The sequence below is a fragment of the Phocoena sinus genome, chromosome 3, assembly GCF_008692025.1.
Source record: "Phocoena sinus isolate mPhoSin1 chromosome 3, mPhoSin1.pri, whole genome shotgun sequence".
In the NCBI taxonomy this organism is placed as follows: domain Eukaryota; kingdom Metazoa; phylum Chordata; class Mammalia; order Artiodactyla; family Phocoenidae; genus Phocoena; species Phocoena sinus.
Genome location: NC_045765.1, coordinates 101,637,763 through 101,781,941, shown reverse-complemented (window position 1 = coordinate 101,781,941; position 144,179 = coordinate 101,637,763). Strand labels below are relative to the sequence as shown.

The following is a 144,179-nucleotide window of genomic DNA, read 5'->3' as shown; positions in this document are numbered from 1 at the left end:
CAACAATGACAATGCAGCCATCTGTTGGACGTTCCATTTCACTTAGCAGCTGCTCTCAGATACAGAAATCTGCATTCCTCCCGCTCGTGCTGGTATGCATGCAGCATGTGTGGGTACTAGCATTTGACTCTCCCACCCAAAGGAATGGCTTTCATTGAATAAAAATGATCACAGAAGGGTTCCTTACTCTCCCATCACATAAAATGCCGTTTTCCTGATAATAGGCATTGGAGCTATCTCTGCTCCCCTGTGTATTAAAATAAATCCTCTTATAGATATTTACATCAAACAATCATCTAAAAATTGAAGAGGGCAACCAGAAAAAGGCTTCAGTGAAACTCCTGTCTTGTCAGAAACTTCCGCTTTGAAGGAGCGTGGGAGAGGTTGGAATGTAAAGCTCCATCTTACTTCTATTTTGTTAATACCCCCAACATTGCACTTAAGCTCTGAGAAATGAATATTGTACTAAAGGGAACCAGGAAGCTTTTAAAAGCAGTATTAATCTTACCATCAAATTAAATGAAAAAATATAATAGGAATCTCCAAAGGGGACAGAAAAGTGAAGTCCTTTAAATCCTTCACCCCCACCCCCTTGCCCCTTCTCCAGGCTGAATTTTGTCTTCTGTGTGGTAGATTGTATAAAGTGGTATATCATTTAAAAAGATGCACTTGGGGATTCCCTGGTGGCGCAGTGGTTGAGAGTCCGCCTGCTGATGCAGGGGACGCAGATTCGTGCCCCGGTCCGGGAAGATCCCACATGCCGCGGAGCGGCTGGGCCTGTGAGCCATGGCCTCTGAGCCTGCGCATCCAGAGCCTGTGCTCTGCAACGGGAGAGGCCACAACAGTGAGCGGCCCGCGTACCGCAAAAAAAAAAAAAGATGCACTTGGGTTGGAGGTTGGGAGGAGCTGCAGTTATAAACAACAACAAAAAGGGGTCCTACAAGCAAGGCAGACAGAGAACCTTGGGTAAAATTGGATCTGCTTTTGAGTACATAATTTAGGACATTTGTTACAAGATTACTGTGGTTTTCTATAAATGTTAGTTTGCTGTATTATTTTCCATGAACTACTTTTCCAAAATGCAGAATATTTTGCCCCCAAAACATGGAAGCACTAAAGCTCAGATGAGGCACTGATTCATGAGTAGTCACCCAGAAACAGCTGGTCAGCCATCTGCAGCCCCAGAGTCCTTTTATTTTTACTTTGTTCAGCTAATTCTGTATGTAGAGGGGAAGAAGATGCATCAATCCTGAGAGAAGAGTGTGGCTCGTGTAACAAAATGATGACTGACTGCTGCCTGAGACTGGTATCTGGTGGCCTGATGTGCTGATTTGGAGGGCAGCACTTCTCCTATGTGCATTAGGCTCTCAACTCTTTACTACATGTGCATTATTTTCTGTACATCCTGCTCTTTGGGAAAAGGAAAGAAATGATGATATGCCATTGATTGTTTTGTGGGAATTGTTCCAGATTAGAGCACCCTCGAGAGTCATAACCAGTCTTTTCAAGGCCGGCAGAAGAGCCTGCAGAAACAAGGACAGGTCTTCAGGCCTGCGAGTCTGTTCGCTCATCCCTCAAGGGCCCGCTGAATTAGACCTTTTAACTGCCCTAGATTCTGTGGTCAAAAAATGTTGGGGATAAAGGCAGTATTTGACACAGTTTAAAAGATACACCATGATTCAATGCCATAATCATATGAAACCAAAATGCTGAGTAAATATTTAGATAGTGCTCTTTTAGCTTACATTTTGACATTACTATCGTAAAACTGTGGACAATTCAAGCAGAATAGCCTTTTGCCTTCCAGAATGGGTAAGGGGGCCTTGTTGACAGAAGGTAGATGGCTACATTATCCCTTCCTTGTGTTACCCAAGGCAGTTCATACAGATGACAGAGCCAGATGACTGTGTGGGAAGGAAAATGCTCTTCCAGTTCTAGAAAGAAGGCTCTTAGGTGCACAGGTGTATGCTGCTTACAGGTAACTGTAATTATAGTTTAAACAGATTCTTTGGTGTCTCTGGAGACCACTTTTTGGCACACCTTTTAACATTTTCCTTGGATCATCAAAATCTTTAACCCATTCCCCCCAAAAACATGGGTATATGTGTGTGTACGCACACATACACAGTGCATATGTATGTATATCTTCCTTGTTTGATTGAATTTCTTAATTGAAGTATAGTTGATTTACAATGTTCTGTTTCAGGTGCACAGCAAAGTGCTTCAGTTATACATACATATATATCTAGTTTTTTCAGATATTTTTCCCATATTGAGTATGGTTCCCTGTGCTATGCAGTAGGTCCTTGTTGGTTATCTATTTTATATGTAGTAGCGTGTATATGTTCATCTCAAACTCCTAATTTATCCCTCCCCCTGTCTTTCCCCTTTGGTAACTATGAGTTTGTTTTTTATGTCTGTGGGTCTATTTCTGTTTTATATGTAAGTTCATTTGTATCTTGTTTTTTTTTTTTTTTAGATTCCACATATAAGCGATATCTTATGATATTTGTCTTTCTCTGTCTGGCTTACTTCACTTAGTATGATAATCTCTATATTTTTATTTTGGCTTGTTTTCACTAAGTTTTTTAGTTTCCTTAATGACTTACATAACTACACTGCAAGATAAATCTTAATTTTTACAGATAAAAGGTAGAGAAGATAAGCTTTTACTGCTACATTTAACCTGTGTGGCATTAACCCAGGACATAATTTACTGACCACCTCTAATTTTTTCTGGTGTACAACCATGAAAAGGCTCTAGGACAGTTGACTAGAACAAAAGACAAATGCACCTTTAATTGATAAGGCATACAGTTTTTAAAAAGAATCTAAAAACCGTCTGTACTGTGAACTTTTGTGTCTCTTATTCACTCCTGTTTACTCTGCTATTCAGTCCAAATAAAGGTTGTTTCCACCTCAGCAACACAAAAATCACATGGACTATCCTTCAGGCTGTCAGTCAGAGGAAAGATATACATATGCCCAAAGTATACGCTTGTGCTTGTTCACAGTGTTATTTGGGGAAAATATGTTGCATGTTCTCCTGGCTCTCCTAGTTTTACATTTTGAATTAATGCAATTTATTCTAATTTATGACAACTGTTTAAAAAGCTTGTTCTCCATTTTCCCATTTATAAAGAAGTTATTTACACAGGGGGAAAAGCAGGAGGGAAAGTGGATTCCTCTGCATGGTCAGGTGGAAGAATCAAGTGGACTCTGTCTTGGAGTCAGCATTGTGCTCTAGGGCTGATTGTAACACTCTTTTCTGCCACTTTGGGGATAGGAATGAAATTATGAGAACCTTTATTCTGCTTCTTGAAGAAAGTCTTATACAACTGAGTTAATTATCTCTCCCTCCTCTCTTGTTCTCTCTTCCTGTATTTATATAGCAGCTATCACCATAGTACCTACACACATTGATAGGAGTGCTATTTTAGAAAGAAAGAAAGAAAAAAAGGCAGCACAAGGCAGGAAAAAACAAAAAAAACAACCCAGATTCTTCCTTGTCATAGTATAAGGATCCTGTAAGGCCAAAAATCATGAGAAGTCTGCATGATTTTAGAGGTCTTTTAAAGAGCCCCGAATAAAAAAGATTGACCTCATTGTACCTAGAAGAGTGCTTCAACTTTAGTAGGTATATAAAGGATATTTGTTGATTGGCATCACTAGTATCTATTCTTCTCAAATTTCTTGTTTAAAAACAAAGTCTCATCCCTGAGTACTCTGCTCTACCTTCATTCTTACCTACAGAGCTTGTTCTGAAAGGACCTCATGGTGGAGAAGGAGCTCAGACAGAAAGATGAGTGGGAACACATGTTGACTTCATTATAGGATCTGGACCTCCCTTGGGGCTTTCAGGAAATTCTATTGGCATATGGTGCTTATCCTGCTAACTGTGTATACATACAGAGTGGTATATGGATACTTATAACTTCAGCTACTAATATCCTTAAAAGAAGTCACAAATCATAGAACTAAGACTTATTATTATGGGCCAGACATTGTTCTAACTCACTCATTGTATTAAACTCAATTCTCATAACATCTCTGGGAGGTATGTCCCATTATTATCACCATTGTTTTTTAAATGAAGAAGCTGAACAATGGAGAGGTTAATTAAGTAGCCCATGATCATACAGTTAGTAATAACCAGTGAAAGGGATTTGAATCCAGGCATACTACACTATGCCTTCTCTCTCTCAAACTGTTTATTAATTCCATATTATATCAGAAATTAGGACTGGGGGAATTCCCTGGCGGTCCAGGGATTAGGACTCCGTGCTTCCACTGCATGTGGCCCAGGTTCGATCCCTGGTTGGTGAACCAAGTACCTGTAAGCTGCACAGTGCGGCCAAAAATAAATAAATAACTAAAAGTGATGAAATTTTAAAAATTCTTAAGAAACAAAAAAGAAAGAAAAGAAACTAGGCCTGAGCAAAAAAACCTTTAGGGTAATACGATTTTAGGGCCTGGATCTTGCCAGTACAGTAATAATCTGCTGAACCTCAAATTTAATCTAGCCTCAGGGTAGACAACTGACCACAAGACTCCCAAGAAAGTATTGTCCTACATTATTCTTTGTTCACATGGCTTTAAAATGTTTAATGCAGTACCTACTTAACCTGTAGAACTCATGGCTTTACACTAAAACCATGCATTCATTAAATAGATATTGAGCATCTGCTATATAAAATTACTGAGGATGCAATGAGAAATCATTCTGCTTTTATGGATACATCAGTCTGTTGGGTGGGGGAAACTCAAATACATAAACACATAGTTTAAACAGCGCTTAAGTATAACTGGCAGAATTTACAAAATATTGTGGCAGCAAGGAAGAAGGATTTTGGTGTGTGGATGGGGGGTTAGTGCTGAGTAGGGGTCATGCTACATGGAGAACTAGGTTCTTGAACTGAAGTCTTGAAAAGTTGATGCAGTTAGAGAACTAGGTGAGGACAATCTAGGAAGATGAAGCAGTTTGTCCAAAGACTTGAAGGTATAAAAGAGCATGATGCTCTAAACATGGTATAGCTGGAGAGAGATGCCAAGGTAATGAGCCATGGAGCTAAAAGGGTAAGCAGGGATCAGACCATGAAGGAACACCTGTGGCCTCTATTCTGTAAGTAAAGGCAAACATGAGGGATGATAAGAAGGGCGCTGGTCTAATGTAACCTCTTTTTTGAAAATGAGCTCAGAAGTTGATGGCCTGGAGGAGGGTAAAACTAAAGGGAAAAGAGACAGTGAAGGAATCTTTTGGCATTGTGCTAGAGACTAAACATATTATAATCTTTAATGCTCAGAACCATCCTATGTACAGGGTATTATCTCCACTTCACCGCACTGTCCAGATCCTCTTCCTAACCCTTTGAGCACATCTCCTCAGCCTCTCCTGCTGCACAGCTTCTTCAGCCTTCCTCTCAGCTCTTCTGTTCCTCTCAGTTCTGCCCTCAATATGCCCCTCTGCTTCTTGTCCTCCTCTCATGACCTTCTCTCCCCCTTGACAAGGTCACTCCTTCTGAAGCAAGCCCCTATATTCCATGTATCCCATTCAGGAGCCCAGGAGTCATCCTGCACCCTTGACTCCTCTAACTCTCACTACTGAACGTGGCCTCATGTCCTGTTGTTTCCATTTTTAAGTATCTTTTGACGAGGCTCTTCGTTGCAGATTTGGTTAAAGTGATCATCATTCTTACTTATACTATTACAACAGCATTTTTTCTAGCCTGTAACTATATCTGGCTATCAGAGTAATGTTTTTGAGTAGCAACCTGACTACACTACCCTTCTGTTTAAAAGTCACTGGCTCCCTATTAGAAAAGAACCAAATACAAGTTTCTAAGAATGATCTACAAGTACCCCTAGATTGGGCCACCAATTTTATCTTAATCCTTATTTCCAATTGCTTAGGACGTTGCCTGGCAATAGTAAGCACTCAGTAAACATTTGTTGGATGAATAAATGAATGGATGAATGAACCTAACTTGCTTAAACTGATGTGTTTAAAAGAACTAGAGGTATATGTAATCTAAAATATCTTCATTTTCTTTTTCAGTTACTATCCCAAGGTAGCTAGTGATACTCAAAATACTTATTAACAAAGCATCAGCACTGACCAGTTAGAAGGGGCATGGGCTGTGTGTCACTGTACATGTTCACTATCAACCCAGCTAGACTTTTCTTTAGTGGATAGATTTTTTTATTAGCTGGAAGCTCCCTAAGTTGAGTGCAGTCTCATTTGCACCAGGCAGAAGTGCTTCTGCACAGAGATCTCTGACTTTGGATGTCATCCTAGAAGTCTCTCTAGCTCCAATTGGCTTCCCCTCTGAACCAGCTCAAGGACCAAGAGTCCGGTAGTAAGGTTCATAGATGGGATAGATTCACTGATCTTTAAGAAGAGAGCAGCCCCAGTGTTCTTGGTGGACGTGATGCAGAGAGCACCACCACTTCACACATTTGCTCTCCCTCCCCATGGAAGTCCTTCAGAAAGACCTTTGAGGGTACGCGTAGACCTCCCCTCCTTTTGAGCCATTAACTTTCCATGCCAGTCTCAATCCCACTTTTCTCCCATTCTACTTATCTTTCCTCCTCATCCTTTTCTGTTACATATGAGTGTTTCTACCTTCCCAATGCTTCTTCCTCCCTTTTCCTCCTCTCCCACAAACCATTCCCAGTTCCTTAACTGACTAAAATTGTAATCTGTCATATTTAGCATATTCATTAAAAATCACCACCTAAGGGCTTCCCTGGTGGCGCAGTGGTTGAGAATCTGCCTGCCAATGCAGGGGACGTGGGTTCAAGCCCTGGTCTGGGAAGATCCCACATGCCGCGGAGCAACTAGGCCCGTGAGCCACAACTACTGAGACTGCGCGTCTGGAGCCTGTGCTCCACAACAAGAGAGGCCGCGATAGTGAGAGGCCTGCGCACCGCGATGAAGAGTGGCCCCCATTTGCCACAACTAGAGAAAGCCCTCGCACAGAAAGGAAGCCCCAACACAGCCATAAATAAATAAATAATTAATTTAAAAAAAAAAAAAATCACCACCTAAGAATCAAAAAAGTATTTTTTGTGTTGCCTTTTCTCACAAAACAAAATTAAACCAAGACCAGAAAAAAGGTAGCTTTTTTACTTGAGTAAAAAGCAAAAAAAAAAAATCAATTTTTTGTTCTAATGCGACAGCGATTTTTTACATTAAAAACAAACAAACAAACAAAATCCTGTGGCCAGAGTGCTTAAACAGATAAAAAAGGCAAATGAAAAGAGAGACTGGTGTTAAGAAGAAGGAGGAAAAGGTGGAGAAGGAGAAAGAGATTTTACAGAGCAAAAATTAAGAAGGAAGAATAAAATAAAAAGAATTAGACAAATACATTAAGTAGCCTGTAATGACCACACCCCTTTCTGGTTTATGATCTTTCCCTCCTCAGCGTATGTGGAACCCCTATCCAACCTAAGGAAGATGAGCCAGAAGGGAAGAAATCACATCTGGTTTTATTCATAAACAAAGTTTTGAGGACCCACTATGTACTACGTATTGTTCTAGACAGTTGGGAATCTTTAACAATAATTTAGGTTGTGGATCTTCTGTGTTTCTTTTTATGTTGAGAGGATGTTCTTTTCAGGGAAACATTTATTTTGTCAGCCTCCCTTTTTGTAAGTTGCTTTGTGTGCCAGCCAAAACCAAAGGCAAAAAGTAGGTAAAAAGCAAAAGAATAAAATCATGCACGTAAAAACCTTACAAAGATTTGTATTCAGTGTACTGTGGCAAGAAGGTTCAGCCCTTTTCTTATTGAATTTGCATCTCTTTCACTATCCCCAAAAGGAATTAGCAGAATAAACCCCTACTGTACCTAGTGGAAGTAATGCACAGCAGCATCTTCACTTGTGTGGCTGGATATTAATGCTAATGTACAGGAGTTAAATATAGCACAAGGCAAGTGTGTCAGAAGGAAAAAAAAACAAAGCTACTAATTTCATACTGCAAGGGGCAGGGTGGGGGAGGCAAGATGATTATACCCTTAAGCACCAGGATAAACTGCAAAAATTGTAAACTTATAAGAGGAGGATGTGGTGACTATATAGACCGAGTCGTGCTAACCTAATATCCTCAGTGGCAAAAAACAAAAAACAAAAAAAAAACAACCAAGAATGTTGTCTAGATGGGTATGGATAAGAGGGTCTGGAAAAGAAACAGAAACGTGTGGTAATGTTGATTAATTAGCAGGTTTGATAGGGGAGATGGGGTTCTCTAAGTTTTCTGGGGTTTTTCCCCCATTTCTGACAGGTGACAGTGCTAAGACCGTACACCATTGGATACGATCAGTAGTAGTATGTTGCTAGTCCTATAAATCTACATTGTTCCCATTGCCTGATTGTTAGATACCACTTTAAAAAACTCTAGAGGAAATGCCTTATGGACAATGGCTTAAATGAAAGAGCTTTGTTCTGAGAAATTGATCCACAGTCATGAGATTTTTGCCTAAAGCCATGGAAATTTGGCTTCAATATGTATCCCATCCTTTCCCCAGGAGACTATGTGATATATCAGTGAAAGCAGTGGATGAGGAGTTGGAACAACTGTATTTAAGAAGTAAGTGATGGGGCTTCCCTGGTGGCGCAGTGGTTGGGAGTCCGCCTGCTGATGCAGGGGACACGGGTTCGTGCCCCGGTCCGGGAGGATCCCACATGCCGCGGAGCGGCTGGGCCCGTGAGCCATGGCCGCTGAGCCTGTGCATCCGGAGCCTGTGCTCTGCAACGGGAGAGGCCACAACAGTGAGAGGCCCATGTACCACAAAAAAAAAAAAAAAAAAAAAGAAAAGAAGTAAGTGATTCTTTCACTACATGTCAATGTCATCTTGAAACATTAACTTCTTAGGTATTATTTATTTATTTAATTTCTAAAGTAAGATGGTTAAACCAGATAACCTCAGTTGTTCTTTCTGGCTCTGACATTCCAGATTCTCAGTAGATTAATTTAAAATGCCAAATGCCCTGTTCATGACTAAATGTAGAAATTGTGATGAATGCCAGAGCCACAGAGGATGGCAGTATGGCCCTCTGTGCTTGGAGCCTGCTGTGGATGAGCCTAAGCTTTCTCAGGGCGTTGAACACCTTCTTTGGTGGAACTTGTTTACCTTAAACCATAACTGCAGCATCTATACCTGAGCACAGCTTGTTCTGAGTAGCTACTACCTCTTTAGTTAACTGATATGTCCCCAGGGCTTAGTACAGCCATTGGCACTTACTGAGTACTCAGAAAATCTTTGGTGACTGAGTGAAATAAATATCTCCTGGGAAACTGATACTTAAATGGGACTTAAAAGACTGTACAGGATAAGAGCACTTCTTTCAGGGCATGCAATACTGAGTGTAATCAAGGATAAGAGTGAGAATGAGAACTTGGTGTTCAAATCTCGACTCTATCACTTATTATCTCATTAACCATAGGCAAGTGACTTAATCTCTCCAAGTCTAATGCTCTTCCAGAGAAAGTGGGGTTAAATGTTATCTCTCTCATATGGACATTGTGAAGGTTGAATGAGTACTGCATTATGAGGAAATAAACAGGTTGCCAGCTAGTACCTAGAGAAAAGTGAATTCAGCAAAGAGAATACACAGGATCTAGGATGTATGCAAGATATGGCATGAGCTTTGGCTGAGGCATTAATACATGGCCATCTGTGGGGAGAGTGAGCTGGGACCACACCGAGACTCATTCACTAGGGCAAAGGGCACCAGCCAGGTTGGCTCCAGTGCCTGACTAAGGTGAAGGCAAAGTACTCAGAGGATATTGTCCAAACTCACGTTGGGTCCCAGAAAATATGGGGGCTTGTCGTGGTGTGCACATGGAATGATAGGGAGTTTTCTGACACAGATGCTTTTGGATTTGAAGCTAGCCTCTCATTTAGGGCAGGACCAGAGCAGACGGTGACTGAAAGGCTAGGAAGCAAGGGATTAGCAAGTGCTGGGCAGGGTGTTAGACCACGAACAAGTGAGGCTGGGATTCTGGGTGGGTCCAAGCCTTAGAAGAAAGCTAGGTAAGAGGCTTGGGAAAAAGCTGAGGACATGTCTTGCCTCTAGGCAGACCCTGAGGCTTTCCATTTGAGCTAAAATAGCAGGAGTGGGACTAGAGAGTTAGGAAGAGAGCACTTTAATTTAGAGACTTAAGGCCACCCAAGTTTTACTCTGCTCATGGATAGGCATAAGAAATTAATTCCAAGTTGTACCATGTGAGATTGACAGTACCCATATGCATTCTGCTTTGACACCATTGGCTCAGAAAGTTAAGCTGGCTGTAGAGACAGATGATAAAGAAACTTGGCAGGGGCTGGCAGCAGAGCTACAGAGAAGAAATAAAAGCAAAGAGAGGAATAAGGAGAAAAAAATGAAGCTAAACAACATTGACCACAGTAAAGAAAACTAAATGTTAAAAAATGAATAAAAGGCTTATTTCTCAGATCCAAAAAGGTTTATCTAAGGCAAAACAGACTGATCCAGTGACTGCAGAATTTTCATCTGTTTGTTTCCAAAGGGACCAGACCTGGGGCTTGCAATGAAAAACAAACAGAATGCTTTCTTCCCCCACCTACTTCTCCTGGTGATCTAAGAGGCTAGAAAGAGTGATCTTATTAAAACAGGGTGGAAGGAGGCTGATGTTCTCCAGACAGTCCATAGGTCAGGGTTCAAAGAGAGACCTGGAAAAGGAAAGTGACATCAAGAATTACCTGAAGCTAACTGCCGAAGGCCAAAAGCAGCAAGCATTATGATAAGAGAAGAGAGAGCTTCGTCAGTATAAAAGACCCATAGGCATATTCTATCCTCCTACAGGGTAGAGATCTGCTGATCTCTGAGCAGTTGACATCCATAGGAGAGATTCTGAACATGCAGTGGTGTGATGATACAGCCAGGGTGAGCCCTCAGCAGGAAATATGAAGTAGGAAAAGGGCTTGGAGTCTGGGGTGTAGATTTTATAATAGAAACCTCACAAAATGTTGAAGGAAGGTAAATGGGCTTTGAGAATCTAGCTAGAGTATTACATAGGGGTGCCCTGTGTTAACACCAACTGTCTTCGTCCGTTGGGACTGCTGTAACAAAAATACCATAGACTGAGTGCCTTAAACAAGAAACATTTATTACTCACAGTTCTGGAGTCTGGGAATTCCAAGGTTAAGGCACCAGCAGATTCGGTAGATTCAGTGTCTGATGAGGGTCTTCTTCCTGATTCATAGATGGCATTCTTCTCACTGTGTCCTCATGTGGCAGAAGGCGTGAGAGAGCTCTCTGGGGTCTCTTTTGTAAGGGCACTAATCCCATTCATGGGGGCTACATCCCATGACTTAATCACCTCCCAAAGGCCCAACCTCCTAATACCATTCCACTCCATTGGGGGTTAGGATTTCAACCTGTGGATTTGGAGGGGACACAAAGATTCAGAACATAACACCAATTTAGCCATTTTTTCAGGCTTTACTTCCTTGATCAGAACTTTACTCTTATCCACTTTGAAACTTTACAGACATCTAGAATATCAGTTAGAATTTATTATTGGCCGAGGTATTCTTTAGATCACATGTCTTGCCTTCCTGCATGACTTCAGGTATCCTTAGATGCCACCCAACTGGTATGATTTGTGAGATGCCAAAAACTTACATAAGTGACTTTATGTCACTATCAAAATGCAGCGATTTTCCTTGTGGTGACTCGTGCTGGGAATTATTAGTCATGAGCCCAATTTTGCCAAAAATTTGCCTGGTAGGCCGTGGGGGCTGAGGTCCAGGAACACAGGAGAAACAAGGCATGACCGTGGATTTGCATTTGAGTGATTGGTAAAAAAGCTTATAAATGATCTAGATCAGTAGTGATAATTGTGGAGCACCTTTAGGAGTTCAAACAGAAGATTAAAATTTTAAGACAAATGTATCCATAATCATCCTGAAATTTGTCAAATCTGACTCCAGTAAAGAACAAACCTGCAATAGTTTGAGAACTTGGATACTCATCATGTTAGAGGAAAGGCCCAACACTCAGTGTTCCTTTCCAGTTGGTCTCTTCTCTTACACCAAAGTCACAGTGACGACAGACATTCCTTGGTTAAATGGTGGATATAATTTAATGCAGGTAAATTGTCTTCAAGATATAAAGTAATCTAGAAACTGATCTAAAGTCTGAAAACCATTTTTGTTTTCATTTATAGCCACTTATTTTATACACGTTTATAGACTTTCACTCATTTACTCACTAAAAATTTAAACAGTTAACAACTATAGGAATAATGTAATTAAAATAAAAATATTGAATCATTTATAGCATACTTGAGTGTATTGTTTTATTAATGTCTATTATAATGAAAGTCTTTTTTCAGCATTATGGGAAATTTGCAGAGCACAGTCGGGGGGTATGATTTGACCAAGCAAGGGATCGGTGTGATTTGAGGGGCAGTGGAGAATAGAACATTTGTTTGGCTTAAATTGGGCAGCTTGATTTAAGAAGCACCAGAACAATACACAAAACTACATATGCCATCCAACCCTGTCAAGAAATAGCATCCCAATGCTGCAGAGCTGTGCCAATTCAACATAGAGTGCCATCTTCAGCCAGCCTCATAGAGTCAAGCCATTTCCAGTTTTCTTTAATCCTGGGAGATGGATTCAAGCGGCCAGTGTGCCTTTTCCACACTGCCAGGAAAATAAAGCAGCAAGCACAAGGCTCTGTGAATTTTGCTACCTTCACAATGCTGTATGGAGCAAGGAATCTTCTAATACGTGCTGATTTTTATTGAGGACTGTAAATTTTCAAATTCCAGTTTTTTGTAAAACAAAGTAAGACAACGAATACTGAATAGCAACTTTGGAATAGGCAAAGTGAATTCTAATTTGAAGCTCCAGGAGGTGGTGTGTTTTGTTTTTTTGTTTTTTGTTTTTTTTTGGTGATGTTTAGATCAGACAACCATTGTTGAAAGGTTACAGTCAGTTTTTGCCAGTTAACTTTCCTTCGTAACCAATAGGGATCCTGGAGCCTTTATTTTGACAATATGATGGATTCTTATATTCCACCTTGAAGAGTCTTAGCTGCATGGCCTCCAGAGGATTAGTAGTAGAAAGGGCATTTATTTTCCTTCAATTTGTTCACTAGTGACCAGAATAAAAAATCTTATTAGATAGCACAGGTAAATTCAGTGTTAAAGTAGAAATAAATAACTTTTGATTTTTGTAGGCACAGACACAGACTTCAATTCAGCCAGAAAGCTGGAGCATCTTCAACTTTTTTTTTCTAATCCCTTGAATTTAGATAATTACCAAGCTTCCTCTGACCTGCTTCCTAAATAGCTCTTTTGCTTCTCCCTTGCTGTCCATCTCCACTGCCACTGCCTAATTTTGAGCTCTCACTGTCTTTTTGGGAATGTAATATTTGCCTTGTTGGTGATCCTGCCTTTCTGTTTGCAGCAATCCAAATCAGCCTACATACTACTGGCCGTGCTAATTTTCTAATATTCCTACCAAATGACATTAACTATCCTGATTAAAAAGAAACAATGACAACACCAATAAACTAAGAAACAAACACCAGTGGCTTCCCATCCCTTGAAGGACAAAGCTCGATTCTTTACAGGACTTTTAAATAGATTCCCGTTCTCGGCCCTGCCTATCTTGCCAGCCTTAGCTTCTGCTTCACTCCCTCATGCTTCCAGTGCACTAGCTAGACAAAACTATTTGCAGTTTTCTAAAGCTGCTATGGTTTCTCCCGCCTCTATGCCTTTGTACAAAATGCTCTCTCTTATCCACCTTGCAAATTCATCTCTGAATCACCATGTGGAGAAAAGCTGCTTGAAACAAAGAAGATCCTCTTTGGAATATTATGTGAACAAGGGATAACATTCATTCATATCTGAGTTGTTATATAAACTGGAATCTTTTGCTACTATGGCCTGTCTTGTCCTAACTCATTCATGCATTTCATAGCCATGAGATATAGTTGCTCACATGCATGATCGTATAACCTTCTTGTTGATCATCACTGTCCTGTGTGATCTTGGTGAAGGAGGGTGTCTGCTGTAGAGAAGCCAGGATCGTTGAGATTTGAGGCTATCTGCCATAGCCTCATTAACATCTTCTGTCACAAGTCTGTAACAATCCTGATTTGTTTCTTTAAGAACTTATTATGAGTGTCCAGAATCAGTGCTAGCCAAAACCTCCCCTGTGCATAATTGAGAAAAAGAAGTTCCTTCCAGAGGTGCATGGCTTGCTTATTGGAGGGAGTGAAAGAAGGAGGCAGGCCCTTTCTGGCAGACTCTGGGTAGATTGACTAGGAAAAGGCTCCCCCTTTTTGGTGATACAGACAGTGCGGCCTGACCAGGCAGAGGATGAGCTAGCCTTATCTTTCATAGGTCCATTCCTCAAAGTAGAGCAAAAATCTCACAGTCATATACAGTGGCCCTGGAGTTCCCAGTGTGTAGGAGGAGGGACTTGACTAGGAAGAACAAAGATGGACACGTGGGTTAAGGCCTCGAGGAAGTCTTAATAAGAAACTATAACCTAAAGGACAGTGTAATGAGCTATCACAGACGTACAACAAGTCACAGAACCTCCAAGGAGGGAAAGAGAACTCATAACTCAAAAATAGTTTTATGGGCTTCCCTGGTGGCGCAGTGGTTGAGAGTCCGCCTGCCGATGCAGGGGACACGGGTTCGTGCCCAGGTCTGGGAAGATCCCACATGCCGCAGAGCGGCTGGGCCTGTGAGCCATGGCCGCTGAGCCTGTGTGTCCGGAGCCTGTGCTCCGCAACGGGAGAGGCCACAGCAGTGAGAGGCCGGCGTACCGCAAAGAAAAAAAAAGTTTTATGTAGACATTTACATCTCTGTTGGGCCTTTAAAATAAGTAAGTCTTTGAGATCCAGAAAACAGAGCAAAAGAACATTCTACAATATTTAGTTGGAAGAGTGTGGGAAAAAAATATTAAGGTGCCTAAATGCACAGTTGGTTATCTAGTTTATCTGGGGCATGAGGGTGGAGGAAGATGGGAATGGAAAGATAGGAACTTTGGAACCTTATCACAAAATTGTTAAATGCCATGATGGGTAGGTTAGGGATTGTTTTGGGCAAGGAGGATCCACAGTAGGATTTTAACACAAATGTTCTATAAACTGTATAAAAATGGTTTTGAAGGGAGTAGCCTGGAGGTACAAAGACAAGTTAGGAAAGTTTGGAATTATTTGGGCAAGGGGTAAAATAGAGTTTGAGTTAGGCCAATGGCAGTGGGAAGAGAAAGAAGGGAAATGATTTTGGAAGAAGTCTGGAATACTTTTAGTTATGAGGGAGAAGAGAAAGGGAAGAAAAAGTGAAGACTAAGATTTAGAGGCCAGGTGTGTAGAAGAAAGCATAGACTTGACAAAGGTTGGGATGCCATGAAAAAGGCACAAGTTTTTATAGAAGATGAGTTGGTTTTGAACTCTGTGTGTTTGATTGGATCTATACACAGAGACAAGTTTTATATCCCATGTCCCTCTTTAGGTCGTAAATAGCAAACACTTAGAAAGCTCTTATTGTATGCCAGGCACTCTAAGCACTTTAAACATATTAACTCCATAAATATTCCAGAAACCATGAGGTAATAACTCTCATTTTACAGAGAGTTGATAGGCTCAGAGTTACACAGTTAGAAAGTGACAGAGTGGGGATTTTAACTTAGGAAGTCTGACTCAAAAAATCCATGTCTTGAACTAGCATGATACACAGTTCCTCTTAAACTCACTTAGGGAAAGAAGAATTCAGAAACAACAAAGAAAGTATAATGTGAATGTTTAGGAATATTTCTAATAATTATTACTAACCCAAATTCTACTAGTGCCTTTGTTTCTCCTTAGTTGAGCATTAAGCATCTTTGGAAGCTTCCAGACCAATAAGGTACAATTTAATGGATAGTAATCTTTTTTCAGACAGAAATATGCTTCAGAAAAAAAATTGTACAAAAACATATGGGAATGAAGAAAAAGGTAGAATCTGGTGTTAGGTTCTGTCATAGACAGAGGTGATTTTCAAAAATAACAACATGTTAGTGGCCCATGACAAAACTGGGAATAGTTTGTCAGCCTAGGCTCTCACACTCAGCCTTGTTCTTTATGGTTGGCCTTTAGCCAGAGCCAGTCCTCCCAACTGGCAGCTGTCAACTGTCACAGGTTACTGATTAAAGTGACAAACTATTCAGATGGATAAAAATACTACGAACTCAGAGATTCTTGAGAAAAATTCCTTTTAACTAGATTCTGGGCACTAGGAGTAGATGTCTATCTCTCATACCCATTTCCTGGAGCAATTTTGGTTTCACAATAGGATGAATAGCTGGAAATAGTTCATTAACGTTACTTTATAGCTAATCTGGACCCTTTAACTAGTTTCTTCACTATCTAATTCAGAGACATGATGTGTACAGTAGTCCAATTCTGCCATGTTTTCTTCATATCCTAACACATTTCCAATGAGAAATGACTGGTTAATTAATAATAGTAAACTGATGTATATACGAGGTCTGGCATGTGAAGGGATCCAGTATGGAGGGTGATCTGGGTGACAATACACCCTAGTTTTTTCTGAATAGTCCTGATTTACCCCTGATGTTCCAGTGTAATTATTGATGACCTCCCCTTTCACACTCTCAAAAGTATTCTGGTTTGGTTCATAAAATATATGGACATCCTATTGACGAGGAAAGCATCAAGATTCTTGGCCATAGACTTATAGGCCTAATTCTATATTCCTTTAAGTAATTAAGTGTTGTCAGTCATTTGAAGGCAGTCTCAGAACTGCCTTTACACAAAAACGAAGTGTAGCAATGAGCCAGGGCCTTATTGATGTACCCCAGAACTTCTCTCTATTTATTTTTATCTTCATTTTATTTATAATTTGATTACTGAATGTTGAACGTCTGGATTATTTAACTAATTAAGACAATTAGAAATCTAAACCTGAACAAATGATGTGTAACAGCAAGTTATGATATGATCTGAGGAAGAGAAGCAGAGGCTACGAGTTGCCCATCCCAACAACTCTTCTCCCCCTCCTCTTTTGTGCAAGAACTTTGAGTATGTTTCGGGTGGCAATGTGTCAAGCTAAAAAGACTACGTTTCCTAGAGTAATTTGCAGCAAGATTTGGCAGTGTGACTAAGTTCTAGTCAAAAAAGTATATCCAAAGCGTGTGGTACTTCCAGGAAGTCTTATTAAGAAAGGGAGGAGCAGAACTTTCTTCTTCTTGCTGTCTGGAATGCAATGGAATGACTGGAACTGAAGGAGCCATCTTCAACCATAAGTCAAAACACTGAGGGTAAAAAAAATAAAATAAAATAGAAAAGAAAACATTGAGGGTGATGGAGCAGCAAGAAAAAGGAGCCTGGTTTCCTGAGGATCTTGGAACCACTAAGTTAGAGACTGCTTTCCTCAGGATATCTTTCCTATGAGACAAAAATAAACTCTTTTTGTTTATGCCACTGTTATTTTGCCTTTTGATTACTTGCAGGCAGACTTAATTCCAATTGATTTCGGGAAAAAAAACATGAAAATTCCATATACAGAGTTCAGAATGGATAACACTGAACATTGAGGAAGGTGGGAATGTACTGGATAGGAAGGGAAGGGTACAGCAAGGGGAGAATTTCTTTAAAGTGTTCATAGAACTTATAAAGGTGCAAATTACCATTTAGGAGAAATTAAACTACTGAGAAGGTCATGCTATCTTATTATGTGTAGCATTGGTGATACTCCAAGTATGAGCAGTCGAATGCTCTAAGTAGATCACAAGTATCCCTACCTTTCTTAGCTGAATTAAAACCAATAAGGTATCCAAGTGCCCACACTTCAGCTTGGAGCCCTGGAATGTCTGGACAACTTTCTTTAATGGAAGGCATACTATAAAGTACTGATGGTATCAATAGACTACAAAATGCTTTTGCAACTTCCCAGAAGAGTTTCAGCACAACATGACCGGGTATGACTACCCATTACAATATGCTAGCACGTGCATTCATTATGTGCAATATCTAAGCCCATCAATGTTGATATAAGCATTTCGATGGCCGGAGCTCATAGATCCATCTTAATACAAAGTCAGAAGTTTTGGCTTTCAGGAATATATCACGGACACATTGCTTTACTTCTCTGTGGAATCAGAGGGCTTACACTTGGGTATCTAAGGGCTTGCTAGGAGTGGGAGCAGATGGTAGTTTTTATATGTTCTTTTTATAAATGCATTTTGAGCAGGTTTTTTTTTTGCATGAATATTTCATTTATGACAGGGTGCTGCTTAGTTATATAAAAAGTAAATACATAACGAGCGAGGTGTAAGTATAGCAGCAATGTAGTGTTGAGGCTAATGGGTGGAGAGGATTTTAAAAATACAAAGAATTCTCATTTTCAAAAAGTACTTTGCAAACTTTAAGAGATAAATGACTTGTTTCTTTCCTACTTCCTTTATCCCCATTTCCCCCCATTCTCTGAGTACTTGTCCAGGGAAAGAGGAAGCTTTATATTCAAGAAGTCAAGCATTGGATTTTCAACTCTTATTAGGAGCACTATTTTACAAGTTTGAGAAAGGACAGAAACAGCCTACATAATGTGAAAATAGTAAGGACAAGTACCACAGACAGTAGCAGCCTAAGGTTAGGAGACCCTGGATGGCTGGATCTACAGCCAGCAGCAGGAAGAAAGGAGGATGGAAAACAACAGCTGCCGTAAGCTGAAATGATGGGCCTTGATCTTCGTAAGGGACAGGTGGCCAGGATATGCCATATACTTCCCATTGTGCAACATCATGTATATTGTCACCATGTTCTGGGCTTCAAAAAATGTTTCCAGGCTTATTCTATCTAGAAGAAATGTTTGAGGCAACAGGAGAAAATATATCAAATCCTACTTTTCTGTGGAGTTGTTTTAGCCCAGGTCTATGTTATCTGTTGCCACAATTAATTGGAATAGGTATTTCTGATTCTTAGCTTTATTTTAGCCTAAGCTGTTTTAGCTAGTACCCACAATTAAGAAAAAAACCCAACTCCCCCCAAAAAACTAACTTTGGTTTTAGTCAGTACCTTAAATCTTGTGTGATGGAAGAGGGTGATTTTGTACACAATATTAAGATACAGATAACATGGATGTCCTGATCTTAAGGTGTAATTAAAATGGCATCCATGTCTGCAATGATCTAAAGACGATGTAGGTTGTAAGTAGGTAACTTGACAAAGATTTTTATGTTTTTCCAAATGATCCTTGAATATAAGGACTTTATTTTATATAGCAGACCCTCCATATTCATGAGCGATACCACAGTCCCAAATTCGTGAATATCAGTTTAGCATGTAATTGTCTCCATGAAACTTCTATTTTCTGGATTAGAACCATCACTTTCTGGGATAGTTTTGCTTCCACTTGATTTTCATCACCAGAACTAGCAGCTGACTTTATTTTCAGGAAAAGTATTCACAAAGAAAATAGTTTTTTTTTTTATCATGTCATGAGAAATACTGCATAGTAACTTGACCACAAGTAGAGACTATCTAAACCACTGTGAGAAGATATGTGAGCCAGTCATCTAAGCACACACTAGCTAAAGGATTCCTGCTAGAGACCCACCTCTTGCCACATGTAATTCAATTTCATGCCTCAGCAAAATTACAAATTGCTGCGTGTCATGAACCCTTGACTATTGCTTGAGGGTAGTCAAAGTAGCAATGTTAAATCCTCTGTCAGTAACATATTTCTTTGTATTCTTGAAAAATCGCTACCTATAATGCCTTATATGTAGTAGATCGTCAGTGAGCTTTTGGGTTAGTTGATCATCTGATTGATTCCTTTAAGTATATGTATTTTAGTAAGTACTGAATGGATAAGACATTGGGCAGGCCAATGGAACACCCCACACCGAGTTACTCTTTGGCCCCCTCTAGTGCTTCTCTTAGAGGCAATTTAGTAATTTTAGTTAAGAATAGCATTAGACTATTAAACAATGCTACAGCTGTTGTTAGGAGGGGAAAAGGATTACACAGAAAACAAATGTGGTCTGCATAGAAGGAGTGTATGAAAACGTTAGAATGCCTTCTAAACTTTGCTTAACTTAATGTTAAAAATATTTTTAGAGATTCCCCGGGAGTGAGCTTTAGTAATAGATCAGTGAATCAACAAGTCAACTTCTTCCTCAAGCCAAAAGTTCATTTATTACAATCCTCAAGAAAATGCATTATGGAGAATCTTTTGGTTCAGCCACAGATCTTGAGGTACCCAAAGGAGTCATTTATTAAGAGAGATTGAAGAGGTACACGCAGTACTTAACCCAAAAATGATACTCTGTACCTGGCCTTCCTATCTCCTCTATAAAGAGTTTTGCATATTTGTAAATATTAATTGAATGCATAATATAAATAAATAATTATATCATGTTTTCTTAGCTTTCAAAATGTGTTTTGCTCAAAATTTCAATTTGCCCTGCAAAATTGGTCCTCCCCACATCTAATTTTCTTCTTGGTAATCCAAAACTTTGATTTCTGAATCAGAGAAGACATAGTTTTGCACAAAACAATAATATTTAGAGTTTTATAAAAACCCAGATTTCCATAAAAAACCAAATTTTTTTAATAAAGAGAAATATATTAAAATTTTTGTTTCAGTTACACTTTTTGATTCTTTCTAGGTCTTCTTTCATTTCTTTCAGGTGAAAGACCCAAAGGCTAATACCTATTTTTATGGCAGATTTACATGTTGTGTGAGCTTTCATCTCATTTGTTTTGTTTTGTTTTGTTTTGGTGTTATAAAGAGCAAAGGGGAAAATGAATTAAATTTCCTGAAGAATATAGAGTGGATTAGTGGAAATGATCATTGCATTTAAATATCAATTACATTAAATTGTTGTATCTTGAGAGTTCTGTGAATTAGGGGGAGAAGATGATTCTGAATACTGGTAAAATATTTCAAGGGTAAGTGAGAATGAAGGCCAGGAGTAAGAGAGATGATTGCAACGTAGGTAGACTTAACTGATTAAAGGGCAAATATGGAGTAGAGGAAAAAAGAGAAGTAAAATCTGGGCAAGTGAGTGAAGGAACTTGAAACTGAGGGTTAAAACCTAGTTTTAGAGTTTAGGACAAACCAAAGATTTAACAAAATACTACTCTATAATTTTTTTAAAAGCACACCGTAATAAAATGGGGTTTTAAGAACGTTTATGAGATAATTTCCTGGGGTAAGTTTTCCTTCTGTTATTTGGGCAGTGATTTTCAGTGCTACACAAAACTCCTGAACTCTCCTTGTAAATTGTCAGTATTTCAACATCAGCATGAATAATGTATATAAGAGATAGCATAGGAAGAAGAATTCAGATTTGTAAAAGAGGAACAGCAGATGCTGGAAACCCTAATTGTGGTTATTGGGCAATGTTGTCTAGTCCATAGCTCAAGACTTTGACACTTACTGACTTTAACAGGGTTGTGCAATTCATGGGCATGGGAATTTAGCTTGGCTGAAAATGAATGTATTTTACCTGATAGTTTTCTCAAGAAGGTGATGGTTCCCAAATGTCTGAATTAATATTTTGATTGAATTCCACCACGTATGCCTCATCTCTACTGAGCACAATGGAAGACTTGTGTTTTGGGGTTGATTAATGGAGGACACAGGATTAGCACATAGTAGACTAAATTGTAAATGACTGAAAAGAAGCTCATTTGTGTCTATTTATTCATCCTTATTAATAGTTTTGGGCATTTAGAAATGCCTCAAGGAAAGGCAGAACTGCAAGTAAATAAGTTTGTGAATACTACCATTAAACTCTGGGGTATTTGAAATACACAAAAATGGTGAAAATTAATGGATACCAATATCTCAAAAAAAATCAGATTTTCTAAAATACATTTACAATTCCAACTCAAATTATTGCCTTTTGAATACCAAATATTTACCTGTTAGCTTGTAGGTCATATAATAGCTCAATGAATTATTTGTTCAGTTGTTGATTTTGAAGGCTATTAAAAGAATTTTGTTTAAGTAATTTTTAGTGAAATTCTAATGTTTTTCAAGCCACTAAATTTTAAAGATCATTACAGAGCAACAGTTCTTATTTTCTTTCAGTAAAATTTATTGGTTTAGCTGGCTAAGGGCCAGAAAAAAGGATGGGTAAATCAACTATCTATTAGTGACAACCCAGAACTTCAACACTTTCATTTTGAAACCTGAACAATCTTTTCATACTTTTTCAGTGGTTTCAGAAAGAAATTCATGTAAGTGGACAGCAGAAGAGACTGTTAAATAAGGAGAATTGTGCTGAATGGGGAATCAGAATACCCATGTTCTTGAGTCCTGATTCTGTTATAGCTAGTTATATAACCTGGAAATTCACCCAAATTATCTGAGCCTCATTTTTCACATCTGAAAAATTAAAGGGTTAGAATAAATAATGTATAAGCCATGGTCCATCTCTTATATTTTATAGCTTTATTACTCTGTAATCTAACATAGAAGTTTGCACGCTCCTTTCCAGAAAGTTTTCCTCGAGCTGTATTAATGGGTTCTACTGTTAAAGTTAATATTTTCCCAATCCATTCGGAAAACTAGATATTAATTTTTCCCAATTCATTGTTTTCTTTGATAAAGGAAATATTGATTGCTGCCACCATTTATCTATATAAGAATAAAATACAAATATCTGATTTAGCATAAACCTGTATTTAGTTTAATACTACATGATGACTAAGAGATGCTCTGCACCTGATGTCATTCAGGAGTCTGCTCTCTCCCTGTCTGACCTGAGCAAATCTTGGGACCTCCCAGGAACTCATCTCTTCATGATCAATTGGTTCCTCCTAATGATAAGATAGCAGTTCATATTATAGCACATACTCGCTCAGTGGAGTCACTCAGGAATTAGAACTCAGAGGAGGCCAAGAAAATAGGCGCACCCCCCCAGAAGCTTACCAGGTGAAGAACAGGGAAAGCAGGATCAGCTTACCTAACTTTCAAAGCATATAAACAGTTCATAGCTGATATGACAGATATAACTTGGTAGAAAAAGTAATTTAGAACAATGTTTTGTGTTCCCTCTATGAAAAAAGAAAACCACCAATAGCTAAGTCTCCCATGAAAACTACACCGTCAAATCTTGCAAGACGAAACTATGGGCTGAGAAAGGTTTCTTATTCATGGTAATTTGTTTGCTGCACTAAATTAACTCTCTTCCAATAGTCGTAATCTTTTACTAATCTTGCATTGTTCCTTAACTATTTCATAGGCAAGAAGTGGAAACTCTTAGAGAATAAATATTATTTCTATCATATTTAACACATTCCCAAGTTAGTGCTTAATAGGTAATTTTACAATGACTTTTTGCATCATAGATGTATTCTGAGTTGAAAAACTCCAATTAGCGTGCCTAAGAGTCTGCCCGTGAGTGTTTTTTTACGCACACACACACACACTTCACCAAAAACTCCTCTTAAGTAAGAATATGACAAACAGCATTTTATTTTGCCCAATCTTAGAAAACCTAAGAACCATCTCAGTGATGTTTTAAGGAACTGGTTGATGATGAGGTTCTGACAACGTAAAGCAAACTGCTTCCCCTCATGTGTCAAGACCCAAAATGTGCAGTTGACTCCCTGATTAGAAAGTCTGTTCTGTAGGCATGTTGACATTGGGGAAATGAGAAGGGGAAAGTTGTTGGAGAAAGCATGGTTGAAGAGATAGAAAGAAAACCAAGGCTATTCTGTGTCATCAATCCCCATGGAGGAAATATAGATGGAAGTAGTGGTAAATCATGTTGAAAATTGCAAAGAAAATTTAGAGGATTTTTGAAATCCTCTAAAAAAAAGTGAAAATAAATATATCCTATAAATCCTATAAATTTTTCTGAGGATTTTCAATTGATTGCTGATAGTGGAAGCCAGATTAAAAGTATGTAGGTAGGGATCATGTCATAATTAGGAAGTAGCATGAAAGGATGACCATAATGAATTTATCATATATGTGAAAAGAAAAAATTATTACTGCAGGATTAGAAGAACATAGCTGTATCAAATTGAAAAATGGTACCATGTGGTTTTAATATCTCATGAGATTTGTTTCTGTATATAATTCTTTTTAAAGAAATATTTTCTATTTTATGTAGGAGCTGTCCTCCTATTAGTCTTCTCAGTGCCAAGGATGGCACGTGTGACTTATAATGTCATTTGAGCACCCACTGCTGCTTTTCTGAATTTGGTGATGTCCATGGGTTAAGCAGTGTCACATCTTGGGTAGAGTCATAGAGTCACAGTGGTCTTGGTGTTTCTGCAATAGAAACTCGGGAGAGGCAAGTTTACCTCTGACCCCAGCTCTGTCTCTTTGGTGTGGGTAGACTGTGGGCAGGATACTGCTATTTCTCATAAATTTCTTATAATCACAGCCATCTTTCACGTGCATCACTGAAGAAACCACAGAGACATTCTGTTATTTCAGTACTGTGATTCTACTTGACAGAGACAAAAATTGCCCTTAAACTGTCTGGCGGGTTCCTTTTGTTTTGTTTTGTATTCTTTGCTGTAGGTTCTGTAAATTCAAGGCAGACAGAAGCCAGTAATCTGATTTTCTTCTACTCTCTGGTCTCAGAAGATGTCCTCTACATTCACTAATGGTAGATCTGGATGAGACCTTAGATTTGCAGAAATGGTTGTGCTATAATTATTTAACTTCCAGTACAGATTCAAGTATCACCTTTGTTTTTAATATTTATTTTCTTTTTTAAGATATCCCTTTAAGATGCCTGAAGTAATAGGGTGGATTGTTGAACGTTTCTCTCAAAACAAGATTTCTTAAAAACTCATCACAAGAATTTTCTCTCTATTCCTTTGTAAAGAGGCATGTTATTTATTTATTTATTTTTACAGCTATGTAAAAATAACCAGTCAGTGTTTTCAAAAAAGCTCTATGGAAACTTTCTCTGTATGATCTTTTTTCAAGAATACGTTCAAAACATACAGTAATGTTCTTTATTTATTTAGTGTTGTTAAAGTTTCTTAGTGTTCATGTCATCTATTTTTTTTCTCAGGGTTTCTAGATGCAACACTTTTTAGAGTTAAATGCTGGTTATGGTTATCAAGGTGCTTACCAGCTATACTTTTCGCTGAAATACAGACAGTAACTGACAGTTATACCTGGATGAAAATATTTTCCTACTAGTCGTTGCCTTATCTCTTAGGCCTCTGACAATAACATATTCTGCTTTTGTGTAGAAAATATACATATGTGCACACGTATAAATGTTACTCTTTGAATTTTTTCAGGGACATTTCCTGAATCTTCCCTGGCTTTGTGAAGTGAGCTATGTGGCCTTGTCGATTATTGGTTTGCATGCAGGTGGAAAATGAGGAGTTCTGAATCTTCATTTTCGAAGTAAGGAATTTTCTGGACATTCATTGACATGACATTAAATTCACTTTTTTCTATAGTTCTTATTTGCTCATAGTCTATAAGAGCAGGGTAGCCGTTGTTTTTGGCAAAAAAAACAAAAAAAACTGTGTGTTACAGTATATTGGAAACATGGTAAACACAGAAGAGTCAATATTAAAACATTTTAATAGCATTTTTACTTTCTGTATTTGAGATCTTGCTGGTTTAATAGGCTTAAATTTTGTATCAGTCATGGTCCTCGTAAGAAATATAGTTCACTAGATGGTTCAAATACAGAGACAAGGGATTAGTTACAGAGATGTGAGAGAGGTAGGAGAACAAACAAAGGCTGGCACAAACACTGAGACTAGCAACAGTGGGAAGTTGCTACCGTCTGGAGCCAAAGGGAAGGGAACAGTGTCTCTAGAGCCCAATGAGAACTGGAACTGTGGTGAAGGGTCTGCCCCTGGGAGCCATGGAGGGATACAGCTACTACCAGAGATGTAGTAATAAAGTAGGTAGGGATTGAAAAGTAAATCACGACCTCTTCCTCTTCCCACAATCTGATCTCCCTCCAGTGCCTTCCATTGGTTGACCCCCAACCAGAAGCCAACTAACAAGGAAGTCCAGGTGATAGGTAGAAGATAGAAGGGAAGAGATGGACCTGGGAGGGCAAACAGAAAACTTGTAAGGGTAAAACTACTCTTCTATTAGAGTGTTAGTTTTATTGATTTATTTTACTCTGTATTAACCAGCAAAAATACCATAGATGAAAGAGTAGGTGTGCTATAATATAAACAAGCCTATTAGATGTAATTATATATAAAATTATAAACAAAACTCTTAAGACTCAGGGTTTTACACAGTTATTAGTTGGATCTATTGGATTTCTAAAGGATTTAAACAACTTTAAATCAGTGTTTTTTCAAAGTATTATTTTGATTGCCAGAACCTCTTTTTTCAAACAGCATCTTATAAAAAGTACCTATATTAATAGAGAAAATTGGAGATGGTTGGTTGAAGTAACAGGGTAGAGTCCCCCCACTTCAACTTTCCTTTCCAAACCTCATACTATAAAAACCACTAAAGATCCCACTGGAACACCTGGGTTCCAAGGAACCCACTTTGAGAGACTTTGTTTTTTATGAAGAAATTATAAATTGAATTCATACTCCTTTGTTAATCCAGCTTCTGTGGGGGGAAAATGCCTATGGTGGACCAGCCGTTTCTTCAGTGTGGAAATGCTTCTTCAGTTTTAGAAGTGTGGAATACACTAAGAAAGTTTCCAAGATGGAGCAGTCTTATGTCTTCTACCTTTTCTTTAAATATGGAGTCTGTCATTGATAATTTTAAGACTGAAGGTTTATCTTTGTAAGAAAATGGCAGATAGATGGTTAGTCCCTAGTGGGAAATGTCAAGGATGTTTGGTAATTCTAGATTAGTATATTCTCACCTCAAAATATATTTGATCAATCAGCTGCTCAGTTTATTCCTTCATCAAACTAATAATTAACGAACATGTACTCTGTGCCAAATACTGCACTAAGCGCTTACAGTATCGAGAGAACAAGAGCGACAAGTTTTCTGCTCTCATGGAGGTTACAGTTCAGCAGGAGACACAGTGACATATATTAAGCAAATACATACAAAAAAGTTAATTACATTTATAATGTGTTGTTAAAAAGTATAGTAGCTATAGAATACTTAAAATTTTCTACTTGTAATATGTGTATACATATATATATACACACATATACATACATACATAGAAAAGTAGATAATATAATGTGTTTAATTCATAAAATCCCAATGCATTAATATGCATATATTGTGGAGAGTGCTCAAAAAAATGTAGCACTCCAGGGAACCCAGAGTCCACTGGTCCAGAAGTCCTCAGTATACCAACCAAGGCCTTTGTAATATGGCTCCAATCCATTCTCTTACATTACTTCCCCCACCTACTCACACTGAATTGATCTCCTGGATACCGCTTATTTGCACACTGTATCCTACCCCCATGCCCAGAGAGTCTTGTTCTTTTTGTTCTTTTTGCCTGAGACTTCCTCTCTTATTTCTGCCTACCAAATGATTCCGCATTTTGAACTATTCCCTAATTGAAATTCTTATCAATTTATACAACTCCATTTTTACTGATCATTCAGCTAACAGTGATTCCTGCTTCTTCCAAAATCCCATCACATTTAATCATGTTTGGAATTTATATCCTGCATTATATTGGAATTATCTGATTTTATGTTTTATACACTCATTCAATAAGTATGCAACAAGTACCTATTGTGTGCCAGAAGTGGGCAAATATCTCTCTCTGCTTTAATGGAACTTGCTTTTTATTTCTTTGGTGAAATTTAGTTCCTGAAGGGTATGATTATATTTATGTATCTTTGCAACTGTATTCACTTCAGAACAAACAGGATGCCTTGAGTTTGACAGTTGATAAATAGAAATTGGTGAATGTATGAAGTGATTTCATGTACCCCTTACATTAAAAACTGCCATATTGTTAACCTTTCTAAGCAGCTATACTTCTTCCTACATTTTTCTATATGTAACACAAGTCTGGATTAAGACAATTGAAGAATTTACCTTCTGAAATTTATGCTGAGTTAATCTGTATATATCTATATCTATCAGAAGGAGAATTATGAGAATAAATGAAGGTACACTGAAATATATATATTTAAAAGGCATTGCCATTGGAATTTTTATTATTTTAATTTGACTTATATAAGTAAATAAGGCAAAAATTTTTGGAAGCCTTCAATAATCTCACTTTTCCACTTTATGATCTATCTGTACACTGAAGCTCAGTGATTCCTCCATCAAGGCTGATTCCCATGAATGCCCAACAGAAAGAAAAAAGAATAGAAAGGAGAAGTAGATACATCAAATTTTGCTTAGGTCTGCTGGCAAATTTCCATGATGTCAGCCCAGTTTTCTTTTTGTTCCAAAGCAGAGGCTCACGGGCTTCCTTCTGTCTCTTTACACCAGTTCTTAATCGTGATTCTGAGGGTCCTCCAAATACAAAGAGTGTCATATTACTTGGTTCCAGTTGTAAAGCACAGTTCTGAAGTCAGGATTTTACATCTTTATTTTTCTTTGCAGTTGATAGGTGGTTCTGAGTTGCAGTCTGACTGACCTCCTGAAAACAGTACTGAGAAGCTTGTCTATAAATAAGCAGTTTTGTTTACAGGAACTTACTGGGGAACTGGACTTGTACCACCTGCCATTTGGCAGTGTTGAGAAGTGAGAGGAAGGGGTTTCAGTCTTCTCTAAGATAATTCAAATCAACCAATCTACTTCCCTGCGGGCTAGCTTATTTTTCTCGTCTTAAACTGGATATATAGACACCCTTTCTGTCATTAATGCACCTTAGAGCTATTTGATAGTGTTTTTAAAAAATTTTTTTCCAATTATACCTGGCCATCTCATCTATAAGCTTTCTAAGAATGCATTTCCTTTGCCTAATGTGTCAACTAAAAGTGAATTAGGTAGGATGAGAAGAACTATATGAAAATAAACTGCCTAAAATTATGAAAATAAATATCCTCAAAGTTTTATACTTATCCCCAAATTCTTAATTTAAGCCAGTTAAGAGATTTCAATTCTGTGGGCTAGTGGCAAACTGGAGTCCATATGGAGTTTCTCAATTGGTCCTCTGAGTAGGTGGGATATAAATATCATGGCAGCATTTCTGTTGTGCCCCTTCCGTGGTTGGAGATGCTGTCTTTTCTCTCTGGTTGGTCCTGTGCATGGTGTGTCATGACAGAAATCATTGGTGAGTTTTGTTTCATGAGGTGACAATTAGCAAGTGACTAAAGCCAGATACTTGTTTCCTAAGGTGTGTTTTGTAAACCTAAATGCCATTAGACAAGGGAGCAACAATGCATTCTGTTGCTAATTTAAGGCTCACTGAAAGCTTGTTATTTATTAAGGCAAATAAGGAATGAGTAGACAAAGTTTTCTGTGCATTCTGTAAAACATGAGGTAACATGAAATAATAGGAAGAAAAGTCTGAAAAAAAAAGCCTTTCATTCTCTCTAAATTTTTACCCATCTAGCCCACACTTACCAGTGTCATAGCCCATGCTGACTCTGATGGTTGGGAACATCTGTAAGATGAAGAACTAGTATTGTATTCTGAGTCACATGTTCTATTTTTATTTTAAAGTCCTATTTAGAGCTTGGCTACTATTAGGCTCATCCTGATTTTCCTCAGTTACTGTGATTTAGTCTGTTGATTATTTGTAAAATGCACGTTAATAGTCAGAGACTGGTTTTCATGGATGCCTAGGGTTACAGGAATAAAGAAATTGATAGCTTACATGACAAAAAGTTAAATAACCTTAACAAACATAGTGTATTTCTTTAATTAGGAAAAGGCAGAATTTATTTTCTTTCTTAAAGGTGGCAGAGAATTTTTCTGAAACTTTCAGAGGAAGCCATCTATCAATGTAAACAACAGAAAAATTGAAGCAGAGACCTATACCCTGCTCTGCTCACAGCTCTGTTTTCATTAGCAATTATAAGGAAGTGGATCCGGAAATAGAGATGCATGATAGCGAGACATCAGTACAGTAACCAGTACTTTCAGACATCACCACAAAAACATACACTCAGTATTTCACAACCCTCTCACATTGGCAATGTCACAATGCTGCCTCGGGCAAGGTTTTCGTCTCCTTTTTGGGTAAAGTAGGGTTCCTTTTTTCCCTCACACCAACTCCTATAAATCACTCTTCTTGAAGGGCAAACTAAAGTTTCTTGGTTTCAAAATCATACTTGTCCTGAGGAGGGAGATCCTGCTCATGCCATTAGAAAGTCAGCTTAATGTGTTTGGTTAGTTTCAGAGAGTGATTAGAGGCCTCGTTCCCTGACAAACGACCTGGGTCAGTACAAATATGGAAAGCCTTAAAAACACAATCTAAGATGTTTTACTGATAACACAATTTACAGCACTCTTGTGTATTTACAAAATATATATTACTCTTGCTTTTTTACAAGTATCTTAAGTCTCTGGTGTTATCACTATATTCACTGAGGTTAGCAAATCGCATCACATGGAAGATCTCTTCTTGTCAATATATTCTTCTTACTCTTATCATTATAAAACCTTCCTGAGATACCCTTCTCCTCCCAAGGTTAGGAAATACTAAGTGAAGTGGAAAATTAATACATTCATCAGTTTGAAGTAAAAAAAAAAAAAAAAAAAAATTCTAAAACACCAGACTTTCACCTTGAATATTCAGTGGGCTTTATCTTTATACTTGAATTAAATGAGTAATAGATTGAGTGCAGCCCCAGTGAAGTGAAAGGGCAAAAAAAAAAAAAAAAAAGTGGTCATTTTTAATTTCTGGCTACTAGTAGAATTTTAAAGGAAATCAGCACCAGGCAAGCTGCTTCTGAAATTGCCATTCGTATACATGGCAAAGACATTGCCATATATACAAATGACCAGAGTTTGAAGCAGTGGGCTCCTATTCTGCAGCTCTGTGGAGTGGTGGAGGTTAATAAGTCATCATGAGAGGAAAATAAGAAGCTTCATATCAATTCGGGCAGTAGGGCCTGAACAGTGCCTCTGGAAAGTCACTGCCATAGCAGCTCCGTGGTAATAATGTGACACATTTTAGGCAAATTCATCAATTCATGAGGAGAGAAGAAAGTCTATAAAAGGTTAAAGAGTTTCACCTCTAATTCTTCCTGAAGGACAAGCTGCATGGTCCTCGGGAGAAATCTACTCATTGTCTTATTTTTTTCCCCATTCTATTTATGTATTGCTGATAATATCATCATAAAAATCATTTGAAAATGTAAAGCATCATGGCATCAGTATTACATATGTAGTACTAGAGATATGTTTTCCAAAACTTACATTTAAAAAAACTGTGATTCTCATAATATGCTAGAAAAAATAAAGAACAGACTACAAAAATATCTAGAACATGTTTCTCTATTAAAGATTTCAACCTGATGAAAAATTTCTCTTTGTCTTGCATCATTACATTCGCCAAGAAAATCAGTAAAAATATTGCTTAATTTTATTACATTTTTTAAACAAATGGATCATTAATTCCTAAGCGAAAGCTAGAAGCTATGTTCAAGCCTAGAGCTAATTTCCAGAGCAAGTTACAGCTATTCTAATTTTTGGATTTTTAATTAAGTTGTTGATTTACTTGAGATGGAACAAACTATATAATGGTAGAATAGAAAACACAGATAATTATAGGTAGGTTCCTTCATGTTTGAAAAGGACTCATTCCTTAAGAGTTAGCTGAAAGAAAGGGTTTTCTTTGCTCTGGAACCTTTTCCAGGAATGTTACTAGTCCATTTTTTAGAGGAGGTAAGCTTGGTTGCCACATAGAGTCACAAACCTCAGAGGAAGCTGAGAATTAGATGAAATATATATGTAATCCTGTGCATAGTGGTAACCATGCCAGGAAACATAAAGCGTACTTAACAAGTTATGGTTAAGGTCCCTCTCTGCCTATTTCACCAATAAAACCTCAAGTTTGCCCTGGATACTGAATAGGTTGGGAGAAGATATCGTTCGTTTATTCAGTCATTCATTCACTCATTCTTTCATTCCATCAGCAAATATTTAATGAGCACCTACTATTGCCACAAACAGTATAAACCCGGAAAGACAGTAGAGTGATCAATAGAGATAGCACTCCATGCAGTTATTTGAACCAAGTTACAGTACTTCAAAAGCTGATGTGTAATTTACTAAGTAGGTTCTCAACAAAATTTCTTGAAAAATTATTTGGCAGTAGATGAACTTCAGATGAATCTGTCATCACGGTTATCACAGAGAATGAGTTATCTGGTATATTTGGATTCATTGTATTGTTCACATTTCCTAATGGGCCCCCACCCAGGAGGCTGGCCTGACAGTTGAGCAGAAGAGGCTGTGGTTGGGTCTGCAGGGCCCAGGAACTAAAGGAGAGGTGGTTTGTAGGAAGTCCTCTGAGGTCATCTAGACCTTTGTGAAATCCCCAAATGGGATACATTATGCACACTGACTTATCCAGTTCTATGCCTACAATTGATGATACATGAAGTGGGACGTTAGTGTGTATGTTGCAAGTTGTGTGGGTGTGTTAACCACAGATAATGTTTTAGGTTGTTATTGAGGAATCATATGAGACTAATATCTAGCAAAGAACCTGGTGCACAGAAAATGTTCCATAAACTATTTTTTTTCAATGGTGGAATGAACCATTCTACGTCTGCATCTTTCTACGTGAGAATGTGTTGGTCATTATCATTATCAATCCCACAAATAACACTTCTCCACTTTCACCCGCAACTTACTCCTTTTTCTATATTTCTAATTTTAGTTACTGGCATCATTTACATCATTTCAGGCAGCAAAGCACAATGTTTCAAAGAGTCCCACCTTCTAGACTTTTATAGTCTCGTGTCAGGAGATGAGACCAGAAAGCGATGGAGTAGTTGGGATGAGCCACCTGGACGGGAACTGTGTGTTACTCAGTGTCCGGTTTGGTGCAGGCACTGGTGTCCAGGGAAGGGTTAATCAGTGAATGGCTGAGTGTATCCTCATGCCTGCTGCCAGCTGAGCCCTACTGGGCCATATATTTTTTAAAGGTTTATACACTTTTTAATAAAATTTTTATTTAGAAAAGTATTTGAGTGAAACTCTTCCTATTATCTCAGTATTTTAGATAAAACCTCCAGGCTGATAATTGATAAGTAACACTATAGTCTAAAGAATAAAACAAGTAGCTAAGACTCCCGCAGAAGTAGTCTTTAAGTCTTTAACCAGGGAGAAACTGCATACCGTCTCCTCACTCAGCCAAGTGAAAGGGGCTCCAAAGAAATCCCTCTTAGAGCTTGGGGGGTGTATGAGAGACTGACATTTCATTTATTGGTTGGATATTTGCATATGAAGTTGACTGGGTGGTCTGCCCCTTGATATTATCTGAGTAGATAAAGAGACAGTTGGAGAGATGAGAAGGAAAGGGAGGGCAGCAGCCTCACATCCTATACCTCTGCTGTTAGGCAAGGCTGTGGAGGATTTTTGTGAGCCAAGTGGATGTCGTTAACAGGTGATCAGACCTGAGCTATCTAAAGGGCCCCCACCCAGGAGGCTGGCCTGACAGTTGAGCAGAAGAGGCTGTGGTTGGGTCTGCAGGGCCCAGGAACTAAAGGAGAGGTGGTTTGTAGGAAGTCCTCTGAGGTCATCTAGAGAGAGCATTGCACATGTCAGGTAAGACTACCCCAAGAGATAGCCAGTGTTACATGTCTATCCCAGAGAGGGCATCTACAGCCAAGAGGAAACTGCCAGCAGCTGCTGTTAAGTGCTTCTTTCTTGTAAGCTCCGCGCTTCTGCTCTCATGCTGGAGGAGCGAGGGGTAGAACTGAGTGAGGGAGAAGAGGGCAATCAAAGACTAGCTCCCCTACTCCTTCCTACATGTCCTTGAGGCATGTATTGCCAAGATAGGGGAATCTAGGTTTTGTAGGGTCTTACACAATTTGGGGAACTGTCTTTAAAGAGTAGAATACAGAATTATAGGTTGGTAAGAGGTCCCTGAAAGTTCAGAGCCCTGAAGATGAACCTTCATTATCTTTGCAGGCAATCTAGTACTTAGGGGATTGAGGAAAAGAGCCATGAATTGCATATGAGATTGAAGCTTTTATTTAGTAGACCCTGGACTTTTAAAAGTCCAAAATCTATTTATCTATTTATCTATCAACTATCTATCTATCTGTCTATAAATCATCATAATGTGGGTGTTCCTATAGCTGATAGTAATTGGAAATCTAAGTTATGCCCAAGTTATTATCAAAGAGCACAGAAAGTAGATCTATCATGGTATACTAAAAGGCAGTGGTTGTGGTGGGATGAATTGGGTGATTGGGATTGACATGTATACACTGATGTATATAAAACTGATGACTAATAAGAACCTGCTATATATAAAAAAAAATTAAATTAAAAAAAAGGCAGTGGTTGTGGTGGGATGAATTGGGAGATTGGGACTGACATATATACACTAATATGTATAAAACATAACTAATAAGAACCTGCTGTATAAAAAATAAATTAATTAAATTAAAAAAAAAAGGCAGTGGTTGGAGAACAAAAAGTCCCTTCCTGATTATACCCCCAGACTATTTAATAGCCTCAGCTCTAATTCTCTGTAAAATAGGGGAAAAATTATATTTTATAATTATTTAAAGTAAACCCATTAATTAGAAGTTAATTATAGATAATTAATGATAAAAATATGATCTTTGAGTGCAATAACTTCAGAGTTCCTAGATGCAGATAAAAGCCAGAGTAACAAGGTCCAGAAAGTAGATTATTTGTTAAGACAGAGTTCTAGGTGCATTTTATTTTTGATCTCATAGAGGACATAATGACCACTCTTTTGCCTGAGCTGTTTCGCATCCTTGTCATAACAATTTTAACTGTGAACAGGAATTTTTTTCTCCTGAAGGAGTTCTCTTTTTGTCTTATAATGAAATAATAAGAGAGTGTGACCACCCTATTAATTCATTCCATGCCAAGAGGAATATCTTCTTTAGACACTTGATATCTGATCAGCTTTGCCCCGTACTTCTATTACCATTTATTCCCCTGTATTTAAGTGGGAACATGAAAACTCCAGAAACAACTGTCCAGGAACCGATGATTCAATATTATGGGGATTTCTGAGATCAAATACGTGAAACATTAGAAGTCTAAAGGCTATCAAAAATGCTCAGATAAATAATAATTAGAAAGTTCATTCATGAGTTTATGTTATAAGGTAACCTATATTGTATTAAGGCTTTATTGAACACTTAATGGATAAGATAGCGTCTCAAAGTTGTGGACAAAAAAATGCTCAAAAAAACCATGTATCTTTGTTTCTTTGCCTAGGCAATAAACCACTTGAGGATAAAACTGTTCTTTATACTTCTGGTGAGTCCTCAGATCTGGCTATGTGGCTTGGAACGCAACAGGTACCCAAGTATATTTTTGAATCAATCATTGGAATCATCAAATCTATTACCAATGTGATGAGTTGGGAAATTTAACTGTTATTAATAATTAGGATGGATAATAAGAGGGAAGGGAGACTAGGATGTAGGTCTACTTCTGAATGTCCATTTTGGTAGTTGCCAAAAATTTAAATTCACACAACTAAATAAACTCCTATAGTAGGATTGATGAAGCCTAGGTTTCTAAAGTAGAAATTACTCCATCCTAGGTTAAATGAGTTTGTGACCAGCATAACTAAAATGGAATTAGAGTCCAAGTCTGTGGGATACAAGATCACTAGCACTTGCACTGCTCTGAACTGGAATCAGAGTACAGACTGAGCGACATAGCTGTCAATCACTCAGAAGTGATAGCAGTAAGTGACCACAGGAGTCTGCTCTGTTGAGACTATTAGAAAAAAGCGGCTCAAGGAAATGCTGCACTCTATCTGACCTTAACTTGGAAAGTCATGAGGCTTGTCAATCTTGGCTATGAGACTTTCCCCCAATATCCGTGAGGGGCTGCAGAACGTGCTAGTATTATCAGGGGAACACTCACACCACAGGAAGTAACACTCTCAAATAAGAACACATCTAAGTAACAATGGTAGCACCTTCAACTTGAAAGCTCAAATTTACCCAAGTAGCACTTTCATCTGGAACAAAAAACCTGGAGGATATTTTTAGTTAATAGTCCTGATCATAGAAAATGCATCTGCTCTGGTGATTTTAAGCTGCATATCTACTTTGGTGAATAAGCTGGGGCGGGGGTGGGGTTTGAGAGGTTCTTTTAACAGCCTCACACACACTAAACTGCCTACAGCCTCTGATAAATAGATGCTTAATATTAGGGTCAAAGTTTTTGCACCAGTACTTCTCCTTGGGATGTTCCTTCTACTCATCGAGGCTTAAAAACGTTTTAAGAATTCATTGTCCTTAACCCAGGTTGAAAATCTAATCAGATGATAAATTCTCGAAATTCTTCCTCAACAGTGAATTGCAAATCCTCTCTCCTTCTCCGTTCCTCCTGTTGCCTTTCTAGGATCTGAGGGTTCATCATATTACCCCAGTTTAACACACATGCATGTGCTTCTGATTGGGCTTTGCTGTCTCTAATCTTTCTTCTAGTTTCTCCATCTTTCAAATCACTGCTTGACATACCTGCAAAAAGGGTAACTCCAATTAGTCAATGACCCTCTTCAAGAGGTCTTTTAAGATAGGAGATGAAATCCAAGCTAACTCTTCATTGTGATGTTTAAATTTACTTTTCTTGCCTTAACCTTTTAAGGTACTGTACTCCCATTAAATTTGTCTCTCCCCTGTTTTTCCTATTGATGTCATGCTTAAGTTTTGGCTTGTTTCTTTCTCATGTACAAGCCTTGGCCTATTTTTCTACTTTCTGGGACCTCTTTCCAAGCCCATTTTGAGCTACCCATTCATCGCTCAAAGCCCTTCTCAGATGCATTCTCTCCTTGAAGCATTTTGATGTCTTGAAGTAGACGAGAAAGCTCCTTCTTTTGAATTCTTCAAATCTATTGTTGACATTATCAGCTGTTAATAATCACATAGTCCTTTTATAGGAGTTATTCTTATACATCTCTTATTCTTCCCTCTAAGCTGTAAATTTCTTAAGGTCTGGGATTCCATCTTATTTAGCCTGTAGTGCCTGAAGTAGTACCCTGGTTAGAAGTCAGTCTGTATCGCTACAGATTATGTAACTGCATATTTAGTTACATATGTGTTTATGCATATTTGAAATAAATAGACAAAAGAATTAGAGTCACATCAAAGAGAAAATGGGCCACATCTTACTTTCCGGTTACTTAATTCTTCAGTTGGCTTCCTTTTCCTAACTATTAAAAACAGCCCCCAAACTACTATGTAAATTGCAGGAGTTCTTGTTTGTTTTTTGTTTGTTTTTAATCAAAAGGTTACAAAGCTTGAGCACACAATTCAGAAGCCAAAATGCATAATTAAGTCACTCCTGAAGTGACATGTTTTAAATGGGGTGCTTTTCTACCTGTTATATCTACCTGAAGAATAATATTAAGGATTTTTTTTCCACCTACGACTTCATCTCATAATAAATTGTATTGGAAACTTTTGTGCGCTCCTTCTTTAAAATAGCACACCCAACTTCAGCATTTCCTTGGATGGCATGCTGATCACTTAAGAACATCACTTATAAATTATTTTGCCAAGTTATTTTTACAAACCAGAGTTTCTACTGAGGGAAATTATTTTAAATGTTTGGCTGACTTGGGCCTCCAACAAATACTGCTTGTCAATAAATATTAAACAATCATATGAATATGGAGTTGGAAATCTGAATTACACCTATGCCATGGGATTTATTATCCTCCTCTCACGATGCCTGGGGTATGGAGGCTAAAAGGTCTATTGCAAATCCTGTTTTATTCATTGAGAAACATCCACTGAGGACTATACTTGAAACTTTTGCAACTGTTGAGGACTTCTGTAATAAAGCAGGTTTTTTCAGTGTGTCGTCTTATCAGAAAAGAAAAATGTTGATGAAACGTTAATGCTGCCTTCAAAGATACTGTCTTCCTTTTGAGTCAGTTCTGGACATAAAATATAGGATCTAAGATATCAATTCAGGGAATTTGGAATGTGAGACTTTTCACTGAATAGTTGAAGAGCCAAAGATTAAATAATTAACCTAAAAAAAGCCACATTCAAAGGGCTGGATTTTGTCCAGGGTAGCTTGGGCTGTAGAAGAGCTGACGGACATTTCTCAGCTCTCCTTTGGCTGTGTTTCAGAGGCTTAACCACAAGTGGTCAGGGGTTCAGAAGTGGATGGATTGTCTTCTTGCTTTTATCATCAGTGTACTGTGACCTTAGTGGTCATTTAACCAACAGTGTTTCTGTTTGTGTTTAATGATCATGGAATGTGAGAGTGCGGTGATTAGGGGCATGGACTCAGAGCCAGGCTGCCTGGTTTGAATCACTGCTCTGCCACCTAGTAGTTCTCTGGCCTCTGGCAAGTTGTTCAACCTCTGAATCGGTTTCCTCACCTCTCTGACGCTATGGTGGGTGTAAACATCAGTGCAGTGCAGAATTGCTCTAACCTGGTCCCTTCCTGTGAATCTTCTTGGATTGTGCTAAGCCCAAAACTCCTGAATTTAAGAATTCAGTTTGCTCTCCAGAGGGAGTGTGCATGCGATGACCTCCGAATGCCTGAGTAACTTAAAACATAGAGAAAACCTGGGTTCCTGTGATTTTCTCAAGAATGGGGGTAGGGGTTATCCAGGCTTCATTCTGAGGCTCTGTTGCTACTGCTAATGGACATGAAACCCCAGGGGGATTTCCAGCTCTGACTCATCCTAACCCAAACTCACTGGATACAGTCAGAACCCACTAGGTTGGAGGATGAAGCAAGTCAGATCCCTCCTGACTCACTCCTCTTGGCTCCCTCTAAAAGCAGGGCATTATCTTCTGTAGTGTCTCATCTTACCATTGTCCTTTTTTTTTTCCTCTTTCATTTCTTTCCCGAAGTGGAACTTGGGCCATATTAGAAAGTCTGACCATCTAGCTACTGCTTTTCTGCGAGGGCCGATGCTGTTCGCTGAGACTCGTTGTCTAAGGAGCAGAGCATGATCTCCCGCGCACATGGCTGGGTAACAGTTTCTGGGAGACTGTGGAAAGTATGCAATATTGGCATAATAGATCAAGACTTTCATCAACATAAAAGGAAAGGAATTACAAGGTACTTGCTGACAGGGAATTGTAGCTTGAGAGGGCACTCAGGGGGCAGATGCACTAAAAGCATTTTGGCATGGCGAAGTGTATTTCCTGGACAGATGTGTTTCTTTCGTGATGGAAGGGCCTCGCACTTCTCATGCGTTCTAACACGCCGGTTACAAGTCAGCTGAAGCCATGTTGTGTCAGATACTGTTATCACAGGAAGTTCAGTGTTGTCACCCCCTTACAGTGACATTACTTCAAGAAAGCCAGACCAGAGCTGTCCTCAGAGAAGGAGAAAATATTTTTATTTAGTGTTTTCTCCTCTCATCTTGGCAGTCAGATCAGGTTAAAAGTAGCAATGTTTGTTTTGCTGTGTATGCCCACACGATACTGGCCTTTTAGCACACCACTTCATTTTGCCTTTTCCAATTTCTCCTTATAGATTCCAAGCAGTATTAGTACTACTGACATTCAGAAGGGCTAGCTTACAAAAGTGTCGCTTATAAAGAATGGAGGAATTTTTTCATTTTCTCAGAGAGAAAAAGAAAGAATTATTTTGTAAAAGATTTATTTTACTGAAGTATAGTTGATTTACAATGTTGTGTTGGTTTCTGGTGTACAGCAAAGTGATTCAGTTATACATATATATAATAGTTTGCATTTGCTAATCCCAAACTCCCAATCCATCCCTCCCCCATTCCCCCTCCCCCTTGGCAACCACAAGTCTGTTCTCGAAAGAATTCTTAATAAAATAATTACTAACGTGTTAGTGAAATCACAAAATATAATTTTTTCCTATTGTTATGTATGAGAAAATCTGGAAGGCAGAAGTTATTTTCCTCCAATTTTCACACTGCCTACAATTTTTCAGCTCTTCCTTACGCCCGTTATTTTCTTTAGAGCCGAATAAGTAGATTCAGAGTTTTCCTTACCCTAGAGAGCCCCTTTTCATCATAAAGTCTAATAAGAAGGCCCCAGACATAACTGCAGTGTCCCAGACTGCCCTTTACACCAGACGAAAGGTAAAACGAGCTGATCAAGTAACAAACTACAAATTGATGCAGGCAGTGAGAACAGAAGACTGGTTTTCTGCCCTGTAACGTCTGCGTAAAAGTGGAGGATATGGTTAAAAACATTGGTGGCAGCCAGTTACCGGAATAGCTAGCACTTCCAGGAACAAATGCATTCCTGATGAATCTGCGGACACTGCGTTTACTGCAACACAGCAGATTTTCTCACACATGCACTCCACGGTGCCCGCCTGCACGGGCTTTATTGACCTTCTGCAAACACTGATGGAGGAGCGGGCTGCCAGAGAGTGAGAGGCAGAGAGCCGTCCAAAACATCTTGGAAAGGCCTCTGAGAGAATTTTTTAGTGTTTAGAAGACATACCATTCTTCTCTCTGCCAAAAGTCTTTTTTTTTTTTTTTGTTAGAGAATTCAAAGACTGGAAAAGAAATATATGGTTTTCTAATGACATAGTCACGCAATCCCTTCCAAGACCCTCAATACCTGCTGAGATTTTGTTTTATTCTAAGGCGACTCAAGTGTCTTGATTATAGTGTAAACACACATTCTGACTGACTGAGAAAGGCTTTTTTTTGGTTTCCTTTCACTGCTCATTTACACGGTTTTGTAATCTTCCTGTGTAATGAATAGTAAGTCTAGCGTGAAGAAATACCTTCCACAGGACACAACCTTGCTTAAACACTAAGGAGTTTGGACCTTGGAACTGACTGAAGAGAGAACAGTTTTTTCACATCTGACTACAGCCAGAGGAATGAAAGTCTTAGAATATTTTAGACACCTCAAAGTTACCACTTCATTCACTGTTCAGTACTAATGACAATACATTCTGATAAACATAAAACTACAAGTTTCATGTTGGAGGAAAATTCTCTATGAATCAAATAATTCTTTTCCTGAGAAGTGTTTTACATTTTTACACTTGACCAAACTGGCTAAGGTTAAAAATTTCAGGCCTAATTAATCAAACATTACAACCTTGTTCTTCTTTATGGAAGAGCTTACCTCCCTAGAAAATATGTCACTAACTGATACAATTTAGTTCTTCTGGCAAAATACTGTAACTAAAACTGACGTCCATTTGCCTCTTCTTTTAGGCATTGAAATTAAAGTAACAGAGTTCTTCATCCAAATCTGTTATGTTTGTGAACAATAAAAACCAATGGTAATATTAGTTGCTGGACTCCAGGTAAATTACTCATAGCTGTCAACACCACCGTATTCTCTGCCCCACCCTAAACCAAACACAGATAGAGACAATGGTGCCAGAACAAATTGCAATAAAACATTCAATCCTCAAGCAACTATTCTGTATATAGATTTGGAGTAAATAAATTATACAACTGCCACGAAGGCACATTTATCATTTCATTTTATCTGTGATGTTACTGACTCAACTAAAGACCACATCCAGTACAAACCCTGTTTTAATGACCAGCTCCAGACATCAAATTTATGCTGCTCTGGTTGCTTGTGGTTGGCACTCTAACTATTGAATAAATGGCCCTGTCTTCAAAAGATTGGGTTGACCTGCTGATTTGAAACCGCTTCCCAACAGCAGTTCACAGTGGCTGCCCAGCTGAGATCAGAGGAGTTGAAACAGGCCTTTATGATAGGCACAGGGGAAGAAGTTATCTGTCAGACAATCAAGACTTAAAAGCATCCTAGAATCCTCGATCTGTAAATAACTAAAGGCACTAACTACCACGTGTTCATCCCAAACATCACCAGTCCCTGTGTAATTGAAGAAAGGTGGTATCTCTTCCTTTCACCCTGACTACAAACTCATTGGTCCAATTCTCTGCTTGTTAGCATGTAAACCAATGGTAATCAAGGCAGGTGAAAGAATATGCAGGTCATATGTGAGACTTGTTAATAACTGATCAAATGAAAAGAGAAACACACTTGACTGAAATATTGTGAAAATGATGTTTTGAGACTTCGCATTTCAAGAGTATGAGACACATAAGAAGCATGTGATAGCTTGAAAGATCTCCCCTTTTAAATATATTTCATTAACTTTAAAATCACCTCTTTCCAGTTTTTGTTGCAATAATTCCTCCTGACTCTGGTTATTGCTCCATTTGGAAACAGTTTTTTTTAGCATGTAAGTAGTTGGTCCAATTTGTGTTATATTTATTTATATTTGTTTATGATTTTTGCCTGTTTCTTTAAATTAGCCTCTTGGCAAAATTATCACCTAGCCAAGTTTTGTTGTGAGAGATTTTTTTTTTTTCCTGTAATATCTGCTTGGTTGAAAAGATTGGTTGGTATCAAATAACACATAGCCTTGAATGGGATATAATATGTTTGAACTTTATAACCTACAAGGAGGAGCTTTTATATAGTACTTCTACCTGGGACCCACACCCAGGGTTTCTCATTCTACTGGTCTGGAGTGAGGTCTGAGCATTGTATTAAAAAAAATCTCTTCACATATATTGATTAGGGTTCCAGAAAAAAAAATGATTCAAATGAAAAGACTTTATTGAAGGGATATCTTGTTAAAGTGTGAGCAAGGTTAATACAACAGACCCAGTGTTAAGGAGAAGGTGGCCAGAAATTAGTAACATCTGGAATCCATTTAGCCTCCTGGCCAGAACTGTAGGGACAAAACTACTGCTAAAGATGTGATTCCCAAACAGAAAAAGACTTAGGAAAAAATACTCATCTCTCTCCTTCTGTCTACCTGTCTTCTCTCAAGGCCTCCCATTGGCCAAACCCAGTGGGCATGGGAATCCAGGTGGTGCATTGTGTAGGGGTTATCCTCCTGGGGCTCAGAACAGGGTAGAGAGGATGAAGAATGAATAGGAGGGAGCCAATGGAAAATAACAATACAGCAGGTGACTCTTCTGTACAGCCAAGTTTGAGAACTTCTGCTATAGATAGTGGGAAGATCAGGATTACATAATCTGAGGTTAACACACATGGCAGAGTAGACCTTGAGACTATCTAATCCAACACCATCATTTTCACACTTGAAACGGAGACCAGAGTAGTAATACTATGCATCCAATATCACACAGTTAGGACACCTAAGATCAAGGACTAGAAGGTCTCCAAGTTATCAAACACGAAAGTGGTGTGATGAAAATGATATTTAAGGAAAATGAATTTGGCAACAATGTACAGAATGCCTTTAAAGAGAAAGGTGTTACAGGCAAAGACAAAAGTTTGGAAAATAGGTAAGAGTTCAAGGGTGAAATTTTAGGATTCTAAACTAAAGTAGTGGAAGTTGGAATGGAAAGGAGGAAACAGATTTTGCAGAGCATGAAAAGAAAAATGTGTAAACTTTTGTAAATTACTGTGTGGATGAAAAAGGTGAGTGAAAAAATTTGGAGTCAAATATGACTTGGATAATTCTAGTCCAGAAAAATAGGAGAGAGGTGATAACAGTAATAAAATAAGGACAGGAGTAGAAGCTGTTTCTGTAGGGAAGAAGAGTTCAGTTTTGCCCAAGTTAACAGAGTATATGAGTTGACAAGTCCACTGTTAGTTGGTCATATAGGAACTGGAGTGTGTAGTTTAAATATATAGTGTACAGTAATTGTGTCTCCAGTCCTAAGATGTTTGTAGTTACTGAAACACTTCGGTCTCAGTTTTTATCCATATTACATATTGTGCTCATTTATCAGGCAGGGAAAATCCTGGAGCCATGTTAAAACACTTATTTACTAAGGAAAAAACGGGTGCCTTTGCTAATCATTTTCATCCCTAGCTTACTAGACCAAATGAGTTATGTGTCCTTTAGTAAGTTTCAAGACTATTTTATCCTTGAATTTGATATTGATACATCTGCAGGTTTCTAAAAAAAATCCAAAAAACAACAGATTTGCCTATTTCAGATTATGATAAATATACATTATATTTTACTTATTTCTTTTCTGTTTTTTGTTTTATGCCAACAAAGGATGATTCTATATTAAAATATTAAGAACTTGACTAAAATTATGAGGCATAAGTGACGTATAATTAATTCAGGCTGAGTTCCTGCCATCCCGATAAAGGGTTTCCAAGTAAAGATGATCATTATAAACATTCTTAAATTCTTTGGAAAAAATGTACTGTCAAGAAGAAATAGTTTTTATCACTCAGTCTCTGGATATATTAATTTATTTTGCTATCTGTTCTTCTAGCCAAATAGGTTTATTTGTTTATCATCCCTGATACTCTATTCAAACCAAACCAAAGTAAAAGAGTTTCTCAAAACTAAGCAGTCATTTTGGAACAATATAACTACAACTACTACTAATTTCTATGTTTTGTCCTATAACTCTTCTCCTATAATTTCACTGGTGTCCCTTTAATAAGCATGTTTGTTCTGACAAGGAAGTAACAGTTTCAAAAGATATTTTCTCAATATGGTTATCTGTATTTCTCTTCATATTCCACCATCTCACTTGTATTGCAAGAAAAAAACAAATAACAAAAGTTGGGAAAACTAAATTTTAAAATTCTAACTTTAGTAAAATTCTGGATTTTGAGTAAATCACTCAATTTTTTTAAAAGGCCATTTCAGTGTGGAATAATGAAAAAAATGATGGAGAAACTAAAGGACTTCCTTTCAAATAAGTCTTATTAAGTGGTACAAGGATATTTTCTTTGTGCTGATAAATATATTTATTTGGAATTGATAGATAAGTCTCCAGTAGGCAAGTCTCTTTAAAGAGTTAACAAGTACTTCTTTCTTCCATTATGAAAATAGTCGTATTCTTTCTCAGACTTTTTTTTTAAATCTCAGTAAAACCAGTGATAAATTTCCCAGATGTATTAACTCATTCTGCTTTTTAAGTAGTATAATTTACTTTGCATGCTTTGCTCAATTGTATTCAACTACAGTTTCTTTGTTAAAGTCAACGTTAAGCTCGTAAGGCACACACTTCCACTCAAGTTTTGCAGAAATGCTGAACACGTCAGGGTCTAAATTATTAGGATCTCAGTTAACCTCTTCTGGGTCCATAGGTTGTTATTAAAAGACTAATGTGGGCATTTGTAACCCATATACCATCTTGAAATCATGATAATCAATTCTGAAATGTTGTGAAGTGAAGATCAGCTGTATTTTTGGAGGGTATTCTATTATGAGTTTTTTGGTAGCTCTGAAGGCTCTGTGAACTAAGGGAAAAATAATCTACATTACATTAATTCACATTCCACTGTCAACCTCATTACTTTGAGACTTTGCTCTCAGTTTCACACCTTGTCCTATTCCCAGATGAAGCTGACTTCTGAAGAAATGCACAAATTTTCTTGTCTGCCCACTCCTCAAGGGGTAGATCATAAATAAAATCAGGCAGTGTGATTTTTCTACTGCCCACTTCTAAAGGTTTCCACAGACTCTTGGAATGAAACACTTTAAGGCACAGTGTTTATTCTTGTCTCATGATATTTATATTTGCATGATGCTATAAATATGAATTCAAATGATTTTTTAAACAAGCTGATGAATAATACCGCCCAAACCTTTACATTTTAGTTTTTAGAAGTAGGATGTCATAGTCTAAAGGTGTAAAATCCAAATGTAGTTTGTAGGAGGCAAGAAGTGACAATGAGTGAGGATTTTTTTTTTTTGTAATGGAAAGTCCAAATGACCACATCCCTGACCAGCTGTGTCCCTGTTTTTAGGTTTTACTCAGTGCAAGGAAGGCATGTCAACTCAGTGTTTTTTGATACTCATGTACTTAGTGGTTCATCAGTCTTAAGGTGTTTACCCTATGGGTTATTATCAGTGTAGCGAAGAGTCCTAAACCAGTCTCAGATTCCAGGTAGAATGTTGTCCTGATGGTCCACCTTCTGCATACTCAGTTCCTAAATGTTGAGCTTGGACTTAGTGAAAGTTTGGGAATGCAGGGTGGGGGAAGTGGGAACAAGAACAATCCATGTAGTTCATTATTTTCCAGCCCTGATAATTATCTTGCTATGATCTGTCTGCATGATCCCCATCCCTCTGCCCTCAACCCTGCCCAGTTCCTTTGTAAAATGTGTTCCTTTTATGACGTGTTTTAGATACTTGCTCGTGTGTGAAGACCACTGACTGTGTTACACTGGGGCTGAAGACTTTGTTGTCATTATCAGTAGTATGTGTCTGGACACAGAATAAGCTTTTGTAACAGAGAGACAAAAAATATAAAATAAATAAAGCAGGTAGATGTACATTTCTTTCTCTCATATAATGCTGCAGGAGAAAATGCTCAGTGTGGTAAGCCTCAACTTGGTAGTCCAGAATCCACCGGTAGTCCAGAATCCACACTGGTGGGTTGACACTGCTTTCTTTGTCATGTAGCTTCTATCTCTGCGTCCAAGAAAATTTCCTATTCTTGCCTTTTGCTAACCAATGGGAAGAGAAAAAGAGGTGATCAAGATAAATTAAGGACAAGACCTGAAAGTTGTTCATATATCTCCTCATATCCCACTGGAAACAACTTAATTATAAGATGTAAGAAGCTGGAAGGGATGCTGGGCAATGGAGAATATAACCGGGTAACCATGCAGGGAGGGTCTGTAACAAAAGGAAGGAACAGTAGGATGAATAATATGAGAAAGTTCAACCTCTACTACAATAACCATATCCTAACCAACTGAGCTAAGCTAAGTTAAATATAATATAATATAATTGTATAAAATATAGTTTATACTATAAGTTATTATTAGGTAAAATAATTTAATAAAAAATCAGGTGACATTCTATTGTCCTTTCATATTTGCATCAGGAATAATAATTTTTCTTGGTTCACAGCCTCAGAGAACTAAAATATATCTGAAATAGTCAACATTTATCAAGTATATCAGAGATGTGTGTCTCATCTGTAGTGAACGTGTGTCCTAAATTTATAGTTTTCTGGATGAAGAAAAGTTTAGTTTGTTATCTGGATATGTCCTTCTGCGGAATTTTCAGAAAATCTGTACAACATATTTTAATATCTCAATGTTCTGTTATATCAATTATTATATCTTAAATCTTTCCAATGTTACGGGTCCATATAACACAATTTGTCTCTGGTTGGTTTTTCTATAAGTAGAAACTCATCACTGTATTTAAGAGTGACAGGTAAATGAAAAGTTCCTCAAGGTAATATAACCAGTGAAGTGTTAGTGGAAAGTATATAGTTAGCTGGAATCAAGGAGAGTAGTTCATGATACTTCATCTGTCCAGCTGTTCACTGATGAGGGTAAGGGGAGTGTGATATCAAAGGAATAAATGGATAGAGGGATAGTTTTAGAGAAAAAGTAATGATTTTAAGTAATGCAAAGCAATAGCCCTGGAACCAGTCTCCCAAGCGAGAAACCTGCCTGTTAATCCCTCTTCCTCCAGCTTTCCCTCAATCTCTAATTCATGATTAAGCCTTGGTGCACAGCCTACTTAAATATCTCAGATCTATTTCCTGCTCTTCTCTCAATGTCAGTAGTCTATTCCAAATTTAAATTATTGCAAAGAGACCCCTAGCTAATTTTTCTACTGCTCATCACACACTTCTGTACCGTACTCCTGCCATAGTGCAGTCCCCCAAATGCACATCTATTCATGTCATCCCCCTAAAGCCCTTTAGAGGCTCTCCATAATTTTCAGGGTAAAATAAAATGTCCATAGCTCAGCAGAGATGACCCTTTATAATCTGACTTTTGCTGTCTATTTATTCTTACCAGCAGCAGCTTCTAAATATGTCCCCACCAGCAAAATAAAATGATTAGTCATTCCTTGAATGTATCCTACAGTTCCACACCTCTAAGCCGTGAAAAACATCTTTACTTTGTCCACCTGGCTTTCTTCAACTTCATCTTCAAGACTCAGTTTAGATGCCATTAAAAAAAAAAAACCCCTCCCTGAATAATTTTCTACATCTCACATCAGAGTTAAATGCTCCTCCTCTGGGCACCAATTATATCCTGTTTATGTCTCTGTCATACCACTATTTGTACTATATTCAGTGGCATCACTCCATATTACATTATATGCTATGTATCAGTCTAGTCTGTGTGTTTCTTAAGAGTATAGGCTACGTGTTATATCTCTTCCTTGCATATGTTTTCCTTGCACCTAGAATATTTATAAAAGGTAAGAGGTACGCTTTGAGGGTTTGCTCAAAATAATTAGTTGATACAGTGAGGATAGAAAAGTGTGGTGATAATTTTAAGCCTTGCAAGCATTTTTCCTATTTAGACAAATCTATTAAACACTATCTCCATCAGATAGTAGTATCAAAGAGATATACTAGAGAGTTTCAAGTCTCAGGAACCCCAGATAAGATGCATATTCACTTTATTTTTTTAAATTAATTTTTATTGGAGTATAGTTGATTTACAATGTTGTGTTAGTTTCTGCTGTACAGCAAAGTGAATCAGTTATACATATACATATATCCACTCTTTTTTAGATCCTATTTCCATATAGGTCATTACAGAGTATTGAGAGGAGTTCCCTATGCTATACAGTATGTCCTTATTAGTTATCTATTTTATATCTAGTAGTATGTATATGTCACTCCCAATCTCCCAATTTATCCCTCCCCACCCCTTTCCCCCTTGGTAACCATAATTTTGTTTTCTACATCTGTGACTCTATTTCTGTTTTGTAAATAGGTTCACTTGTACCACTTTTTTAGATTCTACATATAAGCGATATCATTTGATATTTGTCATTCTCTGTCTGACTTACTTTACTCAGTATGAAAATCTCTAGGTCCATCCACGTCACTGCAAATGGCATTATTTTGTTCTTTGTTATGTCTGAGTAATATGCCACTGTATATATGTACCACATCTTCTTTATCCATTCCTCCATCGATGGACATTTAGGTTTCCATGTCCTGGCTCTTGTAAATAGTGCTGCAGTAAACATTGGGGTACATGTATCTTTTCGAATTATGGTTTCCTTCAGATATATGCCTAGGGGCAGGATTGCTGGATCATATGGTAGCTCTATTTTTAGTGTTTTAAGGAAACTCCATACTGTTCTCCGTAGTGGCTGTATTAATTTACATTCCCATCAACAGTGTAGGAGAGTTCCCTTTTCTCTACACCCTCTCCAGCATTTATTGTTTATAGATATTTTGACAATGGCCATTCTGACCAGTGTGAAGTGATATCTCATTGTAGTTTTGATTTACATTTCTCTAGTAATTAGTGATGCTGAGCATCTTTTAATGTGTTTGTTGGCCGTCTGTATATCTTCTTTGGAGAAATGTCAGTTTAGATCTTCCACCCATTTTTTGATTGGGTTGTTTGGGTTTTTTTTGATATTGAGATGCATGAGCTGTTTTGTATATTTTGGAGATTAATCCCTTGTTGGTTACTTTGTTTGCAAATATTGTCTCCCATTTTGTGGGTTGTCTTTTCATTTTGTTTATGGTTTCCTTTGCTGTGCAAAAGCTTTTAAGTTTAATTAGGTCCCATTTATTTATTTTTGTTTTTATTTTCATTACTCTAGGAGGTGGATCAAAAAGGATCTTGCTATGATTTATGTCAGGAGTGTTCTGCCTATGTTTTCCTCTAAGAGTTTTATAGTATCCAGTCTTACATTTAGGTCTTTAATCCATTTTGAGTTTACTTTTGCGTATGGTGTTAGAGAATGTTCTAATTTCATTCTTCTACATGTAGCTGTACAGTTTTCCCAGCACTGCTTATTGAGGAGACTGTCTTTTCTCCATTGTATATTCTTGCCTCCTTTGTCATAGATTAGGTGACCATAGGTGCATGGATTTATCACTAGGCTTTCTATCCTATATCATTGCTCTATATTTCTGTTTTTCTGCCAGTACCATACTGTTTTGATTACTGTAGCTTTGTAGTATAGTACAAAGGTAACTTAATAGGGATTGCATTGAATCTGTAAATTACTTTGGGTAGTATATTCATTTTGAAGGAATTGATTCTTCCAATCCAAGAACATGGTATATCTCTCCATCTATTTGTGTCATCTTTGATGTCTTTTATCAGTATCTTACAGCCTTCTGAGTACAGGTCTTTTGCCTCCTTAGGTAGCTTTATTCCTAGGTAGGTATTTTATTCTTTTGAGGCAATGGCAAATGGGATTGTTTCCTTAATTTCTCTTTATGATCTTTTGTTGTTAATGTGTATATTCACTTTACAAACTGGGAACCATATTTACCTATTTGAATAATTCCTTATTTTATATGAAACTAAAAAAAATCACAGAAACAAAAAGGTTTTATATTACTCTGTATTTAAGTAACAGATATTGAAGATGTTGAATGAGATTGAAACAAAAATTGTTTCCTTGGTACAAATTCTTAGAAGGCATTGTAAGTGACTTTTGGATCATGTAACAAGCTGTCAGTGAATCAGTTAAATACCAATGCAAGTGACTGGGTTTAAATTTGGAAAAAAGCCACATTAGTAACACATTACCTAATTACAAAAATTAGAGATCTTGATCAAACTTCTTTTACAAGAAAATTATTACATATTTTCTATTTAGAAAAACTATTGTTAAACACTGAAGGCCTATTTGGAATAATATTTAATATACTGTTTTACTATTCTGTGAAATAATTTATACACCCTCCAGAAATTCACTCTAATAAGATTTGGCCAGTTTGAACTGTTTTTGCCTCTGAGGATTTTTTTCTTTCAAACTTTCCAATCTCTAATTCTGCCTAGAGTAAAATGTGTTCTTATTAAAGATTATTACCAGGTCATTTAAATAAAACTGTAGAATCAATTGGTTTGAGTGAAATTTCTACTAATTATTTCTTCAATTCTGGTTCTTTGGTAGAATAATTACTTGCCTTTGTTACTAGCATTTATTTAAATCGTCAGCTGATTTCATGCTACCTAGATAGGGACAAAGCTCATTTTGCTGGAAGCATTCTAATAAAATTGACGATCAATTTTATTTTTGTTGTTATTACTGCTTTTTTTCTTAAGAAACAAGTATTGAACGAATACTAGTTAGAGTCCTTTCCCCTAAAGAGAATTTCTATAGATTAGAAGAAACTTAAGAAGTCAGTAGCTTCTAAATTATATTGCTTTTAATTCCTGTTTTTAAAAAAGGATATAGAATTCCTAAAATAACATTGTATGCAAAAAAGAAGAAAATAACTTCTATTTGGTAGAGTAAGGAAACTCATGGGTTGAATCAGTTCTTTCCCCTGAATTCTTTATAAACTTCCTCTCTATACCACTTTCAGCTTGAAATAAACATTTACAATAGATATTGAAATGTTTTTTTGATATTCTTGAAAGTAACCTCCCACCTATTTTCCTCTTCCTCTTTCCTTCTACTTCCTCCTTTATTGGGTCTTCTGTTTTCAAATATCTGATTCAAACGTGAAAATTAATTCAAACACTTTGCTGGGTCTTCATTTACCATTTTATCAAAATGGAGGCCACATTCTCTATAATGTAGAGTTAAAATTACTCATCCAGAAAAATCTTGTTACATTTGTAATGGCACTTACTTTTATTCTTAAAAACAGTATAGATTCAGGTTTATGGATATTTGAAAGAAAAAAAAATCTTTTGTAATTTTTATCAGAGGACTTTTGTCACCATACTTTGTACTTTTCAGAATCACAGTCATGTCAGAGTCACATTTGTCACATTCATTTAGGTTTCCCATTTTAAATCTTAATGTACGACTAGAGTATTTCTTCCTGATCTTAACCCATAATGCAGTAGAGTTTTCTGGCTAACTCATTTCAATTGACTACAAAATCAAAGTTATTAAGTGCATATTTCTCCTTTTCTTTCCATATATTTTCCATTCATAATTGATGTATCTAACATGGTGTAACACTGACAAAGTAGATACATTCTTTAATTTGAAGAATTTGCCTATGAACAAGATACTGTTATGTGAACACATTTTGCCAATCACAAAGCCCTATACAAATGCCTATTATTAGCATTAGTACTAATATTTGAATGTCCAGTGGGTGAATGTGCCTCCTCAAACTTCACTCTTGCACAGACGTTTTCTTATAATTCTTTTGTTATTTGTTATCAAACAGCTAAATGAAAGTTAAAAAAAATAAACAGAATTGTAATTCACAGTTCCTAAGATTTATACAATTAGATAGACACATTTAAGCAACCCCCAAATCATGGGTATTTGCCCCCTCCTTTGGTGATATAGGATTTCCAGCCTCTGTCAGTCTTACCCAGTTCTCTCTAGGAGTTCACACAAGTGTCTCCTAAGAGCTACAAACTATTCTGTCATGTTCTTCTGCCCTGCTGTCACTCTCCAATATATACCACTTCCTATGAAGTGATGGTAATAGCCCCTCACTGATGCTAATTGTTTGGTGGATAACATTCCAGATGATTTAATATTTATAAAATATAAGCAGTACATAGAAATAGACAAAGACATAGATATATGTGTATGAGTATGTATATATACATATATTTTGTTTGCTTATTTTAAAACACATTTGTAACTTATTTACTGATATAGAATACCATGGAATTTTTCTTTGTGCTTACATATATATTTACCTAACTGTTTTTTGTTTTGTTTGCTGGTATTTACAGTTGCATAGTATTTGAGAAATGGCAATACCATAGCTTGTTTATCCAGTCTATTGTTGATAGATATCTAGTTGTTCCCAGGTTTTTGTTGTTGTTGTTGCTGTTGTTATAAACAAGGCTCTAATGAACACCCTTGTACATATATTGTTCTACATTTGATTAGATATAAAGTAAATTATTAAAAGTGAGATAACTGGGTTAGATGGTATCTGCAATTTAAATTTTCATAGATATTGCAAAGTTCGTAAACAAAGTGAAATAAGAGTTTGTTTTCCTACATTCCCACCAGCTAAGACTCTCTCTCTCTCTCTCCACACACACACACACACACATATCAGTACATCTTAACTACTACTGAAGTGATTATCTTGACCATAATTCATAGTGAACCAAGACAGCTATATTTATTGCCCCACCAAGACTTTTACTATGTTTCATTTTTCTGCATATAGAAAGATGTTAATTCATCTTTTTAAGCCATTACAATATTTAGCTCATTATGCAACAGCTTAACTTTTACCGAATTCTGTATTACTTAAAAGCAAAATATTCACCTCCCTGCTCTTCCAAACTGCAGAGACTGAAGGTATTTCTGTGTTGACACTACTCCTTAAGGCAATTAGGCCTCTGAGGCAGAGAAGGTCAGTAGAATTTTCCTTCATGTGTGTCTGTTTATCATTAGAGCAAGCTAAGTTCTGTTATGTAGAGAACCTGAATAATTCTGAATTTTGCTACGGTTCTGAACTGGGGCTGTTATGAATTGTTCAGTCCAAAGGTTATGGTAACAACCAACTTAATGGGCTGTGGCTCCCTCATCATTCATAATGCTTTTCAAAACTTACACACATCCTTTTCCATTCCTAAAGATGAGTACCTTAATTACAGCATGCCGTTTGACCTTACTCTGAGTTTCAGATTCCAAAAACATATGGATCCTTTAAATGGAACCAGCAAGCAATGAAAGAACAAACTCTGTACCACAGTCCTTTTTCAAATAGGAAAAGAGGGGATTCTTATTACCATTGCAAAATTTCCCTTTATGTGTTTATCTGAATCTGCCTGTGGGTTTGCACATGTACTCTGAAGGTGTTTACACTCATCTTCCTGGTACAGTGTAATAGCACACACTTTCTACTTCTCAGTGACTATAAGGCAGAGGAGTCAGAGAACTGAGGAAATTGCCCAACATTAGCAGCTAACACACACACGTACACACACTCACACACCCCTGCGCAAAACTACACAGGATAATGAGCCTCAAATGTTCAGGGTATCGTTTGGAGGACAATTCTCACTTCCATTTTCTGATATAGAAGGAATTTAGTCTGTCAATCAGTGCTGTATCACTGCTTAACATTATTGTACTAGATTTCAGACATTCTTCTATCATACTTGTGACTTTTGCCTTATCAAAAATAGAACTTGTACAATTATCCAATGTTTTTCTTTAAATTGACTTGCCTTTTTTACTTAAGTGCATTTATTTATAAGAAAATATATGTCACTACTCTAAATGAAAAACTAGAATCTCTGCAATAGGAGAAAAATAAAAGTAAATACTATCAAAAAATATTATTTAATTCTAGCAAGCTACTATTGTCTGCCAAAGTTCTGAGCCTTAACTCTTCTCTCTTCCTGTTAAAAGAAAAAAAGAGACTGAAAGGTACTTTTAAAGGATTAAAATTTTAATAATGTGATTCAAAATATTTTTCATGCTCCTATACCAAATCACTTCTCAGATCACCAATGGTAAACACCCATATTTTGGGAAACACTCAGTAGTGTTTGTCTGCATGAAACTACCTGGTGGACCCCAAATAAGCTGCATGTTGTTTCATTTACTGATGTATGAAAGAATTACAATTATAACTCATGTTATCTTTATGAAGCAGAATGATTTCATCAGACTGTCGTTAAAACAAAATTCTTACTCTAGTTACTAACCGATATATTTTTTTGCATATGAAAATAATGAATTTAATTATTTGTTAAATAACTACACCTATATAGGGTAAAACATGGAAATTTGCTTGTGTGTTGGCATTTGCAATTGTACCAATATATATTTAGACCATATTTTCATTTTATCAGCTCCTCCTCTCTCAAGGAAGTCCATAAATGGTCAGTGGGATATAAATGGAAAACATCCAAATTTGAGTTTTCATCACCGCTCAGAAATATTATGGACCCCCAATAGGTAATAGAGATAAGAAAAATCTCAGCATTTATTATTTCTAATTTCCTCCTAGAGGTTTCCCTACTTACTCTTTTGTCCAGACATCATGCCATCCACATTTAAAACCCAGATAAAGGAATGAGAAATCCTTGCTATGCTGAAGATATGAAAGTGGAGAGTTATGATGAGAGCTATTTTCTTCTCCACTCCCAACTGACCCCACTATTAGACTGTTTTCAAAGAGAGAGCCCTGTATTTTTCTTTAAAAGTCAGTTACCAACATCAAATATTTCACTGAGCAAAAAAGCCACTGTGTATTTTGGGTTTGTCACTGATTATCTAATCTTAAAAATACTTTAAAAAAATCTGTTTTCTCACTTGACTCGCAAATAGTCTGAACCCACATATAAGAAGAATCACAACAGTCAAGTAAGTTATATATAATGTTCTAGGCAAATTCATTGACTCATATTTCAATGGAATTGTTATTTCCATAATGGCAAACCCCTAGAAATTTATATTTGGATCTTCATAATCTTACATAAGTGATCAACCTACTCTATTCCCTTCTTACTCATCCTTTTTTTTTTTTTTTTTTCACTCTTATAAGACCAAAACCTTTTAGGAAACCTTAGTATTCCTGGCAGGTGAAACTATAGAACATCTATCCAGATGTCTTCATACCAGAATTACAGAAACTACATTCATCAAACTGATTGATTAGAGATGGCAAATATCTTAGTTGGTTCTTGGTATATTCTTTCAAACAATGCAAGAATGATACATCCCCCAACTCTTTACACACTTATAGATTGACATTTATCATAATTATGTTCCATTTACTTGATTACGAAAATGCATTCCCAGCCTCTCATAATTGCAGTAACGGTGGTGAAGATAGTTTGATACTGCAGTTACATCATAACCCAACTTTCTTTCCTTCCCTTCTCCCTGCCCCCAGCACTCTTCTTTCTCTCTCTCCCTATTTCCTTCCTTTAAAATATGTTCATTGAGTGCCTGCTATGTATGAGGTGCTGTTGTACAAGGATTTGGGAACTAATGGTAGGAGATGGTGGTTAATGATGAATGTTCTTGAGTTGAAACATCTGGAGTTGAAGCTGAGCTCCATCCTTTAGTAGCTATGGTTCTCAAAGAGAATGGAGTACATTCTTACTGTACACCTAACCGCTGAGCATTTATATACAGACACGGAAAGTGAATTTTCTTCTGACAATTTTTGGATGGATTAAATAAGGACCTTCAGGCAAGTCATCTAGCACAGGACCAGGGCCTATAATATTCAGCCATCAGTAAATGGTAGCTGTTTTGCTAGTTATCGTTATTATGGAGTCCCTTCCCTCAAGTTCAAAGTTAGAGAAGTTAGAAAATAATGCAGTTTCATTATGAGGAGCTAAACCTCATAGTCGGAGGAAGTGGGGGGGCACATAAAAAATGCAAGGAAGACAGCCTTGAGGGGGACAAGGATGCTTTCCTGGGAGGTGACATCTGAGTATAATCCAGTCTTTCACGATTGGTTGGGGGTGTTGGTCCAGAGGGCAGATGGCTAGAGGACAGGAGTGGGGCTGGACAGCATGCTCTGGGCTGATGTGAAGCAGCTGCACCTTCCTAAGAGCTGACTGTCATCTAGGTTGGCTGGAGTGTGGAGTACAAAGGGAAGAGACATGATCTTAAATAGGTGTTCAAAGATGGATTAGGTAATGCCTTACATGTTTTGCTAAGGAGTTTGAGGAGTGTTGAAGACGTTTACGTAGGGGAGTTACATGCCAGGTATTTTTCCCTTTAAAAAGGTCATTCCTGGTACAATTTGGAAAATAGATTGTGGGTGGGGAGAGAAGCAAGAATGAAGGCAGAGAAAAATCAAATGACATCAACAGATACTGAAGGGCTAGAATAGGAGGAATTGGTGATTGATTGTATGGAAGAAGAGCAGTTATCCATTTTCCTGGCTTGGGTTAATACACAGGACGAGGATCAGATCTGGGGAGGAAGATAATGATTTTTTAAAATTGTTGTTACACTTGTGTTTAAGGAAAAATGTGGCAAACCCTATGGTCTCAGCACCTAAAACTTAACACCACTATTCTATGACATTCTCATCCAATTTCTCTAAAATAACAGAAATAGGACATTTCAGGTAAAGTTCAGTCCCCTCTGTTCCCATCTCCAGAGTTTTTCTTCTCCTTCCCTCTTCAAAGGCTATCACAATCATAGATTTGGTGAATATCTTTCCATTCAATGTTTTCATATATATAACACATACATACCACATCCATGCATACATGCACATATAGGTTATATATATAATCTATAATATTGCTTTAAAATAATTTTAGATTTATGCTACCAGTGTCACACTACAGCTTGCTTTTATCATTTATCATTGTTTTTTGAGATTTATGTATATTTATAGATATAAGTCTAAGGCATTCATTCTAAATGCTCTATTACATCTATATGAATAAAGATTTCTGTGTTTTTACTTTACCTATTTGAATATTAAACACTTTTTTCTAACAGGTAACCATTAAAATGTTTAACAATGCCCAAGAGTATTGCTAACCTTTCCCCAAATTATATAAGGATTGTAGCTGATCTTTCTCTCTGTTCCATGTTAACGTTGTCTGGCATTTTAGCTCAATCTTGTTTTTAAGTCACAGAGTCATTATTATTATTGTTAGATTGTCAGATTTTACTTGTAGTTACAAATATGTTTACCAGTTTCTTTGCTCAGTATTGTTTCTTAAATCTTATTTCTACCTTCAGGGTTCACTCCGTCTTGATGGAGTATTTCCTCTATTCATTTTTATTTAATTCATTCTCCAATACAGGTTTTTTATATTTTTAACCTCTCTGTAATTAGGATGCACTTTACAATTGAGGGCATATCATAGTTTAATTAACAGCATTTTCATTTTATTGGTGCATCATACAATTGATGACACCTTAAATCCAGTGTAATATGGTAGTTCATTTAGTGAGAGTCTATGAGCAGAATAACTCTCAGACTTTGTATGTCTAAAAGTATCATTATTTCACCTTCACTTGATCATGGAAGTTTAATTTGACAGTCATTTTCCCTTAGTACTTTGAAAACACTATTCCATTTGTTTCTGGTGTCTATTGATGCTGTCAGCTTCATTTCTTTGTAAGTAATTTATCTATTCTTTCTCATAGCTTTTAAGATTGTTAAGACATATATGAATCCGATTTCTCCATAAGCCTTCTTTATTTCTGAATCCTGGAGACTGTCCTGAGAAAGTGACAGATAAAAACTGCATATTTCTAAAGTACAACAGTTCTGAAAATGACTATATCAAAGGTGTGGCTCTGGTAATGGATGGCTGAACTGCTTGGTGATGGAGTGATTTCAACCTGAGGAGGTTAACAAAAAAGAAAAACTGGTGTATCGGTTCCCAAGTCTAGATGAACCCAGAAATTATCCAGACTATGACAGGAGTCGTGATAAAGACAAATGCAGAAATAGAGAGGTTGAAATATTAAATATATGAAAAGTCTGAGAAGTTGGTAAAATCAGAGAGAAAAGGCGGAGGAAGAAAAAGGTGATATAACTTTACGATATGAGCTTCTAAGGTTCAGGTTTTCTCCTATGGATGAAGGAGTAATGGCCTCAGGCAGCATGGAGATGAATTAAACAGTTTGACCCATTCACTGATCTAAAAATTATATGGAAAAGATTCCTTAGATAAGACACTTATCAGGATTTTCTAATCCCAAATCTAACATTTTTGTCTTTCTGCAAAGTGAAAGCTTCAGTGGACAAACTGAAACACTTACTATTCCTGATATTTTCTATGTTCTTAATTTAGCTTTAAAACTGATATGATTACAGCAGTTATTTTTAGTTAGAAAGGTTGTATTGGAATAAAGAATTCAAGATATTTCACATTTCATAAAAGTTGCATTTTTTTATTTTTATGAAATACATATTTTTATGTTACTGTTTTGGTTTAGGTTAGCCCACTTTAAGGAAATATCACTTTAATGATCTACTTTGAGGCGGTTATCCACATAGAATATTTCAATATATTTGCTGTTTTATATACTGTTTTGGGTGAATTTGCATTAATAACAAGGATCTGTGTTATAGGAAGAGAAAAGGCAAATGGAACTTATAAATACTATTACATTTCTACATTGTCTTTTTCTTTATTTTTTTTAAATTTCTTTTATTTTTGGTTGTGTTGGGTATTCGTTTCTGTGCGAGGGCTTTCTCTAGTTGCGGCAAGCGGGGGTCACTCTTCATCGTGGTGCGAGGGCCTCTCACTGTCGTGGCCTCTCTTGTTGCGGAGCACAGGCTCCAGATGCGCAGGCTCAGTAGTTGTGGCTCACGGGCCCAGTTACTCCGCGGCATGTGGGATCTTCCCAGACCAGGGCTCAAACCCGTGTCCCCTGCATTAGCAGGCAGATTCTCAACCACTGTGCCACTAGGGAAGCCCTCTACATTGTCTTTTACTTTGGGCTCTCAAAGAGTTTATGTCTACTCAAATATGGGAAAAATATTACCTTTTAAATAGAGGACTCTCTGGACTAAAGAGAAGACTCTACCCATGACTGCATCTGTTCCTAAATCAGTGGTAACTGGCAAGAGTACAAGCTGGTAGTCTATGGATGCATTTTCTAGTGGGTGTATTCCTTTTCTTACTGGTGACACAAATTCTGTTTAAGCATTATTTTCCAGAATAAATCACCTTCACCTACTTTGGGACTCTGTTGAAGCATGTACTCCAACTCCTTGGTGATCTCGACACAATGATTACATGGGTCCCTTACTCCACACCTGGCCACTCAATTTGATTCTCAGGTTCCAAAGCATCTACAAATTTTAGTTGCATCCAAAGTGTTATCAGTGGTACATTCATCAGGCTTGACCTTTATATATCCTTAAACTAACTCTAACTTATTCCCTGAATTAATATTAAACTAAGAGTATCCAAAAGATGTTAAATATCTATCCAAACTCTCAAACATTTTTTGTTTCATAGATCACTCTCCCTTCTCTGCTAACAGTTATATTCAATCATAAAGGCACATCACTTTAGTTTTTGTCCTTTATAATCATATCTTCTCTTGAAAATGTATTCTATACAATTTTTTTTTTTTTTTTTTTTTTTTTTTTTTTGCGGTACACGGGCCTCTCACTGCTGTGGCCTCTCCCGCTGCGGAGCACAGGCTCCGGACGCACAGGCTCAGCGGCCATGGCTCACGGGCCCAGCCACTCCGTGGCATGTGGGATCCTCCTGGACCGGGGCACGAACCCGTGTTCCCTGCGCGGCAGGCGGACTCTCAACCACTGCGCCACCAGGGAAGCCCGCTCTATACAAATTTGTAATCTTCCACCCACTATCAGTTAAAAAGATTTCTGCAATTAATTTTCTGTTGTAATCATATATACTATATGTCCTTTTACTAGCATCTTTGACCTTATTTCTTTATACACATTATATAAACATTCCAAGTTTCCAGTCAAAAATAAGCACAGACAAAGCAAATGCAATGTAGATTTAAGAAAAGTTGATGGAAGAGACCACATGCCTGCACGTGAAAGCCAAAGCTATTTGCTGGAATTGGGTGGAGCTGGATATTTTTATTCTGTATTGTAGTTGAGAAGTTTGACTATCTTTACAGTTTTCGATGGAAGCTTCATCAAACCAAAACTAGATACACATATATTTCAACCTGTTAGTTTTGATTATATAATACAATTAGATGGTGCAAGAAAGGTATATGTCAATTCTCTCACTGACTTGCTGATGTTGTGTTGCAAGCATTAGTGATTGTGTGTGTGTGTGTGTGTGTGGTGGGGGGGTTATGTGTGTGTGAACTTGTCTGCTAGCAATTACCCTTAACTCTAAAAATTTATAGACACGGTTGCTCAAAATGACAAGAATAATACATTTTTGTTGTAGAATACTTGCAAATACAAAACCCAAGCAAACAGAAATATAATCCTAATACCCTGGGGTAAATATTGTTAAAATATTGGTGTATAAATTTGGCAATAGGAATGACCTTTTCAAACTGTTTTCCAGTATTTTATTCCTTTTAATAATAGTCTTCGGTATTTTCTTCCACCATTAACTTTTCTCCTAAAGCATGTTTCATGACATACTTTGTATACTGTATATGATGGATCGTGTGTTTTTCTTGTTTTGCCCTCTATCAAGATGTTCTGGTACCACTCGGTACAGTTGAAGATTCCAAGTAAGATAGGTTATACAAAACTCTGTGTCTAGTTTTCCTTTATATAATTCCCATACTACTAACACAAAATACTAAATATTGTTCAAACACTTTTTCGTGACTATGTTACTCTTCCCCTTTTTTATTGAGATATAATTGACATACATTATATTAGTTTCAGATATACAACATACTGATTTGATATTTTTATCTATTGTAAAATGACCATCAAAATAAGTCTAGTTGGGGCTTCCCTGGTGGCCCAGTGGTTGAGAGTCCACCTGCTGATGCAGGGGACGCGGGTTCGTGCCCCGGTCCGGGAAGATCCCACGTGCCACAGAGCGGCTGGGCCGTGAGCCATGGCCACTGAGCCTGTGCGTCCGGAGCCTGTGCTCTGCAATGGGAGAGGCCACAACAGTGAGAGGTCCCTGTACCCACCCCCCCAAAAAAAACATAAAATAAGTAAATATCCATCACCATACAGTTAAAATTATTTTTCTTGTGATAAGAACTTTTAAGATCTACTCTCTTTACAACTTTCACATATACATTATTATTAACTATAGTCACCATAGTACAATGATGAAATAAAATCCTAAACTTTCTTTTTCAAAGAATATGTATCTTTTTATTATCTTTGCAAACTTCATATTAGTGTTGGAAAAATTAAATGACTCTAAGACATTTTAAGGTCAAAACACACTGCTATATTTAAAATAGATAACCAACAAGGACCTACTGTATAGTACAGGGAACTCTGCTCAATACTCTGTAACAACCTAAATGGGAAAATAATTTGAAAAAGAATAGATACATGTGTATGTATAACTGTATCACTTTGCTGTACACCTAAAACTAACACAACATTGTTAATCAACTATACTCCAATTTAAAATTTAAAAAATCAATCTTAAATAGTTAAGTCTTTTAGTGGGAGTTTGAAATTCATTTCTTTCAATAAATTTTAAGTAATTATTTTGTCAAAATTACTAAAAATACCACTATAATTAGTTACAGTGTAATGGTTTTTGAAATCTCCCCATCTCTCTTTTTTTTTTTTTTTTTCTGGTAAGGGAGACTTCCATGATAGCAAAATATTATGGAAGACGTGTGGCAGCCAAGGATGTGCATTGCTCAGGATCTCCCTTCAGAGAGAACCTGCTGTGAGGAGTTACCTGACAGAGTTCAGCTGCCAAATATTTAGGATTCACCTCAGCATTCATGCTGAGGTTGTGTTCTAGCTAAACTTCTATCAGTTATGGACAGAACACTGTAGGGAAACTAGACTTCAGCCTTGCTTGCCCAATGCAGCCCCCTACTAGTAGTTGCTTTTTTTTTTTTTTTTTTTGCTCTGGGGCTACCCTTGGGCCTACCTAAGACTTTGCAAGAGCTGCACAGCCATCTGGGGCTCTTTTAACTCAGGCCTCTTCTTTCTCCCCTCTTTTCCTTCTTAGGTGTCATACCTGCATTACAGTCTGAAAGTCTTCTGTGCCTTCCTGGTTACTCTTCTCCCCTTTATCTTTCACAGGCATTTCCCCCAATAAATCACTTGAACTTCTTATCCTGTCTTCATATCTGCTTCTAGAGCACTCACACTGATACAGTTATATGTACCTACTTAGTTCATACTTACAGTAGCCTATTTGTTGAGGTGTATTGTCAATACTATTTCATACATTGCATTTGTTGTTTTGCGTTCAATCAAAAACAACTGTCTCTGAGTACATTAAGAAAATATTTAGAATAAATTAGCATGATCCAAAGAATGACAAAAATTAACATTATCTCATCAATAAAGCCCACCCCAACAGTCAGTGAGAAATTTCCTTCAATGCTAAAAAAAAAGGTTTCAAGCAGATGTTCTATGTATTGGAACTTAGAAACTACCAAGATCAGCCTACAGGATAATGAACAGGAAACATGATCCAGACCTGAGGGCTCAGCATCAAGAATTCTCTGGTTACCACCCCAGTTGCCAAACTCTGAGAAGAGACATTAGGAAATCCCATTCACTGTATTCTCAAAATACTAACAATTCCAAAGGTTTTGTGGTCAAGAAACTCCCACTTCCTGTTGACAGTCTGAGGAGGCTGCAAGGGTTTGGCAGCATCAAATGAGCTCTGCATGTAGACAAATTACCACCATTATGATTCTTCGGGAGGATAGAAATATACTTCAGATGCCTCCCCATTAAGATAGATTTTAAACTACACAGAGTCCATCAGGAATAGTTTTATTTATAAAAAAGAAATGCATTTTACTCATTACATTTAAAATAAAGAAGAGAGTTTCTATATACAATAAACTGAGACAAGGAGTAAGAAGCAGCAGCAAAAACATATGGACTCTGCACAGTAACTCTTACTTTAAGACGAAGGATAAACCAAGAGATACTAAGCTGAGACAACGCTTTAAAAATCTATTTTCAAACCAGTGGTGGAGCAGCAGCAAACACACTATCTGGAAAACAAAGGGTAAGCTAGTTTCCACCTGGGATTTTCCTTTTCATTTTATCCAAACCTAAATAGGCTCTGTTAGTTAACTGCCACGTTCACGTCAGTGTTGCTTAGATGTTGATCCCTGTTTGTCACAGAAACTAAAGAGAAGCTCATAACTGAAGCAACCTTGATTCTCCTGTTATCAAGCTATGGCCTTGTTCCTTCATTGTCCATATGTCCCTCCTGATTGTACCACCTCCTCCAAGAATTTTCCCACAGACTGGTTTAGGAGAGTCTGGGATGCATACTCTCCAACTGTGTCTCCATGGACCACACACATTCTCTACAGTAACAATTAACATGTTCCAAAAAATTATTATGATCTGTCTCCAGAAACAGTGATATCCTTAAAGGACAGGAATCTGTATTCTACTCATTGTTGGGTCTCCAATGCCTTGCCTAGTTCCTGGTTAGCACTTGATAAATGTTTGTTGCAATTAGAATCACCAGGTACTCATTCTTGAACCAGATGGTCGAGATAATGAGCTCTGTTTTTAGAAAATTTATTTCCAGCAAATAAATATAGTCTATTTAAGTAAATTGTATTACAGTTATGTTTTGAGATTCTCTTTCCAGTGGTAAGATCTGCCTTTTGACCCTGTGTATTAACTCACTTATTGACTGTTAGAGTGGCAGCTGTGCTGGTACATCAGGGAAGGTGCCCCTGTGGGTACCTCACTGTAAGTTAAATGGCAGAGTTCTGAACGTATGTGAGCTCATGACCATGTGGGTGGCACATACTTAACACCAAATAAACGCAGACTAATGTATTGAAAAATAAGCTTTGGGAAAGAGTGATTCAATATCTACTGTTCACCTTTCTTATAATCTCAAAGTAGACTCAATCTTTTTTTCATCCTGAAATTTCTTGAGGAAAAATATAATCATATTTCAAATTTAAAGTTACATTAACTTATATAAGTAATCAGCTTTTTTTTTTTTTTTAAATGTGGGCAACATCAATGAGGTCCCCAGTGTAGATCCAGGAGCCCTCAGATGTCTGTAAAAGTAACTTACTTTCAAAGTTTTGCCCTCTGGCACTTTAAATGTTTCAAGTTGAGAAGCCATGAGAAAGCTCCTTCTTTTATTGATTATATTAAGATTGTATAGCTGTCCTCATGGAACAGAAAAACCTTCCTTTAAATATAGTTTTCAAGAAGTTGGTGCCTAAGTAAGATATTCACTTTCTTGGTAGAATACCATTTTTTGCTAAGTTACAAATCCATTTAAGTAGAAATGCTATTTTAAATATTCAAATTTATTGAATTAAAAAAATTTTGTGTAAAATTATCACATGGAAATAACAGCATTAATTACCACAATTATGCTCTACATATTTTCTAATTTATAATATGTTTATATTTATATGTTTATAAATTTATATTTTATAATCCTCATGACATACCTATGAGGTAAATATTATTATCTCTGTTTTAGGGTTGGAAAAATGAGAGGAAGACATTTAAGTAACTTTAACAGGTAGTAAATAGCTAAATTGGGATTTAAATCCAGAATCCAGACCCATCAACCCTTTACCTAGTAACTTGTGGTGTCATGTGGAATATGTGGACTCTGAACAGAGGAGTCTGAATTTGGATCAATAACTGAACAGTGATTATGTATTTCAAAGTACCTTTCACTGTTCAAAGATAATTTTTTTTTTTTTTGCGGTACGCGGGCCTCTCACTGTTGTGGCCTCTCCCGTTGCGGAGCACAGGCTCCAGACGCACAGGCTCAGCGGCCATGGCTCATGGGCCCAGCCGCTCTGCGGCATGTGGGATCTTCCCGGACTGGGCACGAACCCGTGTCCCCTGCATTGGCAGGCGGACTCTCAACCACTGCGCTACCAGGGAAGCCCCCAAAGATAGATTTTTTAAAAATAAAACCAACTTAATATAATCTACAGTTACTGTTATATTTAGAATGAAATGCAGATTATAAATGATAAACTAAAACTGTGTTCATTTCTTTTGTGTTCAGTAAATTTTTATCAACTGTGTTTGATAGTGTTCTTGAAACCTTGTGGCAACTCTAGTTGATCTGAACTGTATAATATGAAAACCTTTCATGACAAAATAAAAAGCAAGAGAGTGCAAAGCACATGCTGCAAAAGAAATAAGGTCTTTTAGGAGAATGGTCAAAAAACGAAGAATTGACCCCCAAATAAAGAAAGTTAAAAAAAAAACAAAACCTGATCAATAATGCAAGTGATAGATGAAAACAATTAAAATGTATTACTCTCATGGTAGTAAGAATGAATTAGTTAAACATAAAAATTATGTGTCCTCTATAATAAAAGAGTTTTTAAAACATTGTTACTTGCAATGGTTTATATATTTTAAATTTTTAAATTATTAATTAGTTAAGCAATGCAGGACTTGATTTCAGCTTCAGTCCAATCTGGAAGTGTTTTGTTTTTTTTCTTCCTGCCTAAAAAGGTGTGGTTATCAAATATTCTTCATCACTGCAATTTATGTGGAACCCAGAGATGTCTGAACAAGTCTCAGAGGGTTTATCTACAGCACACAGAGAGGAAAACAACATGATTTCCCATCATAGAAGGCAGCAGCTAGCACACTGCAGGGTGTTATAGATGGAAGAAAAATCTCCTCAGCAACATACTTGATAAAAATTATGTATTGAAAGTAACCTTTGAATAGTTGCAAAAACAGATACTCAACATATTCTGTAACTAGAGTGTGGGCTCTGAGACAAGCCAGATCCATCACTGCTGGCCTGGGACAGAAGCTGTGCACAGCAGACAGAAGAGCATGAGCATCGCTCACACTCCTTCTATACCTTTATAACTTCCCATTTCATGAGGAGCAATAAACACAGTTTGCCAGTTACTGCTGGAGAGGGGTATCTAGACACAGTGGGTTTCCTCCACTCTGAAAGTTTATGTTGTGAGTTTGATGCCCAGAGAGTCTTGGTGGTGTCTTCTTTAAAACTGAAGGGACGGGCTTCCCTGGTGGCACAGTGGTTGAGAGTCCGCCTGCCGATGCAGGGGACACGGGTTCGTGCCCCGGTCCGGGAAGATCCCACGTGCCGTGGAGCGGCTGGGCCCGTGAGTCATGGCCGCTGAGCCTGCGCGTCCGGAGCCTGTGCTCCGCAACGGGAGAGGCCACAACAGTGAGAGGCCCGCATACCGCAAAAACAAACAAACAAACAAAAAAACTGAAGGGACCTGTCAAATATGTGCAATAAAAGCTTAAATAAATACATAAGGCATTATTAAGTCACACATTTCTTATCTATAAAAACTTCTGCTCTTTCTTATTGTTAGTTTGTTTTAGAGACTTCATCCGAATGGGAAGAAACTGAGCTGAATGCGTTTACATAGCATGAGAATCTATTTAAGGAGAGAGGAGAGGCAAACATGAAACTGAAATTTTCATAACAAAGAAAAAGATAAAAGAAAATAGTTACCCTTTGTTTAGTCTCTGTTAGAGAACAAATACTCATAATTAAACTCTAACTGGAATCAAAATGTAGTTTGGGATAAACAACCTAAATGGCCTCCAAGATAAATTACAGTACTCATTTCCCTATTGTTGGGTTTGTTCTCTCCAGCTTCACCAGGAAACAGAACTGTGGGGATTCTGTACTTGTGTGTCACCACCAAGAGGTTCTCTCATGCCAGCAAGCTTAGCAACTTGTTTGAGTGTGACCACTTGCTCACCATCTGGAACTGCTTCATATTCTCTTTATGGGAGGGGCGGTGGGGGGAAAGAGAGAGAGAGAGAGAGAGGGAGGGAGGGAGGGGGGAGAGGGAGGGAGGGAGGGAGAGAGGAGGAAAGGAGGAAAGGAGGGAGGGAAGGAAAAAAGAAGGAAGGAAGGAAGAGAGAAGGAATGAGAAGAAAGAAAGGGTAACGTCACTGGATTGCCTTTTTATTTGTAGAGGTTTCTGTGTGCTTATCCAACCCAGTCATCCATGCCACCTGGAGGCACCCACCAGCCACAATTCGTCTGACACTGGGCTGGACCACAGAATTACTCCCTAGAAGTGTGTTCATTTCCAATCCCATGTCATTACTGCAGATTGCCAAGAGAGAAATGTAGTTTTATATTTTACACATTCAATTTTCAGTCTTTTGTAGGTTTTAACCTATATTCCTCAATTTGCTATGATCTTTATGAAGCTATGTTTGATTTATGAGGAAAATTGACTAAGTGGATTTTTTCAAAAGAAGAAACAGCTTACATGATATGTGCTTTGGCTCATACTTTGCCATGGGTAGGGGATAGGGAGTGGAGGGCAGGGTGGAATGGGATGAGGGGTACAGTGTGTTGTTAGTCTTAAAGAGACTAAGCTCCATTCTAATCAGGACACGTCTTTCACCAAAATGTTTGTCCACACTAGTCATTTCTTATAACAAAGCAAAATGAGGAAAGTGATAGAAAAGGCTCTTTGGTTAAAGCCTCATCTGTTTAAAATTTGTGAGAAAACATATGTGTTCATGAATTTATAAATTTCAAAAGCTTTAGTACTTGCTTAACATGTTGATTTATAACTAGCATTGGATAATTTAATACAGAAAATCTTATAGATGATACTGTGCTTATAGCCTAAATAAACCCCCAGATATTATGTTTGAAAATAATTCACCTTAACTCTTACAGCCAATTTTATGATTGTTTCACAGAAAAGGAGAGAACTTCTTCCTTCTTAGCTCCCTTAAGTAGGGGTCAGTAATTAAGACACGTGTGCCAAACAAGACACGAGAGCTTATTTTCATTGGTATGCATGCTACAATAGCCTTCTCTTGAGAGAATAATCACCAGCTGCCTTCTACAACATGTGAGAATGTGTGGGTGGAATAACCATTTCCGCACTTATCTTCTGCCTAGTCTCAGTATCACTCTACCCCACTGGGGTCCCCAGAAGCACAGGTGCTACCAGCGAGGCACACCACTTGTTTAAGGAATGGTCAAAACCAGCTGGGCCCGTAGTCTAGTACTTGGTCCATCCTCAGAATATGGGAGGGGATGACAAAGAAAAATAAAACCAGTATTTGTGGAGCACCTTATACCTGTGAGACAGTCTTTATAATCTTCAGAGAGGTTAAAGAACTTTCCCAGTCATAACTGGTTTGAACCAATGACCTCTGACTCCAAGGCCTATCATAATTCCACTATGTTTGGTTCCATGTCTTCCTACAGAAGACAGTTCTTTCGAAGAAATCTCTTAAACTGTTGCCCTCAGGAATCACTGTTCCAAGGGTTATTAACTTGTCACAAAGACCATATTTTGTGATGAGCTGTTTGGAGATCTATGTGTTAAAAATCACCTTCTCACATAGGACTTCTTGGAGCCTTCATATATTGATGTGCATTGTGAATCTTCTAGAGGGAGATCAGAATTTACGTGCTTCTAAAATTTAGGTCCTCAAACAGTACATCTGTTAATATCTCCTTGAATCAGTGTTCCACAGAACAATATGTGCAAAATACTTTGAAATATCTAGGAAGTACATTCTAAGAGAACAGCTTCATATACTTGGATAATAATTATAAATGATACTAGAATAATCAGTCATGAGATGATAAATATAAAATGAAGAATCTAGGCCCTGCCTCGTGCAGCGGCTACTGGCCACTGGTTGGCAGGACCAGGTCACGAGGTGGCTGACTGTGGAACCCCAGGAGGCCCCAGGGCTAGTACTGGCTCACTGGTGGGCAGAGTCAGGGTCCAGAAAACTCCAGGGGCTATTGCCTACCCACTGGTGGGTGAAGCCAGACCCTGGATTTAGTGCTGGCCAACTGATGGGCAGAGCTGGGTCCTGGAGTCTGATTACAGAATCCAGGGGTCCCAGAACTGGTGTTGGATCACTGGTGACCGGGGGATGGCTCCTGACACAGTTGGGTATAGGATTGGGCATTTCCAAAGCTTGTATTGGCCTGCTAATTGGCAGGGCCAGGGCCCAACTGGTTCGGGGCTGGGCTTGACCTGTTGGTGGGCAAGCTGGGTCTGCAGGCTGCAGGATTGTGGTTTTCTTGCCTCTGTTGTCTGCTTCCTGGAGGGCAGGGCCAGGGTCCAGGGGATTCTGGGGACTGGTGCCTGCCTGCTGTGTCTAGAAGTGGCTGTAGGCTCAGGGGGTCTTCAGGCAGCCAGCTAACGGATGGGGCTATGTCCCTGCCCAGTTAGTTGCTAGGCCTAAGGTGTCCCAGCACTGGCGCCTACAGGCTGTTGAGCCAGGGCAGGGCCAGGTCCTGGGGCTAGTAAGCTACAAGGAGGATTCTACAATGGTGCTTGCCAGCATTAATGTCCACATGGTAGAAGGAGCTTTTAAGAATGGCTGCCACCAGTATCTATGTCTCCAGGGTGATCTGCAGTTGCCTCCTGCCTCTATGGGAGGCTCTCCAAGACCAGCAATTAGGTCTGACCCAGGCCCCTATCAAATTACTCCTCCTGCCCTGGGTCCTGGAGTGTGTGAGATTTTGTGTGCATCCTTTAGGAGTGGAGTCTCTCTTTCCCACAGCCCTCAGGGACTTCTGAAAGTAAGTCCCTCTGGCCTTCAAAGCCTAGCGATCTGGAGGCTTGTTTTCCTGGTGCAGACTTCCAGTCTGGGGAGCTCATCATGGGGCTCAGAACTCTCACTTCTTTGGGACAACCTCTGCGATGTAATTATTCTCCAGTTTGTGGGTTGCCCACCTGGGGGTATGGGACTTGATTATATCATGAGTCCGCTGCTTCTACCCATTTCATTGCGGTTCCTTCTTTATGTCTTTAGTTATAGAAGATCTTTTCTGGTAGATTCTCTTCTTTTTTATCATTGGCAGTTCTGCCAATAGTTGTGATTTTGGTGTGCCTATGAGCTCAGGGTCTTTCTACTCTGCCATCTTGTGCTTTTCTGTTTCCCATGCACCATTCTTAAGAAAGTATCAGAAGACACTCTACCAAATTGAAATAATAAGCTGAGAAAGAGGAAATCAGGAATGCTAAGTGAACTAAGTCAGACAGAGAAAGATAAATACTGTATGATCTCACATATACGTAGAATCTAAAAAATAAAACTAGTGAATATAACAAAAAAGAAACAGAGTCACAGATATAGAGAACAAATTATTGGTTAATAGTAGGGGGAGCTAAGGAGAGAAGGACAGATAGGAGTAGGGGATTAAGAGATATAAACTATTATGTATAAAATTTTAAAACTACAAGGATGGAAAAAAACTACAAGGATGTATTCTATAACACAGGAAATATAGCCAATATTTTGTAGTAACTATTAATGGAATATAACCTTTAAAAATTATGAATCACTATGTTGCAGACCTATAACCTAGATAATATTGTACATCAACTAAACTTCAATAAAAATAAATAAATATTTAAAAATCAGACACAAATTTTAAAAAATATTATTTATCTATGCAATATAAAGCTTATTAATTGATTTTGAGCTGATCTATTTGATATTTGGATATGACATCTTTAGATTATTTTCTTCACAGAATTTGAATTGGCAAAATGTTCTCATGGCAACAAAACCCATCACAATCCCAGATAGTGCATATTTAAGGACTAAAGAATGCTTTGTGTGAATACTGCTCTACTAACTGACAACTTAATTTATTGTTATTATTAAAAGAGAATTTATTATTAAGAGAATTTTCAGTGCCTACGATGGGCCACACATGATAGTAAATACAGAGAAGAACTTAGTGTGGCCTTCAAGGGCCTCACTGCCTAAAAGGAGAAATGGGCTTTTTAACAAAAAGTGTTAACAAGCATTTTTTTTGAGAAAGTGTCCGTCTTTACACCCAAACTAGCCCCTATCCCCTGCCTGTATCACACAGCCAATTGAATGACAACAGTATTAGTCTAGTCTACTAAGGATTAAATAGAATTCAAAATTTGTTTTTTGAGTTTGAGGGTGGAAGTTTTCCCCATTTCCAGTGTTCTTGGTCATTAACTTTTTTTTTTAACATCTTTATTGAAGTATAATTGCTTTACAATGGTGTTTTAGTTTCTGCTGTATAATAAAGTGAATCAGCTATACATATACATATATCACCATATCTCCTCCCTCTTGTGTCTCCCTCTCACCCTCCATATCCCACCCCTCCAGGTGGTCACAAAGCACTAAGCTGATCTCCCTGTGCTATGCAGCTGCTTCCCACTAGCTATCTATTTTACATTTGGTAGTGTATATATGTACATGCCACCCTCTTACTTCGTCCCAGCTTGCCCTTTCCCATCCCCATGTCCTCAAGTCTTCTCTGCGACTACATCGTTATTCCTGTCCTGTGCCTAGGTTCTTTAGAACCTTTTTTTTTTTTTAATTCCATATATATGTGTTAGCATACAGTATTTGTTTTTCTCTTTCTGACTTACTTCATTCTGTGTGACAGTCTCTAGGTCCATCCACCTCACTACAAATAACTCAATTTGTTTCTTTTTATGGCTGAATAATATTCCATTATATATATGGGCCACAACTTCTTTATCCGTTCATCTGTTAATGGACACTTAGGTTGCTTCCATGTCCTGGCTATTGTAAATAGTGCTGCAGTGAACATTGTGGTACATGACACTTTTGAGTTATGATTTTCCCACTACTATATGCCCAGTAGTGGAATTGCTGGGTCATATGGTAGTTCTATTTGTAGTTTTTAAGGAACCTCCATACTGTTCTCCATAGTGGTTGTATCAATTTACATTCCCACCAGCAGTGCAAGTGCTTTTCTCCACACCCTCTCCAGCATTTATTGTTCGTACATTTTTCGTGATGGCCATTCTGACCAGTGTGAGGTGATACCTCACTGAAGTTTTGATTTGCATTTGTCTAATGATTAGTGATGTTGAGCATCCTTTCATGTGTTTGTTGGCAATCTGTATATCTTCTTTGGAGAAATGTCTATTTAGGTCTTCTGCCTATTTTTGGACTGGGTTGTTTGTTTTTTGATATTGAGCTGCCTGAGCAGTTTGTATATTTTGGAGATTAATCCTTTGTCAGTAGCTTCATTTGCAAATATTTTCTCCCTATCGGAGGGTTGTCTTTTTGTCTTGTTTATGGTTTCCTTTGCTGTGCAAAAGCTTTTAAGTTTCATTAGGTCCCATTTGTTTATTTTCGTTTTTGTTTTCATTTCTCTACGAGGTGGGTCAAAAACGATCTTGCTGTGATTTATGTCGGAAGTGTTCTGCCTATGTTTTCCTCTAAGAGTTTGATAGTATCTGGCCTTACATTTTGGTCTTTAATCCATTTTGAGTTTATTTTTGTGTACGGTGTTAGGGAGTGTTCTAATTTCATTTTCTACATGTTGCTGTCCAGTTATCCCAGCACCACTTATTGAAGAGGCTGTCTTTTCTCCATTTTATATTCTTGCTTTATAAAAGATAAGGTGACCATATGTCCATGCGTTTATCTTTGGGCTCTCGATCCGGTTCCATTGATCTATATTTCTGTTTTTGTGCCAGTACCATACTGTCTTGATTACTGTAGCTTTGTAGTATAGTCTGAAGCCAGGGAGCCTGATTCCTCCACCTCCATTTTTCTTTCTCAAGATTGCTTTGACTATTCGGGATCTTTTGTGATTCCATACGAATTTTGAAATTTTTTATTCTAGTTTGGTGAAAAATGCCATTGGTAGTTTGATAGGGACTGCCTTGAATCAGTACATTGCTTTGGGTAGTAGAGTTATTTTCACAATGTTGATTCTTCCAATCAAAGAACATGGTATATCTCTCCATCTATTTGTATCATCTTTAATTTCTTTCATCATTCTCTTATAATTGTCTACATACAGGTCTTTTTTCTCCTTAGGTAGGTTTATTCCCATATATTTTGTTCTTTTTGTTGCAGTGGTAAATGGGAATGTTTCTTAATTTCTCTTTCAGATTTTTCATCATTAGTGTATAGGAGTGCAAGAGATTTCTGTGCATTAATTTTGTATCCTGCTACTCTATCAGATTCATTGATTAGCTCTAGTAGTTTTCTGGGAGCATCTTTAGGATTCTCTATGTATAGTATCATGTCTTCTGCAAACAGTGACAGTTTTACTTCTTCTTTTCCCATTTGGATTCCTTTTATTTCTTTTTCTTCTCTGATTGCTGTGGCTAAAACTTCCAAAACTATGTTGAATAATAGTGGTGAGAGTGGGCAAACTTGTCTTGCTCCTGATCTTAGAGGAAATGGTTTCAGTTGTTCCCCATTGAGAACGATGTTGGCTGTGGGTTTGTCATATATGGCCTGTATTATGTTGAGGAAAGTTCCCTCTATGCCTACTTTCTGCAGGGTTTTTATCAAAAATGGATGTTGAATTTTGTCAAAAGGTTTTTCTGCATCTATTGAGATGGTCACATGGTTTTTCTCCTTCAATTTTTAGATAGTTTATCACATTGATTGATTTGCGTATATTGAAGAATCCTTGCATTCCTGGGATAAAGCCCACTTGATCATGGTATATGATCCTTTTAATGTGTTGTTAGATTCTGTTTGCTAGAATTTTCTTGAGGATTTTTGCATCTATGTTCATCAGTGATATTGGCCTGTAGTTTTCTTTCTTTGTGACATCTTTGTCTAGTTTTGGTGTCAGGGTGATGGTGGCCTCGTAGAATGAGTTTGGGAGTGTTCCTCCCTCTGCTATATTTTGGAAGAGTCTGAGAAGGATAGGTGTTAGCTCTTCGCTAAATGTTTGATAGAATTCGCCTGTGAAGCCATCTGGTCCTCGGCTTCTGTTTGTTGGAAGATTTTTAATCACAGTTTCAATTTCAGTGCTTGTGATTGGTCTCTTTATATTTTCTGTTTCTTCTTAGTTCTGTGTCAGAAGGTTGTGCTTTTCTAAGAATTTGTCCATTTCTTCCAGGTTGTCCATTTTTATTGGCATATTGTTGCTTGTAGTAATCTCTCATGATCCTTTATGTTTCTGCAGTGTCAGTTGTTACTTCTCCTTTTTCATTTCTGATTCTATTTTTTTTAAACATCTTTATTGGAGTATAATTGCTTTACAATGGTGTGTTAGTTTCTGCTTTATAACAAAGTGAATCAGTTATACATATACTTATGTTCCCATATCTCTTCCCTCTTGCATCTCCTCCCCCCACCCTCCCTATCCCACCCCTCTAGGTGGTCAAAAACCACCGAGCTGATCTCCCTGTGCTATGCAGCTGCTTCCCACTAGCTATCTATTTTATGTTTGGTAGTGTATATATGTCCACAGCACTCTCTCACTTTGTCCCACCTTCCCCTTCCCCTTCCTCATATCCTCAAGGCCATTCTCTAGTAGGTCTGTGTCTTTATTCCTGTCTTACCGCTAGGTTCTTCATGACCTTTTTTTCTTTTTTCTTAGTTTCCATATATATGTGTTAGCATATGGTATATGTTATTCTCTTTCTGACTTACTTCACTCTGTATGACAGACTCTAGGTCCATCCACCTCACTACAAATAACTGAATTTCGTTTCTTTTTATGGCTGAGTAATATTCCATTGTATATATGTGCCATATCTTCTTTATCCATTCATCTGTTGATGAACACTTAGGTTGCTTCCATGTCCTGGCTATTGTAAATAGAGCTGCAATGAACATTTTGGTACATGACTCTTTTTGAATTATGATTTTCTCAGCGTATATGCCCAGTAGTGGGATTGCTGGGTCGTATGGTAATTCTATTTTTAGTTTTTAAGGAACCTCCATACTGTTCTCCATAGTGGCTGTATCAATTTACATTCCCACCAACAGTGCAAGAGGGTTCCCTTTCCTCCACAGCCTCCCCAGCATTTATTGTTTCTAGATTTTTTGATGATGGCCATTCTGACCAGTGTGAGATGATATCTCACTGTAGGTTTGATTTGCATTTCTTTAATGATTAATGATGTTGAGCATTCATTCATGTGTTTGTTGTCAATCTGTATATCTTCTTTGGAGAAATGTCTATTTAGGTCTTCTGCCCATTTTTGGATTGGGTTGTTTGTTTTTTTGTTATTGAGCTGCATGAGCTGCTTTTAAATTTTGGAGATTAATCCTTTGTCAGTTGCTTCATTTGCAAATATTTTCTCCCATGCTGAGGGCTGTCTTTTGGTCTTGTTTATGGTTTCCTTTGGTTTCCTGTGCAAAAACATAAGGAAACCTTATGGTTTCCTGTGCAAAAACTTTTAAGTTTCATTAGGTCCCATTTGTTTATTTTTGTTCTTGTTTCCATTTCTCTAGGAAGTGGGTGTGATTTATGTCATGGGGTGTTCTGCCTATGTTTTCCTCTAAGAGTTTGATAGTGTCTGGCCTTATATTTAGGTCTTTAATCCGTTTTGAGTTCATTTTTGTGTATGGTGTTAGGGAGTGTTCTAATTTCATGCTTTTACATGTACCTGTCCAGTTTTCCCAGCACCACTTACTGAAGAGGCTGTCTTTTCTCCACTGTATATTCTTGCCTCCTTTATCAAAGATAAGGTGACCATATGTGCGTGGGTTTATCTCTGGGCTTTCTATCCTGTTCCATTGATCAATATTTCTGTTTTTGTGCCAGTACCATATTGTCTTGATTACTGTAGCTTTGTAGTATAGTCTGAAGTCCGGGAGCCTGATTCCTCCAGCTCCATTTTTCATTCTCAAGATTGCTTTGGTTATTCGGGGTCTTTTGTGTTTCCATACAAATTGTGAAAATTTTTGTTCTAGTTCTGTGAAAAATGCCAGTGGTAGTTTGATATGGATTGCATTGAATCTGTAGATAGCTTGGGTAGTGGAGTCATTTTCACAATGTTGATTCTTCCAATCCAAGAACATGGTATATCTCTCCATCTATTTGTATCATCTTTAATTTCTTTCATCATTCTCTTATAATTGTCTACATACAGGTCTTTTTTCTCCTTAGGTAGGTTTATTCCTAGATATTTTATTCTTTTTGTTGCAATGGTAAATGGGAGTGTTTTCTTAATTTCAGTTTCAGATTTTTCATCATTAGTGTATAGGAATGCCAGAGATTTCTGTGCATTAATTTTGTATCCTGCTACTTTACCAAATTCATTGATTTGCTCTAGTAGTTTTCTGGTAGCGTCTTTAGGATTCTCTATGTATATTATCATGTCACGTGCTAACATTGACAGCTTTACTTCTTCTTTTCCCATTTGGATTCCTTTTATTTCTTTTTCTTCTCTTATTGCTGTGGCTAAAACTTCCAAAACTATGTTGAATAATAGTGGTGAGAGTGGGCAACCTTTTCTTGTTCCTGATCTTAGTGGAAATGGTTTCAGGTTTTCACCATTGAGAACGATGTTGGCTGTGGGTTTGTCATATATGGCCTGTATTATGTTGAGGAAAGTTCCCTCTATGCCTACTTTCTGCAGGGTTTTTATCATAAATGGGTGTTGAATTTTGTCAAAAGCTTTTTCTCCATCTATTGAGATGATCACATGGTTTTTCTCCTTCAATTTTTAAGATAGTTTATCACATTGATTGATTTGCGTATATTGAAGAATCCTTGCATTCCTGGCATAAACCCCACTTGATCATGGTGTATAACGTTTTTAATGTGCTGCTGGATGCTGTTTGCTAGTATTTTCTTGAGGATATTTGCATCTATGTTCATCAGTGATATTGACCTGTAGTTTTCTTTCTTTGTGACATCTTTGTCTGGTTTTGGTATCAGGGTGATGGTGGCCTCGTAGAATGAGTTTGGGAGTGTTCCTCCCTCTTCTATATTTTGAAAGAGTTTGAGAAGGATAGGTGTTAGCTCTTCTCTAAATGTTTGATAGAATTCGCCTGTGAAGCTATCTGGTCCTGGGCTTTTGTTTGTTGGAAGATTTTTAATCACAGTTTCAATTTCAGTGCTTGTGATTGGTTTGTTCATATTTTCTGTTTCTTCCTGATTCAGTCTTGGCTGTGCATTTCTAAGAATTCATCCATTTCTTCCAGGTTGTCCATTTTATTGGCATAGAGTTGCTTGTAGTAATCTCTCATGATCCTTTGTATTTCTGCAGTGTCAGTTGTTACTTCTCCTTTCTCATTTCTAATTCTATTGATTTGAGTCTTCTTCCTTGTTTTCTTGATGAGTCTGGCTAATGGTTTATCAATTTTGTTTATCTTCTCAAAGAACAAGATTTTAGTTTCATTGATCTTTGCTATCGTTTCCTTCATTTCTTTTTCATTTATTTCTGATCTGATCTTTATGATTTGTTTCCTTCTGCTAACTTTGGGGGGTTTTTTTGTTCTTTCTCCAAATGCTTTATGTGTAAGGTTACGTTGTTTGAGATGTTTCTTCTTTTTGCGGTGGGATTTTATTGCTATAAACTTCCCTGTTTGAACTGGTTTTGCTGCATCCCATAGGTTTTGGGTCATCGTGTTTTCTTTGTCATTTGTTTCTAGGTATGTTTGATTTCCTCTTTGATTTCTTTCGAGATCTCTTGGTTATTAAGTAGTGTATTGTTTAGCCTCCATGTGTTTGTATTTTTTATAGATTTTTTTTTACTGTAATTGATATCTCGTTTCATAGTGTTGTAGTTGGAAAACATACTTGGTACGATTTCAATTTTCTTAAATTTACCAAGGCTTGATTTTTGACCCAAGATATGATCTCTCCTGCAGAATGTTCCATGAGCACTTGAGAAGAAAGTGTATTCTGTTGTTTTTGGATGGAGTGTCCTATAAATATCAATTAAGTCTATGTTTTTTAATGTATCATTCAAAGCTTGTTTTTCATTTATTTATTTTCATTTTGGATGATCTGTCCATTGGTGAAAGTGGGGTGTTAAAGTCCCCTACTATGTGTTACTGTCGATTTCCCCTATTATGGCTGTTAGTATTTCCCTTATGTATTGAGGTGCTCCTATATTGAGTGCATAAATATTTATAATTGTTATATCTTCTTGGATTGATCCCTTGATCATTATGAAGTGTCCTTCTGTGTCTCTTATAATAGTCTTTGTTTTAAAGTCTATTTTGTCTGATATGAGAATTGATACTCTGGCTTTCTTCTGATTTCCATTTGCATGGAATATCCTTTTGCATCCCGTCACTTTCAGTCTGTATGTGTCCCTAGGTCTGAAATGGGTCTCTTGTAGACAGCATATCTTGTTTTTGTATCCATTCAGCCATTCTATGTCTGTTGGTTGGAGCATTTAATCCATTTACATTTAAGGTAGTTATAAATATGTATGCTCCTATTACCATTTTCTTAATTGTTTTGGGTTTGTTATTGTAGTTCTTTCCCTTACCTTGTGTTTCCTGCCTAGAGAAGTTCCTTTGGCATTTGTTGTAAAGCTGGTTTGGTGGTGCTGAATTCTCTTAGCTTTTGCCTGTCTGTAAAGGTTTTAATTTCTCCGTTGAATCTGAATGAGATCTTTGCTGGGTCGGGTAATCTTGAATGTAGGTTTTTCCTTTTCATCACTTTAAATATGTCCTGCCACTCCCTTCTGGCTTGCAGAGTTTCTGCTGAAAGATCAGCTGTTAACCTTATGGGGATTCCCTTGTATGTTATTTGCTGTTTTTCCCTTGCTGCTTTTAACATTTTTTCTTTGTATTTAATTTTTGATAATTTGATTAATTTGTGTCTTGGCGTTTTTCTCCTTGGATTTACCCTCTGTGAGCCTCTCTGCACTTCCCGGACTTGATTGACTATTTCCTTTCCCATATTAGGAAAGTTTTCAACTATAATCTCTTTAAATATTTTCTCAGTCCCTTTCTTTTTCTCTTCTTCTTCTAGGACCGCTATAATTTGAATGTTTGTGGGTTTAATGTTGTCCCAGAGGTCTCTGAGACTGTCCTCAATTCTTTTCATTCTTTTTTCTTTATTCTGTTCTATGGTAGTTATTTCCACTATTTTATCTTCCAGGTCACTTATCCATTCTTCTGCCTCAGTTATTCTGCTATTGATTCCTTCTAGAGAATTTTTAATTGCATTTATTGTGTTGTTCATCACTGTTTGTTTGCCCTTTAGTTCTTCTATGTCCTTTTTAAACGTTTCTTGTATTTTATCCATTCTGTTTGCAAGATTTTGGATAATCTTTACTATCATTATTCTGAATTCTTTTTCAGGTAGACTGCCTATTTCCTCTTCATTTGTTCGGCCTGGTGGGTTTTTACCTCGCTCCTCATCTGGATTGTATTTCTTTATCTTCTCATTTTGCCTGATTTACTGTGTTTGGGGTCTCTTTTTCACAGGCTGCAGGTTCGTAGTTCCCATTGTTTCTGGTGTCTGTCCCCAGTGAATAAGGTTGGTTCAGTGGGTTGTGTAGGCTTGCAGGTTGAGGGGACTGGTGCCTGTGTTCTGGTGGATGAGGCTGTATCTTGTGTTTCTGGTGGGCAGGCCCACGTCCGGTGGTGTTTTGGGGTGTTTGTGAACGTATTATGATTTTAGGCAGCCTCTCAGCTAATGTGTGGGGCTGTGTTCCTGTCTTGTTAGTTGTTTGGCATAGGGTGTCCAGCACTGTAGCTTCCTGGTTGTTGAGTGGAGCTGAGTCTTAGCATTGGGATGGAGATCTCTGTGAGACCCTTCGCCATTTGATATTACATGGGGTCAGGTGGTCTCTGGTGGACCAATGTCCTGAACTCGGCTCTCCTACCTCAGGGGCTCAAGCCTGACACCTGGGTGGAGCACCAAGACCCTGTCAGCCACATGGCTCAGAAGAAAAATAAAAGAGAAAGAAGAGAAAAAACTAAAATAAAGTTATTAAAGTAAAAAATTTTTTAAAATATTATTAAAAATCCTGAGATTGGTTCAAGATGGCGGAGTTGAAGGACATGCTCTCACTCCCTCTTGCAAAAACACCAGAATCACAACTGGTGAACAGCCATCAACAGGAAGACACTGGAACTCACCAAAAAAGATACCCCACATCCAAAGAAAAAGGAGAAGCCACAATGAGATGATAGGAGGGGTGCAATAACAATAAAATCAAATCCCATAACTGCTGGGTGGGTGACTCAGAAATGGGAGAACACTTATACCACAGAAGTCCACCCACTGGAGTGAACGTTTTGAGCCCCACGTCAGGCTTCCCAATCAGGGGGTCTGGCAATGGGAGGAGGAATTCTTAGAGAATCAGACTTTGAAAGCTATCGGGATTTGATTGCAGGACTTCGACAGAACTGGCGGAAACAGAGATTCCACTCTTGGAGGGCACACACAAAGTAGTGTGTGCATCGGGACCCAGGGGAAGGAGCAGTGACCCCATAGGAGGCTGAACCAGACCTACCTGCTAGTGTTGGAGGGTCTCCTGCAGAGGCAGGCGGGTGTCTGTGTCTCATCATGAGAATAAGGACACTGGCAGCAGAAGTTCTGGGAAGTACTCCTTGGTGTGAGCCCTCCCAGAGTCCACCATTAGTCCCACCAAAGAACTGGGGTAGGCTCCAGTGTTGGGTCGCCTCAGGCCAAACAACCAACAGGGAGGGAACCCAGCTCCACCCATCAGCAGACAAGTGGATTAAAGTTTTACTGAGCTCTGCCCCTGAAAGCAACAGCCAGGTCTACCCACCACCAGTCCCTCCCATCATGAAACATACACAAGCCTCTTTGATAGCCTCATCCACCAGAGGGCAAACAGCAGAAGCAAGAAGAACTACAGTCCTACAGCCTGTGGAACAAAAACCACATTCACAGAAAGACAAGATGAAAAGGCAGAGGGCTATGTACCAGATGAAGGAAGAAGATAAAACCCCAGAAAAACAACTAAATGAAGTGGAGATAGGCAATCTTCCAGAAAAAGAACTCAGAAAAATGATAGTGAAGATGAACCAGGACCCCGGAAAAAGAATGAAGGCAAAGATCAAGAAGATGCAAGAAATGTTTAACAAAGATCTAGAAGAATTAATGAACAAACAAACAGAGATGAACAACACAATAACTGAAATGAAAAATACACTAGAAGGAATCAATATCAGAATAACTGAGGCAGAAGAAAGGATAAATGACCTGGAAGACAGAATGGTGGAATTCACTGCTGCGGAACAGAATAAAGGAAAAAGAATGAAAAGAAATGAAGACAGCCTACAAGACCTCTGGGACAACATTAATTGCACTAACATACACATTATAGGGGTTCCAGAAGGAGAAGAGAGAGAAAGGACCTGAGAAAATATTTGAAGAGATTATAATCAAAAACTTCCCTAACAATGTAAAGGAAATAGCCACCCAAGTCTAGGAAGTGCAGAAAATTCCATACAAAATAAACCCAAGGACAAACATGCCGAGACACATAGTAATCAAATTGGCAAAAAGTCAAGACAAAGAAAAATTATTGAAAGCAGCAAGGGAAAAATGACAAATAACATACAAAGGAACTCCCATAAGGTTAACAGCTGATTTCTCAGCAGAAACTCTACAAGCTACAAGGGAGTGGCATGACATATTTAAAGTGATGAAACGGAAGAACCTACAACCAAGATTACTCTACCCAGCTAGGACCTCATTCAGATTCGATGGAGAAATCAAAAGCTTTACAGACAAGCAAAAGCTAAGAGAATTCAGCACCACCAAACCAGCTTTACAACAAATGCTAAAGGAATGTATCTAAGTGGGAAACACAAGAGAAGAAAAGGAACTCCAAAAACAATCGCAAAACAATTAAGAAGATGGTCATAGGAACATACATATCGATAATTACCTTAAACGTGAATGGATTAAATGTTCCAACCAAAAACACAGGGTTGCTTAGTGGATACACAAACATGACCCATATATATGCTGTCTACAAAAGACTCAATTCACACCTAGGGACACATACAGACTGAAAGTGAGGAAAAGGAAACAGATATTCCATGCAAAAGGAAATCAAAATAAAGCTGGAGTAGCAATTCTCATATCAGACAAAATACACCTTAAAATAAAGACTATTGGGGCTTCCCTGGTGGCGCAGTGGTTGAGAGTCCGTCTGCTGATGCAGGGAACACGGGTTCGTGACCCGGTCTGGGAAGATCCCACATGCCGCGGAGCGGCTGGGCCCGTGAGCCATGGCCGCTGAGCCTGCGCGTCCGGAGCCTGTGCTCCATAGTGGGAGAGGCCACAACAGTGAGAGGCCCGCGTACCGCCAAAAAATAAAAAATAAAAAGTAAAAAAATAAAGACTATTACAAGAGACACAGAAGGACACTACATAATGATCAAGGGATCAATCCAAGAAGGAGATATAACAATTTTAGATATATATGCACCCAACATAGGAGCACCTCAATACATAAGGCAACTGCTAACAGCTCTACAAGAGGAAATCAACAGTAACACAATCATAGTGGAGGACTTGAACACCTCACTTACACCAATGGACAGATCATCCAAACAGAAAATTAATAAGGAAACACAAGCTTTAAATGACACAATAGATCAGATACATTTAATTGATACTTATAGGACATTCCATCCTAAAACAGCATATTATACTTTCTTCTCAAGTGTGCATGAAACATTCTCCAGGATAGATCACATCCTGGGTCATGAATCAAGCCTCAGTAAATTTAAGAAAATTGAAATCATATCAAGCATCTTTTCTGACCACAGTGCTATGAGATTAGAAATCATTTACAGGGAAAGAAACGTAAAAAACACAAACACATGGAGGCTAAACAATATGTTACTATATAACCAAGAGGTCACTGAAGAAATGAAAGAGGAAATCAAAAAATACCTAGAGACAAATGATAATGAATACACGATGATCCAAAACCTATGGGATGCAGCAAATGCAGTTCTAAGAGGGAAGTTTATAGCAATACAAGCCTATCTCAAGAAACAAGAAAAATCCCCAATAAACAATCTAACCTTACACCTAAAGGAACTAGAGAAAGAAGAACAAACAAAACCCAAAGTTAGCAGAAGGAAAGAAATCATAAAGATCAGTGCAGAAATAAATGAAATAGAAACAAAGGAAACAATAGCAAAGATCAATAAAACTAAAAGCTGGTTCTTTGAGAAGATAAACGAAATTGATAAACCATTAGCCAGACTCATAAAGAAAAAGAGGGAGAGGACTCTAATGAATAAAATGAGAAATGAAAAAGGAGAAGTTACAACTTCAGAAATATAAAGCCTCCTAAGCGACTACTACAAGCAACTCTATGCCAATAAAATGGACAACCTGGAAGAAATGGACAAATTCTTAGAAAGGTATAATCTTCCAAGACTGAACCAGGAAGAAATAGAAAATATGAACCAAACAATCAGAAGTAATGAAATTGAAATGGTGATTAAAAATCTGGCAACAAACAAAAGTCCAGGACCAGATGGCTTCACAGGTGAACTCTATCAAACATTTAGAGAAGAGCTAACATCCATCCTTCTCAAACTCTTCCAAAAAACTGCAGAGGAAGGAACACTCCCAAATTCATTCTACAAAGCCACCATCACCCTGATACCCAAACCAGACAAAGATAGTACAAAAAAAGAAAATTACACACCAATATCACTGAAGAATATAGATGCAAAAATCTCAAAAAAATATTGGCAAACAGAATCCAACAACACATTAAAAGGGTCATAGACCATGATCAAGTGGGATTTATCCCAGGGATGCAAGGATTCTTGAATATATGCAAATCAATCAATGTGATACACCATATTAACAAATCGAAGCACGAAAACAATATGATCATCTCAATAGATGATGAAAAAGCTTTTGACAAAATTCAATACCCATTTATGATAAAAACTCTCCAGAAAGTGGGCATAGAGGGACCCTACCTCAACATAATAAATACCATATATGACAAAGCCACAGCAAACATTATTCTCAATGGTGAAAAATCAATGAATTTGGTAAAGTTGCAGGATACAAAATTAATGCACAGAAATCTCTTGCATTCCTATACACTAATGATGAAAAATCTGAAAGAGAAATTAAGGAAACACTCCTGTTTACCATTGCAACAAAAAGAAAAAAATACCTAGGAATAAACCTACCTAGGGAGACAAAAGACCTGTATGCAGAAAACTATAAAACACTGATGAAAGAAATTAAGATAATACAAACAGATGGAGAGATATACTATGTTCTTGGATTGGAAGAATCAACATTGTGAAAATGACTGTACTACCCAAAGCAATCTACAGATTGAATGCAATTCCTATCAAATTACCAATGGCATTTTTCACAGAACTAGAACAAAAAAATCTTAAAATTTGTATAGAGACACAAAAGACCCCAAATAGCTAAAGCAGTCTTGAGGGAAAAAAACGTTTGTGGAGGAATCAGACTCCCTGACTTCACACTATGCTACAACGCTACAATAATCAAGACAATATAGTACTGGCACAAAAACAGAAATATAGATCAATGGAACAGGATAGAAAGCCCAGAGATAAACCCATGTACCTATGGCCAACTAATCTATGAAAAGGAGGCAAGGATATACAATGGAGAAAAGACAGTCTCTTCAATAAGTAGTGCTAGGAAAACTGGACAGCTACATGTAAAAGAATGAAGTTAGAACACTCCCTAACACCATACAGAAAAAGAAACTCAAAATGGATTCGAGACCTAAATGTAAGACTGGACACTATAAAACTCTTAGAGGAAATCATAGGAAGAACACTCTGACATAAATCACAGCAAGATCTTTTTGATCCACCTCCTAGAGTAATGGAAATAAAAACAAAAATAAACAAATGGGACTTAATTAAACTTAAAACCTTTTGCAAAGCAAAGTACAAACAAGACGAGAAGACAACCCTCAGAATGGGAGAAAATATTTGCAAATGAATCAATGGACAAAGGATTAATCTCCAAAATATATAAACACCTCATGCAGCTCAATATTAAAAAAACAAACAACCCAGTCCAAAAATAGGCAGAAGACCTAAACAGACATTTCTCCAAAGAGGACATACCAATGGCCAAGAAGCACATGAAAAGCTGCTCAACATCGCTAATTATTAGAGAAGTGCAAATCAAAACTATAATGAGGTATCACCTCACAGCAGTTAGAATGGGCATGATCAGAAAATCTACAAAAAACAAATGCTGAGGAGGGTGTGGAGAAAAGGGAACCTTCTTGTACTGTTGGTGGGAGTGTAAATTGATACAGCCACTATGGAGAACAGTATGGAGGTGCCTTAAAAAACTAAAAATAGATTTACCATATGACCCAGCCATCCCACCACTGGGCATATACCCAGAGAAAACTATCATTCAAAAGTAAACATGCACCCCAGTGTTCACTGCAGCACTATTTACAACAGCCAGGTCATGGAAGCAACCTAAATTCCCATCGACAGATGAATGGATAAAGAAGAAGTGGTACATATATACAATGGCATATTACTCAGCCATGAAAAGGAATGAAATTGGGTCATTTGTAGAGACGTGGATGAATCTAGAGACTGTCATACAGAGTGAAGTAAGTCAGAAGGAGAAAAACAAATATCGAATATTAACGCATATATGTGGAACCTAGACAAATGGTACAGATGAACCGGTTTGCAGGGAAGAAATTGAGACACAGATGTAGAGAACACACGTATGGACACCAAGGGTGGAAAGTGGCGTGGGGTTGGGGGTGTGATGAACTGGGAGATTGGGATTGACATGTATACACTGATGTGTATAAAATGGATGACTAATAAGAATCTGCTGTATAAAAAGATAAAATAAAATTCAAAAAAATTATTAAAAATAAAAAAGTCATAAAAAAAGAAAGAAGAGAGCAACCTGATAGCAAGCGGTACAAACTATACTAAAGAAATCAAAACAAAACAACAAAAAAACCAGACAGACAGATCCGTAGGACAATGGTAAAAGCAAAGCTATACAGACAATATCACACAAAGAAGCATACACATACACACTCACAAAAAGAGAAAAAGAAAATATATATATATATACACATATAAAAAAAGCAACCAAATCAATAAACAAATCTACCAATGATAATAAACTCTAAATACTAAACTAAGATAAACATAAAACCAGAAACAAATTAGATGCAGAAAGCAAACTCCAAGTCTACAGGTGCTCCCAAAGTCCCCTGCCTCAATTTTGGGATGATTCATTGTCTATTCAGGTATTCCACAGATTCAGGGTACATCAAGTTGATTGTCTAGATTTAATCCGCTGCTCCTGAGGCTGCTGGGAGAGATTTCCCTTTCTCTTCTTTGGTTGCACAGCTCCTGGGGTTCAGCTTTGGATTTGGCCCCACCTCTGCCTGTAGGTCACCTGAGGGCGTCTGTTCTTCGCTCAGACAGGACGGGGTTAAAGGAGCCGCTGATTCGGGGGGCTCTGGCTCACTCAGGCTGGGGGGAGGGAGGGGTACGGATGCGGGGCGGGCCTGCGGTGGCAGAGGCCAGCGTGACGTTGCACCAGCCTGAGGCATGCCGTGTGTTCTCCTGGGGAAGTTGTCCCTGGATCACGGGACCCTGGCAGTGGCGGGCTGCACAGGCTCCCGGGAGGGGAGATGTGGATAGTGACCCATGCTTGCACACAGGCTTCTTGGTGGCTGCAGTAGCAGCCTTAGCGTTTCATGCCCATCTCTGGTGTCCATGTCGATAGCTGCAGCTCACACCCGTCTCTGAAGCTCATTTAGGCTGTGATCTGAATCCCCTCTCCTCGTGCACCCTGAAACAATGGTCTCTTGCCTCTTAGGCAGGTCCAGACTTTTTCCCGGACTCCCTCCCTGCTAGCTGTGGTGCACTAGCCCCCTTAGGCTGTGTTCACGCCGCCCACCCCAGTCCTCTCCCTGGGATCTGACCTCTGAAGCCTGAGCCTCAGCTCCCAGCCCCCGCCCGCCCCAGCGGGTGAGCAGACAAGCCTCTCGGGCTGGTGAGTGCCAGTTGGCACCAATCCTCTGTGTGGGAATCTCTGCTTTGCCCTCTGCACCCCTGTTGCTGTGCTCTCCTCTGTGGCTCTGAATCTTCCCCCCTGCCCATCCCCCATCTCCACCAGTGAAGTGGCTTCCTAGTGTGTGGAAACCTTTCCTCCTTCACAGCTCCCTCCCTGAGGTGCAGGTCCCGTCCCTATTCTTTGTCTCTGTTTTTCCTTTTTTATTTTGCCCTACCCAGGTACGTGGGGAGTTTCTTTCTTGCCTTTTGGGAGGTCTGAGGTCTTCTGCCAGCATTCAGTAGGTGTTCTGTAGGAGTTCCACATGTAGATGTATTTTTGATGTATGTGTGGGGAGGAAAGTGATCTCCACGTCTTACTCCTCCGCCATCTTGAAGGTCCCCCCCCACCACTCTCTTTGTATATAAACTTTGGTCAGCCAGCTATTGGCTTACAGCCCTTTTCACACCTAGTGCCTAAAGTGTACAAGCCTCTAGGATTTGGATGTTGATGAGATCCAGTCTGTTTTGCTTGACAGCTCTGGATTTTGTAGCTGGCTAATGTCCCTGGCAGTCTTTACTGTTGAACACTGAGTTCCAGTTCTGCTTTTGTACATCCTTCTCTTCCCTCTTCTCCCTCCTGAATAGGATCTTTTGGACCACCTTATTTGGTATTACACCTCTAATTCTTCTACTGTCTATGGGTGGGTAATCTGTACCAACACTCAGCTTACAGACACAAACCTATACACAGTTTTTACTTAGAAGGTACAAATTGGAGGTTAGTATGCTCCTATTTGAGAAATGATGTGAGCCTGAATTGGTAGTTGAACCACAACTTTACTATAAATAAAATATGAACACTAGAAAACAGACTTTCTTTTCTGCTTTGTTCACAACTGTATCTTTGGCACCTGAAAGAGTGCCTGACACCTAAATTGAATGAATGTAAACAAGAGGGTATCCATTAGTTAGCTACCTGTCCATCCATCCATCTATCAAGCACTGAATACTTGCACTGTAGTAATCATATCCTAGGTTCAGAAAGAATGTATAAAGTGGGAATAAAAGAGGGCCGAGGACTGAAACTTAGAAACATGAATATATAACAGTGGGGTGAAGAAAAAGATCACTGAAAGAGACTGTAAAAAAAGTAGAAAGAGAGAAGATGAAACTAACAATTTGTCACACTGAGAACTAAAGGTAAACAAAATTTTGTGGATGATAAGGTGATTGCCAGTATTTTGGTGTTTGGATCAGATTATGATACTAATTGGTCACTGTCCATTGGATTGTTCCCTTTTTTATTGAAGTATAATTTACAAATAGTGAAAAGCACAGACCATTATAGTTCAGTGAGATTTGACAAATACAACTCTGTGACCCACACACTTACCAAAATATGGGACATGTCCATCTTCTCAAAAAGTTCCCTCATGTCCTTTTCCAGTCAATTTCTCCCACAAAGAGGTAAGGGCTTCTCAGATTTTTTTCTCCATAGACTTCTTTTGCCATTTTCTGTCTCCTGTCCTATCAATGAATGTTAAGTCCACTTGATACTGTGCCACAAGTCAATGATTTTCTCTCTGTGCTTCAATTTAGTTTTTCTTAACTGATCTTTAAAGTGTCCAGTCTGCTGTTACGCTTATGCATTTGGGATGTTTATTTGAATTATATTATTTTTCAGTTTTAAGATTTCCATTTGTTTTTATTTTCATAGTTTATATTTCTCTGTTGAGGAATATATTTCCATCTTTTTACATATTACCTTTGTATTTAAATTCATGAATATATTTATAATAACTTTTATAGTCACTGTGTGCTAATTCCACCATCTGTGTCACATCTGGGTTTGTTTCTGTTCACTCTAATTTTCCTGGTTATGAGTCTTATTTTAAAAGTCTTCTTTGTATATCCAGTAAATTCTGACTGAATTTTGGGCATTACTTAAAGCCTAAGCTATGCTGTCCTTAAAACATGTTGAGATTTATTCTAGCAGGCTGTTAATTTGCTGGTAGCTCAACTTGATTCTGTTGAGGGTCAGTTTTAGGCTTTGTTAAAATGGTTCTAGAGTAGCCCTGACTTTAGGGCTAGACTTGTCCTACTCTTAAGTTCCATGATTTCTACTGAATGACTGAGTTTTTCAGAGATGTTGGAACTCCAGTGTATTCCAGTACTGAGTATGCTCTGCAATCTCTGTTCATCTAATAGTCCCCTCAGTAACTACGTTTTCCCAGGCCTTGTGGTGTTTTACTCTGTGTATGCACAGCTTATTACTTGGCCAAATCTGGAAGGGGATCTTTATGCAGACGTCTGGGGCTCCTTGTCTGGGCAGCTCCCTGCTTTCTGATATGCTACTCTTCAAATTCTGGCCACCTGAGCAGCCCTGAATCTGCTCTCTCTTTCCTCTGCCATGAGAGACCAGTGCTCTCTGTTTGGACTCTAGTTCCCTGTGCTGCAATTTGAAAAATGCCCCCAAGCAGAATGATGAGGCGAATTTGTGTGTTTACCTTTTCTCAAGGATCAAAACCCCTGTACCGTCTGTTGTACAAAGTCTGAAATCAGTTGATTTTTATTTTTTGCCTAAATTCACAAATTGTTTATGATGGGAGAATTATTCCAATACCCAACAACAGACCATAGCCAGGGTGAGAAGGTCTGTTCATTGGATCTTGCAGTTGGAATGTTTTTGGAAACCACATTAATTTCAGGATCAGAGTGGCAAATGTCAGTCCTTCACTTTATAACATGACAACACTTCTGCTTCCTCTAAGCCTCTATAGTCTCTGAGGACCTTATGGAGATTTGTTGTAGTTACATCTTATGGAACATAGTACACATTTATTAGCACTGTTTTTACAAAGTTATATACTTCTTTACCCCCATATTACCACATCTCTGTCTAAGTCACAGCCTTTGTGTAATCAGATGGCACTTTTTGGATTACCTTGAGCAAGTGTGGAAAAGAAGCAAATAAATATGTTGATGGATGGATTCAGTCAATGCTAAAACTGAAGTTTAAGTTATTCTCATGACTGCAAAACCATTGATCCATTGTTTTTCACTTGCAGTAAGTTAGAGGGGTTTTATGTGGACAATCTGTATTCACCAGTTGTACTGGAGTCACATACACATAGCTTAAGTTATGCATAACAGTGCACTCTGCCAAATGACTGCACAGCTGGGGAGTTCACTGGGGGTAGCAGCTGGGTGACGATCCTCAAAAGATGGGTGGGTATTGAAGGAGTTCCGTCTTGCTTTTGTGCCCAGAAGGCTCACTATTAGCATCCCGCAAACACAAAGAAGAGATTAGAGTTCATTGTTCATTTTCCCCTCATGGGCAAGCCATGTATGTTTATGCCCTAAAGATTGCACATTTTAAAGAAAAAGCCACTTTCACTGTCAAATTAACCAAATTGACTATCTTCCCAGTTTGAATTCACTGGATAACTGCTAATCCCCACTTTACATTATGCTCTAAAGTTTCAGCCAAAAGATTCTGAAGGCCTGCATTTCCAGGTTTTCTCATCTGTAATACAAACACCAGTTAAAGACATGATATCATTTTATGCTAGTCTCAAAGGGCATCTAGCAAAGCTGGCTAGCATTACTGCAACATTTTAATTACTGGTGCTTACCACAATTTGCAATAATTACAGTTCATTTAGTGAGCTGGTTCTTAATTGCAGACACTGCTAAAGAAACAATTGAATAAAAAATAAAATGCACTTTCATATATATTATATATATATGTAATATGACTGAGAAAGATGTAAGCCTATAAAGAAATAAAGGAAACTATGTCTACTAGACCAATTTCTAAAGCAAAGATATTAAAATCAGTTTTCTAAACCTAAGGCCCAAAATTAAATTTAATCATCAGGACAAGTTGTGCTATCATTTATGGAATTTTCTTTCTTTGGTACAATTTCTAATTCTATGCTTCTTTGTATTAAAAGAAAGCTCAATGGGTGAATTTTATTACTAATATAAGTCAACTTTCAACTAACTTCTATTCATTATCAGGTGGTAAATCTCAAAGATAGAAATAACTCCTATATGAAAAGGATTTTCATCTTAAGAAAAAAGCAGTTCTGGAAAACTCAATAAAAACTCTGTTTTTATTCGTTCTTCACTTCACTGAATACCAAATAATCATGAGACATTACCGTACATAAATGTAGGTGATCCGGGAATTGGAATGTTTGGTGGGTGAGAAAGCAGAGGAAATGCTAAGAAAAGTTAAACCAAAGTGAAAAGAATAGTTAGTGAGAGCGTTTACTCTCTTGATAAGAAAGTACATTAGGTTCTAATTTTTCAATAGTCATACTTTTCTGGATATCCTGGAGCAACTGCCTCAAATTCTCTCTGCTTCAGTGTTCCTGAAGACAAAAGACGATGGTGGATTCAATTCTTGTCCAGGGAAATACCTTCATTTTGATGACCCCATGGTTTAATATACTTGAGAGCACTTTGAATAGATGAGAGGCCCCAGGATTCCTTTCTGGTAGGTGACTAGATTGCTGCTCACTATGGCCAGTTTCATCAGTTATCCTTGGCAGTTTGGTCCCAAAGGTGGGAAGCCAAGGAAGGACTTTGGGAATAGAGGTAACATGGAGAATAATTCCATCAGGCAACTCAGTAAGCATAAGGATTAGCTTCTAGGTTGTGGAATTCTGTTATAAATGGAAAAAGGAAACAGGCAAGAAACCAAAGGAATTAGAAGCCAGTTTTCCCTCTGCTCTTAGGAAGCTTCTTCTGAAATTAAAAGAAAAACTTAAGCCCTGGGCTAATTTCATGAGTGTTTTCCAATGGCAAAATATTCTCAACTCATATCTAGTTAACATTGAAAGTTATCTTAAATTAATACTCATAGTTGGTTTTTTTTTTTTTTAATTCTAGACACTAAATGAGAGAAACTGTGGTTGACTTAACAGAGAAAATGGGAAAAGAAAAACTTTTATCTATTGGGCACATATACACATTTATTTGTTGACCTGGGCTTGAAGGTGGGAGCTCTTTTTCAAAAAATTGGTCCCTTCCCTAACAGGTATTATAATTACATTATAGATCTTTAGCAAGTTACTTGTCTTTAATTTCCAGTATTCTTGAAGAGAACATTTTAAGTCAAAGTAACAAAACAAAACAAATGCAATGCCCTTCCCCACAAAAAGAGTTGTCTTCTGAGTAGGTGGTTTTGATTAGAGTAGGTAGTAATTTGAAAAGTCATGCATCTCTCAAAATAAAAGAATTTAATTCAGATTAAAACAACATTGTGGTCTTTATAAGAAGAAATGGCAGCCTGGCCCTCAGAAAGAAAAGAGTGTTGTGGTTATAGTTCGAATATCTTAGCACTTCATGGAGTAGTAAGAATGAGGCAGACTGGCCTAGTGATAAAGTGTGAGGCCGTGAAATCTTAATGATCATTTAACACTGTGTGATCATGGGTAAGTTATTTAACTTAAGATTAGTATTTGTTAACATTAAATATTAATAATATTTACCTCATTGTTTTTTGGTGAAGACTAAGTGAATTAACTGAATTAAATAGAATTAAATGAATATCTGTATAAAGCACTTAAAACAGTGTTGTTCATAGTAAATGTGGAATAAGTGTTAGCTATTATCGTTATTGTTACTATTATGTAGAAGACAGAAAACTACACTGTAAATTAGGAGACCTGAGCTGTATTACAGCTTCTTGGCTTACTTCTTGCCCCAACCATTCAACATCCTTGAACTTTGGATATACTGATTATGAAACTCAGGGGATGGGTAATATAATTATGTAGGTTCCTTCATGTTCTAAAATATTTGATGATATATGCACATTTGAGTTTTATATAGTGTTGGCTTTGAGCAAAAATTGTAATATATGTAGTATGATTCTAGAATCTCCATTTTCTATGTAGTTTTGTAGTTTCCTGCTCTCAAAAGTGTACTTTGTGCCATCAGGAGAAGATTTGTGTAAGTAGTATCCAAACATGTTTTGAAAGCATTTTGGGGTATATCACAGATTCATTTTGCTTACATGAAAGGTTTCCTGATAGTGGCAAGTAAGCAAGAAAGTGCCAATGTTAAATCCCACCTTAAATGTAACAATCAGCTTTCAATATATTATAGTGTGGTAGTAAATGACTCGCTAATATCAATAGTTTATAACAATGATTTATTTCTTATTCAGGTTAACATGCCAGCTGCTGCTATTTATGGTCTGCTGAAATTAGTGAGAGTTGGCTGCACCTCTACTTTTCATGTTTCCTCATTCTAGCACCCAGGATGAAGTAACTGCCCTTATACAAAACATTATATTTTCCAGGCAAAGATAAGAGCAAGAGAGCTGGCATACAACCATATGCAAGGGCTCTTAAAGCTTCTGATCAAGGTGCCTTACTTTGTGTTCACTGACATGCCATTGGCAAAATCAATTCACAAGGCCAAGTTTAAAGGCAATGGGTAGTGATGTAGAACTGGAAGGAGGACTGAATAGCTGGATATAGTCCATCCCATCACAGTTTTCAGAAGACCCTCTTTATTCCTCGGGGTTGTTAAAGAGCCAAAGCCTTCTAAATTTAATCAATTCAAATATTCCTTCTCAACAAAGCCTTCCTTAATTTCCCTGGTCATTGGTTCACTGATCAATTCATTTGTATTCCTAGAGCGTCTTATACATATCTTTCTGACAATACATATCACAGTGTGTTATAATTAGATGAATTGATATGCTGGCAAGTGTTTAACAAACATAAGTCTGAGGGAAAAAAGTCCTAATTTGTAAGTCGCCAATTTTCATGGTGTAAATACTCTCCCATAGCTGATTTCAAGTGACCAACATGTTAATCATGACACATGGAATTGGGAAAAGATGTATAGCAATACAACATCATATGAGATTTCCAGCATGTAGAAATAATAGATGTAAATAAACTCAGATGCATAGATAATACGTAAAATGTACTAAAAACAATAAAGTGTCGAGTTTTGAATATTTATGACCTGTATTTAATGTAACTTATTCGACTATAAATTTATAATTTAATTAAATCTATTAATACAATTAATTTAATAAAAAGTAATTAAAAATTAATTAAATTAATGGGACTGTTTAATAACCAGCTTGCAAAATTCCCAGAATTTTAGCAGATGGTTCTCATGAGCAGATACAAGATGGCTTCCAACATACCACTGAAATTTTTATGTCAATGTTTATCTTTCTGCGAAATCTTGGGTGCCCTTAAAGATAGGGGGTGTGTCTTACAAACAATTATCTTTTTATTCACAGTGCCTAGTATGGTGCCTGGCATTTGGTAGCCTCAGTTAATGTCAGTTGAATAAATGAGTGAAAAGATAGTGAATTAACAGGCATTGTAGAGAATAGTATGAATGGATAGAAATAAACTCCACTGGACTGGTATCCTAATTGAGAGAATTATGGAAACCACACATACTTTAATCCATAAGTATGAGAGAAATTCTTTTAAAATAGGGAAAAAACCTTAAACATTGCCATATAGATGACTCAGACATGTTCCCCAGAGATGTTTTTGCCACTAGGCATTTATTTTCCCTTTTTGATAAAATACTGAGCTGTACTGGATAACTTATTTAGTCATAATAATAACATTTATTGAGTACCATGGGCCAGGCATTAAGTATTCTTATATTATTTTATCCTCATGGCAACTCCCTGAAGTAAATTACATTATTATCCCCCATTTTATAGATGAATACTGAACATTTAGAGAAGCTAAGTAACTTGCTCAGGATTCTAAAATCAGAATGAGTTAGAGCCAAAATTTTATTCGGAATCATCTGACTCTGGAGTCGTTTTTGCTCCTGAGGAGCAGAGTTGGGGAGGGTTTTTAACCTTCTTATTTTACACTGAATGACATGTGCCACTTTAATGAACTCCTTAGTTTCAGACATGTGTTTTATTTCTAGAACATGTAGAGACTTTTGTTTTAACGTACTCTGATACACTTCCTCTAGGCAGAGCTTCACTTTAATGATGCCAAGTTAGCAATAACACAAGGCTACTGAATACTACCATGATTCTCCAAATCATCAATTGCTTTCCATTTATTGATTTCCTGATAATATAAACCCTTTTCATTCAATAAACCAAAATGTAATGCTAATCTTTTTTTATTGAAGGATAGTTGATTTATAATATTTTATTAATTTCAGATGTATAGCAAAGTGCTTCAGTTATGTACGTATATATATTTTTTCAGATTATTTTCCACTATAGGTTATTGTAAGATGTTGAATATTTCCCTGTGCTATATAGTAATTCCTTGTTGCTCATCTATTTTATGTATAGTGGTTGTATCTGTTAATCCCATCCACCTAATTTATCCCGCCTCTCCTCCCTTTCCCCTTTGGTAACCACAAGTTTGTTTTCTATGTCTCTGAGTCCATTTCTGTATTGTATATAGAGTCAGTTTGTATTATCTTTTAGATTCCACATATAAGTGATATCATATAATATTTGTCTTTCTCTGTCTGACTTCACTTAAGTATAATATTCTCGAGGTCTATCCATGTTGTTGTAAATGGCATTATTCCATTCCTTTTTATGGCTGAGTAATATTCAATTTTATATATATATATATATATATATATATATATATATATATATACCAATTATCTTTCATTATATGTACCACTTTTCTTAAACCAATCATCTTTTGATGGGCACTTGGGTTATTTCCACGTCTTGGCTCTTGTAAATAGAGCTGCTATGAACATTGGGGTGCGTGTATATTTTCGAATTAGAGTTTTCACCTCTTCCAGATATATGCCCAGGAGTAGGATTGCTGGATCATATAGTAGCTCTATTTTTAGCTTTTAAAGGAATATCCATAATGTTTGCCATAGTGGCTGCACCAATTTACATTCCTACCAACAGTGTACAAGGGTTCCTGTTTCTTCACACCCTCTCCAGCATTTATTATTTGTAGATATTTTGATGATAGCTATTCTGACCAGTGTGAAGAGATAACTCATTGTGGTTTTGATTTACATTTCTCTAATAATTAGTGATGTTGAGCATCTTTTCATGTGCCTGTTGGCCATCTTCATGTCTTCTTTGGAGAGATGTTTATTTAGGTCTTCTGACCATTTTTTGATTGGGTTTTTTTTTTTTTTTGATATTGACTTGTATGAGCTGTATGTATATTTGGGAAATTAACCCCTTATTGGTTACATTGTTTACAAATATTTTCTCCCATTCCATAGGCTGTCCTTTTTTTTTGTTTGTTTATGGTGTCCTTGGCTGTGCAAAAGCTTAGAAGTTTGATTAGGTCCCATTTGTTTGTATTTGCTTTTATTTCTTTTGCCTGGGAGACTGATCTAAGAAGATATTGCTATAATTTATGTCCCAGAATGTTTTGCCTATGTTCTCTTCTAGGGGTTTTATGGTGTCATGTCCTATATTTATGTCTTTAAAACACTTTGAGTTTATTTTTTATATATGGTGTTAGGGAGTGTTCCAATTTCACTAATTTACATGTAGCTCTCCAGCTTTTCTAACACCACTTGAACACAGTTTCTTTTCTCCATTGTATAATATATTCTTGCCTCCTTTGCTGTAGACTAATTGACCATAGATGTGTGGGTTTATTTCCGGACTCTCTATTCTGTTCCATTGAACTATATGTCTGTTTTTGTGCTAATACCACACTGTTTGGATTACTATAGCTTTATAGTATTGTCTGGAGTCTGGAAGGGTTATGCCTCCACCTTTGTTCTTTTTTTTTAAATTGGAGTAGTTGTTTTACAGTGTTGTGTTAGATTCTACTGTACAGCAAAGTGAAGTAGTTCCCTGTTCTATACAGCAGGTTCTCATTAGTTATCTATTTTATACATATTAGTGTATATATGTCAATCCCAATCTCCCAGTTCATCCCACCCCACCCCCCCCTTTTCCCGCTTGGTGTCCATACGTTTGTTCTCTACGTCTGTGTCTCTGTTTCTGCCTTGCAAACCAGTTCATCTGTACCATATTTCTAGATTCCACATATATGCGTTAATATACGATATTTGTTTTTCTCTTTCTGACTTACTTCATTCTGTATGACAGTCTCTAGGTCCACTCACATCTCTAAAAATGACCCAATTTTGTTCCTTTTTATGGTTGAGTAATATTCCATTGTATATATGAGCCACGTCTTCTTTATCCATTCATCTGCCATTGGACATATAAGTTGTTTCCATGTCCTGGCTATTGTAAGTAGTGCTGCAATGAACATTGGGGTGCATGTGTCTTTTAAATTATGCTTTTCTCTGGGTATATGCCCAGTAGTGGGATTGCTGGGTCATATGGTAATTCTATTTTTAGTATTTTAAGGAACCTCCATACTGTTCTTCATAGTGGCTGTACCAATTTACATTCCCACCAACAGTGCAAGAGGGTTCCCTTTTCTCCACACCCTCTCCAGCATTTATTGTTTGTAGATTTTTTGATGACGGCCATTCTGACCAGTGTGAGGTGATACCTCATTGTAGTTTCGATCTGCATTTCTCTAATAATTAGTGATGTTCAGTATCTTTTCATGTGCCTCTTGGCCATCTGTATGTCTTCTTTGGAGAAATGTCTATTTAGGTCTTCTGCCGATTTTTTTTGTTTTTTCTGCCAATTTTCTGATTGAGTTGTTTGTTTTTTTGATATTGAGCTTCATGAGCTGTTTCTATACTTTGGAGATTAATCTTCTGTCCGTTGATTCATTTGCAAATATTTCCTCCCATTTGGAGGGTTGTCTTTTCGTCTTGTTTGTAGTTTCCTTTGCTTTGCAAAAGCTTTTAAGTTTCATTAGGTCCCATTTGTTTATTTTTGTTTTTATTTTCATTACTCTAGGAGGTGGGTCAAAAAAGGTCTCGCTGTGATTTATGTCAGAGAGTGTTCTTCCTATGTTTTCCTCTAAGAGTTTTATAGTGTCTGGTCTTACATTTAGGTCTTTAATCCATTTTGAAATTTTCTGTATGGTGTTAGGGAGTGTTCTAATTTCATTCTTTTAGCTGTAGCTGTCCAGTTTCCCCAGCACCACTTATTGAAGAGACTGACTTTTCTCTATTGTATACCCTTGCTGCCTTTGTCATAGATTAATTGACCATAGGTGCATGAGTTTATCTCTGGGCTTTCTATCCTGTACCATTGATTTATATTTTGGTTTTTCTGCCAGTACCATACTGTCTTGATTACTGTAGCTTTGTAGTATAGGCTGAAGTCAGGGATCCACCTTTGTTCTTTATCCTCAGGATTGCCTTGGCAATTCTGGGTCTTTTCTGGTTCCATATACATTTTATGATTATTTATTCTTGTTCTGTAAAAATGTCATGTATTTTGATAGAGATCACATTAAGTCTGCAGATTGCTTTGGGTAGTATGGCCATTTTAACAATATTAATTCTTCCAATCCAAGAGCATGGGATGTCTTTCCATTTCTTTCTATCATCATTCAACTTCCTTTATAGTTTTCAGTGTATAGGTCTTTCACCTCCTTGGTTCAGTTTACTCCTAGGTATTTTATTATTTTTGGTGCAATTTTAAACAGAATTATGTTCTTACTTTCTCTTTCTGATATTTCATTGATAATGTAAAGAAATGCAACATATTTTCTCTATATTAATCTCGTATCCTGCTATCTTGGTGAATTTATTTATTAGTTCTAGTAGGTTTGTGTGAAATCTTTAGGGTTTTCTATATAGAGTGTCATGTCATCTGCAAACAGTGATAGTTTTACCTCTTCCATTCCAATTTGGATACCTTTTATTTCTTTTTCTTGTCTCTGATTGCTGTGGCTAGGAAGTCAATAGTATGTTGAATAGACGTGGTGAGAGTGGGCATCTTGTGTTGTTCCTGAATTTAGCAGGAAGGCTTTCAGCTTTTCACTGTTGAATATTATATTGGCTGTGGGTTTGTCAAAATTGGCTTTTATTATATTGAGATATGTTCCCTCTATAGCCACTTTGGTAAGAGTTTATATTTATCATGAGTGGATGTTGAATTTTATCCAATGCCTTTTTCTGAATCTATTGAGATGATCATGTGGTTTTTTGTCTTTCCTTTTGTTAATGTGAGGTATCACACTGATTGATTTACATGTTAAACAATCCTTGTAACCCTGGAATGACTCCAACTTGATCATGGTATATGACCCTTTTTATGTATTTTTGGATTCGGTTTGCTAATATTTTGTTGAGGATTTTTGCATCTATATCTATCAAAGATACTGACATGTAATTTTCTTTTTTTGTAGTGTCTTGGTCTGGCTTTGGTACTGGGCGATTGTGGCTTCATAGAAAGAATTTGGGAGTGTTCCCTCCTCTTCAGTCTTTTGGAATAGTTTGAGAAGAATAGGTATAAGTTCTTATTTGTCTGTTTGATAGAATTCCCCAGTGAAGCTATCTGGTGCTGGACTTTTGTTTGTAAGGAGTTTTTGTTTTGTTTTGTTTTAAATTACAGATTGATTCTATTTGACTTCAGTGATCAGTCTATTCAAATTATGTATTTATTTTTGACTCAATTTTGGCAGGCTTTATGTTTCTAGAAACTTGTCCCTCTCTTCTAGATTGTCCAATTTGTTGGCATCTAAATGTTCATAGCATATTCGCTTATGATTTTTTGTATTTCTGTGGTATTGGTTGTTATTTTTCCTCCTTCATTTTTATTTTGTTTATTTGGGTCCTCTCTTTTTTATTCCTGGTTAGCCTGGCTAGAGATTTATTAATTTTGTTCATCTTTTCAAAAAACAGCTCTTGGTTTTATTTATCTTTTCTAATGCTTTTTTTTTTTTTGTCTCTATTTCCTCTCTGATCTTTATTATTTCCTTTCTGTTGCTGATTTTAGGTTTTGTTTGTTCTTCTTTTTTTTTAGTTCTTTTAAGTGATTGGTTAGGTTATCTATTTGAGAATTTTCTTATTTCTTGAGGAAGGCCTGTATGGCTATGAATTTCCCTCTGAGAACTGCTTTTGCTGTATTCCATAGATTTTTGTATGATTGTGTTTTGACTGTCATTTATCTTGGGATATTTTCTGACTTCTTCTTTGACTTCATCATTGACCTATTGATTTTTTAGTACCATGTTATTTAGTCTCCACGTGTTCATTTTTTCCCCATTTTTCTTTCTGTGGTTCATTTCTAGTTTCATACCATTGTTATCAGAAAAGATGCTTGAAATAATTTTTTCCTCTTAAATTCGTTGAGGCATGTTTTGTGACCTAATATGTGGTCTATCCTATTATAGAAAATGTTCTATGTGTGCTTGAAAAGAATGGTTTTTTTTTGATATAGTGTCCTGTAGATACCAATTAAGTCTAACTTTTCTATTGTGTTGTTTAGAGTCTCTGTTGCCTTATTGATTTTCTGTCTGGAAGATCATTCCATTGATATCAGTGGGGTGTTAAATCTCCTACTATTATTATTCTTGTCAATTTCTTCTTTTATGTCTGTATTTGTTTTATGTCTTTAGGTGTTCCTGTATTGGGTGCATATATGTTAACATCTGTAATCTCTTCTTGTATTGATCCCTTTATCATTATATAATGTCCTTCTTTTTCTTTATGGACTTTGTTTTAAAGTCTACTTTGTATGATATGTGTATTGCTACCCCCTCTTTCCTATCGTTTCCATTTGCATGAAATATCTTTTCCATCTTCTCACTTTCAATCTGTGTGTGCCTTTCACCCTGAATTGAGTCTCTTGTAAGTAGCATATTGTAGGTTCTTGTTTTTTTAATCTAATCTGCCACTCTGTGTGTTTTGGTTGGAGCATTTAGTCCATTGACATTTAAAGTAATTTTGATAAGTATGTACTTATTGCCATTTTAAACTTTGTTTTCCAGTTGATTTTGTAGTTCTTTGTTCATTTCTTATTCTTTTTTGTTTTTCCTTTTGTTTTGATGGTTTTCGTTCATATTGTTTTCGAGTTCCTTTCTTTATGATTTTTGTGAATCTGTTGTATGTTTTTGATTTGTTGTTACCTTGGTTTTCAAGTATGTTGACCCATTACTATATCTACTTGCTTTAAACTGATAGTCATATAAGTTTAAACACATCCTGAAAGATCTGCATTTTTTACTCCCCTCATTCACATTTTGTGATTTTGATGTCCTTTTTTTAATATCATGTTTATCCTTTTGCTGTTAATTGTAGTTAAAATTGCTTTCACAAGTTTTTTTTTTTAATTGTTTTTCAATCTGTGTGCTGGCTTATTTAAGTGATTTTCAATCCTTTTATATATCTGCCTTTTCTATTGTGATTTTCCCTTTCGTATACATTTTTGCTTCTTTTCTATTTAGTGAGAACCTTTCAATATTTCTTTCAGTGTAGGTTTAGTATTGCTGTGTTCTTTTAGTTTTCACTCGTCTGCTAAATTCTTTGTCTCCTTTTATTCTAAATGATAATCTTGCTGGGTAAAGTATCCTAGGTTGCAGGTTTTTTCCTTTCAGGACTTTGAGTATATTATGCCACTTCTTTCTGACCTACAAGTTCCTGCAAAGTAAGCAGCTGATAGCCTTATGGGGGTTCCCTTGCAACTTTTTCTCTTGCTGCCTTTAGAATCCTCTCTTTAGCTTTCACTTTGTCATTTCACTTATGATATGTCTTGGTGTCAGTCTGTTTAGGTTTATCTTGTTTGGGACCCTCTGTGTTTCCTGTACCTGGATACCTGTTTCCTTCTTTAGGTTTGGGAAGTTTTCAGCCATAATTTCTTCAAATACATTTTCGATCCCCTTCTGTCTCTTTTTCATCTGGAACACCTATTCAGCATAGATTGGCATGCTTTATATTATCTCATAGATCTCATATGTTGCTTTCATTTTTTTTTCATTTGTTCTGATTGGGTGATTTCCATTATTCTATCTCCAGATAACTTATTCGTTCTTCTGCATTACTTAGTCCACTATTCTTTGCTTTTAGATTGATTTTTTTCTTGGCAACTGAGTGGTCTAATTTTGATTGGTTCATCTTACTAATTTCTTGTTCCTTGTTACAGTGATCTGCATTTCTATTGGTAATCTTTCTTAATTCCTTCAGCATTTCTATTACCTCCTTTATGAACTTGGAATTTAAGAGACTGGTGAGGTCTGTTTCATTATTTTACTTTCAGGGGATTTCTCTTGTTCTTTTAATTGGGAGTAGTTCCTCTGCTTTGTCATTTTACTTGATTAACTTCCTCTGTCTCTCTGAATTTAGGAGAAACAGTTCTCTATTGCAGTCTTTTTTTTTTTAAATTATAGTTGATTTACAAAGTGTTAATTTCTGCTGTACAGCAAAGTGATTCAGATATATATATACACACACACACACACACACACACACACACACTCTTACATATTCTTTTTCATATTCCTTTCCATTATGGTTTATCACAGGATACTGAATATAGTTCCCTGTGCTGTACGGTAGGACTTTGTTGTTTATCCATTCTATATGTAAGAGTTTGCATCTGCTAACCCCAAACTCCCAATCCATCCCTCCCCCTTGGCAACAACAAGTCTGTTCTCTATGTCTGTGAGTTGAGTCTATTTCTGTTTTGTATATGGATTCATTTGTATTATTTTTTGGATTCCACATATAAGTGATATCATATGGTATTTGTATTTCTCTTTCTGACTTCACTTAATCTCCAGGTCTATCCATCTACTGTGGTCTTGGAGGGTTTTTTTTATGTGGGAGCATCCCTGTATAGATTCTGTGAGTCCAGTATTTTTGGTGCGAGGGCTGTTTTCAGTATGGTTGCTAGTCATGTCTTTCCTCAGAGTGTGGTGGCCATTATCCCCTTATAGGTGGTATGATTGATGTTGGTGATATTCAAGGCCTGGACTGGATGTTGGGCAGGGCCTCCTCTTTGGTCTGTGGCTGTCACAACCCTATCGGGGACAGGGTCGGCTCCCCAGTTGTTGGAGTAGAAGCCCTGATGGTTGGGGCCAATAAGGCTACATTGCCCTTGAGTGCATGCCCTGTCTCAAAGGAGGTAACTGCTGAAGCAAGTTAGGCCCATGTGGTCAAAGTGAACCTATGCACCACCCATGCAGGAGTCCACTGTTCTGCACAGAAACAGCCCAAGGTCATGTCCCTTTCTCTGGTGTGTTTGTCCCGGACCTAGTGCTAGGATGTGGTGTGGAGTGGGCTAGTGCTGAGGGCAGGGTTGCTGTGGGTGCAGGAATCGAGGTGGCTGTGCTGTAGCCTGGGACTTGGGCTGCCACTGTCGGAGGCCTCTCCCAGATCTTGTCTACCACAGATCCAGCTCCAACCTGTGGTTTGGGGTGGGTGGAGCTGGAATGCTTCACCAGGGAAATGAACCACTGTGTACTCCTTCCCAGGGGCTGTCTGCCCGAATTGTGTATTTCTGTGGTGCCACCTGGATTGTGCACTGATAAAGTCCACTGTGGCCTGACCCACCCCTGCTGTGTGCATACTAACAATGAGCTCTGAGTTTTGGCCAGGACCACACCCCAGGCCCTCAGGACTGTTTCTGCACAGCTAAACTGAGTCCTCTGCCAGGGTCCATCCTCTGAGATTTAGTGCCTAGCTGCTGCAGCCCTTCCTGGTGAGCATTTTGGACTGGAAAGTGCAGGGAGGTGGCAGCCATCAGCACCAGTCTCACTCCGCCCTGATTGCTAGTAAACCAGCAGGAACACACTCTTGTGAGCAGAGTCCAGGCCCCTCCAGCCCCTCTGCTGTCCCAGTGGACCTCCCAGCATGCAAGGCGGGCTTCCAGGGCAAGAGCCTGTCTGTGTGGCCCTTCCCTCCTTCACAGATCACTCCCAGGGGCACCAGTGCCATCCTACCTTGTAACATTGGTTGTATAAGAGATCTTCTTCCAGTTTCCATCTGGTTTTCTGAGAGAACTGTCCACATGTAGTTGTATTTTTGACGTGTTTGTTAGGGGAGGTGAATTCCAGGTCCTCCTACTACTCCACCATCTTGATCCTCCCTCCTAGTCCTAATCTTTAAACACACTGATAAGAAGGAAAATCTTTGTTGCTTTCAATAAGAAGTCTTCTTAAGTCTTTTTTTTTCATATACAGTCTGATTCTGCAGGCTTGGTTAATAAATCTTGCTCACCTGTTGAATTTGCTAATGTTTTTCACAAAAATAGTAAATCAACCAATTAATAATACAATAGTTCAGGAAACTATCTTTAGTGATATGGCAAAATATGACTAAGCTATCCAGTCCTCATGAAGAAGGCAGGTGAAGTGAATAATTGAATACCAAAATAGAATAAAAAATCAGAGAAGTAAAATATGGATACCTTTCAACAATTTGATGAATAAATAGGCCTAACACAGAGTTCTGAAGAAATAGCTTATCAATCTGTCAAAATAATAATTTTTCTAAATACTATAAACACAAATACCTGCTGAGTTAAGAACACTAGGCTAAAATAAGATAAAATAACGAATATGTTTGGGTGTTCCCAAGTAAAACAATTGTCGTACTGACAATGGGGAATCTACCTTGGCTTCTACATTGCCTCATGACTGGTTTGCCTCTGCCACCACATGAAATAAGTTTTATACCTTGTAGTGCCTAGTAGATTGCTTTGCTTGAAGTATCTGTTCTATAAATATTTCTTGTATCAAATGACTGAGTTGGAACTGGTTATAATTTATATTTTTATAAATATCTTATATTAAAAGATCTTACATTAAAATGAAGACCAAACTACCACAGCTTAAAAAGAATTCCAATATGGCACAACTTTTAAAAAAAATTATGGTTGTTAGTATTTTATTATTTATAACATGGTTATAAAGTTTATTTTTAAACTTAACCATGGTTTTGAGTCTGGATAAGACACAGTAAGCACAGTTTTTATACTCTATCACTGAATGCAGCTAGAAATTTTGGGCAGAATGGATCAAGCAGCTGTCTGAGGACTATAAAGAGTAAGTAGAAGACCAACTGAAGAAAAACAGAATAAGATGTACAACCAAACTAGCAGTGAGTTTACCATTTTTTCCCTCCAATGACCCTGAAATTTGGAAGTGGGCAGAAGCATGAACAGAGACGGCTCTAAAAAAACCTCTTGAGTTCAGGCTTGAGGGGTAGGAAAGGTGTATCCTATTAGCAGTAGTGTCACAGTGGGGAGCCTACAGCTCTATAACTCTGAGGGAGGATAACCTTCCTCTCCTGTCATGAAATATGTGGTCCCATGGGGGTTGGACAAATCTGTTTCTTTTCCATCTCTTTGTTCTCCTGCTTCCTGGCCCCGGATGAGAATTCAGTAATGTAAAGTGTATATCAGAAAAAAATAGCTAAATCCCCAGCTTTTTGGATGGAAAGTACTGGGGATATCAATGGAGAGGGAGAAATTTGGAGGGATGACCCATCAAGTTGTTTATAAACTCTTGGGCTCACTCCTGAGCCTTGTATACGTGGACCTGACCCCAAACATTAAAACAAAACCTCTGAGAACTGAAATAAGACATAGACTACCACCAATCTCAGACTGGCCACTGGGTGTAGCAAACACAGGGCAGATATAAATAGCATTTCAAAGGCTTTGAAAATGGAACTGACACTAAAACCACAACCCTCAAAAGGCTAGTCAGAACTTGTGGCCTGAATCCAGCTGAGTTGATTGTCTGCTAAACAAAATATTAACATTCTCCTAAGGATTTAACCAAGACCCAGATTATCATAACATAATATTTAAAATGTTCAGAACACAATGCAAAATTTCTCAGCATAGGAGGAACCAGGAAAATCTCATATGTAATGGAGAAGAAAATCAGCAGACACCAACAAACACCCAATTGGCATAGAAGTACAATTATCTGACAAGGACTTTAAAGCACCTATCATGAAAATAATGCAAGAAGTAAGAGCAAACACTCTTGAAATGAATATAAAGATAGAAATTAACAGCAAAGCAATAGAAAAATCAAAATAAAAACCAAATAGAAATTTTAGAACTAAAAATTAAAATATTGAGAATAACGAAACTCACTGGATGGATTCAATAGCAGAATAGGGATGACAAAAGAAAGGATCACTAAATATGAAGATGGGTCATTAGACATTATCCATTCCCAATATAAAGGGAAGATAGATTGCAAAATAAATGGACATAACCCCAGAGACTTGTGGAACAAATACCAAAGTTTTACAATTCATGTCATTGGAGTCCCAGAAGGAGAAGAAAAAGTGTGATGAGGAAAAACATTTGAAAAAATAATGGCTGAAACTTTTCAAATTTAGTTAAAGATAGAAACCTGGGCTTTAGTAAACTCAATAAACCCCAAACAGGATAAATGCAGAGAAATTCAGGTCTGGAGACATCATAATCAAACCACTGAAAACTAAAGACAAAGATAAATTACTAGAAATCAGCTAGAGAAAAAATGATGTTCTATAAATAGATAAACCATAACAGAACAATGATTTGAATGATTGTTGATATCTCATCTAAAAGAATGGTGGCCAGAACAAAGTGCAACAAACTTTTTAAAGCGCTAAAAAGTCAATCTAGGGCTCTTATCCAGTAAAAATACCCTTCAAGCATAAACATGAGATAAATATACTCTAAGGTGGAGAAAACTAAGAGAATTCATTGTCTGATGACCTGATCTATAATAATTGTGAAACAGTTCTTCACAAAGAAGGAAAATTTTTTATTAAAGGTACACATAAAACATTTGGAATTAAGGAAAAGAAATAGAACTGTTAAATATCTGGGTAAATATAATAGAATTTTTTTTCAGTTATTTTTCACTGTAGAAAAAGTTATTATGTTTTCTGAAGGGGCTTTCAATGTATGTAGATATAACGTATAAGCCAACATAAAGAGGGGAGGGTAAAGGAATATTTAAATTGGTAAGTTTTCTACATTGCACTTGAAGTGGTTAAAAAATTAATTGTAGTTAGACTGTCAAAAAGTAAGTATATATCGTATAATCCTAGAGCAATCACTAAAAACTTGTAAAATATTTATAGTCCAAAAATATTAAATTCATTAAAATGGAATACGAGAGAGAGAGAGAGGGAGAAGGTAGACCTAAATCCATACAAATACTTAATTGCACCATGAAGTGCTCAGATATTTGATCAAAAATGTTATTCCAGATGTATATAGGAGGGTGTCTCTGCTTGAGACTAACACTTGAATGAGCAGACTGAATAAAGCAGGTTGCTCTTTCTAATATGGTGTGCCTCTTCCATGCTGTTGAAGGCCTAAATAGAACCTACATGAAAAAGATTGACTCTCCACGAGGAGAAGGAACTCCTTCTACCTGACTGCCTTAGAGCTGGAACATTGGTTTTTCCCTTGCCTTCAGACCTGAAATGAAAGATCAACTTTTCCTGAGTTCTGAGCCTGCTGCCCTTGGGACTAGAACTACACCACTGGCTTTCATGGTTCTCAGGCCTTCAGACTCATCCTTGAACTGCATTATCAGTGTATTAGTCAGCTTGGGCTGCCATAGCAAAAAACCATAGACTGGGTGGCTTAAACAATATATATCTCACAGTTCTGGAAGCTAGGGAGTCCAAACAAGATCAAGGTGCTGACCAATTTGATTCCCTCCTGAGAGCTTTCTTCCTGGCTTGTAGATGACTGCCTTCTTATTGAGTCCTCACCTGGTAGAGAGAGGGAAGGAGCAAGCTCTGGTGTCTCTTCTTATAAAAGCATTAATCCTCTCACAAGGGCCCCACCCTCATAACCTCATCTAAACCTGATTAACTCCCAAAGGCCCATCTTCACGTATCATCACATTGGGGATCAAGGCTTTAACATATAAACTAGGGGCAATTCAGTTCATAGCAATTGGCTTACCTGGTTCTCAGACCTTTGTACTCAGACTGGAACTACACCATCAGCTCTCTTGGGTCTTCAACTTTCAGATCTTGGGATTTTTCATCCTTCATAATCACATGAGCCAATTCCTTATAATAAATCTCTTTCTATAGATATATTCATCCTATTTCCCTGGAGAACCCTGACTAATACATAAACTATGTTTTCTACAAGAAATGTACTTCAAATGTAATGATACAGTTAGGCTGAAAGTAAAAGAATGGAAAAGCCATACCATGCAAATGTCAAAGGGAAACTAGAGTAGATTTATTAATATCAGACATATTAAAATTCATACCAAATAAAATTACTAAGGAGCACTACTAAGTGAAAAAAGGGTCAGTTCACCAAAATAATGTAATGATTTTAAATGTATAAGCACAAACAACAGAACTTTAAAATACATGATGTAAAAATGATAAAACTGAAAGGAAAAATAAATTCACACTTATAATTGGATCCTTCAACATTCCTCTCTGTAACTGATAGAACTATTAGACAAAATATCAGCAAGGATTTAGAAGAACTATACAGAGCTATCGATCGCTTGGGTCTAATAGACATTATACAACACTCCATTCAACAACAGGAAAATACACATTCTTACCAACTGCAGATGGAGCTTTCACCAAGATAAACCATTTATTATGTCACAAAATAAACCTTAGAAAACTTAAAAGGAATTAAATCATACAAAGTATGCTCTCTGACTATAATGAAATTAAATAAGGAATAAATGGAAGAAAGAAAAAAGAAATATCCTCAAACACCTGGATATTAAATGACAATTCTAAATAATCCATGGGTCAAAGATGAGGTCTTAAGAAAGTATTTCTACCCAAATAAAAAATAAAATACCACATATTGAAACTAGTACTGTTTGGCTAAATAGAGGCATATTTATAACATTAAGTGCTTATATTAGAATAAAAGAAATGCCTCAAGTTATTAATTTAAGTTTCCACCTAAAGAAATTAGAAAAAAAAGAACAAAGTTAACCTAAAGCAAGAAGAAGGAAGGGTTAATAATAAAAATAATAAATATAAAAGCATATATTAATAAAATTGAAAACATAAAAATAATCGAGAAAATTAATGACACTATTATAAATAGTTCTTTAAAAGGTTCAGTAAAATTGACGAGCCTCAAATAAGACTGAGGAAGAAAAATCAGTATGACAATGTTATAATTAGAAATAAAAATGGACTATCACTATAAACCCTATATTACTCTTTTATTATCATCATTATTCTATTATTCTATTTTAAAAAAATAAGTAAATACTACAAATTGCTCTATGTACTTAAACTGGCTAATCTGTTTTAAATGGAACGATTACTTGAAGAGAATTTCTCCTATGATTGAAAAATATCCATAGGCTCAAAACTCACCCAAGGTGAAATAGATAATTGAATAATCATATAACCACTTAAAAAATTGAATTCATGGTTAAACTCCTCTGAAGAAGTGCTCTTCAGGCCCAGATAGTTTTACTAGCAAATTCTAGCAAACATTTAAGAAGAAATAACACCAATTTTACAAAATAAAAAATAAAAGGTAGGAAACACTTCCCAGCTTATTTTATGAGTGCAGCATACTCTAAAGACAAAACCAGATATAGAAAGTACAAGGGGGTAAAGATTAAAAATATCTTACATGAACAAGGAGACAGACATCCTTAACAAATATTAGCAAATTGAATACACCATGATCAAATGGGGGTTTATTGTGAGAATGCAACTTTGATGCAACACTCAAAAATCAATCAATGTAGTCCACCATTTAACAGTTTAAAGAAGACAAACAACATGATTATATCAATTGATGAAGAAAACACATTTGAGAAAATTCAACCCATTCGTAATAAAAAATTCTTAGCAAACTAGGAATAGAAGGGAACTTTGTCAATCTGATGAGAGAGATTGACAAAAATCTTGCAGCTAACATCGTACTTAGTGTGAGAGATTGAATGCTTTCTCCCTAAGTTTGGGAACAAGATAAGGATGTCCATCTTTACTACTCCTGTTCCTCATTAAATCGAAATTCTACCCAACGTAATAAGGCCAGAATTAGAAATAAAAAATATGGAAGAGGGGGGACCTTGAAGATGGCGGAAGAGTAAGACGCGGAGATCGCCTTCCTCCCCACGGATACACCAGAAATACATCCACACGTGGAACAACTCCTACAGAACTCCTACTGAAGGCTGGCAGAAGACCTCAGACCTCCCAAAAGGCAAGAAACTCCCCACGTAACTGGGTAGGGCAAAAGAAAAAACAGAGACAAAAGAATAAGGACGGCACCTGCACCAGTGGGAGGGAGCTGTGAAGGAGGAAAAGTTTCCACACACTAGGAAGCCCCTCCGCGGGCGGAGACTGCGGGAGGCGGAGGGGGGAGTTTCGGGACCGCGGAGTAGTGCACAGCGACGGGTGCGGAGGGCAAAGCGGGGAGATTCCTGCACAGACGATCGGTGCTGACCGGCACTCACCAGCCCGAGTGGCTTGTCTGCTCACCCGCCGGGGCGGGCGGGGCTGCGAGCTGAGGCTCGGGTTTTGGTTTTGGACGGAGCTCAGGGAGAGGACTGGGGTTGGCGGCTTGAACATAGCCTGAAGGGGTTAGTGCACCACGACTAGCCGGGAGGGAGTTCGGGGAAAAGCCTGCACCTGCCGAAGAGGCAAGAGACTTTTTCTTCCCTCTTTGTTTCCTAGTGCGCGAGGACAGGGGTTTAAGAGCGCTGCTTAAAGGATCTCCAGAGAAGGGCGCGAGCCGCGGCTGAAAGCGCAAACCCCAGAGACGGGCGCGAGCCGCGGCTAAAACCGCGGACCCCAGAGACCGGCGGGAGACGCTAAGGCTGCTGCTGCCGCCACCAAGGGCCTGTGTGCGAGCACAGGTCACTCTCCACACCCCTCTTCCGCGGAGCCTGTGCAGCCCGCCACTGCCAGGTTCCCGGGATCCAGGGACAACTTCCCCGGGAGTACGCACGGCGGGTCTCAGGCTGGTGCAACATCACGCCGGCCTCTGCCGCAAGGTCACGCTGCCTCTGCAGCTGCAGGCCCGCCCCGCACGTAGTGCCCCTCCTACCCCCATCCCCCAACCCCCGGCCTGAGTGAGCCGGAGGCCCCGAATCAGCGGCTCCTTTAACCCCGTCCTGTCTGAGCGAAAAAACAGACGCCCTCCAGCGACCTACACGCAGAGGCAGGGCCAAATCCAAAGCTGAGCTCCTGTGAGCTGTGAGAACAAAGAAGAGAAAGGGAAATCTCTCCCAGCAGCCACAGAAGCAGCGGATTAAAGCTCCACAATCAACTTGATATACCCTGCATCTGTGGAATACCTGAATAGACAAGGAATGATCCCAAATTGAAGAGGTGGAATTTAGGAGCGAGATCTATGATTTTTTTCCCTTTTCCTCTTTTTGTGAATGTGTACGTGTATGCTTCTGTGTGAGATCCTGTCTGTATACTCTTGCTTCCACCATTTGTCCTAGGGCTCTATCCGTCCATGACTTTTTTTTAAAAATTCTTTTTCTTAATAATTAAGTTTAATTGTGATAACTTTATTATACTTTACCTTCGTTCTTTCTTTCTTTCCTTCCTTCCTTCCCTCCTTTAGACAACGAATGACCCCAAATTGAGGAGGTGGTCTCAGGGAGCAGGATTTATGATTTTTCCCCCTTTACCTCTTTTTGTGAAGGTGTATGTGTATGCTTCTGTGTAAGATTTTCTCTGTATAGCTTTGCTTCCAACATTTGTCCTAAGGTTCTATCCGTCCCTTTTTTTTTTTTCTAAATATTTTTTAATTCAATAACTATATTATACTTTATTTTATTTTTACTGTATCATCTTTCTTTCTGTCTTTTTTCCTTCTTTCCCTCCTTCCTTCCTTCCTCCCTCCCTCCCTCCCTCCCTCCTTTCTTTCCTTCTTTGCTTCTTTCTTCCTTCCTTCCTTTCCTCCTTTCCTTCTTTCTTTACTCATACTTCTACTAATTCTCCCTACTTTTTCTCCTTTTTATTCTGAGCTGTGTGGGTGAAAGGCTCTTGGTGCTCCAGCCAGGAGTCAGGGCTCTGCCTCTGAGGTAGGAGAGCCAAGTTCAGGACACTGGTCAACAAGAGACCTCCCAGCTCCACATAATATTAAACGGTGGAAATATCCCAGAGACCTCCATCTTAACACCAGCACCCAGCTTCACTCAACGACCAGCAAGCCACAGTGCTGGACAACCTATGCCAAACAACTAGCAAAACAGGAACACAACCCCACCCATTAGCAGAGAGGCTGCCTAAAATCATAATAAGGCCACAGACACCCCAAAACACACCACCAGACGTGAACCTGCCCACTAGAGAGACAAGACCCAGCCTCATCCAGCACAACACAGGCACTAGTCCCCTCCACCAGGAAGCCTACACAACCCACTGAAACAACCTTAGCCACTGGAGACAGACATCAAAAACAACGGGAACTACGAAAGTGCAGCCTGCAAAAAGGAGACCCCAAACACAGTAAGATAAGCAAAATGAGAAGACAGAAAAACACACAGCAGATGAAGGAGCAAGATAAAAACCCACCAGACCTAACAAATGAAGAGGAAATAGGCAATCTACCTGAAAAAGAATTCAGAATAATGATAGTAAGGATGATCCGAAATCTTGGAAGTAGAATGGACAAAATGCAAGAAACAGTTAACAAGGACCTACAAGAACTAAAGATGAAACAAGCAACGATGAACAATGCAATAAATGAAATTAAAATCACTCTAGATAGGATCAACAGCAGAATAACTGAGGCAGAAGAACGGATAAGTGACCTGGAAGATAAAGTAGTGGAAATAACTACTGCAGAGCAGAATAAAGAAAAAAGAATGAAAAGAACTGAGGACAGTCTCAGAGACCTCTGGGACAACATGAAACGCACCAACATTCGAATTATAGGGGTTCCAGAAGAAGAAGAAAGAAAGAAAGGGACTGAGAAAATATTTGAAGAAATTATAGTTGAAAACTTCCCTAATATGGGAAAGGAAATAGTTAATCAAGTCCAGGAAGCACAGAGGGTCCCATACAGGATAAATACAAGGAGAAACACGCCAAGACACATATTAATCAAACTGTCAGAAATTAAATACAAAGAAAGCATATTAAAAGCAGCAAGGGAAAAACAACAAATAACACACAAGGGAATCCCCATAAGGTTAACAGCTGATCTCTCAGCAGAAACCCTACAAGCCAGAAGGGAGTGGCAGGACATACTGAAAGTGATGAAGGAGAATAGCCTGCAACCAAGACTACTCTACCCAGCAAGGATCTCATTCACATTTGATGGAGAAATTAAAACCTTTACAGACAAGCAAAAGCTGAGAGAGTTCAGCACCACCAAACCAGCTTTACAACAAATGCTAAAGGAACTTCTCTAGACACGAAACACAAGAGAAGGAAATGACCTATAGTAGCGAACCCAAAACAATATATAAAATGGAAATAGGAACATACATATCGATAATTACCTTAAATGTAAATGGACTAAATGCTCCCACCAAAAGACACAGATTGGCTGAATGGATACAAAAACAAGACCCTTATATATGCTGTCTACAAGAGACCCACTTCAGAACTAGAGACACATACAGACTGAAAGTAAGGGGATGGAAAAAGATATTCCATGCAAATGGAAACCAAAAGAAAGCTGGAGTAGCAATTCTCATATCAGACAAAATAGACTTTAAAATAAGGACTATTAAAAGGGACAAAGAAGGACACTACATAATGATCAAGGGATCGATCCAAGAAGAATATATAACAATTGTAAATATTTATGCACCCAACATAGGAGCACCTCAATACATAAGGCAAATACTAACAACCATAAAAGGGGAGATCAACAGTAACACATTCATAGTAGGGGACTTTAACACCCCACTTTCACCCATGGACAGATCATCCAAAATGAAAATAAATAAGGAAACACAAGCTTTAAATGATACATTAAACAAGATGGACTTCATTGATATTTATAGGACACTCCATCCAAAAACAACAGAATACACATTTTTCTCAAGTGCTCATGGAACATTCTCCAGGATAGATCATATCTTGGGTCACAAATCAAGCCTTGGTAAATTTAAGAAAACTGAAATTGTATCAAGTATCTTTTCCGACCACAACGCCATGAGACTAGATATCAATTACAGGAAAAGATCATTAAAAAATACAAACACATGGAGGCTAAACAATACACTACTTAATAATGAAGTGATCACTGAAGAAATCAAAGGGGAAATCAAAAAATACCTAGAAACAAATGACAATGGAGACACAACGACCCAAAACCTATGGGATGCAGCAAAAGCAGTTCTAAGGGGGAAGTTTATAGCAATACAAGCCCACCTTAAGAAGCAGGAAACATCTCGAATAAACAACCTAACCTTGCACCTCAAGCAATTAGAGAAAGAAGAACAAAAAAACCCCAAAGCTAGCAGAAGGAAAGAAATCATAAAAATCAGATCAGAAATAAATGAAAAAAAAATGAAGGAAACAATAGCAAAGATCAATAAAACTAAAAGCTGGTTCTTTGAGAAGATAAACAAAATAGATAAACCACTAGCCAGACTCATCAAGAAAAAAAGGGAGAAGACTCAAATCAATAGAATTAGAAATGAAAAAGGAGAAGTAACAACTGACACTGTAGAAATAAAAAAAATCATGAGAGATTACTACAAGCAACTCTATGCCAATAAAATGGACAATCTGGAAGAAATGGACAAATTCTTAGAAATGCACAACCTGCCAAGACTGAATCAGGAAGAAATAGAAAATATGAACAGACCAATCACAAGCACTGAAATTGAAACTGATTAAAAACCTTCCAACAAACAAAAGCCCAGGACCAGATGGCTTCACAGGTGAATTCTATCAAACGTTTAGAGAAGAGCTAACACCTATCCTTCTCAAACTCTTCCAAAATATAGCAGAGGGAGGAACACTCCCAAATTCCTTCTACGAAGCCACCATCACCTTGATACCAAAACCAGACAAGGATGTCACAAAGAAAGAAAACTACAGGCCAATATCACTGATGAACATAGATGCAAAAATCCTCAACAAAATACTAGCAAACAGAATCCAACAGCACATTAAAAGGATCATACACCATGATCAAGTGGAGTTTATTCCAGGAATGCAAGGATTCTTCAATATACGCAAATCTATCAATGTGATAAACCATATTAACAAATTGAAGGAGAAAAACCATATGATCATCTCAATAGATGCAGAGAAAACTTTCGACAAAATTCAACACCCATTTATGATAAAAACCCTCCAGAAAGTAGGCATAGAGGGAACTTTCCTAAACATAATAAAAGCCATATATGACAAGCCCACAGCAAACATCATCCTCAATGGTGAAAAACTGAAAGCATTTCCACTAAGATCAGGAACAAGACAAGGTTGCCCACTCTCACCACTCTTATTCAACATAGTTTTGGAAGTTTTAGCCACAGCAATCAGAGAAGAAAAGGAAATAAAAGGAATCCAAATCGGAAAAGAAGAAGTAAAGCTGTCACTGTTTGCAGATGACATGATACTATACATAGAGAATCCTAAAGATGCTACCAGAAAACTACTAGAGCTAATCAATGAATTTGGTAAAGTAGCAGGATACAAAATTAATGCACAGAAATCTCTGGCATTCCTATATACTAATGATGAAAAATCTGAAAGTGAAATCAAGAAAACACTCCCATTTACCATTGCAACAAAAAGAATAAAATATCTAGGAATAAACCTACCTAAGGATACGAAAGACCTGTATGCAGAAAATTATAAGACACTGATGAAAGAAATTAAAGATGATACAAATAGATGGAGAGATATACCATGTTCTTGGATGGGAAGAATCAACATTGTGAAAATGACTCTACTACCCAAAGCAATCTACAGATTCAATGCAATCCCTATCAAACTACCACTGGCATTTTTCACAGAACTAGAACAAAAAATTTCGCAATTTGTATGGAAACACAAAAGACCCCGAATAGCCAAAGCAATCTTGAGAACGAAAAAAGGAGCTGGAGGAATCAGGCTCCCTGACTTCAGACTATACTACAAAGCAACAGTAATCAAGACAGTATGGTACTGGCACAAAAACAGAAAGATAGATCAGTGGAACAGGATAGAAAGCCCAGAGATAAACCCACGCACATATGGACACCTTATCTTTGATAAAGGAGGCAGGAATGTACAGTGGAGAAAGGACAGCCTCTTCAATAAATGGTGCTGGGAAAACTGGACAGGTACATGTAAAAGTATGAGATTAGATCACTCCCTAACACCATACACAAAAATAAGCTCAAAATGGATTAAAGACCTAAATGTAAGGCCAGAAACTATCAAACTCTTAGAAGAAAACATAGGCAGAACACTCTATGACATAAATCACAGCAAGATCCTTTCTGACCCACCTCCTAGAGTAATGGAAATAAAAACAAAAATAAACAAATGGGACCTAATGAAACTTCAAAGCTTTTGCACAGCAAAGGAAACCATAACCAAGACCAAAAGACAACCCTCAGAATGGGAGAAAACATTTGCAAATGAAGCAACTGACAAAGGATTAATCTCCAAAATTTACAAGCAGCTCATGCAGCTCAATAACAAAAAAACAAACAACCCCATCCAAAAATGGGCAGAAGACCTAAATAGACATTTCTCCAAAGAAGATATACAGAATGCCAACAAACACATGAAAGAATGCTCAACATCATTAATCATTAGAGAAATGCAAATCAAAACTACAATGAGATATCATCTCACACCAGTCAGAATGGCCATCATCAAAAAATCTAGAAACAATAAATGCTGGAGAGGGTGTGGAGAAAAGGGGACACTCTTGCACTGCTGGTGGGAATGTGAATTGGTTCAGCCACTGTGGAGAACAGTATGGAGGTTCCTTAAAAAACTACAAATAGAATTACCATAGGACCCAGCAATCCCACTACTTGGCATATACCCTGAGAAAACCAAAATTCAAAAAGAGTCATGTACCAAAATGTTCATTGCAGCTCTATTTACAATAGCCAGGACATGGAAACAACCTAAGCGCCCATCATCGGATGAATGGATAAAGAAGATGTGGCACATATACACAATGGAATATTACTCAGCCTTAAAAAGAAATGAAATTGAGCTATTTGTAATGAGATGGATAGACCTAGAGTCTGTCATACAGAGTGAAGTAAGTCAGAAAGAAAAAGACAAATACCGTATGCTAACACATATATATGGAATTTAAGGGAAAAAAATGTCATGAAGAACCTAGGGGTAAGATAGGAATAAAGACGCAGACCTACTGGAGAACGGACTTGAGGGTATGGGGAGGGGGAGGGGTGAGTTTTGACAGGGCGAGAGAGAGTCATGGACATATACACACTAACAAACGTAGTAAGGTAGATAGCTGGGGGGAAGCAGCCGCAAGGCACGGGGATATTAGCTCGGTGCTTTGTGACAGCCTGGAAGGGTGGGATGGGGAGAGTGGGAGGGAGGGAGACGCAAGAGGGAAGACATATGGGAACATATGTATATGTATAGCTGATTCACTTTGTTATAAAGCAGAAACTAACACACCATTGTAAAGCAATTATACCCCAATAAAGATGTTAAAAATATATATATATATGGAAGAGAGAGGAAGAAATGAAACTGGCCCTATTCACAGGTGATATGATTGTTGACAGATAATTTCAAGATATCTACAAAGGACCCTTTAGAAATAATAAGTGAGTTTCAAGGTTGCATAGTACAAGGTCAGCACACAAAAATCAACTGTATTTCTGTATACTACTGAACAATTGGAAACCTAAATTGTTTTTAAAAAGTAACATTTGCAATAGTGCCTTCCCAGATTATACTTAGGCATATAAATCTTATAAAATATGTATAAGATTTATATACTGAAAACTACAAAATGTTGATGAAAGTGATCAGAGAAGACCTGAAAGAGTAGAGAAAAACCATGTACCTGGATTGGAAGTCTCAAAAGAGTAAAGATGTCAGTTTTTTCCCCAAAATAATTTATATATTTAACATAGTCACTATTAAAGCCCCAGCAGGAGTTTTACAGATATAGACAAAAATACATGAACTTTATATGAAAAGTCATGGGAACTAGAATAGTCAGAGCAATTAAAAGAAAAAAAAGAATAACATTGGAGAAATAACTGTACTTGATTTTAAGACTTTGAAAAGCTACAGTAGTAAAGACCAGTGTGGTAATTGTGAAGGGATGGACACATTAAGCAAAACAATATAATGGCCCAGAAATAGAAATACACTAATATGCCTAACTGATTTTTTTTCACTTATAACAACCTTATAGAGATGTAATTCAGGTAGCATAATATTCACCCATTTAAAGTACATACAGTTTAGTGATGTTTAGTGTATTCAAAAACTTGTATAACAATCACTATAATCTAATTTTAGAATGTTTTCACCACCTTAGAAAGATTCCTATGCCCATTAGCAGTCACTCCCTATTTCCTTCTTTCCCAGCTCTGGTAACCACTACTCTACTTTCTGTCTCTATAGCTGTGAATATTCTAGACATTTCATATAAATGGAATCAAACAGTATGTGGCCTTGAGTTTGAAGGGAAGTAGGTGTGACTGCAAAGGGCCCATGAAGGATGTTGGTTGTGATAAGAATGTTTTGTATCTTGACTGTGTCAATGCCACTATCCTGGTTGTGACTTTGTACTATAGTTTTGCAAGGTGTTATCCTTACAGGCAACCAGGTAAAGGGTACATGGTATATTATTATATATTATCTCTATGTTATTTCTTACAACTGAATGTGAATCTACACTTATCTCAAGATAAAACATTTGTTTAAAAAAAAAAAGAAAGAAAGAAACAACTGTATGGCCTAAAAGGCTGAACTGGATTTCTCAACCTTGGCATTGACCTTTTAGACTGGATAGTTCTTTCTTGTGGGGGTTGTCCTGTGCCTTATAGGATGTTTAGCAGTATCTTTGGCCTCTACCCACTAGATGCCAGTAGCACTCCCTTGGTAATGACAACCAAAAAGGTGCCCAGACATTGCCAAATGTCCCCTGAGGGGTAAAATTGCCTCAGTTGAAAACCGTTGTGTTGATACTGTTATTGATCTTTACCTTAGTGCTAATATTATGAGGTACTTTCCTTAATACATTTTCCTTGTGACAAAATTTTGAAAAACATTAAAACTCACATATAGCAAAGAATGATAGACACTTTCATCCTTGTGAGCGTATCTTTGCATTAACTCTCCATACCTTAGCATATTAGCTAATTTGTTTCCATGTTCTCTCAGACATTTTATTCTATAATGAAGGCTGAATACCATAAATTGTTCAGAGTACCTGTTTTTAGATTCCCAATGTTTATTTACCATATAGGAAAATGTTCTAATTCTCCAAGAATAATGATGATATAGTTTCAAATCTATTTATAGAGAAGGCTGTGGCAACAACAATAGAAAAATTCTGTGCCCAATATATTGCTCATTATATGTCATCAAGGTAGTTCAACATAGCTTCATAATCTAGCAGAGGGACTCTTCACTAATTACATTGAATAAGTAATAAATATTATAAAATATCAAGAAAGGAGAATTACATTAGAAAAGTATTGTGTCTAAAGTAAGAACAGCAAAGGTTGTTGATTAAGCAATAAAGGTTATTGATTAAGATGAATTGTTGGAAAGGAGGGGTGTCTTGGTTCCTATATCCCTTTCTTTATATTTCTCTTATCACACTTCTCATATTATTTAAACGTATTGTATACATTTAAATTAGAGTTTGGCAAACTATGTCTTATTGGTCAAATCTGGCCTACCACTTGTTTTTCTAAATAATGTTATCTGGGACACAGCCATGCCCATTCATTTACATATTGTCTATTTTTGCTTTTGTGTTACAATGGCAGAGTTTAGTTGTTGCAACAGAGACTGGCCCAGAAAGCCTAAAACATTTGCTATCTAGCTTTCTACAAAAAAAGTTGGCAATGCCCATGTAAACTATAAACAAATTCTGACTAGAATATTAGACTACAAATTCTTTGGGAAAGAAGGAGCCGAGCCATATCATTCATTCGTTTCTTCTTCATATTTGACTCATATACAGAAATGCAAATGATGTTTATTAAATGAAAGAAGAGAAAACAATTTGAAGAAAGGGGAAGAGGAAGAGAAAGAAAAGTTGGAAGGTATAAAGGACTCAGGAAGAAAGAACAGACTCATGTAAGAAAAAACTAATTAGCTGACTGGCTAGAGCAAGGAGTGACATCTAGAATGTAGTAGGAGATGAAGAAAATTAAACAAAGGGGGGAAAGCTATCATGATTAGTCTTAAACCTTCTAATAGAAATTTTAGTTACCGTAAGTAGCAGTACAGTTTCCCTGCCAAGACTTGCCTTAAAAGGCAGCTGGCTGAGGCAAAGCTGACTATGACTCAGAAGGAAAATCACGATGTGTGTGTGCATTGAGCTAAGAGCAAAAGGGACCTGTTTTCCTGTCTCTACTCACGTACCTGCCAGGAATAAAGGCATACCACTTGTTCTCTAACGCCTTGTTTATAATACAGATAAAAAAAGCGGTATCAATTTGAAGGCAGGGCACTAAATCAAAAAATATTAAAGATCTCTTGCATCTTTAATGTTAACGGTTCTAGTCAGTAAGGCTCTGGATTCACTTTAGTATGCTGGTGGCTTCTCTGGTGTACTTTTGAAACTTTGTGTTCTACCTCATTTAACTTCCCTTCTTTTCATTATCCTAACTGGAGCCTGTTTTTTGTTTTTTAAGAATGGCTAAAATATATTTATTTAACTTTTTTTGAATTTTATTGTATTTATTTTTTCATATAGCAGGTTCTTATTAGTCATCCATTTTATACACATCAGTGTATACATGTCAATCCCAATCTCCCAATTCATCACACCCCCAACCCCACCCCCCGCCACTTTTCCCCCTTGGTGTCCATACGTTTGTTCTCTACATCTGTGTCTCAATTTCTGCCCTGCAAACTGGTGCCTCTGTACCATTTTTCTACATTCCACATATATGCATTAATATATGATATTTGTTTTTCTCTTTCTGACTTACTTAACTTTGTTTGACAGTCTCTAGATTCATCCACGTCTCTATAGATGACCCAATTTCGTTCCTTTTCATGGCTGAGTAATATGCCATTGTATATATGTACCACTTCTTCTTTATCCATTCATCTGTCGCTGGGCATTTAGGTTGCTTCCATGACCTGGCTATTGTAAATAGTGCTGCAATGAACATTGGGGTGCATGTTTCTTTTTGAATTATGGTTTTCTCTGGGTATATGCCCAGTAGTGGGATTGCTGGGTCATATGTTAATTCTAATTTTAGTTTTTTAAGGAACCTGCATACTGTTCTCCATAGTGGCTGTATCAATTTAAACTCCCACCAACAGTGCAAGAGGGTTCCCTTTTCTCCACACCCTCTCCAGCATTTGTTGTTTGTAGATTTTCTGATGATGCCCATTCTAACTGGTGTGAGGTGATACCTCATTGTAGTTCTGATTTGCATTTCTCTGATCATTAGTGATGTTGAGCAGCTTTTCATGTGCTTCTTGGCCATCTGTATGTCTTCTTTGGCAAAATGTCTATTTAGGTCTTCTGCCCATTTTTGGATTGGGTTGTTTGTTTTTTTAATATTGAGCTGTTTATATATTTTGGAGAGTAACCCTTTGTCCATTGATTCGTTTGCAAATATTTTCTCCCATTCTGAGGGTTGTCTTTTCGTCTTGTTTGTAGTTTCCTTTGCTTTGCAAAAGCTTTTAAGTTTCATTAGGTCCCATTTATTTATTTTTGTCTTTATTTCCATTACTCTAGGAGGTGGATCAAAAAAGATCTTGCTGTGATTTATGTCAAAGAGTATCCTTCCTATGTTTTCCTCTAAGAGTTGTATAGTGTCCAGTCTTACATTTAGGTCTCTAATCCATTTTGAGTTTATTTTTGTGTATGGTGTTAGGGAGTGTTCTAATGTCATTCTTTTACATGTAGCTGTCCAGTTTTCCCAGCACCACTTATTGAAGAGACTGTCTTTTCTCCATTGTATATCCTTGCCTCCTTTGTCATAGATTAGTTGGCCGTAGGTGTGTGGGTTTATCTCTGGGCTGTCTATCCGTTCCATTGATCTATATTTCTGTTTTTGTGCCAGTACCGTATTGTCTTCATTAATGTAGCTTTGTAGTATAGTGTGAAGTCAGGGAGTCTGATTCTTCCACGTCCGTTTTTTTCCCTCAAGACTGCTTTAGCTATTTGGGGTCTTTTGTGTCTCCATACAAATTTTAAGATTTTTTGTTCTAGTTCTGTAAAAAATGCCATTGGTAATTTGATAGAGATTGCATTGAATCTGTAGATTGCTTTGGGTAGTATAGTCATTTTCACAATGTTGATTCTTCCAATCCAAGAACATGGAATATCTCTCCATCTGTTTGTATCATCTTTAATTTCTTTCACCAGTGTCTTATAGTTTTCTGCAGACAGGTCTTTTGTCTCCCTAGGTAGGTTTATTCTTAGGTATTTTATTCTTTTTGTTGCAGTGGTAAATGGGAGTGTTTCCTTAATTTCTCTTTCAGATTTTTCATCATTAGTGTATAGGAATGCAAGAGATTTCTGTGCATTAATTTTGTATCCTGCAACTTTACTATATTCATTGATTAGCTCTAGTAGTTTTCTGGTGGCATCTTTAGGATTCTCTATGTATAGTATCATGTCATCTGCAAACAGTGACAGTTTTACTTCTTCTTTTCCAATTTGTATTTCTTTTATTTCTTTTTCTTCTCTGATTGCCATGGCTAGGACTTGCAAAACTATGTTGAATAATATTGGTGAGAGTAGACATCCTTGTCTTGTTCCTGATCTTAGTAGAAATGGTTTCAGTTTTTCACCATTGAGACTAATGTTTGCTGTGGGTTTGTCATATATGGCCTTTCTTATGTTGAAGTAAGTTCCCCCTGTGCCCACTTTCTGGAGAGTTTTTATCATAAATGGGTGTTGAATTTTGTGAAAAGCTTTTTCGGCATCTATTGAGATGATCATATAGTTTTTATTCTTCATTTGTTAATATGGTGTATCACATTGATTGACTTGCATATATTCAAGAATCCTTGCATCCCTGGGATAAATCCCACTTGATCATGGTGTATGATCCTTTTAATGTGCTGTTGGATTCTGTTTGCTAGTGTTTTGTTGAGGATTTTCGCATGTATATTCATCAGTGATATTGGTCTGTAATTTTCTTTCTTTGTAGTATCTTTGTCTGGTTTTGGTATCAGGGTGATGGTGGCTTTGTAGAATGAATCTGGGAGTGTTCCTTCCTCTGCAGTTTTTTGGAAGAGTTTGAGAAGCATGGGTGTTAGCTCTTCTCTAAATGTTTGATAGAATTCACCTGTGAAGCCATCTGGTCCTGGACTTTAGTTTGTTGGAAGATTTAAATCACAGTTTCAATTTCATTATTTGTGATTGGTCTGTTCATGTTTTCTGTTTCTTCCTGGTTCAGTCTTGGAAAATTATACCTTTCTAAGAATTTGTCCATTTCTTCCAGGTTGTCCATTTTATTGGCATAGAGTTGCTTGTATTAGTCTCTTAGGATGCTCTTTATTTCTGCAGTGTCTATTGTAACTTCTCCTTTTTCATTTCTAATTTTATTGACTTGAGTCCTCTCCCTCTTTTTCTTGATGAGTCTGGCTAATGGTTTATCAATTTTATTCATCTTCTCAAAGAACCAGCTTTTAGTTTTATTGATCTTTGCAATTGTTTTCTTTGTTTCTATTTCATTTATTTCTGCTCTGATCCTTATGATTTATTTCCTTATACTAACTTTGGGTTTTGTTTGTTCTTCTTTCTCTAGTTCCTTTAGGTGTAGAGTTAGATTGTTTGAGATATTTTCATGTTTCTTGAGGTAGGCTTGTATTGCTGTAAACTTGCCTCTTTGAACTGCTTTTGCTGCATCCCATAGGTTTTGGATTGTTGTATTTTCATTGTCTGTTTTGGGTCGTTGTGTTTTCATTGTCATTTGTCTCTAGGTATTTTTTGATTTCCTCTTTGATTTCTTCAGTGATCTCTTGGTTATTTAGTAATGTATTGTTTAGCCTCCATGTATTTGTGATTTTTACAGTGTTTTTTCCTGTAACTGATTTCTAATCTCATAGCATTGTGGTCAGAAAAGATGCTTGATATGATTCCAATTTTCTTAAATTTACTGAGGCTTGATTTGTGACCCAAAATGTGATCTATCCTGGAGAATGTTTCATGCACACTTGAGAAGAAAGTGTAATATGCTGTTTCTGGATGAAATGTCCTATAAATATCAATTAAATGTATCTGATGTATTGTGTCATTTAAAGAATGTGTTTCCTTATTAATTTTCTGTTTGGATGACCTGTCCATTGGTGTAAGTGAGGTGTTCAAGTCCCCCACTATAATTGTGTTACTGTCGATTTCCTCTTGTAGAGCTGTTAGCAGTTGCCTTATGTATTGGGGTGCTACTACGTTGGGTGCATATATATTTATAATTGTTGTGTCTTCTTCTTGGATTGATCCCTTGATCAGTATGTAGTGTCCTTCCTTGTCTCTTGTAACAGTCTTTATTTTAAGGTGTATTTTATCTGATACGAGTATTGTTACTGCAGCTTTCTTTTGATTTCCATTTGCATGGAATATCTGTTTCTATCCCCTCACTTTCAGTCTGAATGTTTCCCTAGGTCTGAAGTGGGTCTCTTGTAGATAGCATATATATGGGTCATGTTTGTGTATCCATTCAGTGAGCCTGTCTCTTTTGGTTGCAGCATTTAATCCATTCACATTTAAGGTAATTATCGATATGTATGTTCCTATGACCATTTTCTTAATTGTTTTGTTTTTGTTTATGGAGGTCCTTTTCTTCTCTTGTTTTCCCCACTTAGAGAAGTTCCTTTAGCATTTTTTGTAGAGCTGTTTTGGTGGTGCTGAATTCTCTTAGCTTTTGCTTGTCTGTAAAGCTTTTCATTTCTCCATTGAATCTGAATGGGATCCTTGCCGGGTAGAGTAATCTTGGTTGTAGGTTCTTCCCTTTCATCACTTTAAATGTCATGCCACTCCCTTCTGCCTTGTAGAGTTTCTGTTGAGAGATCAACTGTTAACCTTACAGGAGTTCCCTTGTATGTTATTTGTTGTTTTTCCCTTGCTGCTTTCAATAATTTTTCTTTGTCTTTCATTTTTGCCAATTTGATTACTATGTGCCTCGGCGTGTTTCTCCTTCGGTTTATCCTGTATGGGACTCTCTGCACTTTCTGGACTTGGGTGGCTATTTCCTTTCCCATGTTAGGGAAGTTTTTGACTATAATCTCTTCAAACATTTTCTTGGGTCCTTTCTCTCTTTCTTCTCCTTCTGCGACCCCTATAATGCGAATGTTGTTGTGTTTAATGTTGTCTCAGAGGTCTCTTAGGCTGTCTTCATTTCTTTTCATTGTTTTATCTTTATTCTGTTCTGCAGCATTGAATTCCACCATTCTGTTTTCCAGGTCACTTATCCGTTCTTCTGCCTCAGTTATTCTGATGTTGATTCCTTCTAGTGTATTTTTCATTTCAATTATTGTATTGTTCATCTGTTTATTTGTTCTTTAATCCTTCTATTTGTTAAACATTTCTTGCATCTTCTCTGTCTTTGCCTCCATTGTTTTTCCGAGGTCCTGGATCATCTTCACTCTCATTATTCTGAATTCTTTTTCTGGAAGGTCGCCTATCTCCACTTCATTTAGGTTTTTTTCTGGGGTTTTATCTTGTTCCTTCATCTGGTACATAGCCCTCTGCCTTTTCATTCTGTCTATATTTCTGTGAATGTGGTTTTTGTTCCACAGGCTGCAGGACTGTAGTTCTTCTTGCTTCCACTCTGGAGCCTGTTAAATTGATTCCATTCCATGGATTCCTAGTTCCATTAGATTCCTAACTAATGTTCCTAACTAATGAAGTCATCGAGTAACTAAATGAATAAATAACCTAAGAGGTGTGGAAATAAAATATCACTAAGGTTTAAGGTCTGACAAACATGACTGTTTAGGCAATTTAAGCTCATATGCTCCACTGCAATGTGCTTCCTAAAAGATGAAAGTCCGAATATATATAGAATCAAGATACCTTAAAGATAGCTAATATGCTAGTATAATTTGAATATGAAGAAATTGAAAGAAAATTATTAAAAATAACTTGGTGGCTGATGGACAAGTGAGTAGCCTAGGAAGGTATAGATCATGCTATTGATTCCTAGTCCAAAAATCATTCCATTAACAGACACTATCAGGTGAATTAATGGAACTGAGTTGGTTACAAAGAATGGCCTTAGAAACTTCAGACCACTTTCCTTGTGCTCAAGAATTGCCAAATGATGATGGGTCCTAGTCACACTAGCTCTAGATATCTGGAATTCTAAAAAGAGAGTGATGGATCCTATGATTAGTTTAGTTCCACTCCCTAATCTCCCTAATTTAATGTCAACTGATAAGTAACTTTAATTAAAACCAAGTTGTAAACTTCAAACTCTGAGATTATTTTTTTACCTGACAATGGCTAGTGTCCAAATGATGACATAGTATAGAAAATGTGAATCTTATGATGATAAATACTTAGAAGGTTTTGGCAGAAGTTATTCAACACTTTAATAATTAAGCTATAGTTCTGGCATTTTTGTTATGATTAACTTCAGTAGTTTCCAAAAAAGCTTTTTCTCTTTATCACTTTTTTGCAGTTCCATGTGTTTTACTAATTTCATCAAAAATTAGTAAGTAACGAACTGTAGAACAGCCCATTTCAGGACCTCTGCAAGGTTTCTGGGAAATGAAGTAATGCCAGTACTTTCATGTCATGTCGTCCCCCCACCCAAGGAGAAGTTCCCGTTAGGAGTTTGGCATAGCAACCTAGCAGTGAACTCTACACTGGAGCATTCATAAACTGACACTAGGGCTTGGTATTTTCAGATATGTACTAAATAGAGTTAGCTTTTCTTTTTCCTATCCAGTTTGAATTCTCAGTCCCTTTTCTTTACTCTTTTGTGCTTAATCGGCTTCCCTGCACCCCTCAAGGGGATGGAGTTTTGTGAAAATAACTCTTGGAAATGTGGTTGGGTGTATAGCTCATCCATTCATTAACTTGGCAAGTATACAATAATAACCTACTCTAGGCAAGACAACAATTAATTAGATAAAATATTGCTACTCAGGTAATGAATTTATTCCATGGAGCTGAACAGCTCACAAAGAATGGCCTTAGAATTCACTGGGGAATTCTACCAAGCATACAGAGAAGAACTCATACCTATCCTTCTCAAACTCTTCCAAAAGACGGAAGGGGGGGAATAATCCCAAAGTCATTCTATGAAGCCACCATCACCCTGATACCAAAACCAGACAAAGACACTACAAAAAAAGTAAATTACAGCCCAATATCTCTGATGAATATAGAAGCAAAAATCTTCAACAAAATAGCAAACAAACAACCCAACAACACATAAGAAGGATCATATACCATCATCAAGTTGGATTCATTCCAGGGTCACAAGTATGGTTCAACATAAGCAAATTAATCAATGTAATACACCACATCAACAAAAAAGAAAACACAAAAAAACCGAAAAAACACATGATCCTCTCAATTGATGCAGTAAAAGCACTTGATTGATAAAATTCAACATCTATTCATGATAAAATCTCTCACCAAAATGGGTTTAGAGGAAATATATCTCAACATAATAAAAGCCATTTAAGACAAACCCATTATATATTACTTAAGGATGAAAAGCTGAAAGCCTTCCTGCTGAATTCTGGAACAAGAAAAGAATGCCCACTCTCACCACTTCTATTCAACATAGTATTGGAAGTCCTAGCCACAGCAGTCAAACAAGAAATAAAAGGTATCCAGATTGGAAGGGAAGAGGTAAAATTGTCATTGTATGCAGATGACATGATACACTATATAGAAAATCCTAAAGACTCCACACAAAAACTATTAGAACTGATAAATGAATTCATCAGTGTAGCAGTATACAAGATCAATATACAGAAATCTGTTGTATTTCTTTACACTTATAATGAAATATCAGAAAGAGAAAGTAAAAAAAAAAAAAAAAATCCCATTTAAAATAGCATCAAAAAAATACCTAGGAATAAACCTTACCAAGGATGTGAAAGACTTATTTATATGCTGAAAATTATAAAACATTTATAAAGGAAATTGAAGGATGATACCAAGAAATGGAAATATATCCCATGCTCTTGGATTGGAAGAATTAATATTGTTAAAGTGGCCATACTACCCAAAGTAATTTACAGATTTAATGTGATCCCTATCAAATTACTCATGATATTTTTCACAGAGCTTGAACAAATAATCAAAATTTATATGGAAGCAGAAAAGATCCAGAATTGCCAAAGCAATCATGGGGAAAAAGAACAAAGGTGGAGGTATAACCCTTCCGGACTCTAGACAATATTACAAAACTACAGTAACCAAAACAGCGTGGTATTGGCACAAAAACAGACATAGATCAATGGAACAGAATAGAGAGCCAAGAAATAAACCCACACAACTACAGTCAATTAATCTATGACAAAGGAGGCAAGAATATAAAATGGAGAAAAGACAATTTCTTTAGCAAGCAGTGCTGGGAAAGCTGGATAGCCTCGTGTAAATCAATGAAGTTAGAACACTCCCTCACAGCATACACAAAAATAAATTTAAAATGGCTTAAAGACTTAAGTGTAAGACACGGCACCATAAAACTCCTAGAAGAGAACATAGGCAAAACATTCTGGGACATAAATCATAGCAATATCTTAGATCAGTCTCCCAAGGCAAAAGAAATAAAAGCAAATGTAAACAAATAGGACCTAATCAAACTTATAAGCTTTTGCACAGCCAAGGAAACCATCAGCAAAAAGAAAAGACCACCTATGGACTGGGAGAAGATATTTGCAAGCAATGTGACCAACAAGGGGTTAATTTCCAAAATATATGAACGGCTCATATAATTCAATATAAAAATACAATCAAAAAATGGGCAGCAACCTAAATATACATTTCTCCAAAGAAAACATGCAGATGACCAACAGGAACATTAAAAGATGCTCAGTGTTGCTAATTATTAGAGAAATGCCAATCAGAACTACAATGAAGTATCATCTCACACAAGTCAGAATGGCCGTCATCAAAAGTCTACAAATAATAAATGCTGGAGAGGGTGTGAAGAAAAAGGAACCCTCATACACTGTTGGAGGGAATGTAAATTGGTGTAGCCACTATGGAAAACAGTCTGGAAGTTCTTTCGAAAGCTAAAATTAGAGCTACCATATGATCCAGCAGTCCCAGTCCTGAGCATATATCCGCAAAAGACAAAAACTAATTCAAAAAGATACATGCACCCCAATGTTCATAGCAGCACTGTTCAGAATAATCAAGACATGGAAGCAACCTAAATGTCCATCAACTGATAAATGGATAAAGAAGATGTGGTATATATATATATACAATGGAATATAGTACTCAGCCATAAAAAGGAATGAAATAATGCCATTTGCAACAACATGGATGGACCTAGAGATTATCATACTAAGTGAAGTCAGGCAGAGAAAGACAAATATTATATAATATCATCACTATATGTGGCATCTGAAAAAAATACAAATAACTTATTTACAAAACAGAAACAGACTCACAAACATGTAAAACAAACTTACGGTGACCAAAAGGGAAAGGGGAGGAGGAAGGATAAATTAGGAGTATGAGATTAAGAGATACACACCACTATATATAAAATAGATGGGCTCAAGGACTTGCTGTATGTACATGGAACTGTATTCAATGTCTTGTAATAACCTATATTCGAAAATAATCTGAAGCTATATATCTGAAACTAACACAATATTGTAAATTGACTATAGTTATGTAAGTAAAAATAAAACCGAATAAAATAAACCAAAAAGAAAAAAATAAGAATGGTCTCAGAAGCTTCAGAATAATTTCCTTGTCCTCAAGAACTGCCATATGACAATGGGTCCCAGTCAACTAGGCTCTAGATATCTGGAAATTTTTAAAAGGGATCTTACCATCAGGTTAGTTCCACTAGGGTAATCTCCTTAATTTCAGATCAACTGATTAGTAACCTTAATTACATCTGCAAAATCCCCTTTTCTGGGACTTCCCTGGTGATCCAGTGATTACGACTTCACCTTCCAATGCAGGGGGTGCAGGTTCGATCCCTGGTCAGGGAGCTAAGAACCCACAGGCCTTATGGGCAAAAAACCAAAACATAAAACAGAAGCAATAGTGTAATAAATTCAATAAAGACTTTAAAAATGGTCCACATTAAAAAAAATCCCCTTTTCCATGTAAAAGGGTTTTGCTTTGTTTTTGCTTTTAATTTAAGAGACATTAGGGTACCATGGTGGAAATCTTAGAAACTTCATCAAATATAGCTGGTAAGCCCTGCCCATCCCTGGGCAACTGCAAGTTCTTGATAGTTTCTAGGGAGCAACCCTGACACAGTATTTCACATCCTGCTCTCTTTTTGAATTCTGATTCTGCTTATAGCATCATGCATGTGCACCTGAATAATGCAGTTAGGAGTGCTCAGTGGATCCATCTGCAGATCATCATTTTATATTCTGCACTCACATTCACCAATCAACTACAGATTTGAAATAACAAGGATAATGTTTAAAACCCTCTTTGCAAATTCATTCAGCCTTGAATTTATATACTCACCATTGTACTTTCTATAGGCACTTAAAATTAATCATTCACTACATGTATACCCACTGGAAAATAACAAGACTGAGCCAGAAGAAAGCTATAAGCACAGTTTTAGGCAATGAGTTTGAAATAGTGGGCAATCAAGGACAAAGGTTTTTTTCCAGAGGTGCAAGAGTCTTTGAGTTCTCACTTTTAGGAGAGGCATCTAGTTGACAGTAGAGAACCTGGCTGACAGGTAATGACCAGGCTATATTCCCTACCAGCACAAAACAATGTGGACAAAATCCATTCCTGCTAGGTAAAGATTTTTAGAGTGGCTAGCCCTTAATGCTCCTGGCTCCAGGAAAATGACCAAAGTGTATCCATGTGTTAGGTCAAGTCATCCACAAAGAAAACCTGAGCCAAGGATTCAAATGCAAGTGATTTATTAAGGCAGCACCCCCAGGAGAAAATGTTAATGGAGTTCAGAATGGGGAGGGAAGAGAACCAAGGAAAGGAGCACTGTCAGGTGAAATTCCAGGCTCAGCCTGTGGAACATAAATTGCAAGTCAGTTTGTCATGTCTCAAGGCAAAGGAACTAGGGTTTGTATCTTTTCACCAAACAAACAGTCTGTAACTCCACGGAGATATAATCTCCCAGGCATTTTCAGCTAGCTCCCCACAAAAGTAAAGTTGCTCCAATAACCCTAGGGCAATCCTTTGAGAGATGTTTGGAGGAAAACATATAGAAGGTGGAGCACACATCTTGGGTAAAGGGGATTGTAAGATCTGGCCAAGGTACCAACTGGGGGCCATTATGTATCTCATTTCTGTAGGTCTCTGGGAAAATGCTCATCTATGTCCTGCAATCCTATCTCTTGCATCCATGACTCTTCCTGGCTGTTCCTCCGAGAGTCACCCTATTGCTTGTGTGGACTTTTAGGCGGGGAAGTGAGAAAGACATGGACTGGGACAGGAACCAGCGTTGCAAGTTACCACAACTAGTATGAATAGAAAGAGGTACAAAGGGATTCTGGCTCTGTGGACAAGCTCCTCCACAAACATTATGTTTATTAATGAGCTGTTGTGGATGTTTTCTAAAGACTAGTGGTGACAAAGTGCTTTGGAAGGCAGTGTGTTAATGGCAGATAAGAGAGCATGGGCTTCGGATATGGTAGCACCCATGTCCTCTGCCCCTGGCATTACTCCCTGATGGTTCTCTTACATGGCACAAAGGATTTTGCAGATGTGAGTAAGGTTACTAATTTGGTGACCTTAATTTGGGGAGATTATCCAGGTGGGTCAAACTGATCTGGGTGATCCCTCTCAGAGCCTCCTGGTAAGATCCCAGCATACCTAACCCATTGATTTCAGCCCAAGCAAAGAACTACAGTTGAGGCCACCCTGAACATCTGACCTACAGAACTGTAAGATAATAAATGGGTGCTTTCTTAAGATGCTAAAGTTGTGGTAATTTGTAAAGCAGAATGCTAACATGCTCAATTCAAATTCTAACATTGTTACTGCCAAAGTGTTGTAACTGTATATTAGTTTCCTGAGGCGGCACTGAAACAAAGTACCACAAACCTGGTGAGTTAAAGCAACAGAAATTTAAGTTCTCATAGGTTTAGAGGCCTATAGTCTGAAATCATATCACTGGGCCAAAATCAAAATGTCAGTCGGACTGTGCTCCCTCTGGGGACTCTAAGGGAGTCTTTACCTCTTCTCTTCTGGTAGCTGTTGGAATTTCTTGCTTGTGGCTGCATCACTCCAATCTCTGCCTCCCTTTTATAAGGATACATGTCATTGTATTTAGGGCCCATCTGGATAATCCAGAATAATTTCCCCATCTCAAGATCCTTAACTTAATCACATCATATCTACAAAGATCTTCCCCCTTCCCTTCCCTTCCCTTCCCTCCTTTTTTTGCTAAATAAAGTGACATTAATAGATTCTGGAGATTAGGCCATGGTATCTTTGGGGGGAGCCATTTCTTAGTTTTATCACACACTGTGAGAAGTCATTCGTTATCTCTGGATTTCATTTTCCTCCTTGAAGAAATGGGGCTGAAAATGACTACTTCAAGGGGTTAGTGTAGCAAGAACTAAAACAAGGTGTATAAAACATCTACCATAGTGCCTAGAACAGGGTTGACATCCAATGAAGGATAATTATTTTTTCCAGAAAAGCTACGATCCGTGGGGACACAGGGATTTGAAAATCCAAGGTGAAAAAAATTAGGATCTTCTAACATAAAGATAGGAGCTCATCTTTCTTTAATCTTTTTGATGCTAGAAATTGTCCATTTATCAGCTGTGTCTGTTTTAGAGAATTGTCAAATGACTGCTGTCTTACTACCATTATAATTCAATTGGATTCCACTTTAACTCTGCAAATGTTCACTCATTCTGCTATGTGCAAGGAACTCTGCTGTTCACCAGGACATGCATATCTAAGCAGGACACAATCTGTGATTTAGTCAGCCTCACAATCCAGCAGGGGAACAAGAGTTTTCCATAAATACTTGCTTCATAGAGCACATACTATATCCTAAGTCAGTTGAATATTAATTTAGGTATTCCCCATTTTATGAGGTTTGCATCCAAACTTGAAAGCAAATACCATCAACAACAAAAAACAAGTACAAGTGTTAGATAGAATTTTTAGATTTATGGTCAATGAAACGACGATATGACATAGTAATCATGCATTTTTTTTGCATGCGAATTTTCTATAACTTTACAAATACACATGGTTCTAAGGAAAATCCACATAATAAAGATTTAAAAATAATCACAATCACTTGTTTAATTTACCAGCTATCTAAGCCAAGCCTGCCTGCCCCTGCGTCTCACTGTAGGGATGCCTTGGGGTGACTAGAAATCATAAAGAAACAACCGGCTCCTGGACTCTCACTGAGTCCTTGGAAATATTTTGTGAAAACTTAGGCATCTTCAATAACATGAATACTTCTGAAATAATTTTTTTTTGCTATAAATATTTTTGTCATAAAACTGTACTTGTGGTATTGCTGTCTATGTTGGCAGTAGTGTTTTAAGTCAACGGAATTTCCTATAAAACAAAACAAAAAGACAGTGACTCACTAATCTGTTTAAAGCAGACAAAACATTAGATAAAATAGCAGAAATTGTTCCAAGGTTTCATTTTCCCTTTCTTCTCTCTCTGTTTCTTTTCTTTCCTCTACCTCTTCTTTTGTTTTTTGTCCATTTAGACTTCTGAAATTAAATTTGCCTTAGTTTGGTGATACATTAAGGTTAGCTGTCTCTGTTAACCCTCAAAATATTCCAATGTGGTCTTCCCTCTCCCATCATTATCTGGTGCTCCATAGACATAAATATAATATAGCATATAGGGACTGGGAAGAAAATGCAATAAAATGAAAATCTATGCAGAGATTTTGTTGTTGTAGAAATCTTTATCTTTTACAAGGGAGGCCAACTGCCAGCTAAAGCAACTGGCAAAATAGCATACAAGCTGGTAAGGTGTTGGATATTAATATCTGAACTATGATTCTTTGAATCTGGTGAGATGGAAATACTTTAACTTATCTTCCCCATGCTAGGGTAACACCTCATGAAACAGACCTGAATAACAGTATATTTCAATGCTCAGAAAGATTCTTTATATATTTGTGGGATGATGCAACTTCCAAGTACAATATTTTTGAAACCATATTGTTAAGCAGATTATTAGATTGATAGCATAGAATTTCAAAGCCACGTATATTATTCTGCTTGATTTGTAACTTCCACAATACAAGCAATTCAGAGGATATAGAAAGAGAAGTTTAAGAAAGACCAGCTTCTTTCTAAGTTCAATGTGGGTAGAGTAAATTATGCTTTCCCTTTTGAAAAATGAAAGAAAAAATCAGACACACTTTGTTATTGTTACTATTCCCTGTCTAGGCATAAATTCAGGATACCAGATGAACATCTATGATCTGACAAGGAAGTAGCAATTTGGCGGCCTTAAGCATGTCTGTATGTCCTGTCATTTTAAAAGTGCCCCGCACATTTTGCTCACTACTACAAGCAGTTTATGGGTTAATGATGATAAAAGAAGGGCTTGTTCTGGGCTAGGAACAAACATAGAATCATAAAAGACCTGATTCTCATTTAAGACCCACCTCACAGATTTCAGGCTCCCCTCCTTTGCCCTGCCTTTTGTACCTAGCCCCACCTATAAGGATGTCAGGTAAGTGCAGGGTTGAAAGAGTATGATTAGAGATGTCAAAATTCATTTTGCCAGATGTTTTTCTTTTGTGAACAGGTGTCATTTTCCCTTGCAATTCATTCACTTTGTTTCTCATTTATTTGAATAAAGTTGCTTGACGTAATAGATAATGCAGATACGCTAGTCAATATCATTATAAAATATGATTCTACTTTAAATAAACCATAATTTTTCTACCTTCTCAGAAGTGACCAACAATAAAAGTGCATATTATACATCTGAAAAATGTGAAGTATTAGCTCTCATTGACTCCAACCAGACATTGAAATCTGTTTTTATAGGCTAGAGCCCATGAGCTTCACTGGCCTACATCTAGCAGGGGCAAACTTCTAAAACTTTCAGGATGGGAGAAAATCACCCACGTACATTTCAGAAAGTGTTATTACTTCCATTCTAATTTAAGGAGTAAGCAGACCCCTGGATTTTGACAAATTCACCTCTGCAACATGTTACAAAAGAAGAAGAGAAAAAGGCATGGGATCCACATCTGACTCACATCTCACTGTGCAGTCCTGCCAACAGGAGAACAGATTCAGTGCCACAGGCGTGGCACATTACTACTCTTTGTCCTCTCTCAAACACTGGCATCTAAAAGCATACTCAATAATCATCAGATTTCCCAGGTCAGTTTACAAAGAAAAAGAGAAAATATTGCCACCAAAGCTTGGGATCTGGGCACTTGCTACAACAGTGAATTTCTGAAGGTGACAGGTTACATAATGAGTTGTTTGCAGTTAGGATTGCACCTGGCCCTGGAAGGTTGCCATGCCATGAACAGAGAATATCAGCTCACTTGCACCGGTGAACAACAGACCAGCGCTGCCTTTGCACACTTGATAAGCTGTTCTTGTTATTAGGGACACTGATTCAGCTGTTCCAGCTGTATACGCTATTGTTTGTTCTCTCTTATTTGCTCACCATATATAATGATTTCCTCAGATATGCAAGAGTACTTGGGCTTTGCTTTTATTTAGAAACTGTTTTTCTTTCGTACGTGAGTGATTGCCGAGCATTCAATTATAGCTGAATTTGAAATGGTTAGGATCCAATTCTAATTGATTTCATTGTAAATCAATAGAGTTTCTAATCAAGCACAAGAGCTGTCTGAAGTTCAATGCTGAATGACTAGTTAAGTCCCTACCATTTTTACTTATGCCTAAATCAGTAAGTAGTATTTTATTTCATTTTTGACGGGATCTTTTTGTGTCTGGAATTGAGGCATTTACAGCTATTTGTTGACATTAGAATGTGTATTATTTTGTAAACCTGTACATTCCAGGCCAGACAGAAGCACTTGAAATGCAAAAATGATAAACAAAAGAAGTACTCAGGAATATTTTTAAATCTAAGGAACATTTTTGTAGAGGAGGTGAACAAACCCAGCAGCTATTTGACATTAGAGGTTCAGACTGCCAGTTTATGGTGGGTAAGGGAAGTTAAGTGCTATTTTTTTTTAATACATAATGTCAAGATTACAGAGCATCACTGCACAGAGGGTGAGGCTTCAGAAGATAGCCAGACAAACCAGTTGTTAAGAGGGTGGCTGACTGGCTGCTTTGCTAAAGATAAATCTTTCCTCTTCCAAATATTCTGAAAAAAAAAGTAGACTAATAGCGAGAAGTGTAGTGATTTGCACATGATCCAAGCCATTGAGTTATTCCTGCCTGTCCTCATTCTGGTTCTTGATTTGCAGGCCAGCTATGCTCTGCAGCTGGAGCAAATTATATCAGCAGAAGTGCTGATGTGACCACAAGTTGACAAAAGGACATGATTTCTAGTAGTGAAAAAGCAACTAGATTTTATGAAATTGTATCTAATAATGTTGTTTAACTCATGGATCCTGCATCTGACGCCTGCTTTTTATCCAGTCCTTTCAGCGGCCCTTTGTTAACAGTCACTCAGAAGAGGAAATAAAATGTAGCCATTGAAATAAAAATTGCTCTACTCTTTTTAATAGCTCAGCTGCAGGCTCTATTGTTTTATTTAATGGATTGTATAACTGAAGTCTCTCCTCCTGATGATTCCCATTTGGCTTCTGAGTCCCCAAACTCTGTCAGAATCTTGGGGGTTCCAGAAAGGAGGGGACCCTGGTGCTTTGCTTGTTCAGAGTACAAGTAGGTAGTAAAAGTGATAAGATTCTTTAAAATATAATTCCTGCTCTGGACTCTACAGTACTATGTGCAAGAAGCAGCGATTTCTCATCAAAAGAAAGCAAGATTAGATAGCCTGTCCCATGATTCAACAATTTTAGTTCAGGACACAGGAGAAGTTTGCTTGGCTTAAATATACAGAGGCAAATACGGTTGCTGGCAGTAGAAAGGGGATAAAAAGGAAATAGAAGGACCAGAATAAACAACTGTCTTCTTTCTTGTCAAAATCCCTGTGTTGTCCTCTAATTGAGAGATGTGTTCTCTGCCCTGGGAACCCTCCAGTGCATCTCTTTATCCTCTTGCCTGACTATCCATGGACAGTATATGGGAGTGTACCTGTGAATCATTTGCCTGACTCTCATCCTGAAGGGTGTCATATTATATTTTGAATTATTTAATTTTTGTTTTTGTTTTTTAGAGCAGTTAAAATGTGTCTGGATTTTGCTGGGAGAACTACAGGTGATTTTAAAAATATATATGTTGCTTCTCCTTTTCTAAGATAAAATTGTACTCTGTGTTATATTCAAAAGATCAAAGTTAAAAAAAGTGCTTCCTACCTAAGAAAAGTGGTATAAAAATACCAAAAAAAAAAAAAAAAGGATTGACCTCCCCCCTCCCTGCTTCATATTTATAAATATTTTAAACATGAATGAATTGTAGACTACCTGCAATTTACCTGACTAAAATAAACTGTTATGCTATGGTTCTTGGAGAATCCTGCAAAAAGCTTTTATAATTTATTTTTGTCCTGCTTTGATATGTTTCGTCAAAGGCAGGTTCATTGTTTTAGGGAGAGAAGGAGAAAGATTTGTTAAATCATGAACTGCTAAGAAGCCTTTCAGCTGACGAAGATATACAATGTACAAAGCAGTTAAAACAAATCATATGGTATAACCTGTTAAGGGTGTAATTGAGATACATGTAATCATTAACCTTGGAACAGACTGGGAATCCGTTAATGAATCAAATCAATACCCTTTCCACTGATCCATAATAATTTGAAAGAAATGAAAAATTTAACAGTTACTGTATGTGAGGTTATCGTGGGCTGCAATTAGCTAGCCTCCAGGAGGTTATGTTACCTAGTTACCAAAAGGTAAGTATAACTTCCGTAGATCTTCTGGAGAGATTGTCATAGAGACAGGTGCCAGACGTGGAAATGGGTCAGGAAAAGATATTTGGTAGGGCCAAAATCTGGGTCATCTTTCTGTCATTTCATTCTGTACATCCTTCTTATGACATTTCATATAAAGCAATGTGGATGTATTGCTTTGAAAGGCATTACAATTGGATTTTGTCAGTTTAAAAAAAGTGATTATCTCTTTTTATCTTAGTACATGTCTAGATCTCACAAGAGATGGCAAAGAGGTCAAGGCAAAAATTCTGCATTTGGGAACAGAATAACACATGAGCTTTCTGCTGCAGGCAAGATACTTGTGTATGAAAATATTTCATGTTTGTACAACTCCCTCATCTTAACATTCCCAACGTGGTCATTATTGCCACTGGAATTTTATAGAAGGATAGTGAAAAGGAATGAATGTCTTGCCTCATTGAATATAAACTGAACCCCCCCAATTTTTACATCCCCATTTGGCAAGTAGCAGATAGCACCCTGCAAAAGTGTAGAAAGAGCAAAATGATCTCAGGGCCTATGGCTTTTATATATATTGCTTTTATGTAAATCTTAGTTAGAAAAAAACAATCTTGGTATGTGAAGTTCCATAGGAAGATCTCAATTTGGGGGAGATATAAAAAGAGATATTGCCATTCTCTAGGGAATCAGTAAATAAAACAGAATTTTAAAAAATGCATGTAAAATGTATGCGTATGGAAATGTTAAGAGCCTTATTTTATAATGCCAAGGAGGGCACAAGATAAAAACTGTTGTCATTTGTTTCCAGGGAAAGCAGTCGGTGAGACCCAGGCACAGGAGGAGAGTTCGTTAGCTACCACATGTAAAGCTGAGAGCAGATGGCGCCGTTGATACAGAACGCAGGAATGTGCGTGTTTATGCGGGTGCGTTTCTGTGCGTGTGCGTGTGGAAACCAGCAAGGAGTTTGACACTGATGTACTCCATCAAGTCCAGTTATAAAGAACAAGTAGATAGAACAACATTCTGTGCATCTGGCAGCCTAACTAGCTCTGTCAATCTGTGGATACTGCTGACATTGTACTATAAGCTTCTATTCCATCTGTGTTGTTTATTTTGAGCTGGATTTACTGCACACTATGTGAATTGATGATGGCTAGAAGGTCCAAAAGATTCTGAGTCTGTTTAAAGTTCCAAGGTGTCAAGTTACACAGGATTGTGTCACGAACATTATGAAAGGGTAAGTGGAGAGGCAAACTGGTTTCAGTACTTGTTAGGCGTCCAAGAAAAATTGCCGAAAATATAGATGAAGAAGGTTTATGAAAACATCTAAAGAGTACATATGAACTCCTGCAATCAAATGTTTCTTTTTCAAGTTGTATTGTGTCATTTTAAAAAATTCAAAATATGTACAAACAAATAGACAAGTCAGATCAGCTCTCCACTCTGAGGTTGTGACATGCATAGTATTCAGAACTTCCTGATCGGTACCATACTAAATTGCCAGAATAAAGGAATGGACTTGATGGGTGAGGGCTACACCTGTCTTCTTTCTGACTAGCTAGAACTGAGAAACAAGTATGTTTCTATACGTTAACTATTAAGTTATTCTGTGAAATTCTTTTCTTGCTTCAGCTTCTTTCTAATATGTAGAGAGATTTATAAATCTTTCTACTATACAGTTATGAAACAGGCTTTGCTATCGTCACCAAGAAATCCCTGAATAGTTGAGAATACAATTTTTAATGAAAATTGTATACATGTATATGAGAAAAACAACACTCTTTGATGTAGATCATCTATATCAAGGCTTTTGTCTGTTTTAATTTTCAACATAATGTGCAGCTTATGCTAGCCTTCATAATCCAGAACATTCCTATGAACACAGAGAAAAGGGATTTAATGATTCAGGTGCTATATAAGCATCTCTATATCTGATGTCATTCATTTCATGTGGTGAAATGTCTGCTTGTGTGGTGAGTAGCCCAGATTAGAATTTTCCTGCACCACAAATGATACAGACTAGACTATATGCAGTTTGGCTTATAATCATTGAGGGAAAAAACCATTCTGCTTATGGTATACAAATTTCAATTTATGCTTTTAACCCCCATTCAGTTAGTGGTTAGTTAGGTTGAATTGTGTCATTGATTACATATGTATTTATATGTAGCTCAGTCCTTCTTTAAGGAACATTTTTAGTTATCCTGCCTCATTTGTCTCAGAGCTAGGACATCAAACAGAATCTGCGAAATTAGTTCATTTGCTTGGTAATACTTAATATTCATTGTTCATAAGTATTTATTCATATTCACAATATATGCTAGGTAATGTGAAATACACAAACTAATATACTATATGATTCCTATCCTCAAGAAATTTAGTATCTAGTTGATGAGTTAAGATATTCTTATAAAAATGTGAATAGCAATACATGTATTAAATATCAATTTAAAAAGACAAGAATGGCACAAAGTAGACCAAAATTAAGTTGGAAGCATTCCTATAGTCTTCTGTCTGCCAAACTAGACTGGAGGCTTCCTCTCCATTAGATATCTCACCTAACTAACTCCTCAACAACTCTGTGAGATGTCTCTTTCTTCCCCTAGATGACAGAGGCTGGGACAATGAATGTAACATGCCTAGATCACATAGCCACCAAGTGACTGAACAATGCTTTACTGCAATTCACCTCTACAAACATATATTGAACATCTGTTCTATACCAGGCATAGTTCTTGGCACTGGAATAAGTAAAATGAAAAAGCTGTTTCAAGAAGTATACAGGCTTGTAAGGAATAAAATGTAAAGTGTTTCATGTGAGCACACTGCAGCAGTGCTGAAATACATATATGCATAGGGAATGAATGACAAGAACAGAGGAGAGGGCAACTAGCTCAGCAAGCTGATGGAGCTTGACAGAGAAGGAGAAGGTACTGGCTTCCCAGACAGGCACAGGCATGAGCAAAGGTATACCGGTATGAACAAAAGGGGTAGCAAGAAATATAATGTTTGTAGCAAACCCTGGTAATTGATGTAGGCCACTGAGGGAAGCACATTGAATATTATGCATTCATAACAGGACATAATAGGAAGTAATCCCAGTGGGCTGAGGTAGTGAGGAAAGGCTTGAGTGAGATTGGTCTTCAGTTGACTCATAAAATTTGGGTAGATTTTGAATAGAAAGATAAAGAAAGAATTGGATATTGTAGATAAAAGGGACCAACAAATATGTGGAGATAAAAATTGCATTAAAGCGATACGGCAGATTGAGGGATAAACGGGCCAATATGGTAGATCTCACTTTCCATTTTGGCCATTTTGCCACGTACAAACTTGGACCTTATTATTATCTAGAACTAGTCCATCTCTAAAATCTTAAATTCCTTTCTCTGACGACAGCTTCTTAGCCTTTCAGTTCTCATTCAGTCATCTCCATTCTCCACACTGATCATGACCTTTAATTCCTTAACCCTCAAAATCGTGTGTCTCTATGATTCCCAATCTAATTCCCGACTAATTTAGATTCCCTGGCCTACCACTTTAAGCTCTCTTTTTACCTCAAATTCCTTGCCAAATTTTCTGTTTATATTGCACCTTCCTGGGGGAAAAAAAACAAACAAACCCTGAAGATTGGATCAATTTTTCCCTAGTTCCCTACCTCTCTTTCCCATTATTCCAAGAAATGGTTATTATCTCTATTCTCCTTTATGTCAGCTAATTTTTTACCCTCAGTTTATTATCTCTTCACAAAGAAAACAGAAGCTATCATCCAAGCATGCAAGCAAACGGACATCCGTACCCACTGCTTCTAACTCTTCCATCACACATGTAGGTGTGTTATTCCTCCTGCATGAGGCCAATCCTTTCATCTGTGCTCTGGATTCTCCTTCTCCCTCTTCTATCTCAGGCTTTCAAGGACCATACTTCCTTGAAAATCCTGTGTTTCTTCCTTCTCGTCCCCCGTCCCCCGATTTCCATGTTTTTACTGGTTCTTCTCAAAAATATTGTCTCAATATACCTGTCTCTCTCCATTTTTAAAAAACAACCCAACACCCTTGTCTTCAAGTCACTCTTCACCTACTGTCCTATTTTTCCCTTTCATAGGGAAACTTCTTAAAAAAAAGTGTTTTTTAAGAAGAAAAAACACTAGAGCCAGTGTTTCCCCCTTGCCTCACTTTCTGTGCATTCCCCAACCCATTACAATCTGGAAACCACCCCCAAGAATTTCCTGAAACTGTTGTTACTTGCCTTGTTTCTAAATCCCTAATGGGTACTCTTACCTTATTTTACTTGTAGAACTTGGTATTGCTGACTAATTTCTCCTCTTTGAACATGATTTCCTTAGTTTAATGATACCACACTCTGTCATTTTCTTTGTCTTTCTTTCTCTTTCACTGCCATTTCCCTAAACATCAGTGTCTTCAGGGTTGTCTCTTAGGCCCTTGACTCTTACTCTATACATTCTTCTGAGGAGCATCATTTATAGCTTTAATTACCATCTATATGCATATAGCTTTGTTTACCACCTCCAGGTGAAAGAATCCAATCCAAGGAATAAATCCTTTAGTATATAGTACTGAGCTCAGTCAGTCCTATATATTAAACTAATTACTCAACTCCTCTCCTTGGATGTTCCACAGCCATCTGAAAGGCTACATGTCCAAAACTGAATGCACCATCTCCTTCCTTCATTCTTCTAGCCATACTTCCTAAATATTTCTCAAATACATGAACTTCTGTTTTTCTTTTCTAAAAACATTAGTCTCATCCTGATTAAGGTAAACCAAGAGACTCAGTAATTTAAGACATCTATAATTCAGTAAGGAAGTTATACTTCAGATGGCTGGAGGAAAGAAAATTAAATGGAGCTGACAGTATAGCTCTCTTAATTAAATTGAAACAGCTAAAATACTAAATTTCAAAGGCCTAACCCATTAAAAACAAGTATTTTAAGTAAGTTAAGGACAAAAAGCATATCATCTTTATATTTATATTCCTAGCTCAAGCACTGTGATTTACAGCAGAGTTGCTGGTCAATTAATACTTATTTAATGAATTAATAGGTTTGTTCTTAAATACTACAGAAAAGCAAGAAACGTTACAAAGTTCTCACCAATTCATTCTCTTATAACTTATTCTATACACCGAATGGCTGATGAAATAAGGATGTCAAAACTGTTTCTACTTGTGTCTGATGGAATTACCAATTGCCTTAGAACATAATAATAAAAAGAATATCAGGCATTGAAATGACTAGCGATGTTAGCTTTGTATAAAAACGAAGTTCTATTCTACAGCCTTACTTTGCAAAACCAACCACTATTCAAAATGTTTTTGACTGGCTCAACCTAGCTTATTGCTATAGGTGGAAAACTAGTGTTTTACACATCCTGCTAATGAAGAAATCTGACGCTTCTTTAGCCACAACAAACTTTATCTTCTTTTTCCTCAGTAAAGTCATTTCCTCCCTGAGCAGTGATACAGACTAACATGCTGTAGAAATTGGTAAGTCTAGTTCGTCTTTCAGTAATACTCTGGACTTGAAGCAAACAGAAATGAAATTTTACTGTGGTCCTGTCCTCCTTTTATTATGAAATATGCAAATACAAGAAAAAGTATAAAAAAGATAAGTGCACAATTTAATGAATTATAATAAAGCAAACATCTGTGTAACAATCAACAGGTTACAAAATAGAACTTTGCCGACAGCCTGCCAATTATAACTCCCACTCAAAGAAATCATTGTCCAGACATTTACGATAATAATTTTCTTGCTTATCTTTATAGCTTTACCACCTAAAAATATATCACTAAATAATATAATTCAGCTTTGCCTGTTGTGAACTTTATATAAAGGGACTCACAGAGTATATATTTCTTTGGTGTGACTTCCCTCACTTAATGTTAGACTTTTAATTAAGATTTCTCCATAATGC

General features: G+C 37.4%; 1 long non-coding RNA gene across 1 annotated transcript; it reads left to right on the top strand.

Annotated features, from left to right (window-relative positions):
• The first annotated feature begins 25,273 nt into the window (after positions 1 to 25,273).
• On the top strand, positions 25,274 to 140,274 carry LOC116750421. The gene is made up of 4 exons (XR_004349023.1): positions 25,274 to 25,384; positions 35,288 to 35,329; positions 137,566 to 137,606; positions 139,052 to 140,274. It is a non-coding gene; the product is annotated as an uncharacterized LOC116750421 (long non-coding RNA).
• The last annotated feature ends 3,905 nt before the right edge of the window (positions 140,275 to 144,179 follow it).